This window comes from Silurus meridionalis, chromosome 27, assembly GCF_014805685.1.
Source record: "Silurus meridionalis isolate SWU-2019-XX chromosome 27, ASM1480568v1, whole genome shotgun sequence".
NCBI classification, from domain to species: domain Eukaryota; kingdom Metazoa; phylum Chordata; class Actinopteri; order Siluriformes; family Siluridae; genus Silurus; species Silurus meridionalis.
The window spans coordinates 5,559,848-5,665,342 of record NC_060910.1 but is presented as its reverse complement, the minus strand read 5'-3'; the positions used below and the strand labels follow the sequence as shown (position 1 = coordinate 5,665,342).

Below are 105,495 nucleotides of genomic sequence, written 5' to 3'. Positions count from 1 at the left end.
GGAATTAGTAAATCCATTGTGAACCAATATGCTGATTTTCTTTAGTCAGTGATGAGTGTATTTACACTTTACCACCTATACACTGAGCTGTGATTTATAAAACTCTACTAAGTTTTTTTTTCCTGTTTTTTCTTTACACTAGTTATAAAATGTATTTATGTATTGCAAAGATTAATTGAAAAAGATTTACATGCTATTCTTATTAAACAACACAGTACAAATATTAGGAACCAGTAGCTGCATATGGGCCCATTTATAGACCAGCCAGGCCCAGTTGGCTGTCGAATAACTAAATCACTGGTTCATTCTTTTTCCTCTTTTCTCTCACCATGTATATTCACTAGCTCTAAATGTGGTCCTACACGTTGCTGGAATCACTTTCACACCCTACTGTCTCCCTTGTTGTCATGGCAACATGATCCAAGAGATCTTTTGGCATCCTCTTGAGCAATGGTCTTGTATTCCTAAGTTAAAATAAGATAAGTACAACAATTGGCATGTGAAAAATAGCTTTCCCCCCCTTTCACAAACAAGGTGGTTTGAATAATTTCCTTTGTGCACTTAAGTGCATTTTAATTGCTCTTAAAAAAAGGAAGGGATTTTGAATTTCCAGTATTTTATGGTTATAATAAAGTATAATACGTTTTCTTAATTACTATTAGGTGTTTACTGTGTCTCATTTCTTTGTATTGTCTGTTTTATAAATACAGTTTAAAAGTATTTATGCATATTTGTATTTATCAGGTATGATTAAAAAAACAACCATCTTATATTTTAAAAAGCCAGCTTTATTCCGTCTTCTATGTTTTTTCTATCTCATGAGGATGCTTTTTGCATTTTGCAAACCAAGCAGAAATGTCATAATTTGATATTCCGATTTGCATATTTTGCAAGTGCCAATAACAGTTTCGAAAACAGTTTACCTGCACATTAGACAGTGACATAACATTTTCATTAAAGTCCAAACCTGGGCAAATCATTACAAATCAAGTGAAGGATTCAAATCTTCCTCATTCTGCTTTTGTGCAGCAGGAGATTGGCGCATACTGACATTCAGTGACAATTAGCATTTGCAAATGCTATATGGCAATAGCTGTTGTTGTCTGAGCATGCATAATGAATGATATTTGAAGCGGAAAGATCTCGGCGAGTACAAACAAGATGACCCTGGCACTACTGGCTGATACACACACACATGCTCGCACACAGTGTGAGATTTAGCTTAACCAATAGACAGAGTGAGAGAAGAGAGAGAGAGAGAGAGAGAGAGAGAGAGAGAGAGAGAGAGACGAGAATAACAATCCACTTGACAGCTCTGCTACCCCAGGGCCATAAATGTATAGCTCAGGTGAAAATGAACTGATATATTGTGGTTTTGGTTCTACAGCTGGGCTGTAAAGCTCTCATTGCCACAAATTTATAGTTTCATTACCGCATCATAGACAACATAAAGCAATTCTCTGGAACTGACATCAAGGTCAGGGAAGATTAAATCCGAATTAAAATAAAGCTTTTCTATACGTTTCCGATGCTGTAATGAAAGCACCGGTAATATCTTCAATTTTTCGTCTATGAATTATCATTAAAGAGCTTAAATGTTTTTTCCCCTATATTAATCTTTGCATATTAGTCATACTTCAGCAGTGTTAAAACCTTTTTTGTGTAAGATCAAATGCTCCCTTTCAAATCTCTCTCTGAAGCTCTATACATCCACGCCTAATCCTTAAAGCTGCACTTCAGAACCTGTCTGCAAGATGGACTGAAAGGCATATCGATTCCCTCTTTTCTTTAATGACTCCTCACAGCAATTTCCTAAATGGAGATTACTAAAGAGGTATTTGAAATCATGAGAAGTAGTCCGACATGGCCTTTGCATACATGAACGAGTGTCTTGCAAAAAGAAATCATTTCATTGCTTAGAATTTTAAGAAAGATTTCTCAGAGACTTTTTGTTTATCACTGAGGGATGCTATAGTAATTTCATCTGAAAATAGTGCCACGGTGCATTAGGGTTTATTGTGAGGTCTTAGATGGATCTTTTTTCTGGCTGACAGTTGCGTAATGATTTTCTATGCTGCTACAAAAAGGTTACAACAGCAATTAGTATAGTGGAGGCGATAATTATTTCGCAAAGTGCCACCTGGAGAAACATCTTTCAGATGTCCAACTAATAAATCTTACCCACAAATGACTTACCAAGTAGGATTACTGGATAGGAAGAAATTTCAGAAATCTGAATAATCAAATTACTTTTAATTATCATGTATTATTATGTATCCAAAGAAAAGAAAGCCATTCTAGCTTAAATTATAATTACTAATTGCATTTAATAATATTAACATAGATACACATCAATAATTTATTGGTATGTACAGAAACAATAGAGATTTAAACTCTAGCTTGTCAGCACATTGTGTTACAGGTCCTGAAATATGATGCACTGGTCCTTATAAATTTTAGAACAACTCCAACCCATGTATCACAGGGATTTTTATTCAATGATGAGGCAATGAACAGCTGAAATTGTGTATTCTAGTCCAGGTGCCTGCTATTGATTTTTTTCTAGTCGATACAAAACAAAGGTGGCACATACCAAAATTATATATATATGTGTATGTGAATGTGTAAACACAACTGACCTGGACTCGTGAGTCCCGTTCAGATTAAGTCCCAAGCATCAGATTAAATTTAGAATTTTTTTTTAACCAATAAAGTAAACAATAAAAAAAGTAATAGAACTTGGAGGAAGCATAAACTGTATATATGTTTGTATGAAATGTTAGGAAAAGTGCTAAATGGCTATTATGCAATGATGCATATTGATTGACACCTTTGGATAAAGCCAGGAATCTTGAGACTAAAAGAAAAATTTGCCTTGGAAAATTATTAATTGATGTGATTGACAGATTATCAGATTACTCTAAATAACAAAAACTCCAAGGTCAGAACCAGTACTTTAAGTCTTGAGTTCTCTTATTCACTTAATTTCTATTCTTTCTGTTGGTGTAGTCGCCATATAGCACATGAGCACTGAGATCCTGGAAAGCACAAAGATGTTAGTATGGCCGATGTGCCCTCTGATGGAAATATGGTGGAAGCGCATCTTCAGGGCAGCTTCTTGTTACCAAAACTGATCAATATTTATCCTCAGCATTCACTTTTTAATAGGAACACCTGTACACCTGCTCATTTCAGGAAGTTACCCAATCAGTCAAACATGTGCGAGCAGCATAAAACCATGTAGATACAGCTCTTCGGTTCGGTTCAGGTTGTTGATACCAGATGGACATGTTTGAATATTTCAGAAAGTAGGATTTTCACACACAAGGTTTGCACAGAATAGTGCAGAAAATTTTAAAATATTTGGGTGAGTAACAGTTCTAAAAAAACGTAAAAAACGCCTTGGCGAAAAAGGTCAGAGGAAAAATATTCAGCTTGGCTCTAGGAAGGATATAGTAACTGATATAATCATTCTCTTTAACTATAGAGAGAAAGTGTTCTGAGAACAGAAAAAAAGCTTTAGGATATTGCTGCCTTGTGTAAGACTATTGCTGCTCTTTTTTTTAGCAGGTTTCTCTCTCATATAAGCTTGGCAGAGCTTAAAAGTCAGCCACATGCTCTGCATACCTTTGAGAATATTAAAGAGAAAGGCAATTTTTTTCCTGGTGTCATGTGTGGGCAGATGGCAAGCAGTCCCATGGGCATATTCAGACATCCTTCAACAAAGCTCAGTAAAGCATGACGCAGGCCACACACCTGTGACATTGGTGATATCTCTTCTATCTGAGTCATTTTTTTTCTCTGCATGACATGTTTTTTTAATTTCTTATCTAACCTGTACAAATTTGGGTGGGGGTTGAAAATTACATTGCTTATTTTAAGGTATAGTAATAAGGCAATGAAATTAACACCATAGAAATGTCACTGTGTTCAATTGTTCAGGCTGTTTCAAGCAAGACATACAGAGATGTTGCACCTTTGGTGTCATCACAATAAAGTTGAGCTCCTTTGTTCTTCAGTTTGTTGAGGTACTAGGTGATGGTGAGCATGCATGCCCATTCTGTGGGACAACTCGCCAGAGTACAGACCCAGATTGCCTGCCCTCGGGCTGCGTCTGCTTAAAGCCAAAGCTCTTCACACTGAGATCAGAGATCAGAGGCCCATAAGAAACCTCCTGTCACTTATGTTTTATTCATCCAAGATCACAAGCCTTTGGTTATTTTAGAGCAGTGCTTCTGAACTCCATTTATGGAGACCCACTGTCTACACTGCTTACAAGTTTTCTTTGTTCCCAACACACCTGATTCAGCACATCAGCTAAGTTATCAGTGATTTAGGTGTGTTGAATAATGGGTTCCCCAGAACTGGAGAAAAACTCAGTCTTCAAGATTTTCTTAGATCATCACATGTAAGTTTAAATGTTGTGATTTAAGCTTTATAATACATTTAAATCATGGACTGTATCATTCAGATATTTAATTTTTATTATTTAAATAAAAGTTCTGCCAATGTCTTATTTTTCTGATCAGTATCAGTTTGTAGATGTAAATGGTCATGTCTCTATTTACACTGAAGTTTAGTTTGTTGTTCTGCAAGGCTCTGTTCTAGGCCCAGTGTTATTTTCTCTAAATATGCTACCTCTATGTACAATTCATAGCTAATGTATTAGGCTCAATTGATTTATTTTTATAAAATAGGATTAATGACCTGAGCAAGATTTTCAGCTTTTATGATCCACCACACCTGCCCATGGAGCTGGTGTCAGACTTTTTTCTTACAAAGCCATACACTTATGAAGATTTTCCACATAGTGTTCGTATAAGAGATTGATTCTAAACAATTTATTAACTAAACTTTATGTTAAAAGCTTTCCTCTTGGGTAAAAGCAAGGTCCAGAAAGTTAAATGATGTCCAGTGTTTTGGCAAACTGCTCAGATTTGTTAGACAGTGAACTTGCTAACTGATTTATATCCCACAGTGCCAGAATGCCCTTGTCACCTTCTGAATGTCCCATTTAGTTGTGCTGTCATAGCTAGTCTTGTAAGAATCCCTGCTTGCACTCTGTGCACAAAGTGCATACTCTTTACAGTAAATCACTGCATGTAGTACAGGAACAAATAGTATACCCTATGGGGAACATATAGTATATATACCATTTTTCTCTCTCTTTCAAGCTACAAATGTTACTCATTTTGTATGATACAATGCTTGCCTTATAGTTCAGCTTGATTCATCCTGATCTTTTAGCTCTGCTTGGAGTCTTCTTTACCACACTGCAGCTGAGGATAGCCATGCATGGACAGACTCTGGATCAGTGTAAATGCATAATTGAGTGGACATAGTTGCTATAGCTAACCTGCCTTCGCTCCAGCTCTGAAAATTATGGTAGGTTCTACTTCTAGAGGGGAAGGGGAGGGTGGGGGGAGCCCATTTGTTGATGTGTATAGGTAATGCAGACCTCAGCAGACCAAAAGCATCAGCAGGTCTCCTATGGTACCTAGCCAACCTGTTACTGAGCTTGGTATTCTGATACTCCAGCTGTGCATGTGACAGCAGCTGCTGTGCAGCCAACTGGGTTTTCCCTGATGGAGCCGAACCATTTTCCGGCGATTTCCACTTAGCCGCCACCTGTTCATGAAGCCCTTCAGATTGTTGAGATTGCTGTACAAGGGTAGTGTGCACAGCTGAAGATGTGATGGGCTCCAGCAGTAGCTGAAGTACTGTACCCAGTAGCTCTTGACCTGTACCTGAGAAAAGGCTTTGAATCATTGGGTTTGATGGAACTTGGCAAGAATTGTTTTTGCCAAGTGGAAAGGTTTCCAGGATAAGAGATCTGTCCTGGGCTTTAAAGGAAATTCCTGTATAAAAAAAGTACTTTCTGAAGCACTGAAGCCGTTCTCCTGTCCACTTTAATAGAAACATATTTGCACCATTTTTGAGTAATCACTATACCTAATCAGCTAATCATGTGGCAGCAGCATATAAAATCATGCAGGTACAGGTCAAAAGCTTCAACTAATGTTCACATCAAACATAAAAAAAAAAACAAGAATAGGGAAAAAGGTCATAGCATGCAAATTTGTACCAGACTGGTTGTTGTAAGTATTTCAAAAAGGGTTGATGTCTTGGGAATTTTAAACACAACAATCACTTTTACACAGAATGGCTCAAAATCTAGACCTGAGTATACACATACGCACTTTAAGAAAGGTGTAAAATGGAGTGATTGTCAAAGGAGCCCCTGTCCTTAGATATTTTTTTTATTGCAAAAAACATTTAACCTCATATCATTTTATTATACAGTATTAATACAAAATAATTAAAAATTGTGTTTACCTAATGAATGTATCCAGGCTGAACAACCACCATATAGAACACAAGCAGAGAAAAGATGATAGTGATCAGGAATGTCTCTATTCTCAGTCATGTGTACATCACTGACTCCCTCTGTCTCATCCATGTTAACCCCATACTTCTTGTTGCCTTCTGCCTTGCTCATTGTCACTGTAGCTTTGTAGGTTAGCCTACATCTGTGGTGCATGATGGCAAGGAAATTATACAGAAATGGTACATTGAAAAAGCCGTAAAATGACGAGAAATAGTTTGATGGGCTGAAAGCAGCAGGCAAAGAGAGGAAAAAATATTGAACTTGTCACCAAATAGATTAAAACTAAAGTAACAAGGCTGGTTTATAAATGTAAAAAGTATATTTGTGTAAACATTTTATAAGTGAAAGTAAATGTTGTCCAAAAAATAGTGAAGTAAAATACTGAGCCCAGAAAAATAAGAAATAGTGAAATAAAGTATATTTATTTATAAAGTATAAATAGTGTAAGAAAAATCTACTTAAGTACAGTAACAAAGCATTTGTACTTCATCACTTCCCATCTCCGTTTATCATAAGTAATTCATTAAGAGTCATTTAGGAGTCATCTCCTTTCAATAAACAGTTCTCACCTATTGATATCATCTTTAATGAACCACCATGTAACCCTCCTATGAGACTCCGATGAGGATGCCTTCACTCCAGTCATCGTGAGTTCAGTAACCCATGTTAATTCTTCAACACCGGACAGGATTGGACTTGATGCTGACATGCAGCCTATTGCAAACCACATCAGGCATGACATATTTTACTGTGATAGCAGTAAAGGATGTCTTTATCTACTATATTGATGACTGACATTCTGGTAAAGTCTAATACAGCTTGTATTAGAATACTCATTTTATATCTTCAGCAATCTGCCATCTCTGTGATAGAGTTGTTTAGAACCTTGGCTCTAGCAGTTGTTGGATGTAGGATGGTTTTCTGCCAGTCTGGTTCATAAACAGTGAAGCTGACACGATCCACACTGGCAGATATTTGTAACTCAACTGTGCATCTGCGCCAAAGAAACTAACAGTCCAATGGGCTGGCCATGTGGTACCCTCAGACACATTCTGGCTTGTTAGCTGGATGCCCACACAAGTTTCACTCGTCTTGGCAAGCCATGAAGATGAAGTCACACATAAGCCCAGCAGGCATCTGTGCAACCGCTATTTACCCCAGGGGTCATGTTCCAACACTAGTGAAGTGCTTCATGGAGACTGCTCATGGAGGATAAGAAGTGTTTGCAGGACACTGTTGCTGTTTGGGCAACAATCATACTAGTTGACCTAAACATACAGATACCATTTCCAGGGTTCAGGGCATCAGATGAATGGTTTAGACTGGGGACTTCTATTTATTTTACATCCTATATTAGAAGACATGTGGTCACTGGCACATAGGGTCTTCTAAATGAAATGGAAGCAAGTGAAATAAATGTAAAATAAGAAACATTAATAGTATTAAAACTATACAAAAATCATGCATCAGTGCATCCAAGAGAAACGGTATGAAATGAAAAGAATAAACTGTTGGGAATATAGATAGTGTTTAGGGCAGCAGAGAAAGCTTTGCTGACCCTGACCGCCCGCCCCTGATAAAACTGGTCAAACAGAAATGCGTGCTGCATTTATTACACGTGAATAAAATTAGTGCCAATAAATAAATTGCAGCGTGTGTAATACACACACAAACACATACAAATATATATATATATATATATATATATATATATATATATATATATATATATATATATATATATATATATTTGTGTGTGTGTGTGTGTGTGTGTGTATTAGGGCTGTCACAACTAATGTGTTAACACAAATTTATTTTAACAGCACTAATTTTATTCATGTGTAATTAATGCAGCAAGCATTTCTGTTTGAAAAGTTTTATCAGTGGCGGGCGGTCAGGGTCAGCAAAGCTTTCTCTGCTGTCCTAAACACTATCTATCTGGACCTCTGAGTGTTTAAAAGCTCTGGCAGTTGGAAGCTGGTGTTGGATCTATGATGATCGCAAACGTTGAGCTATTTTATGAGTTGTTAAGTAGCTTCTAGTTTTTTAACCACAAATGACTGTATAAGACTGTAGAAAAAACATCATTAATAAACATCGTTAAAGACTATAATCACACTCTTGATGTCACCCAAATGAGGATGGGTTCCCCTTTTGAGTCTGGTTTCTCTCAGAGTTTCTTCCTCATAACATCTACGGGAGTTTTTCTTTATATATATATATATATATATATATATATATATATATATATATATATATATATATATATATATATATATCCCAATTAACTGGCTTGACTAATTACATTGTACTTACCAAAAGTGTTACTCTGTCAAACTATCATAAAGAGACAAGCTTACTTACACTTACTGCAGAGAAAGTTTTGAAATACCTAAAGGACTTAATACACAACCATAACTGTAGCCAAAAAGACTTTATTTCCTCTTCAACTGAAGTTATGGAAAGAGACAGTGATTGTTCTGATCATTTACTGTAAATGAGACTGAGGTGGATGATGCTAATTAAGAAGATAAACTAGCAAAAATTTAAATTCTTTTTCAAGTATTTATTATTTAAAAAAAATCCTGAAATATATATTGAATATTGATATAAGAACATCAACCAAAAACAATATGATGAAGAAAATGTTGCCATACAAAGGGTTTTTCCAGGCCATCACAAATTTTTTGAATCCACGTTACAAGGCTCTGCACTGACATGTCATCAGAAACAGCTTACAGTCCTCCTTGACAATATGTTCTCTCAGCCTCTGGAGCTTAAGACACCCATCAGGTTGAGCCACTGTGGTTTTGAGCAAGTGCAACAGATGTTTGAGTCCAAGGAGGGAATCAAAGCAGCATTTTTTACCATCCTAATCAAGAAATAGTTATCAGGACATTAAAATTTTTTTGAATATATTGGTTAATATTTTATTCACATTTGATCTGAATTTATCAGATGGCAATCATTAACATAGATCTGATTTTTATCCTAATTTTATTTATTTTCGGAAAAATGTGAATAGGTTGTCTATATTTATAATAAACATACCGGTCACAATTTTAGTCTAACAGTTTATGTATGCCGGTTCAGTGGAAAAATGTGACATTAGTGTGTTTGAGATGTTAACAAATACAGTGGAACCCACTTATCTCGACCTCGGTTAACTCGACAACCCTATTAAGTCGACGTTTTTGAAGTGGAACCGCCAAATTCTTGCTTTGTCTTCGCATTTTTTTATCGGTTATGTCAACTTTTTTATGTCGGCGAACCCTAATATCTCGAGCACAAGGGGAAAAATTTGCCATTTAACGTCAGTTATCTCGGTGCAGCCGCAGAAGAACTCGCGAAAGTGGCGGAAAAATCAAGGCTTACAGCTGCTACAGGTGTTGTATTGTATACTGGTGAATCTCTGCTGTTAGTTGGTGCACATATGCATTTTGTTGTTAAATGTTATGCGATGAACGGGAGGCGAAAGTAGAAGCGCGGCGCTGAACAGCACACGGGAGAACGTGGGATGAGCAGCAAAAGCATAGAATGAACACCGGCAGGATCGGGGGGAATCCGCGATGCGCTTTGGGAAGAAAAGCGCAGCCGTTGAGAGAGTGCTGGTGGAAGACACGTGCGGGATACACATGGCGATAACAACGACCGCCGTGAACCAACATATACCAACAATAACGGACGGTGAGAGTGTGGAAGTTTAAATAGGAGCTGGTGATGATGCTAAACGAGCACCATATGTGCGCGATTGAAGCCGGGAGCTTCAGAAAAAGCGGCCGAGAAAACACCTGACACGCTGAAGGGGGCCGAAGGGGGCATGGCAGGTGGATTCCTGACAGATAACAAACATGTACTGTATGTATTTTTATAGAATGCCTTCAACAAACAAATCGCGGCAACGCTGTTGTGTAAAAAAAAACTCCAAAAACACGTGCATGCACATTCTCATTTATTAACGCACATCATGTACATAAAGAAATTTCAAGCACGTTAATATATTGCCGCCATTTTGATTTTCGTTTATCTCGATCATCGGTTATCTCGATGCTTTTTGGCGACCCCCTAGGACATTGACATAACTGGGTTCCACTGTAATTGTTGTTCTAATGATGTACACTGATGGAGTACATGGAGTCAACAGTGCAAAAGCAACTAATAACTCATTTTTGTCTCTATGTCTACTCTGACTTTGTTTAATTTTCTTTAAGTTTTATTTGCTAGTCATTCAAATATTCTACAAATTATTTAAAATATATGCAAATAGTGTATCAAAAAGACCTTGTTAATTACATGATTAAGCATACAAAATGTGCTTCATTTAATTTAATGCTCCATTACCCATGCATTTGTTGGAAAGTAAATATTTAGACAAAATATATTTTAGTCTTGAAATTAAATTGGAACTATAAAAGGTAATGTTTCTTCTAATAAAACACAACATCTCCATTGCCATTTGTGTTTGGCTGCTAAAATGTTATTTTGTCTATTTTCTCTATGATTTCTTAATTATGTCTTATTGCAATAATAGAAATGATTTGCCCAATTACCATCCAAACACTACAAAAACCTCAGAGGGAATATTTTCTAACTGAACATGTGCACCCTGCAGTTGTTAGTCGGTTCTGTCACACCTTCTTATAGATTGTTCAACACATCATTGCATGTGAAGCTCGCTTGTCTTCTATCTTGACACAGAGTGAGAAAACTCATGAACAGGAAAGCAGGAAGGAGCAATGCGATGTGCTGAGCATGTGCAGAAACACATTTGCTATACAGCTTCAGTGAACAGTGAAAATTTAAAAGGGAACATTCAGTAATTAATTAACAGCTTTTATAAATGATAGGTTGCAATGATATAAAAACAATTATGCTATCGATTTATTTAGAATCTTGCTTACACAACATTTATAATTGGACTCAAAGAGAGACAATGTGAACATTTCTACAAAAATGTTTTGAAAGATAACTGTGTGTGTGTGTGTGTGTATATATATATATATATATATATATATATATATATATATATATATATATATATATATATATATTTTAGTTATTACACTGAAAAGCATCCATATCTGTCCATGTCCATGTTGATTAGAGTATTTCAAACTTAAAAAGAAAAAAAAAAAATATATATATATATATATATATATATATATATATATATATATATATATATATATATATATATATATACATTCAACCCCCGATAAATAAAAAAAGCTGTGTATGTTTTCTTCCCCATGTGACGGGATTTGCTCCTTCAGTCTGGATTAGCTTTAAAAAGCCCTCACTCTCAAACTAAAAACACTACATGGAGTTGTCACATGACTGGTAGGTTTATCACTGGCTTGGGAGAAGTGAGTAAAAAATGTTATCTGAAGATGATCAAAGTGTTAATTGCCTCAAAGAGCTGATCTCTGCTCTGTGTGTGTGTGTGTGTGTGTGTGTGTGTGTGTGTGTGTGTGTGTGTGTGTTGCTGGAGCTGAGCGCTCCATCACATGGATTATTCTCACTTGCGTAAGTGTCAGAGCTCTCAGTGCTGTGTGAAGAACTCCAGCTGCACACATGTCTCCCAGTTCACCACTGCTGCATGTACTCCCACTCTGCTGCTGCTGCTGCTGCTGCTGCTGGGTGCTGCTGACATTTTTTCTAACACAGGGTGAGTTTGATATGTGGGCGTGTGTGTAACAGTAACCAGACAAGTTTTTATGAGAAGAGGGATACATGTAAATGTGTTTTCACTGGGTTAAATTAGTCCAAGTGATTATTTCTATTATGTATGTGAATTATTTGTTATATTCCACCACCTCGGGGTGGAGCCTCCATTCCCCGGGCCTCGGCCCTTGCCTCGAAAGGGTGTCCGCTCTCCAGTTCAACCAGCCCGGGATGTAAACTGCTCTCAATTAGAGAAGTTTTCCCTGGGACCATAGAAGGAAGTGTTCCAGTGCCAAGAACACGGCCATCATCTCCAGGCAGTTTTTGTGCCAAGAAAGATGTAAACAGAAGAGGCTGAATAGGACTCATCCATCTCCATGCCTTCTGCTAGGTCAGCCTGCAAGCCCCACGACCTTCAGCACCGCTTCGCTTCGCTATTTAGACATTGCTTGCACAGATTCACACACAAAGCGCTTACCTGAACAAACAGAAGCTAATGTCGCTTTCATCTCACTCCCATTTTGTAGCTTCCTGGTTTATGCGACTTTGCCTGCCGATGATGTCATGACTGTCTATTGGCCGGATTTAACATGATTCAGAGCGTGAACAACACGGGCGTTCCCAAAGCGTTTTCAACGCAGCTCGAGTTCCTGAAACACTATTTTCTTCACTACTGTGCCACCATGGTTAAGTTAATGTTCAATGAATTAATTTTGAGGGCTAGTGCCTCTGGTTAAATTCCAATCAATAATGCATGTGAATAAAATATATTGGTTATTAATATTTACATTTTTTCTACATGTAATATATAATGTTTCATACAATTCCCATTTCACATTATATTGATATTAGCTAAACAGCCCCAGGTTAGTATTGGGTTATTGCAACGTATTGTGGCATGAATTCAGCTGTGTGACATAAGGAAAAAAAGACTAAATCGAGTTCATGCTTTAGTCTTTCCGAAACATTATAAAAAAGTGTGTTTTCAGATTACTAATTGATGATGACTACAACTTTTTTGAAAAGCTGAGTGAATACTCCAGCGTATTTTGTGCCTGTGTTCTTGTAGCTCATGCACTGCAGTGTTATGCCTGCAACATCCAGGGCCAAAGATATGTGGATGTAGGATGCTCTAGTCCTGGGGTCATAACCTGCTCCCGTTTCTACAAAGGCTTCAAACAGCGCTTCTGCATCCGAACAGAAAGCAGTAAGCCAACCTCAAAGCATGAACACACCACAGGGCTTTATTGTGTAGATCATAAAGATGCTCTAATAGGTCATGTAATAGTCCATTATGAAATATCTATAGGGAAATTCATAGTTATTTATTCTTTAAGAAAGAGGAAGCTGTAAATCTCTTAAAACTATTTCAGTTGACTGGTTTATCCGTAAACAGCCGTCATTTTTGTGTTCTGTAAGTGACTTAAAATCTGCCAGTCTCTCAGGAACCATATATTCATTCTATACTTTCATTGTTACTTATTAAATCTGTTAAAATAACATGCTTTATAACGAATAGCTAAGTAACAAGCCGAGGCATTAATGGGTTAATATTAAGAGTGGCACAGAATAGTAAAATCTCCTGAAGGAAATGCAGACATGAAGATTGTTGCCTTTGATCAATTCTTACTTTGGCAGTCCACTAAGCACTAAATCCTGACTCCTCACTTCTTAGTCCAGTGCTGACTATATGGAAGTGACAGAGTAAGAAGCTTTACAGAGGGATAATCACTTCTCTGACCGCTTCGTGTTGATCACCATGTTCCTCTTCACCCTAATTAACCTGCATTAACCTCAATATCCATGCGCTAAATTACTTATGCTTTGGGAATAGCAATACCTTGACCACAATTCAGATAATCAGTTATAAGGGTCGCTTGAAGCAGACTTAACATGGAGTATGACTGTTGTATTCGTGATTCTGATTGGTCAGAAGGTGTTGATTTTCTATAACAGCAGCTCAGACTGTAAAAAGCACTATACAAATTAAATGTATTTGATTTGAATATTCAACTAATAGCTATTCAGACTAATAGTAATAATAGCACTAAATTGCTGTTGTGTAATGTAAAAAAAGGTTCTGGCATTGATATGGTGAAGCTTTCTGTTAGATGTTTATTTAATCTATTTGTTTTAGTACATTTATGAAAGAGAGAAATGAGAGAAGCTGCTTAGGCAATGACCATAAGAGATAGAAACTAAATTGTCATTCATTTTCAATTTATGCATGATAAACTATAAACATTAACCAGTTATTCCAGACTCAATGTAAAAGTTGAATAAATTGGTATCATTTACCAGAGCAAAATATACTGTATATTCTAATCATTGGATCGCTATACAGTGTCTAGAAACCTAATTGTTTTGTAGCTCTCTCTGGATCAACAGCAAGCACTAATCCTACACTTGGCGTGTCTCATCCACTTAACACTGGCACTGCTGTCACAGTTTCAGACAGTTCAGCAGCTGTAGACTTCACAGCATTAACTTCAATTCTTAAGTTCTGTAAAGCTGCTTTGAGAAAATGTCCATTGTGAAAAGCGCTATAGAAATAAACGTATTTACATCATATTTTGGCATTTTGTGAAATTTTTAATGCATGTATTTCAGCCACTCTTTATATGCATGTCTATAAATAATATTTGTGTAAAATTTACAATGTCTAAATCCTTTAACTGTAATTATGGTCTTTAAATGCAAAGCATTATTCCAAAGGTAAACTAAGCCATTGTATTTGATCCTTGTATGTCCACAGTTGCTTTAGGTATGGTGCTCACAAGTGGGTGTGCTACATCTCGTCACTGCCACACAGAGGAACTTCCAGGAGTAAAAATACACTGCTGTGACTCAGATCTGTGTAACTGCGCTTCCCGGTATCATAAGTCGTCTTTGTCTTCATACACGCTTTCCCTTATGATGCCTTCGCTCACCATATTGTGGCTACAACACTGACAAGCAGGGATGTCAAAAAAGAAAAAGGACAGAGGGCATTAAAAAGTGTGCAAGATTCAGAGATTTGACAAGAATTTTAATCAATTAAGGTCCCAAAATTACTGTTAAACAAAACAAACTGGTAAACAGAAACACTCAGAACTTCAACATTATGGAAGACCTGCCAAATACACTAAATGGACAGTTTGTGGACACCTGACCATAAGATTCATATGTTTTTTTGAACAACCCATTTCCCATTTAGTCCCCATTTGCTGTTATAAAAACCTCCACTCTTCTAGGAAGATGTTCTACTAGATCATTTTGAGTGTTTACATGAGAGTTAATAAAGTCAGGTACTGATTGAAGTAAGGAGGCCTGGGGTTCAGTCAGTGTTCCAACTCATCCTAAAGGTGTTGAACAGGGTTGAGGTCAGAGCTCTATGGCAGCCACTGAAGATCTTCCACTCCAGCCCATGGAAACCATATATATACATGAAGCGTTTTGCACAGGAACAGTGTCATGGTGGAACAGGTTTGGGTCTCCTATAGTTTAAGTGAAGGGAAAATTTCATGTTGCAATCAAAGACATCCTATTTAATTGTGTGGTAACAGTTTGGAGAAGAGTCGGAGCTAGAAAAGTCAGATGTCCAGGACTTTGTTTCATATAGTGTATACAAATCTCCTATTATATGTTGTACTTTTTTTTTGCACTTGTTTCTTGAGTGTATCTTTTTATTGTAATACAATTTTGATAGTGTATTTTTGTTATTGTAGTCAAATGCCACAGATATATATATACATTGTTCTGACATGCATGCTGTTTAATCACAATCCAATTACACTGTCTTAGAGGTGTTCAATACAATGTCATCTTACACTAAACTGAACCTGGCAACCTAGCAGTATGAAAAATCACAGCTTTTTGCTGCATTTCATAATCAGTGCTTGTATATCATCTTAGATGCGCTATATTTATAGCAGAATAACTTATGCATCATTAATATAAACATTACTTTTTGATAGTAGGATTTAGGAATCTTGATACTTTGATCAGTCATAAACATCAAGTACAAATAAAATGCTTTTTTTTAAAACGATTATCTTTTTTTTTTTAAGCGATATTGCGGCTAAAGTACTAATTGCTTTTTTATTAACTAAATACAGCAATTTTCTTTTCTTTGTTTGATTGGTTGGTTGTTTTTTTTTAGGCTGATTCCCTATTTTGTTTTTATTTCCACTTGAATGAATTCAAAATCCTTCTAAAAGACCATTATGCAGTCTTGCAATTATTTCCTTTGAGTTAATGACAAATTATGACCTGCATAAAAATTCCATATTATTTAGCTGTGGATAAAATTCGAAGTACAAAACACCAGGACTTCAGCCTGCACTAATGGAAGTGACCAGAAGGTGTCAGCATTTCAGAGGTTTGCATACACCAGGCCTGTTACTCTGTTAATGATTTCACTGTGTCTAACATGTTTAACCAATTTGTCCTTGATTAGCCTAACTGTTTAACAAGCAATCATTCAGATCTGTGCTTAATTACACATGCAGCTTGACATTTCCCTTAAATCAGCTGCCAAGGATTAAACAAATATTTTGAAAAGAAGAATTCTTGAGATGAAAAAAAACGCTCTTTTAAATTCGATTGGATTTAGACCAGTCCATGAGGACACAGAGACAGGCATCTTTTTCATAGAGAGCAGGAGACATGGAGAGGCCCCCTTCTAAATCCACCACTCATCCTTTTTATGGAAGGTCGCTTGTTTTATCTGTTGATTTCTCCTCATGATTCACGCTAAAATGAGGTGATCAGAATGTGCTGAGCGAGCACTCTGACAAGGTTGCAAGAGGGTGTATGGAAGGAAACTGGCTTTTTTGGCAAGCCTTCAAAGCATATGCACATGGTACTGCTTATGAGGATTTAAGTTTTATGGAGCGGTAGTCTTCAGGAGGATCGTTCCTTAATTATGTAGGGCTACGTTTTTTAATAAAGGAAACCAAAAGAGCCTTATAAGAAAATTAAAATAAATCAGTGGGGAAGTATAGATGAAGATAAAGATGATGCAGATACAGGAAACTTGGTAGGCTTCTTCATTGTTATTAATTTCTTAGCTGTCACCAGAAGTACTTTTACTGAACTATTTAGTATTGACTTTCTTAGTTTTAGGTTTCTTTTCAGCTTTTTTGTAGCCTGTGGAAAAAAATTTACTTATTTTATTATTCCATTGTTTAATTATTCAGAGAAATTAGTTATTAGTTAGATGTTCTTATTTGTGATACTTCCTGCATTTTACTGATGAGTGGTCATTCCCTGTGCTGTCCAATTTCTTCTGTATCTGTTAATATTAGACAAACATTTAACAGATTCTAACATTTAAAAGTGTTGCTGATAAAAATTAAATGTGGATACCTGCAAATGTCTAGCAGAAGTGTATCGAAGAACAGTTATAGAAGAAGGTAATGTGTTTAGGTGTATGCACTTTCACTGTGTGTGTGTGTGTGTGTGTGTGTGTGTGTGTGTGTGTGTGTGTGTGTGTGTGTGTGTGTGTGATGAACTGGTACATGCTGAGGTGCAACTGTTCCTTCAACTCACACACAAGGATGATGGAGTCACACTGTGAACCAGCTGGTTTAATGCTGCCTAAGATGGTGGGAGCTAATCAGCTCTCCTGGGTGTGCGCAAGCACACACACACACACACACACAATAAAAGTGTGTGTGCTTGTGATGGTTTATTACAGTTGATGTGTCTTTTCTGACTTTGTTGATATTCAGGCATGTATGCTTTTTCTTTGGGGGTTTGGGGGATTATTTATGCTCAAGAACTGGTTTTCCAATTACAAATGAATAACATTTCTTCCACTAAGTTCCATATATGTATACTATTATTGATGAGGACCTGGAAAACATTATAATATATGAAGTCACTGTACACGTTTCATGCTATATTAAGACTAAGCATGGGTTTGATGTTTTCCTAAGCACTTCATTAATCTTTGATGTAGACTCTCCCCAAACATACTTTTTTAGATGGTATTGTATTCCCTGCTGAGCCCAGTCTTAGGTTCCCGTCGGCACATACCACACGGCTTAGTCATATGATTTATTGAATGGATACACTCTACTTTTACAAGTAATGTTGCATTTCAGAGCGATTGTTAAAAGAACAGATTAAGCCGAAATCAGGCAGCTATGCTGGCATTATAATTCTGATCCGTGTATTGTGTTTCTCTATTCAGTACAGCAGGCTCCTTTAAATGAGGCCTGCTTTCCATAAACCTATTATTACACATGACTGCACTGGCCACAGTGTGGTGTGAGTGGAGCATTCAGCACATACAGCATCGCAAAACCGAGCAAGTGTGTAATGTTTTCGGTTTAAAAAACACTAAATATCACTCACTTCATGTCATTAAAGTCATCATTACATTATTGTATTTGTATGTTACTGTGAGTAATGTGAAATGCATCATTGATATATGATATATACTGATTGTGGCCACCAAAAAAAGTAATATAACAAAACTATGTGGTATAATTTTCTTTTTTGATTGTAGTTCATCCTTTCAGAGTTAATTTGGGACTTTTGAATGAGCAGGAATTGTATCTTCAGCTACAGGTAGTAATTTGCAAGACTGTCAGAAGGTAAGATTAAGGCTGTGATTGGTGCCTGGTATGAAGCTAATATGGGTGGATAAAAAAATTATGTTTTCTACTTTTTCTAATTCAAAATGTATAGATAAATTGTGCCTTCTTAAAAAAAAAACATGAAGACTTTAAAGGGACAAATGGTGTAGGTATATGTGAATTGCGTGTATGTACATTATATGGAAAAAGTGTCACCTGAGTTTCTTTCAGCCGTATGTACAGTAGTTCTAGATTTTGGATGCATACAACTGTATAGGATGTCATTGGATGTGGCAGCATAAACATTTTCCTTCACTTAAACTTGGAGACACAAGCATGTTCAATCATGACACTGCCCCTGTGCACAACACAAAATCCAAGATATGCTTTATATGGGATAGTGTGGATTATCTTGAGTGACCTGCTATAAAGCACTGATCTCAACTCTACTGAACACCTTAGAGATGAATTCGTATGCTGCCTGAACTCCAGGCCTCATTCTACTTCAGTACCTGATTTGCTAATGCTCTTACGGTGGAATGAGCGCAAAACTACACTCCAAAAAACATCTTCTTATACGTATTGTATATACATACAAATGGCTGCTAAACTTCTGGAACCAACTCAGTGCCTGCCCCTCCAAACCACCACATCCTCTCCATCCCGTCTCTGAAATACACATTTAGCCTGCAGGCAGATCTACTGCTTTAACAAGATTTAAGCTAAATTAGGCTAGTAGTAAATTACTCACAGTAGGATGCTACATAATAATGGACCTTTTTCATCAATTTAAATACACAGCACATGTTTTTTTCAGATGGAGGTCTCTTTAAGATATGCAGTTCTATGATCTTTTGTCCTAAAGCCCACAGAACTGTTGTTTGTTTTGTCAGAGAACTAACCAAAAAAAATAAAGCTAATAATGAGATTATCTAGAAATAAGTATGGAACATGGTATGTATGTATGTTTAGTGTATACTAAAATTTAGGCTCTAGCATTGAACTATTTTTGCAAAATGGAAGAAAAAATACAATATACCTGTTCAAGCACAATTAATAGATTAAGTAGCACACCACTGCATTTCCCCCCTCAATTAATAATAGATTTACAATTACCCCATTTCATTTTTGCAACAGATCAGTTACTGTGTCTCCTTATACTATACCAATATTCATTACTAATATTCATACACATTTTATGTAAGATTAAAAATGCAACAGTATCTCCAACTGAAGAGGAGAGTGGAACAAAATCAAGAAAACAAAATGTAACTTTTGATTTAATTCCTAAATAGGAAACATAACATGATCTGGTGCTTATTGCTTGTGTAGCTGTTATTAGCTACAGTGCATTGTACCTTGCTAATTCTAGCTATTGGAATGCAAGATGCTAATGTTTGATTCAAGCTGTCTTGGTTATTTTGAGTAAATGTAAAGTTAAAGATTTGTACATTTACTTAAATCATTACAAATTGCATCTCAACCGTTATATTTTTTATAGATGAGAATTTTCACCGTTATTTCGCTTCATTTTAATTTTCTTTGCAGTTGCCCATGACCAAAGCTTCTAGAGAACCTGTTAAGCATCTCTGCATTCTTCCAAGAAAACCTCAGACATGCTGAAGCTGAGAGACTGGCTTGGCAAGCCTGAATGCTAAAAAGCCATTAATCCACAGTTGCATCATTATTTTATGAGAACAAAGGATAGAATCTCATGTTGCACCACAATCTCAAACATTTCATCGCTGTCAGTGCTGTCGTAGGTCCTAAGATTAACGAGTCTAGACATCCTACATTGACTGAGACTGGTTTTGTCTTCTGTTTTTTATTAAGTTCGAATTAAGCCTGGGGCAGTTGATGCAGGAAGTCATTAGGAAGAGGAAGTTATATGGGATCATGGATAATGTCTGGTTCCTGTAATATACACATTTCTGTGAAAGAGAAGAGCTGCTGCTTCTGACCGATTCTGAAAGTGACATACCAGAAATGGCCTTCAGAAGCACCATTCACAGGCCTTGCCACAAGCCAACAATGAGACGTGACAACATCCTGTCATGAAGAATGAACATAGTGTCAATTTTTTCTGGAAAAACCCAGCTACCCTGCTTAATGCTAAAATTAGCATACTTTTATAAGCACGGTAAAGCATTTAACAAAATTGTCATAGAATCATTAAACATGCTCCCAATGCCCAGCAATTAGCATTAAGTAATTAGGCGTAACCAATAATTGGTTATTAAGTCATTGGAATTTTCTTTGCCTTTTAGTTTGTAATGTTCAAGTTTAATTATCTGATGCTCATATTATATACATCTCAGTGTAGACTGCTTTGAATACAACACAAATGTGTTTTCTTAACCAACTCACCGTAAAATCGAAATTTCCCAATTACTAATTTAAATACTTTTCCACTAACAATATACGAGAAATGAATAAATGCACATAAACCGATAATCTTTCTAGGCTATACTCACTGCAATAACAGATATTTATTACAGATTTTACATATTATTAAAAGATTTATATATTTGCTTATGGATGCTTTATGCTCCTAGTAATAATATGTTTAGATTTGTTTTCTGATAAATTGCATTTGCTGTATTTACAGTGCTAAAAGAAAAAAACGCACATATCTGAAAATTGTTCCTTTGAAGAGTTTTTTTGTCGCGTCCTTCGCATCACATTATTTCATATACACTCGGAATCTTATTTTATCAGATGTTTTACAAAAAATAAAAAGCACTTTTCACTAAAACCTTTTTGTCTTCTGTTGAATTTATGTTTTTAGGTTTTATATAAAGGAAAATCTATTTTTATAACAGTACATGCTATTTTCCTATGAATAACAAGTATATCCTACAATAACATTTTAAGAAATTATTTTCTTATTATTTCTATTGTTGTTGTTATTATTATTGGATGAAGTCTGGTTTGCATAAGTAAATAATTGAAAATTAAAAAATCTAATATGAACAAAAAAATCCCCTATTTTCATTTTCTTGTTTTAAGGTTTTTAAAGTAGAATTTTGCATTATCTTTTGCTCTTTTCTTTTGTGTGCCTTACTCATCTATTTTCTTGTTGAATACAGGCAGTTGAATTTAGACTGCCTTTGCCTTTGATCCAGCCATATGAAAAGCAGATTTTAAAAATGAAAAAAAACCAAGAAATATGAGTCGTATGACTCTGAAAAGCCATGGATTATTGCTTCAAGAACAAATAGTCATGTAATTGTAATCATAGTGCTTTTGTTGTTAGCTGTGTAGTACCAGGCACCTTGCATTTCCAAAATAAATATACCATATAATGAGGGATTTGTAGAGGAAATCCTAGTTCTACCCAGCTACACGCAGAGAGCTGTTGGAATGTATTTAATCATTCGTAATTAAATCAAATGAGATAACAGTAAAATCAATGAAGGTATATGTGTCTCTGATGTTTCATTTCAATATTTATATATTTTAATGTATCCAGGTAATATGGTGCATGGTTAATATGTTGACTCTCCCAGCACAAACAAACTGCCACTGTTGGGCTCTTTAAGAAAGGCCCTTAACCACTAACCCTTAACTGCTCAGTAGTATAAATGAGGTAGTTGTACTGTAAGTCACTCTGGATAAGGCGGTCTGCCAAATGCAGTAAATGTGAATCTCCGTGCTCATTTTTCCAACCACCTTTAACACATCTTTTCTAAACCACTTCTTGTATGAAATTTCATCACAAGACAACCTCATCAAATGTTAAACACATCACAGACTGATCATAATCACATCACAGTGGACGTTCCTCCCAAAGTTTCAAAACTTGTGAGTGGACAGTCTGGTTAAATTTGATGCATAATTGGGAAGTGAAAGTGCTGCAGTCAGCAACATATTTATGTGCAGGCCAACAGGGAAAAGGGCACAGCTGCCCTCATGACATGTTTCTTCATCCACCTTTGTGGTAATGTTCCTAATCTGTATTTATAGATATTTGATTCAGCATGGCAGTGAGTTGGAAATATAATGGGGACTGTAAAACATAAGTTTCAGATTTCACAGCTTCTGCTTTCCATTTTTATTCCATTTCATGATGATCGGTTTTGGGTATTTTGGAAGAAAGGAAACTGCTAATGTCATAGTTACTTTACCATTGAATTCTATATTGGATAACTGGAATAAATTACAGGTTTATTGTGGTGTATTCGGTAATGTTAGTATGATTTACAGGTAATTACTGAAAATGGGCTTTTCCTGACATTTTGTAAATCTTGACTTGCAATAAAAGTGGAACAGAAGTAGTCTAATGCAGGGGTGTCCAATCTTTTTAACAAAGGGCCGGTGAGGGTACAGGTCTTCATTTCAACCAATCAAAGTTGGAATAAAAACCTGCACCCACACCGACCCTTTGTAGAAAAGATTGGACACGCCTGGTCTAATGTTATCTAGTGTTCTGAATTTCTTTCCACTCAATTTTGTAATGTGTCATTATTGCAAAGAAACATTATAGTCAAAATTATATAGGAATTACATGCCAATAAGGTTTCAATACATTAAGTCATTATTTTTCATGTACAACATGGCCGTTTGTGGTTATGAATTGAAAGCTACACAAAGAACATCTACACAGAAAACATAAAACAAATTCCACCGATTCCACTCTTGATATCGGAATGAGATTCCATCAGGAATAAAATAGGATTAAGTAAAGAATTGAAAACCAGGACTCAGCCCTATAAATGTACTTACAGCAAAGCAAAGGCAAGCTAGGCATTCCCATGTGTAAGTAAAATAATTCTAGCATGCAGTCTGGATCATCCAGTTTTTCTGTCCATTGCTATAAAATGACAGCTTGCCATATGGTAAGCAAAACAACTGAGCAGATGATCACACCTGGGGGAATAATAAAGCAGACAAGCAAGGCTTTGTTACTATAAACTATTCATAAATAGTTTTTACCCACATTTCTAGTGTTGGAATAGAGTAAAGGAGATTTGTTTTTTAATATTTTATAAAATGCATATATAAAATCATCTGAATGTAGCTGACATTGCAGCTGCACGTGTGTTTCTGTGTTTAGAGGTGACTTTGTTCTTCATCCCTCGGGATCCGTGTCAAAGCCACAAGGTCTGTATATGTCTGATCATTTGTCAAAGGAAAAAAAAAAGAAATGTCATATGGCCACAACAAAAAAAATGAAAAGGAGAGACACAGAATTCAATTCACCATGTTATACCTTGGTGTGTTTTTGTTTTTCAATTTTTTTTTTTTTTATTTGTGGCACCATAGTTTATCACAGGAGCAATTCATCAAGGTTGCTAGAAAATGTAAAGAATCTTTCTGCCCGGTAGACCATACAAGTAAAATGTCAGTCCACAATTAGCCTACATGTTTTTCCAGCTGTGAGCATAATGAAAATACCAAAAAAATTGCATTCCTGCCTTCTTTTTTTGTGATCACAGAATTTATTTTTATCATATTCTCTTTGCGTTCTTTCATTCTCAAAACTGATATCTTTACACCTTTAGGAAATGGATTTAAATGCCGAGATACTGAAATTCAAATACATACAACAGAAGCGTTTGAAATTCAATCGTCGGGTCTGGTGTTGCATGTCCTTCATAACCCCCTAGTGATGGACAAATAAAATACGTTTAGATAGTTAACATTCCTCTGCTTAGATTCTTATCTCAATTATCTGTATGATGAACTGATCGTATTTCTGTGTAATGTTTGAGCTCAAGGTGTATAGTTGAGACATGTTTCTTTTCTAAGCATGCAAAACTTCAGAAACGGAGTATTGGCTATGATTATGTATCAGAGAGTAAGAGCATTTTATTTTTACAGTTTTTCTCAGTTGCTTTGAAGCATTTCTCAAATCATCCTTAATATTTGCAAAAAAGTAAGTGCAAAATAACGTGTACAAGCAGCACAACACATTGGATTTCTTGCAAAAGCCTCTCTCAAAATCCTTAGTTCTTCTCTCAAAAGTAAGTATTTGTGTCAGTGAACATCTTATTCCCATCAGAATGCAAAATCTGTTTGTCATTGTTCAGAAACAAAATCATCAAAATATTCAGTCATGTTGTCAGTATGACGCTGCACAGTTTCAGGATTTCTTGATTTAAACTATGGTTTGGATCACAGTTATTGAAAATGAACAAAATGTGACTTTCTTCTGTTTGGCATCTATGAATTTCAGCAGCACAAAATTATTGATTTTATTGCATATTTGATTTATATTGATTGCAAGAGACCAGACAAGATTCAGTTAAATTTTTAATTCTTTGTTTTGCTCTGTCTTTATACACTCTCCAATCCACAAGATTCACTTTTGACCTGTTTTAGAGAACTAATTGTTTATTGGTTGATCGGATGCTGTTCACTCTCCTTCATTAGTAACATTCAAGATTCATCTGCACAATTCATCAAATCAAAATACGAAAAAAAAGTTCAATAGAAATTTTAGATGACAACTGGTTTAACCATTTTGCATTCAATGACGTATGCAATGAACTGATGCCGAGATGTTTGGGGGTTAAGACTATTTAGGTGAAACCAGTATAATATATTTTGATCAACATGACAAACAACTGATAATGTAGGAAACAGCAGACACTTGTACATAATCGTTAAAATGAATGTACTAAAGCATTTGCAATTTGATCAAAGCAACAAGAAATGATTTTATGATGTGCACAAATGACTAAATGATGTGGAATAAGTAGTTTTAAGAATTGCTCCAAAGCAACTGAGAAAAGCTGTGAAGGTTTATGAGATCCAAATTTGACCTTTTTTAGAGAACTAGTTGATTGTTGGTTGATCTAATGCCTTACAAATTAGTGACCTTCAAGATTCCTCTGCACAGTTTATCAATTCAAGGCACATTTACAAAGAAAAATTTATTCGAAATATGAAGAAGACAAGTTTAACAGATATGGTCAGATATGACGAATAGTTTAACTATTTTGCATCCAATGAATTTGCAATGCAATTAACAGATTCCTAGATGTTTTGGAAGTTAAGAATATTCAGATGAGAATCAGTATCATGTCTTTTGATCAACAAACAATTGATAATGTGGGAAACAGTAGACAATTGTACACAATCTAAACGAATGTACGAAACCATTTGCAATTAGTTCAAAGCAACAAGAAATTTATTTTTAGCGACAACATGACCTGCAGGTTGAACAAGTAGTTTTGAGAATTCCATTTCTGATCTGAGAAACGCTCCAAAGCAACTTAGGAAAAACTGTAAATGTTCACTTGAATGAGAGGACATGGTGCAGGGGAAGGTGACGAGGGGCTACACGAGGCTCTCTGCTTTATGACCGCAGGGTTCCTAAGAGATGACCCGACTCTGACCCATGCTCCGGTGAAGTTCGCCTCACCATGTTCTGGCTCCAAACTATTACAAAATGGCAGGATCTCAGCAAAGGGGTCTGCTGAGGGAGCCTGTGAGGTACAACACACATTCTGACTCATGTTTTCCTACTTTTGCCAAGTTTTAACAATAAAAAATGTCCTTATTTCAACCATATATATATGTATATGTCAGTGTTTAGTGTAATCATTTTTCTGTAATGTGGGATCATGTGAATTATTAGGATAAATTGCATAACACATTGAAGGTAAAAAAGATTGAGTGAACCACATTAGTGAAGGAAATTTGTTGTTTTTTGAGGGTTTTTTTAAGAATGTGATGCAGACACCATTAACAATAAATAAAAGCTACACAAAGCATATACACTGTACAAAGTCATGTGATTCACACACAGCTTGTATGCTTCTCAGTCTACAATTATATCCTGGACAACGCAAAAGCAAAAGTGCTTTAGAATATTTTATAATTCTGAATAAAGCGTTTCTTAGGATTTTTCCGAATCTTTGTAGTGAGCTCCCTTGTTTAGACCAGCCGGGTTGTTTGGTTTGTACTCTGTCTTCCTAAAATGACTCGTTCACACCACAGACTTGGCCGAAGTAATGTAGAGCCAGGTGGTTTCCTACACACTCGATCCATATGGTGCCCTTTGGTTTGCTCCACCACTACTCCATTTTTTTTTCTCTCACACACTCTGACTCTCGCTCATTCTCCGTTCTCCTCAGATGAGTGTGTTGACATTCAGAGAAAAGGCTGACTGCTGACAGCTCTTTGAGCAGAAGCAGACTATTGTTTTGAAAGCAGTGAATCTAGTATGAATGAGGGAGTGTGTGAGAGAAAGAGAAAGAGAGAGAGAGAGAGAGAGAGAGAGAGAGAGATAGAGAGAGAGAGAGAGAAAGCGAGAGAGAATGCAAGAGAGAGAGAGAGAGAGAAAGCGAGAGAGAGAAGCAACAACATTAATGAAAAGCAGATGTGCCAGCAAGTGTTTGTGCTCAGAGCCAGAACCTCTGGTTTTGTGTGTGTGTGTGTGTGTGTGTGTGTGTGTGTGTGTGTGTGAGAGAGAGAGAGAGAGAGAGAGCGAGAGAGAGAGACTGCACACATGTTTGTGTTCGCATTTGCATCCTTCTCATCTCATAACTGCTGGTTGCTGTGCGTCTCTCGGCGTCTGATGGAGCAGTGCAGGGTGCATTGAGCCTGGGGAGTTCACTGCGAGTTGACCATCTGGAAGAGCTGGTGGACATACAAACTAAGAGTGTGTGTGTGTGTGTGTGTGTGTGTGTGTGTGTGTGTGTGTGTGTGTGTGTGTGTGTGTGCCAACTATCTGAGGCTGTGGAAAACTCAGGCATACTTCAGTGTTACATTATACATACTTCTCTATTCTTCTTCACTTCTCTGGAGCAAAAATACTGTCAATCATATGTAGAATATGCATCTCAAATGTGTGGTTTTTTTTATAATGTAAACCTTTAGAGACTTATATAGTATCCTAATGTTTTCTTTTCGGGGTTAAGAACCCATAAAAAAAGTGATGCACTCATTCCACATAGGCACCTCCATGTCACAATGTCCGTGTCACTCCTGTGCTGAAAACCAGATCATATCTACTATTAGATGTTGCCTTTCCAGTGATGAAATGGGGAATTGGGGACAGAGCAACAGATGGGTTTCAGTCAGTAACTGTATACCTACAGTGACTATATCTAGGTGCTGCCTGATATAATAATAGGGAAAATAGGGCATGTAAAAAAAGCAGATAAAACCGTACGTCCGTCAACTAGCACCTGACTGCAAATCATGTAGATAAATTTGCAAGCTATTGCAAAATTCTTTTTATATATGGATGTTCTTTCCTCTGCAAATAAATAAAATGTGGATACTTGAATTATTGGCAGCATAAAGAGGAATTCTTTTGACAAGTATTGTGAGACTCGGCACAGCGGGTCTTGAACACAGCATGGTACTTGAATGTGGACTTGGTGCTCAGTAAGTGTTATTGAATTCATCTGCAGCTTGTTATCTCTGCTCTCTGAACCGTTTTGGCCCAAAGTTTGATTTTATTTTTTAAAACGGTCTTCTCAAAGCTTGAAAAGAACTAAAATACTATGTTTAAATAGTGTCTTCTTTCTGTATCACTCTGTCTGTGTGTGGGTGTGTGAGTGTGTGTCCAGTGGAAAACTGGTTTAATGAGCTGTGCACTGGGGGGCATTCCCTTGTTTCCTTGAAGTAGAAGGAAGTGTGGAGATTTATGACATGGCTGATTGCCCCTCTCTTTCCTCCACGGTGGCTGACCAGCAGAAAGGCAGAAAGAAAGTGAGACGCACTAAATCACACCCGGCGAGCTGCTGCACTTGGTGTTGATCCCTGAGAGATTAATCACAAAGTCATATCTTAATTTGTCTCTATGACACTCTGCCCTGCAGCCAAGGCTGCGCTCCTCTTTATCACCTGCCGGACACTGGGCTTTGATGGAAGTCCGACTCGCTCCATTTGATCACGGAGATTAAAGTTGGATGATTGTGTCAATGTATGATTTCAGCATGTACTGTATAAAAAATACTTGAAATCAGATGCACAACAAAAGCAATTCCATGAATAGTCACTCTCAATAAATGCAAATTCTGGGATGCCAGTAACCTGTGAACCTGTTTTCTTCTTTCCTTAAAATTGCTCGATTTTTCTTTTTTTTTTTGTACTTTAATATTTCCTATACGTGTACATACTGGAAAAATAGTCATATACAATCAATAATGAACAGCATGTAGCTTAATGATTATTAAGTTTAAGGATGTTTAGAACCTGCTCAAAAAAACTAAAATTGAACATGTGGCTGGTTTTCACATGATTTTTTTTAACAAAAACAATGAACAATACATCCATAACCCTTTAACTTTTATACATTTATACAAATTGAGTCATGTGGAAAGTTACACATTTTAAGATCAGACTCTATATAAAGCTTGTTACCTAATTTTAAAGTGTGATGCCATTTAGGTCTATTTACATACATAGAAGAAGCTTTGAAGCATTTTTTCCAATTTGTACCCAAATGTCTGTCTGACAAACAATGACCAAAATATGAGCATCTTTTTTTTTTTTTTTACATGTAAAGGTTTTTATTATTATTATTATTAATATTAATGTATGCTCATGTTTAAAACCAATACCAGGTGTTGAAATGTAGATAATGTAAATTTAATGCATCCATGCTGTTTTGCAAATCCTTGACTGTATCTCTTTTTTATAATAACACTCCAAGTAATCCTAACATATCTCCTGCCTATCAGAGGATTATCAAAGGTCAAAGTCAACACAAGACTGTTACTCTGCGTGCTTCATTTATCTCTCTTTGTCTCACCTCACACAGACACACACACACCCCACTGTGTAGGAGTTAACAGAAGATGCTGACCTCTGGGCCACTTGCGGTTCCTGATCCACAGTAAGGAATGTGAACCTAAGACCTCAACTGACTAAACGCAGCTTTCATAGCATATGTGCAGGAGCACCGTATAACGCCTGGTTTTTATGAGCCTTATGAATGCTGGATGCAAAATCGTTTATGTTTCAGGGTCAGGACTAAATAAATTGGTCACAGCTCAATGTTCATATAGATTTGACGTTTGAGTTTTTAACTTAACTGCATTAAGCTTTGAGAATACATTAAGATAGTAGCAGAGAACATCACCTTGCCATTAGGTGAGGGAACTTCAATTGAGCAGGGCTTGCCGTTACGGCAGATCGTTCTCCTCAGAGGATGCCATTTGAAAATTGAGGCTGGGCTACAAGCCGTACAGACGGTTGTTCTAACCTCTGACTCTATCCTCATTCTTTTTTCAGCCTGTGCCTGAGTCAATGTGCTGCTCAGTGTTGCAGAGATCTAAAATTATCTTTACTTTCCCATCAAAATCCTCCCTCTGGCATCGCAAATTCCAATTTGCTCTCAATTAACACTGGGTTTGGTTAAATAAGTAGTATTTGGGACAGACTAATTAGGGGAGAAAAAAAATCAATCTATGAGACTGAATGTTTTTTTTTCATACTGCAGAATAGTGAAAAAAATAAATGGTAAATTATACTTTAATAATGTTTATGAATATAATTTAATATTACATCACTCTATCTTTAAACCTATTTTTAAAATTCACAACAAAAAGAAAAAAGAAACAACTCAATAGATTTAATGCAAAATCTGCTTGTTTATTTTTATTTTATTTTTTATGAAAAAAACGTTTCTCACTGTAAGGAATGCACTTTTGTTGTACTGTTTTTAGACAGTATATAATCACCCCTTTTTTTTTTGTTCTAGAAAATATAGTGATCTCTGCATATACTTTTTGTACATTTTTTATAGTTCCATATCATCATTGGCTCACATGTGCACCATTGTCTTTTTACAATTATTTCACATTATATAAAGAAATTATTATGCAAAAGCTAATATCAATCCATCATTTCCTTAAACTTTATCAACATAAATTTCATAGTTGAAAATTGACCTAATTATGTTCAATAAAGCAAACCAACTTGTGCAGAAAACTTGTCTTTGCAAAATACATTTTAATCACAATAAATCAATTTGATTGAAATGAGACTTTAGAAAAACAAACTGAACAAAGCTATTACTTTAAAGTTTTATTCATTACATTTGTGTATAATGAGCTGGAAGAAAGTAAGTAGCTGTAGCCTATGATTGATATCAGCCCCATTTAAAATGATTTAATTTAAATCCTCAGCAAAAAGTCCCACAAGTAGTAATAGATTATACATTCTCACAATGTCAAACCTACAAGGGGAATGTACAAAGAGAGGGCAAGCAGCTCCTGTCCTAATTGCACAAAGATATTACAGGGACATTAATGAGATAATGGCTGCTTGAATAAAATTAATTGCTCCTCTGAGTTTTATAATGCCTACATTAATAAGGATCTCGTGTAGCGGTGTGAGAAGTCTGTGTGGCAGAGCATAAAACAGTTCGTCTTCAATTGAGATATAGCTCAAAGCTCATTGGTATTCTGTAAGATTCTTTCTTTTCCCATCACTATATCCCCCTTTTTCTGTTTCTGTCCTTCCTCTGTCTCTCTCCTGACACTCTTTCCTCGTCAGTCTTTCTTTTTTCTATATTTCTATAGCTGTATTTTGTCTATTCATACATGCCAGGCCGGGAAGGCAAAGATAAGCAGATGACTTTATCATGTGTTTTTATTTAAAGGCGAATAATTGTGTTTATCTTGAAGGCACAAGTGCAAAACACTTGGAAAAAAGCTGTTTTATGCATTTCTACATTATGTCATTATAAAATTGGATTTTTCAACCCTCACTTACTTAATAACTGTATTACAGCTGTTACAAGTTCCATAAAATATGGGTCACCAGGAAACATTTAGCAGAAGAGACTCAAATGTCAAAATACAATGGTTCTCTCTCTAGTGGAGAGAGAGAGAGAGAGAGAGAAAAACTATTTCTATAAACTATATATATATATATATATATATATATATATATATATATATATATATATAGTTTTCAATCTCTCTCTCTCTCCAATCTATCTATCTCTATCTATCTATCTTTATCTATCTATCTATCTATCTATCTATCTATCTATCTATCTATCTATCTATCTATCTATCTATCTATCTATCTCTCTCTCTCTCTCTCTCTCTCTCTCTCTCTCTCTCTATATATATATATATATATATATATATATATATATATATATATATATATATATATATATATATATATATATATATATATATATATATACTTTTGTTTTGATAGATAGATAGATAGATAGATAGATAGATAGATAGATAGATAGATAGATAGATAGATAGATAGATAGATAGTATTATAATGATCCTTTTTCAACAAATGTGTAAATTGAAAATATTGCCATAGTATAAGATGATTTAATGATAACATAACAGCATCTCATGTCATTCGTTTACAGGAAAATAATCAATCGGGGGAAAAAAATCAATATCGCAAGACCCATTCTGATGTAAAGTATCATGGCTGTGACTGAGCTGTAGCTATTGCAATGACAGCAAGTTTGATATTGCTTTTATACAATAGATATATAAATAAGTAATATTTTTTTTATATATATACTAGTAAATTTATATTTCTTGCTCCATCAAGGGAATTAATTCTTGTTGTCAATGTCAGGAGACAACTGACTGAGACCACTTCTAGAAATGAATTTTATAGAGTGAACTGAATTGCTATATATATATTTTTTAATGCACTAATGCACATTTCTTTCTGGAAATTACTTCAACCGTCACATTATTTAGTAAATAAATAGGTTTTCTGTGTTACTGCAATTATATTATTATTGCATATAGTTGATTATTGAAATTGTGTGTCCTACCCATGCCTATACACTCCTGTCAACCAAACAATGAGGAATTATCAGTGATCTTTTAGTGACTTTAATGACCTCATGTGTTTACTTTCTTACCGGACTGAATTGACTCATTGTCAGTGCGACTGTAAGGTTTGCTCGGCGTCACTGCGCCTGCTCGGATCGCCCTCGGAGTCCCCCCTGAGAGGGGCCCCACGTGTGTGTGTGTGTGTGTGTGTGTGTGTGTGTGTGTGTGTGTGTGTGTGCAAGCAAAGAGCCGAGATACGGAGCCGCGCGCGCTGTAGTAGTGTTCACTTTAGTCCCGTTCATAGGCGCGCGCGCAGACGGCGGAGTTCATACACGCACGCACGCGCGTACGCACGCACGCATGCACGCACTCACAAACACAGTCGCTGTGATTCTTGCTGGATCTTTAATTGCAAAAATCTCCGGAGTAGCAAAGAGCAGTAATTTTCACTGCAGCTGGCATGAGCTAATATGGAAACCAAACCTTTCTTGTCGCTAGGTAAGTTTTGCGTTTAGGTGTGTGTGTGTGTGTGTGTGTGATGTGCTTTCCTTGTTTTCTCCTCACTCAGAGGCAACAGTCATCATGCTGAAGTCATCAGCCTCTGGATTGTAGGTGTGCTTTTCCATTACAAACATCTGGATACAAACTAACATCTGGATACAAACTAACACTAAAACCACGATTGACTTCATCCAGCTACAAAACCCCTGGAAATGCACTTGGCTTGAAGTATGTTTTACTAGTTTCAGTTTACTGTCATATGTTGAGGTTGAGTCACTTTTCTGCATTTGGTGCACATCTGGGCTTTGTCCCAAACTGCTTACTCGTCCCAATGCCTAACTAGTGTACTAAGTCCAGTACTTCCCTCCCCTGTTTTTCCAGAAGGAGCTCTTAAATGTAAAAAAAAAAAAAAAAATTGTTGTCTTCTTTCTATACACATCCAGATGGATCTTAAAAACTTCAAGTCGCCCTTTTAAGGCACACTTTCATTTCTCCAGCCTTAAGTCTTGCTTATGAGAAATGGTCTAGATGTCGGTACATATCATGGAAAGGTTAAAGGTGTGGAGGTTTTCAGGATGTCTGTGATGCCGTGCTGTGTTCAGGATTATCCAGTTCCTCTGCATGGCTCGTAAGAACTTCCCAGACCTTCAGATATTCCTCATTATCAATATGCAGCCATTATTCGCTAACTACAGTGAAGTTAATAGAGAGTGAGCAATCCGAGTCCAGAGTCGCGTACAGGTTTCTGGCTGTTTAAAAGGTAAAGCTATTAATCTTTGAAGCGGTGTCCAACTCGCATACTTCCGTGCTCAACAATAGGCCGTGGGGAGCATATGTGGTTTGGAACGTGGCCAGAAATCCTTTCGAGTCTATAATCAGCAGACCTTGTTCTTATATTAGATCTGAACCCCTGAAGCTCCCCCGGTGTGCAGTAGATGAAACCATGAAAACGCCTTCTCGTGCCTAAGTGTGGAATTTAGGGTAATAATACAAGTATTACACAATGGTGCGCTAAGAAGCTCCAGGAAGATGGTAAAAATGTTTTTTGACACTCTGTGCTGGCAATTTTTCCCTCATTTTTTTGAGGCTCGCTTTGTCAATTGCGACAAAGCGACAGTAGCATCCATGGTGCGTGTTCCTGCTTTGTACCCTGACTAGGATGCCAAGATTGCTGAACGAATGATGATAATGTGGTACGTAGGTTTAGTCCACTTCTGTCACTCTGTAATCAGCGTAATGGAGACTAATCACTATACTCTTAGGTACATCTTGGGAACTTCCCATCCGCTTGGCCTTAGGGGTGACCTTCCGACGTGAGCAGTGACTCCCAAGTCCACGGGTGTCAGAGGGAGGCATTGAGTGTCTTTGTTGGACGTTCCGAGGTGTTCAGGACCACCCCAATAAAAGAGGACCAGTTGGGTTTACAGCGCTGTGGTTTAGTAGGTCTGAGGAGGTGATTGGTGCCTTTGTGAATGTCTGCAGCTGTCAGTTTTATTAGGGAGCCTTTAAAGGGAAAGTTAATTGCTTAAAGTGACAGCAGCTCACAGACACCCTCCAGCCACTGTCTGGCTCCGAATCAAAGGCAGCCTGGGCTCCATTCTAGACGTTCAGAAGGGCCAAATTGCACTTAAGAAAGACAACACACACATTTGGTACGAGGGATAAGAAAGCCTAAGTCTTAAGTTTTGCTTCCCTTTTGCACAAACTCTCGTCCGAGTCCGTTCTAATATAACACAAGAGCCAGACGATAGGTTCAAGACGTTATCTTCTGTATGATATTCCCCAAAGCCCTAGTCGTTAATGATTTGCTCTGTGTACTGTATGCACTGATTCATTGATAACAGCTCGCGTTGCCCCTTGTACTATGGACCGTGCCATTTCCCTGCTCTTGTTATGTAGCCTTCGGGCTGACGCTATCCACGGATCTCTGAGTGACCCTGAACGCTACGACTCCAAACTCTGAGCCACTTTTGCAAGTCATGACTGTCACAAGACTTTATTAAAAGGTCGTGTATGAATCGGCCGCTTTTCGTGCTTCCCCTTTTCCACTTGTGCAGTGGATTAGACGTATTTGATCTCCGCTGTCTCATTTACTTCAAGCTCATGGATTTGGCATTTGTAGCCTGGCTTTGAGACAGAGCGACAGAATGTGCCATGCTGCTCTCATCTGCTCTCATCTGCTCCATCTCATTGTATGAGAGTAAACACCCAGTTGCGTGTATGTGTGTGTGTGTGTGTGTGTGTGTGTGCTGAAAAGGATTTTCTCTTTACCATCCAGGCTGCACTAATGCTTTGCCTGGTGTGCACAGGGTCACGGACGCCGTAATGGGGCCTAATATGTCTGTGGCTACTTTGAAGACATTGTAATGAGGAGGGCAGTTGTGTAATTACCAGGTGCAAAGTTGGGGGTTAAATTCTCTGTTGGTGTAGTAGGATATAAACTTGACCTTTGAACAAGTACAAGTACAAGTACAAGCCATGGGATTGAGTTTATTTTTAAAAGGGGGGTTTACTTGTGTTGCAGGTTCACACAAGGCTTATTATTAAAGACGTGACAGAATAGTTATGGAAGCTGTATTTTTCAATTATCAGCCAATAATGATATTATAAACCTGTTCTCATTGTTTATTGCTTGTTTTCAATGGAATCAGATTTCCGACGAGTATTCCTGTACTGAGGAAAGCAAAAATAGCCTATTGACTCCAAAGGGCAGTTATTGACTTCATCAATAAATATTTCAAGTTGAAATCCACACCATAGCGAAGGTCTGGAGATATAAAGAAGCTATTTGTATGCGATATTATCCTACTTTCCAATATGAGAAATGCCATCTAAAGGCACAATTCACACTTTTATTCACACCTACCCATTCCAACAGGTTTATAGCCAGTCGCAGGAAACCAGAGAACCCAGAGGAAACCCGTGCAAGACACACAGAGAAGGACATAAACAGAAACTGCATACAGACTTTGTGTTAATAACGCACAATCAGAGCCACAGAATTATGTTTGTAACGCAAAGTTGCAATTTGTTCTTATTTCTGAACGAGTACTGAGATTTAGTGCTAATTGCTTAATACTTTTTATGATGCAAAAATGTTTATATTCATGTCATGTATTTATCTTTTAATTTTTAAAGCCCTTCAAAGTTTTGCTTCAACACCTCTTTTATTTTAATTTTTTATTTGAAGTAAGCGTTCTGTTTCCTGTGAACACACTGTTGCATGAAAGCGAGGCAGTTGGTAGCTCGAGATAAGATCAGTCAGAGATCACGATATCCTTAAAGTCGTGCATATCTTCAAGGCTGAGTGCATTAAATTATACACACAAATTCCCAAATACGATAATGACCACCTCGATCTAGTACTCAAGTGCTACGAGACCCGTTGTGATGTGCCTCGGTTACGATCCTGTTTATTGATCCCTTTCTGTGTTAAATCGGCACATGAAAGTGCAATCACAGCTGTTTGTTCAATATATAAAAACACTCTTGTTTTTAGCAAAATACATTGACATGCCAAAGAATGTAAAACCCTTTTTTCAATTGCTCTGAGCGTTCAATGGTGATATGTGTTCAGCCCTATAGACATGGGCACCGGGCCAAAAAAAGGGAACATTTTGCTCCGTACAAACTGCAGAGACAAGATGGCTCTGTCAAGATAGACATTTACAAGGATGATTGAGTAATACAAATAACCGTCAGTGTAGGAAAGTATGAAAAGTATGCTGTTTTGTAGTTCTGGCTGATTTGTTTGAATGGGGCTTAAAAACAACTTTTGGACCTGCTGAGGTTTTCATGGGAGTCCAATTCAGTGCTATTTATTTAGATTTACAGTTATGACACTTGGTAGACTCCCTTTTCCAGAGTAACTTAGTTATCTTATATATATAACTGAGCAGTTGGAGGTCAAGAGCCTTGCTGAAGGGCTCAGTAGTGGCAGCTTGGTGCTGATGGGATTTGAACACATGATCCTCTGATCAGAAATCTCAAGCGCTAAGCAAAATAGCGGATATCAAAATAATGATTTAAATAATTGTGGTACCAGTGTGTGTGTGTGTGTGTGTGTGTGTGTGTGTGTGTGTGTGTATGTATATGTATATGTATATGTAGATCACGTGTAATAAATCTGCTGCTTAAAATTTGATTAAAGTTGAAGCAATTTTCTTTCAGTGTTGGAGGGATTTGCCAAACCAGTCCAAAAAGTTGTACTGGGTTTGTCCTCATATACGTTTAAAATAATGTTTCTAAAAGCAAATTTTATTTTGTGGAGACGGCAGTTCGGGGTGCAATTTTCACTGAGGGTCGTTAAAAGTGATTCTTCGACAAAACGAATGATTTTATTAGTGGTGCTAATATACAGCATGACTGCACACTCATTTACTTCTAAAAATACATTCTTGCAGTGTTTATTATCTCTGTTTTCATCACATGCATTAACATTTCTGCAACTGTTTCAGCAGTAATGCAATGTGGATGTGAGTGTATATAACTAAAAATAAAAAATAGATCAAATAGATGTAGATTTTTGATGGTCATTGATCATTGAGATATGATCAAATCAAATCACCAATAGGAAAGAAAGACCTATATTTATGTTTTTTTTATTTACACTGTTTGATGTGTTCTTGTGTGAACTTATTCCAGATATGTGTAATATCTTAGATAATGTGCATAGATTAAGCACATCCTGTAAACTGGATTAACATTCCACCCACTACTAGTTGAGCATGTTTGGGTGCTGTATGGTAGAGTCATATTCAATACTCGGATGCTTCTAGCAGCACACTAAAGTACACTATAAAGATGTTCCACTAGATTTTGGAGTGTGCATGTGGAGATTTTTGCTCATTCAGCCGCAAGAATGTTAGTAAAGTCAGGTACTGATGTAGGTGAGGTGACGAGGCCTGGGGTGCAGTGAGCATTCAGATTCATCCCAAAGGTGTTTAGTAGGGATGATGTCAGAGCTTTATAGCTGTCCATCAAAAATCTTCCACACCAAACCATGAAAAAGCTGATCTTCATGGAGCTGGCTTTGTGCACAGGTACATTGTCATGGTGGAACAGATTTGGGTCTCCTAGTTCAAGTGAAGGAAAATGTAATACTACTACATCCAAAGACATCATAAACAATTGTGTGCCTTCAAATTTGGGGTACATTTGGGTGCTTTCATATTTGTGGAAGAACCACATATGGCTGGAAAATGTAGGTGTCCAGCTTGGTTTTTATTTACATATTAATTTGTTTTGTTTTTAATATATTTTTACATAATAGTAGTAGTCAAATGAAAACCTGATTACTGTAAAAGAAAATCAAAATATAAATAAATAAATAAATAAATAAATAAATATATATATATATATATATATATATATATATATATTAAAGAAGTTCACACCTATTTGCGTATGTCATACATACATACATACATACATATATATATATATATATATATATATATATATATATATATATATATATATATGTGTGTGTGTGTGTGTGTGTGTGTGTATTTGCTTTCCTTAATAAATATACAGTAATTGTGGTGATTCGCTCCAAAATAAAGGCGTTTTGTGAACAGTCTGTATATTAAATGTGAAGTGAAGAACGAGTCACTAGTCTGTATTTACCTCTGAATTTATTTCAAATTTTTCTGTGCTGTGAAGCCTTGTTTAATAACTATTTGTTCAAAGAAAACAGCTCCTGTTTGCATGTAATAATCTAATTACTGGAGCATGATGCATGTGTGGTTGTTTCAGCGAGTGTTGGGGGAAAAAGCACATTAAAACTAATGAAACTCCTTTATTAAAAAAATCTAAACAAAAAAACAATAAAAGGATATATTGTTTTGCAGCTTAAATGTGCGAATGGGAAAATTTTATTCATCTCTATTTATCATTTGCAAGAGCAACCTCTTTAATGCCGCATCCATCGCCCTTATAAACTGCTACATATCAGCAAAACATCCTCGAATATCTTACTGCGTTATTGACATGCAGCGTTCATATGCCTCATTTATAATGGTGCAATTGCGAGAAATATTTTCTCCTCCTCCCCAGTCTAATCCGTTTAGACGATTGCATTTGATAGATGTGACAGGCAGAGAAGAGACTGTGCAGTTCCTTCATGAAAAACTATTTGTGGTTCATTCCTGTGATGAATGTCACAATATTGACTTGACGTGTTGCTGGCATGCTGTGTGTATGCATGGGGGGTGTGTGTGTGTGTGCCTGTGTTTTCCCTGAAGCAACACACAACTCCAGTGGTTAATGAAAGGCAGCAGGAATTCAGATATGTGCCCAGTTCTAATGTACAGCTATAACGCTGAATATGTAAACTAAATAAATAAATAAATAAACCAAACAATTACTATGACATGCCAATTAACAATAACCGCACATATGCAATGCTAATTTCCTTTTTATTAAACAGCAGCATATATTTGATCATATTTGAGCATATGATTGATCACATCACATTTCATGTTGTGCCACAAAGCTAGTTCTCGTTAGCACTGACCGCACAAAACCCTCTTGATTCTCCGTCCTCAAGACTTTCCCATGTCTCCAAAAACATCGGCAGCTTTTACCAACACACCGAAACACATATGACCACTTCTACAATTGTTTATAAATCTGTTTACGTGCATTCTCTATACAAGCTGCAGTTACTATAGAAGCCTCCACTACTGGCAGAGCTGCTTTTAGAAATGAATCCACATTTTCTGGCAAATTGATGCGAATGATAAATAATTGAATATTTATTTCATTTGAATATTATGTAAATAACTTGATTGTATTAAACATTTAGAGAGACTGTAAATGATGAATGTTTGCTAATGTTCACTAGTTAAAAATTGCAATTAATTTATTTCTATTCGATTTCTATAACTGCTTTAGTGATTAAAATAAAATATAACCTGTTTAAAAAGTAATAACGTTGATTCAAATAATTCAGCCTGTCTGAAATTGCAAGGCTATTAACAGCAAACATGTTTATAGTAGATCTCCTACCTGTAGTGCAATTTCATGGCATCTCTATCACACACTGTGTATGATGAGTTGTTTGTTTTTTCAGATTTAACCTATTTTCTGTAGCATCTGTGCCAGCGTATTAAATAATTACCACACTAATGAAGGAAACTGTGGTTTTCTGTTGTTCACAAATTATAAATAACCGAGACTGATTGTAATGGCATGTCATTGGGTTCCATTTGTAAAATAGCGGTGCTGTTTTTTTCTCGCGTGTCATTTGGGTTTATTTAGGTAACGTTGTGGACTTATTGAAGATTGAAGCGCTTTGCGAAAATGTGAACAGAAAATTACAGTAGTATTCCTAAAACAACCTGCAGCATTATCTACAAAGTTTTAATCGTTTTTGCCACGTTTCAAACCCCTAACTTTGAACCCTGAGGGATCTCGCTGTCTGTGCTACTAGTTATTGTGTTTCATCCAGATTGATGCAAATATTTGACTGATTAGTGAATTGATTCATTATTTGTTTATAGGACTGTGGTGAGACCTGCGATGTTGTATGGTTTAGAGACAGTGGCATTGAGTAAAAGACAGGAGGTGGAGCTGGAGGTAGCAGAGCTGAAGATGTTGAGATTTTTGTTGGGAGTGACGAGGATGGACAGGATTAGAAATGAGTTTATTAGAGGGACAGCGCATGTAGGACGTTTGGAGACAAGGTGAGGAGGCGAGATTGAGATGGTTTGGACATGTGCAGAGGAGGGACATGGGGTATATCAGTAGGAGAATACTGATATTGGAGCCCCCAGGAAGGAGTAAAAGAGGAAGACCAAGAAGGCGGTTTATGGATGTGGTGAGGGAAGACATGCAGGTAGTTGAAGTGAAAGAGGCAGATGTATACTACCCTTATTTGTTCCTTCCAATTAGTGTTGTATTAAATCTGAATGAAAATGAGGCCATGTCCACACTAATACACTTTCTTTAGAAAACACATTTTTCTCTCTGTTTTGGTTGTATTTATTCAACGTAAAAATAGGTTTTTGAAAACACGCTCCAAACTGGATACATTTGAAAACGGTTTTACAGTAAAACGTTTACGCTTACCTCGTGCACTGTACAGGGACGTTAGCGTTTTCAGATGTTTAGTATGAACAAACAACTTTTTGGGAAACGCCATTTTTAAATTTCAAAATTCAAATTCATCTGGATTAGTGTAGACGTAGCCTAAAACTCAGCTGGAAGCTAAGCTAAAAAGATTTTGTCTGAATCTCCAATTAATCAGATGAAATCTAATTTTCTGGTAAAATATCTTAGAAAATAATCTGCAGATATTGTTTGCCGGATCGTGTCTTTTTTTTCTTTAGCAATTCTTTTTTTCCACTACTGTTTTTCTGATTGTGTTTCTTTTCTGAGAGGTTTGAAAAGCAACACACCCGCCAAATTGTGCTACACATTCCTGGCAGTTCCTTTATGTGGCTTTGCTTCCTTTATGGATTGTCGGCGGTGTCTCTGGGGTGGTGCTGGCGTTTAAACAATGTAAGGCCGTAACTAGTCTCGCTGGCATTCTTTCTCCACAGTCGGATAGATTTTTTTCCACAGTATGGTGGTGTTTGTTTGTTTGTTTGTTTGTTTGAAATGATTGCCGTTGAAACCCTTTTTTTTTAAATTCCACCCAGTTTTTGTATTTTATTTTTTGGTTAAAGGACTGACATATTGTTGGATCCTGAAATCAGATTTGATTTTGAAATTGAGTTTCTATTCGTACATATGGCGAGTTCCCGATGGCTGTTTGTAACACAGAGTGCATTGTATGAATGATGTTATGTGCAGAGTAGGAAGTCATAAGAGAACAATGTGGAGACGAGGAACAGGATGCTGGAGCTGTGTGTGTTTGTCATACATTTATCAAGCGTTCATATTCAGCTCTCGTGCAGATCCCCAGCAAAACCACAGCACGTAAAGCATTGGGCTCAAAGGTCATCATTTTCGGACCTGACTATAACAAACCTCTAGATGTTCTAGGAGGAGGCTGTGTCGAATCTAAAATGAACTCAGATGTTCCTCAGAGCTCCTGGTTTCACAACTCCAACTGACTAGAAAGTACATTACTCATAATCGAACACTGTGCTGATGATATTTTTCACTCTCTGGTGTTTGTATTGTTTATGAGTTATAATCAAATTCTTGGTGTCAGCTAAATGGGGATGGGTTTCCTTTTGAGTCTGGTTCCTCTCAAAGTTTCTTTCCTCATACCATCTAATGGAGTATTTGTTCTTGCCATACTCGCTTGCTATCTGAGATAAATACACATAGTTCACTTATTCATTCTTTGTTCTGTAATTGGTACCTTCTGTAAAGCTGCTTTGATACAATGTCCATTGTAAAACCTGCTATAGAAATAAACTAGAATTGAATTTGAAGTATTATATTGCAGTGATTTGCTCATATGTTTCAAAGACACCTAAATAGTTCCATTTCTATATTTTGATTAACCCGCTTAATTCAGAAAGACATCTCTGCTTATAGTCTTGGATTTGACATTGGGTTTCGCATAATGAAAAGCTTGTTTTCATTAAGCCTCGGCTTGTGCTTAATGGGCCAGTGAAAATCGAGAGATCTTCGAGGGCTGACGCTCTCCTCAGCAAAACCTATAATTCACATGTATCTTACAAGAATTTGCAAACCTGCGACCTTTCTTGTGACCTTATGAAAACGAGGTGGATCAATGAGGCGTGCAAAAAAAAAAGGTCACTATAGCACTTGTTTTGTCCACGCAAAGGTCAGTGACGATGTATATTTATTGACGCAGCTTTCTCAAACTCACTTTTAGACGCTTGAAGGACGAGGTGCGTGTGCGGAAAAGTTGCAAACCGGGTGTCAGGAGCACTGATCCTTATCGGTGAGGCTGATAAAGTGTTAAACTTTATCATTGATGATCGTTAATGTTTTCTGCTGCTCTTTTTTGCTCCTTTTGTGACGGAACAATTAAGTGTTGCATGAAAGCAGAAAAAGTGACATATGGCAAAAGATATGCTTTTCATTTAGAAAAGAACGACAAACATCCTGTCAGCATCCAAAATGAAGGCGGGAAAGAAAACCAGTGTGATGATATTTTGCACCTTTTTTTTTTTTTCTTTGCCTGCGGAAGAAAACAGCACCAAAGTGCTTATTGCCACCAGACATTGTTTTCCATCTAGCATTCATTAATCTTTTAAAAAGATTCATCTCTCCCTCACTCTGAGCCTGAGGGGGAAACAGGAAAGGGAAGTGCTGTTCTACTGACAGCATCAATACACATCAAGAGCCATAATCAGGCATTTCTCGGGATAGGTGAGGATATGTGAATCTCTTTCTCTCTCTCTCTCTCTCTCTCTCTCTCTCTCTCTCTCTCTCTCTCTCTTTCTCTTTCGTTCTTATACACGATTCAGTTACCATCCAAACATTTCCTCCACACTTTAATGTTCGCTGCAGTTTGGCTGATTTGCATACCGTTTCTTTATCTGTGTTCTGAATCTGGGCTGGCAGAAATATATATATATATATATATATATATATATATATATATATATATATATATATATATATATATATATATAAATTATACTTTTCTCTTCCTCAAGGCTTACAGCCGAGCAGTAACTCCAGGCTGATTTAATTTGGAAAGTATGTTGGCTGCATTGGGAATAAATTTCAGGAACTGTTCAGCACACCCACAAAATCCATATTAGTGACAAGAGAGCAGAGAATTATTTTGGTTCACTTGGAAAACGTGGAGTTTTTTTTGTAAGGAATTGTGATGAGAATTGTGAAGGAAAGTAATGTGGTCATAAAATATGACTTGGAAACATTCTGGTTAATCGGTTAGCTGGACAGCTAACGACTCATTTTGTGTATATGTGTGTGTGTGTGTGTGTGTGTGAGAGAGAGAGAGAGAGAGAGAGAGAGAGAGAGAGAGCAGGAGAGAATGCGGATTGAGAAAGCGAGAGGAATAAACTGTGACCTGTGACTGTGAAGTTGAACTAAAGGTCAGGAGTTCCTCTCAGTCTAGGGTAACATTTCTTTTCCTTTCCTGAACTCTTTTTCTCTCTTTCAGCCTGACTCTCTCTCTTTTCCTAGTCCATGGTATTTGAGTATACACAGCTCTTCTGTTTTTTTTACTGTGTAGGGGTACAGTTAGGGGGCTGAGTTCTGCAACTATTTTAAGAATCCGTGGAAGCTGCCTACGTTTACGCAGCCACATCCCTCGCACTTTCCCTCTCCTTTTCTCCTCTATCCGTACTTTTTTTTATTCTTGCTTTTACTGTGTACATATACAAAAAAGAAAAACAATACACTGTGCTGGTATGCGCTGCATAATTCCACACACTACACTAGTCCAAGGAATCATTTCTGAGGAAATCCACAAATCCTATTAAAATGATCTAGATGGATTTGATAGAAAGTGGTATATTTGAGTAACACTTCTGAGGACTACACACTGGTTCATGCCTGTATAAGTTTATTTAGATTGTCACAAAGTCTGTTCGGTGTTTTGGCTTAGTAAAATCATCGCTCCACATTCTGATCTAATTCATTACGATGAAAAAAAATAAACACTTGAGCCTTCACTTCCCTCACTGCTATTGTAGCCTTCACGGCTAACAAAAGCTCATTAGACATTGTTGTGTGATAACAAGCCCAGGCGATAATTGATGCCTTCGCGGTAGGTCCATTCCCCTGGCTTCCTTCCCAAGTTTACAATCAACGGGGACTAGAACCGATTTTTATGACGTTCACGATGTTTAGAATTGCGGTCCTGATCTTTGACCTTGACTTCGAACGCCCTGGAAACGAGACACGACACTGGAAAGAAAGGACTCTGTTCTTAGTTTAGCTTAGAAAGACGTAAACATCCCAGAGGCTCATAAAGCTCGTGTGTTTGTATCCGTTAAAAGCTGATGCAAAGCACCCGAATGTTCATATTTAAAAGTAAAAAATAAAGCAGATACGTATTGAATTCGCATGTTAAAAAAAATACACATCAATTAATCACACACAGATGTCTTTTTTCAGATTCCCTACTGCATCCTTGTAGTTTTGTGTGTTTGTCTATTGGAACAGCACACACAAATTGAGTATGACTGTCTGTGTATGGAAGTGTGTGTGACTCTCATCCACATCCTCTTGTGTCACACACCCAGGGTTCCTGAAAAGCCCATGCTCAGTAGCGCCGCCCTGTTTGCAGGGCCGGCTGGGCGACGCTGGCAGCTCGCCCTCGGGCTGCTCCTGCTTCACGGGCACATGCCCGCTGCACCAGCGCAGGATACCTACAGGTACAGAACACACACTCCCACACCCACACACACATTCACAAATACACATCCTTGCCTATGTGCAGAAGTAGATGTAAAAGATAAGGTTGGCCTATTTTCTCATATATACACACTTACCAGACCGGTCTATGCTCCACTGTGTCACACCTACAGTATAGACTGCAGTTTTTCTTTTTTTTTACTGTACAAATGAGTTTTTTTTTTCAACGGAAGCCTGCCTTAGTAATTAGAGCTGCTCTAAACATTGATGATTTATTCTCCCCTGGAGACAACTCATTGCGTGCTATTACTCACTATCATCGTCATAAATCAATGAGAGAGACAGCCTCCAGTTACAGGGTAAATCTTTGGAAGTCTGGTTTTTAATGGCGTAAGACGGTCTCACGTCAGCTTTGTAGGTACGAGAGCGGAAAAACAATTGACAGCCTGCCATTATAAACGAGCTCTAGCAAAGCCCAGGATCTGCTCACTTTCCTTCCTTTTTAATGGTTTTGATAATATCTGCATTGTGGACAAAATTATCTGTTGTTTTTTTTTGCTCATCCTGTCTCACAGTCAGTCTGTATTATGTGATGTTTTTGCCAGTAATGAACAATTAAAAGAATGTTAATGGACCTCTGATTTATAACGTATTTCAAGCAAAAAAAACATGCAAAGTCTTTAATGATTTTCCTTATTAATTATATTTAAATTGGTGCAACTAGCAGTAATGAGGAAGATATTATTTGTTATAGAAAATTGTTATAAAAATATAAAATAATATAATATAATATAATATAAAATAATCTAATGTTAATTTTATATAATGTTTCTAATACCTTCATTCAACCGAACACACTTTATTTATTATCTTAGTTAAAACTATTTGAAAAATAACAAATAAATTGCATTTGTGTTCTTTTTATTTTGTTTTGTCATTTGATGCCCCTGATAACACATTTAATACTTTAAGAAAGAAAGGTGCTTTATACTTGTCACATGTAATTTACAGCACAATGAAATTATTTTATCACATATCCCAGTGTTGTTAGAAAGCTGGGGTCAGAGTACAGGGTCAGCCATGACACAGCATCCCTGGAGCACAAAGGGTTAAGGGCCTTGTTCAAGGGCCCCAAGAGTGGCGGCTTGGTGATCCCAGGGCTTGAGTCCCTGACCTTCTGAAAAGTAGAGCCTTAACCACTAATACAAAGTATCAAAAATGATTTTGTTTGGGCGGGTTCTTTAAATTGCAAGGTTGTAATTTAAGAAAATTATAATATAAATGTAATAATAATATAAATGAATTTTAAATTCCTTTTTTATTATTTGATTATTGAATTTGCACTTGCATTACATGATTCACTGTGGTTCTCATTGTATTTTAGCAAGGCCAACTCATCTGTTAAAAAGACCAATATCATTAATGCCTGGCATATGAAATTTGCATTTAGGAACAACTATTTTTATTCCTATTTTTTTATTTGTAATTTTTAATTGTAATTTAAAAATGATTTGATGATTATCGTACAACTGTGAAAAAAACATTCTCCCCATGTCACACATTTTATTAAATGCTGTCTTCAGTGTAGTCGTTACGGGACAGTGAGGCCGTAAAACCAAGCGGTTATAAGTAATAAATCTATATAGTAATTATCATACCAAGTGTTGTCTAAACAGGTCCAGACAAGTCCAGCAGGTTTCCAAAAGTACAGTCGCTATACATACCTGTCAGCCTGAACTGTCTGTGCCTTCAACAGTCAGAGATGTTTTTAACACAATATAACATGGAAGAATATAATAAGAATGAAATCTGATTATTAGAAGGCACCATTAAATTCTAGTGTAAGTATTGTCGATGTCTATTTAAGAGGTCTTGGTCTCTGGGATTTCTAGGTATTATGGTTTTCAAGGTATTTAAATACACAAGTTTTAAAAGTATACCTCAAATGTTAAATCTTCTGAAAAATATGCTACATTTTAATTCCATAAGAAATCAATAAGACACTGAGCTCACTATGCAATCATGAGTCTTCTTGTTAATTACCTCACTGACTTTTGCATAAATGTGAGGTTACACTGTGTCATGTGACATAGTCATATTTTGAAGAACGCTTATGACCTCATTCCAAAATACACAAGATTTTTAACAGTATTTACATAGTGGCCTGATGATGCACCCCTGGTGTGGCTCACAGCCACCTCGCAGATCTGGTGTTCCTGCTTTTTCACCTAAGAAAAACATGTGGATGGATTAGATTCACTTATTTGCCTGCATGTACAAACAAATGTCCAGCGCTCCTGGTATAATCATATAAGATAATAATAATAAGATCCACCAAGACTGACCAGGATTGAGGTTCTCTAAATAATGAATGCATGAGGGAAGAACTATTAAGAACTAGAAACTTTGTTAATTCTTTCACTTGTATTTGTTTTCTTCTCAAAATCTACCTTATTCGAAATCTAAGCATGATTTAATAGGAGATTAAGTCATGCTTAGGATGATGCTTCATATTCATATGAGGAGATGTACACAAAATTCTCATTAAATACAATATAATATTTTAAATGATGGTGTCTGTGTGATACAAACAATTTCCAGCATATAGCTGTGCTGTCTATATATATATATATATATATATATATATATATATATATATATATATATATATATATATATATATATATATATATAATTTATTTATTTATTTATTTATTTCCCCAGATTTGTTGTTAAAAAACTAGCCTTATTTCAATTGAACTTATTACATTTTTTTAAGTTACGTTACATTTAACACTGGACATTGTCCCAAAGTAGCTTTACATAAATAAAGGGGTTATGATATGTATATGTAAATTTCTAAGTTTTGTGCCTATAAGTTTTTCCCTAATGAGTGAACAAGTGGTGACAATAACAACGAAAAACTCCCAGTGATAGTATGACAAAAAAAAATTATATTCAAAAGGGAACCCATCTTCATTTGGTATGGACCTAATGTCCATTCATTATAGTTTTTATTGTTGGGTACTGTTTACTTAAATTGCAGAACTGATAATGCAAACTGCTGTCCTAAGCAGCAACTGCTGATTTTAATTACAGTCCAAATCCATTGTCATCATTCATGAATTGCTCAGTAACTTCGGAGACCTTTAGGCTGTTCATTCGTGTGAAACGATCCTCAGCTGCAAAAAGTGCTCTCCAGTTGAAGAAACCACTTAATAGGGTGTGTCTGAAGCACAAGGTGCTGAGTTGTGCTGTGAATGCTTAAATGTGTTTTTTTTTATTCTGCATCACATTCCGAATATAAATTTCCCAATCAATGCACTGGTTTTTTAAAACCCAGTTTTATTATTAGAGCTGTGTGTGTGTGTGTGTGTGTGTGTGTGTGTGTGTGTGTGTGTGTGTGTGTGTCATATAATAGCAAGCTTTTGTGCTATTAGCTTATTAATAATAGTGTGTGTTTTTCCCTGAAGTCTGACCTGATTGTCCAAAATGTGGACTTTTCCATGCTGTTTGCTAATAACGAAAAAAAGATTTTTTTGACTGTAACGGTGAAGTAACGTACAGAAGAATAGAGACAGAAAAGAAGTGTCAAATGAATCAATACTTTTATTTTTTAACCTTCAAAGGGCATTGATGACAGCTTTGCACACTCTTGGCATTCACCCAGCTTCCTCAGACACTGTATTTAACACACTTTAAGTCTTTGACACACAGTACATTGTATGAAGTGTACGCAAACCTTAGATTATCGCCGTCTTTTTCTGTCTCAGCCTGAGTTGCTTTGATTATTTGTGGCGATTTGGACACTCAAATCATTTAAGTGAACTATAAATCTTGTGGTTTATGGGAGACGAAGGTCTTTTTCTTCGGGTTTGTAATTTCCAGATTCTGTCCAATTCGCACAAACCCTAGCGAGCAGCCACATCGAAGTGCAAGAGAATGGTATATTATCAGTTTCTTTGTGGTAAGAGCCTACCGCAATTACAGCCTTTTGTTGCGAGCAAAACAAGTCATGCTGGGAAAAAGTAACCGAAGCTCCAGAGGGCAAACATAGCTTAGCTTGTCTGAACTCTCATCCCGACTCTGATGTGGAGCGGCCGCTAATTCAGCCGTGCTTTTTTCTTTTTTTTATTGGTCTGTTGTAGAAAATAGATTTACTGGAAAGCATTAAAAAAAGTCCAGTATTCAGGTCAGTGGGGATCAAAGGACTCAAGATCGCTGTGAAACTCATCTTGTATTCATAAATCCTGTCATGAAGCTGATTAAGCAGTTAGCATGGACTGCTTAGCATGAGTGCAATGAAAAGCTAGGGGGGAAAAACAAGGTAATACAAAATGGGTGTTAAAGTCCTGTAGTTGCTTTTGGGGGGAGAGAGACAGCGACAGAGAAAGAGAGAGAGTTGGCAAATGGAAAAGATTATCCAATGGAATGTCTGGACTGACCTCAAAAAGAGCAAACAGGCTGAGGAGCCAATAGACTCGTGTGTTTAACATTGAGCTAATTTTTTCCTGATGATTGCAGTCGCCATCTCTATAAAACAGTCTGAAGTCGTGTGGAAGGCTGAACCCGAGCGCAGCGGTGCTCACGTACGATCTGTAGAATTCAAGTGACAGATGCCTAAGAGGCGAATCGCAACATAATTTGTTGGCATTTCCTTTTTGTGCTTACAGTGAATGTCTTTTGTGGATTATGGATGCCAAATGCTTTGGCTTTTTTTTTGTTTTCTTTTAATGAAAGTTATACTTAGGATGACAATTCTATAATAAATATATTGAAAATAATATTATTTCACTATTGTTTCTTTTTTATGTTAGTTGTCAGGTGTATATGGCATTAAGTTTCATGGAGGTTTAGATGTAGGGTTTTTATCAGCAGGAAATCAGGTCTCAAAGCTCCTCAGAAGTTTTCTTTGCAGTTGTGCCATTACCTGTCTGTTCACAAAGCTCCCTCACGAGCAATTAAATAGATTTACAGACAAAATGTTAATGCTGTAAATGAATTCTGTCTTAATCCAGTCACTGTAAATAAACGGTGTCCTAATAACTTATGGGTTTATAATTAATATAGTACCTGATACCACAAGAATGGAAAGATTATATGTGAAAGCTCCAGTGTGGAGTTAAAGCTCATGGTATTCTTGTCTGGAAATCTATTTATTTGGGCTATGAATTTAAAATCAAAAGTACAATGTTTTAATTGCATTAATAGATAATATCTATAATAATGGAGTAGTTGAATCCTCAGAAAGGTTGACTTTATGTAGTCATATTCATTCTGTCCTGATAACGTCTCCAATGATGAAGCATATCCTATTTGTGCCTTTACAAAAAAAAAAAAAGGTAGAAAATATTTTTGTCCAACATTCCAGCTATGAACTGTGGTTATCTCTCATCATACTTAAATGTGGATTTTTAGGTCCGGGTAACATTAGTTTTTCATATGACGTGTTTAAGCATTGTTAGCATTGGAGTTATATGAATGATTTTAGTGCTGCATCATGCTATATTAGTCACTGATTCTCTCTTCTCATTCTGGAGGTTTTGTCTAGCATCCCTTTACAAGCTAATATTTTCTAGGACTCTAGCCTCAGTGTGCATGCATAGTGCAGCCGAATTAGAAGAATAGTAATGCATTACTTCATCGAGCTGCTCTGAGACACAGATGTGTTACGTAAAAGCAAGTAGGGAGTAAAGGGATTTTTTCGTTTTTTGTTTCTCGATGTTGGAGAGCGAAATAAATAAAAGCTTGACTCTGCTAACATGGTAATTTGTAAATCCCACAATTTTTTTGCCCGTTAGATTTAACAAAGTATGCCGTTTATTCTACAAATACCGTCCAGAGTTGCCTCATCGAATTATTTACAAACGCAGTAGACAAATTAAAAAAGCAATTATGCTTAATTGAGGAGTGGCGAGGACTCCGTTCAGTTCAGGGAGAAAATGAGTTGGTTTCAGGAACTAAAAGAGAAAACAAACACAGGATGCTATTCACGTTACATTTTTTACAAGATATTTGTGTAATTGTCTAACTGTTTGTTTGGTGCTGGCTCTCCGTGCCGTGATTTCTGCACACATTGGCGAACGTTTGTTTAGCTTTTTGTTCGACTGACGAAAGGGGTGGAATTTAGCCCTATGTGCCTCTCGGCCAGGTGTGAAAAAACACTAGGATAGGAGTAAAAAAGATCTATTGAGAACATGCAGCTGCAAAACTATAATGTTGTCTAAGAAGAGGCTTTTGGATATTCCTGTGTCCTGTACTAGGACTGGAGAGTAGTTCTTCATTAACAGTCCACTGACTGTCAGTAAAAGCGGAGGAATGTAGCATTTGGAATGTCCAATGTAAAGGACGTGAATTGTCTTGTTTATATCTCCAGACCTCCCTGTTATTTCTCTTAGTACTTTAATGTAAATGTTATGTACAAAACAGCTGTAACACTCCTTATGGTCCTTCACACAGGCACCACAGTGATGCATCGATACAGACATGCTTTTTTTTGCAGCTTTTTCAATGCAACCCTTCTGTACTCCAAAGAGATTGCGTTCAATGCATTGATTTAATATATTTTACATTTCTCTAAATATGACTAAAATGATTAGAGGCGACTCCGAATATTTGAAGATTTAATGCTTTGATAGGAGAAGTCTGATTTGACTACTGATCTCTCAGTCAAATCTTGACTACGTGTTGTCATCATCCCTCCACCACACACACATGATTCGACTATCAGTCGACTATAGGCAAGATTTTACAACTTTAACTATGGAAATCCTTAGTCGGAGACACCGCTAAAAACGATGAGTATCCGCTTTGATTTTGGCATGAGGGGGTCCCTGTTTATCTTCCGAATCTGTTACATCTACACCAATACAGATATGTTTAAAAACAGCTTTTTCGTCAAAAAACGCTTCATGCTATCGTTTTCAATCGATTCCCAAAAGTTGTTTATCCACACTGAAACTTTTGAAATCGCTGACGTACCTGTACTGCACATGAGGAAAACGTATGACGCTTCGACCTGAGTCATATTCGCCTGCCGTTTATTGACTTTCCAGCCCTTTGAAGTTTGAAGAAAAGGCACCGCCACGTGACAAAAAATTCGTCATCGTTTTCGAAAGCCTCCGTTTCGTAAAAAGATACGTTTTTATTGACTGAAAACGCACGTGGAAGGAATGCCATAACGGATAGAAAAATATGCAATATTTAAATGGAATCTTTTTAGTGTGTACAAGGCCTTAGTCAGCTCAGTCCATAATCCAATAAATGTGTCCAAGTGTGTCAAAATTGCAGTATGCTGCCTTTTTATTTATATATATATATATATATATATATATATATATATATATATATATATATATATATATATATATATATTTGTCTGTTGTATAGTCAAATTTCACTGCTACGTGACCCTGATCAAGCTATCATTACTTCATTTATCCAGTTTATAGCTAGCACTGCTTTAGATCCAGATTGCCCCACGGTGATCGGTATGTTAGAGACACTTCTCCCTACACTGCTTTAGGAAGCTCTTTCGCGATGGACACCTTTACAGCAGGTTAACATGCAGGGAATGCATGTTCCCTACGACCGCAATAACTCCTGGATATGAGTCGTGTAGATGCTTTTACTGATAACAGAAATAAATATACCAGCATGACAAGTGTGTGCTTACTTTTTTCCCCATAGGCTTTAATGTTAAACAAAGTTTATAGCAAAGCACTGCTTCTTTACAGGATCAGAATTATTGGTCAGGTCTCCTTCAGATGGTCTGCTGAGGATATAATCTGTAGGGTTCTTCAGATCACAGTGATTCGATTGTTCCAAACAGTTTCCAACTTTATTGACCATTCAGCCATACAGTATAGGCTTTCTGTCAGCTCCAGATGTTCTTAAGTCATAGGAGGGAAGATGATCATAAATTTTTCAGATACTTGACTCACGTTCTGTGTGAACCACAGATAAAAACGAGAAGGCCAGCGAGTTCAGCATATCAGAGAGGGAGAAAAAGTTTTTTGCTTTGGACAAATTGTTCATCATATTTATCTGCATGGACGGTTAACCAGATAATGCTCACTAATGTAATGATGATACAGCTTGGAAGATCGTGACTTTTCAAGTTTAGAATCAGATTTTAAATATTTTTTGAGTTTGAGATGGTTCCTTTGGAAAGCTCAATCTGGCAAACATGATGTTTTTTTTGGGGGGTTGAACATTTATATACTTCATTCCATTATCTAAAATCTAGTATAGCCATTTTTTTAGGCCATTACCTGTCTGTTCACAAAGTTCCCTCTCGAGCAATTGAATAGATTTACAGACAAAATGTTAATGCTGTAAATGGATTCTGTCCCAATCCAGTCACAGTAAATGGACCGTGTCCTAATAACTCGTGTAAGGTCTATGGGTTTATAATTAATATAGTACCTGATATACACACATTATATGTGAAAGCTCCAGTGTGGTGTTCAGGCCCATCTTATGCTTCTCTGGAAATCCATTTGTTTAGGCTACATTGCAGCAACGAATTTTAACTCAAAAGTATAATGTTTTACGTGAATTAATAGATACGGTGGATAATAAGGGAGTAGTTGAATCCTCAGGAAGGTTGACTTTATGTTGTCAAATTCTTTAATATGTCCTGACAATGTCTTCAGTGGCGAAGCATATCCTATTTGTGCCTTCACAAAAAATAAAGAATAAAAATATTTTTGTTATATATATATATATATATATATATATATATATATATATATATATATATATATATATATATATATATATATATAGAATATTCAGAAGGATAGAATATTCAGTACATCACAGCCTCATTTCAAGAATCAAAAAAGTCCATATGCCTTAAAAGGAATTAGATTAAATTCTGAATCAGGGTTTACATCCATCAGCTAGGTGTGTCATGTCTGATTTGATGAAGGAAATATCTTTCAAGTACTGGCTGCAGGAGCATTAATCAAAAGTCACTCACCGAAACAGTATGTTATGCTAAGTGGGGTCAGTCACTCACTAGCAGTATGTAGTGCCAGGGGATGCGGAAAACCACAAGAGAAAAATAACAGATAGGAAAGAACTAACCAGCAGGGAGGGACAACAAATCTCGCTGTAGAGTCACTGTGTATGTAATGTAGCTCATTTTGCAAGCTCAGTAGTAAACATTATGCTGTAGGTGTAGAGAGATCATTCAGCTTGACCGTGCTAGTAATGCTTAGCTATAGACCTGCTAATCTGTGGAAAAAAAAAAAAAAAAAAGAATGCTAATAGAGGACACATTCTCACACGGGGTGAAAAGAGGGAAAACTGACTCCTACCCCAGTGCAATGTGTGAGTAGACTCAGACGTAAGTATTATATTGAGGGGAAAATGGGATTGAGAAAACGTGTTCTTTCATGGCAGAAAAGAAGGTGAGATTATTATGAGATACAGATCGCAAGTGTGTCACAAGCTGCTAAACATGTATAAGGTGTTCACACAATCTGGCAGAACATTATGACATTGTAACATTATGACCGGCAAAGTGAATAACACTGATAATAAAAATGGGCAAGTGAAAGGATGTGAGTGAGTTTAACAAGAGCCAAATTGTGATGGCTAGATGTCTGGGTCAGAGCATCTCCAAAACTGCAGCTCTTATGGTTTTATAGTGCTTTTTAGTGTTTAAAGGCTCTGGCATGGAGAAGCCGGTGTTGTATCTGTGATGTTCGCAAATGTTGAGCTATTTTATGAGTTGCTTAGTAGCTCCTGGTTCCACAATATCAAATGATTGTAGAAGACTGTAGAAAGGACATTACTCATAATCTTACATTTCAGTGCTCATGTTAGTTCTCACTCTTCAGTGTTCTGTATTGTTTTAAAGATTTATAATCACACTCTTGATGTCACCCAAATGAGGATGGGTTCCCCTTTTGAGTCTGGTCACAAGGTTTCTTCCTCATAACATCTAAGTGGGTTTTTCTTTGCTACAGTCGCCACGGCTGCTCATCAGGGATAAATACACATTGTTTACCTTACCTGTTAAATTCTGTAAAGCTGCTTTGAGACAATGTCCGTTGTAAAAGCGCTATAAAAATAAACTTGACTTGACTTGACTTTTATAGCAGAGGGAGATTCTTTTCTTTCTTGATGTTCACACTATCCTGCTTGACTGTAGCCAGGGCTCAGATGTTATTTATACTGTCATGTTAAATGGAACAGCAGGTTTCAGTCTTGAAGCCACTGTTTTCGATGTGCCATAATACAGTTATAAACACTAAGGATAGAAAAAGGAACTGTCAATCTTTTTTTTTTTTTTACCAAACCAGAAGGGGGCGCACTCTGGGAATTTAGATGAGAATTTTTTATACGTTCCTATAAGTCCATTGATTTAATTCTGTGAGTTATTCAGCAAAAGCTTTGTGCTTATATGATGAGTTTTTTCTCTTTCTAGGGAGTGCATGGAGACTAATGGGTTGTCCACGTGTTGTTTATGATATAGAGGAGTTCCAGAGCTCTGCAGTCCTGACTGTTTACATTTACTGACTGTGCGAATGCACACACTTGTGTGGGGCTACCTGCCCCCGTGAGACGTGTAACGTGCGCCTGAAGAGTTGGCTGAGTGCCAAGAGAGGGCCGATGCCAAGAAGAGCCCGAAGGATATCTATGCTAGTTTAATGGGTTTTCATGCTATCGGAAAAAGCACTACATGCTGCACAGGATGCTGTGGAGAAAGAAAAAAAGAGTGCAATGTGCAAATATGGCCTTTTAGTCAAGCTGTTGAAACATTTCAGGCGATGCGTGTGCTCGGAGTAGTGTGCAAACAGATAGACAGACACACACAGAAAGACTGCAAGTCTGTGGGGTTTTTAGTTGGCAGCCACAGCTCCTGGTAGAAGTCCAAACTGACATTACTAGCGTATAATGTAACAGCGTGTGCTGGCTCTTACTGTGTTTTACACTTTAGATGTCTTACAGCGTTTTGTGAGCTGTATCCAGTTACTAAACAGGGAGGTCTGTTGATTATAGGCCATACAACAACCTTGATAGACAGAAACAGAATGCTAGACAAAAATGCGGATATGTCTCCTGGTTTTATTCAGTCATCACATACAGGTTTTTCCTTTTTATCCCAAATGGTGCACAAATACATATAAATGCTTTTCTCTGGGCTCTTTTTAAACAAAAATATATATACGACAGACAAGCTATTATAAGGTATTTTTGGGGTTTTTTGGTACTTACACTATACACTATACGTCGCAGTGGCATATATATTTTCCAATGAGCAGAAGTGTCATTAAATGAGTGACTTATTTTACTGTGCCACTTGTTTATTGAGAGAGAACACGTGCAGTATATCAGCTTTTCCTATTACACTAAATATCAATATACCGATATGACAACAAACCAATATAAATGTAGGCACTCAATAATGGAACTCAATAAAATTCTGTATACACTTTTTTTTAGGGTGACTTGAGGTCAGTAGTGTCACATATGATGATTAAATGTTAACAATGTTTCCTTCAGAAAACCTGTTAGATGATGTAGGGTAGGTTTAAGTCTCTCTTTGGTTTCTAAATGTAACATGTTAACCATAAACAAGCTCAGAGCATGGAACTTAACATTTATTAATAACTTCATGACAAGCAGGATAGAAATGAGTGACGTAACTATGCCTTTATTTTGTCCTCAGAAGTCCGTGAGGCGTTTGAAAGCTTCTATACTGTAACATGACCATGCACTTGTTTTCAAATCCAATTGTTAACAAATCAACAAATGATTGTATTATACACTAGACAAATAGCATACCTCACCTCACCACTAGATATAATTACAACACAGCACAAGAAAAACCATAGTATGAGACAGTGGGTTTGTGAATAAACAGCTTATTTCTCTGGTTATCTCTGGGCATCACAACCGTAACAGATTTCCGCGGTTACTCAAGCATGATTTCGTATGATTTTCTATGAAATTTTACGTTTCACTAACATGAAGAAGTAAAACTCAGCGTAAAACAAGGGAAGAAGGGATGCTGACTCATGCGGTAGGATGCAATTTATCTAGCTTGAAATGTTTGTTTAGTCAAGCAGGCTTTATTGTGCTTTCAACCATATATAGTGCAGTACACAGCAACGACGATGTTAAATGTTTGAGGTGTGAATTGGTGTACAGATCTTCATTATTATCTGTGTGTTGTGATAATGCCGGTCATACGATCCAAAGAAAAATGTAAAAAAGTGACCAGATGAATGCAGGAGGATCCTTAACCAGGACAGATGACCAAATTATTTATTTTACATTTACACCGATAAGGCAGAACATTATGACCACCTGCCTAATATTGTGTTCGTCCACCTTTTGCTGCCAAAACAGTCCTGACCCGTAGAGCATTAACAGCGTTAACTTCTTCAGCACTGTAAAATTCAGAAACTCGTCTGTTGGATCGGACCACACGGGTCACACAATGAGCCTCGTCTGCCCACGACCCCGCCGCCGGTTCAACACTGTTCCTTTCTTGGAACACTTTTAACAGATACTGACCACTGCAGGGATTTGAACCCATGACCTGATCAGAATTCCAACATCTTGAACAGCATAATTGCTTTGTGCTTTGTGTAGCCATAGTTCACAATAACATGCCCACGTGTATTATATATCATTAGTTTTATCACAATCAAAAAGACCATGTTTTTACATTAAAATATAAACAGACACACATGTATTTAAATGGTCTTAATGACCATGCTACAAATGTTTAATACACAATGCATGCTATCTTTAACAAAACACTGTTACAATATTTCATATATTACAGTGTCATATTATATTACTGCTTTGTTCCCCAGATTCATCAGGCCAGCTGTCCTCATCACCTCTGAGTTCCCTGACTGGTCACCGTGCTGTCGGTCCTCACCCGCTCCACCCGTCCCTTCTCACCCCGTCTTCCATGGGCTCCGCACCTGGTCAGCTTCACTCTCCCATCAATGGCTTAGCATCGGCCTTCCCAGTCATCAACTCCTCAATGGGGCATCCTTCCATTACGGGGCCTTCCAGCACCAGCATGGCCTTTGGACCAAGTCTCAGTCCACAAGTAAGTGCCTAAAAATAATGTCCTGTGTATGTGAATGGAAAAATCAACTGCATCCTCTCATTACAGATTTTTATTGTGTTTACCGATGCTGAAGATTTACAGAGACTGTAACTATTATAATTGTTGAGAACCTGGGATATAAATCTAATAAAAACTGTACACACACATACATACCAACATGCACACGTGTTTAAAGAGTTTAGTGTTTCCTTCTAATGTTTGTGTTTTTAGTCAGTCTGGAACGATACTTTACTATGGAGTTTTTTAACATGGAAAAATACTAGAGCTCATAAAAGTTTGTGGTGTTGCTGGATTTATGTCAAGCAATGAAGGCACTGAATCTGAAAAGGATTTTATGACACGTAAAAAAAGAAATAACAAAAATTCCAAATGATGTAATTCCACATTTCTCTCGTATTATAGTGAGCTTTGTTTGCTTTCCAAGAAGCATTAGTTGGCATAGCCTGTAGGCAAATTCATGTTTCATTACTATGAATAATAATTGTGTGGCAGCTGAGCCAGTTGGAGAATAAACAACAAACAGCCTGACTACATTTTTGTACAATGTTCTGGACCTTTATAAACAACAAGCCAAACGTTTCTGGCGTTTTCTTTGTTTTGTGATGCGCATTCTGACCGGTCACAGGTTTACAGATCGCTGTGGAAACGAAGCGAGAGATTTTCTGTGAACTCGGAGGTACGGAGGTGTATTGCTGCTGTGTTGTATTTCACAATAACAATGCTAGCCACATAATAAATGTCTTGTTGCAAAGTTATCATAAAGGACTTTTCCAGAAACACCCGCTCATTAAGAGGAGGCCTCGCAGGGACCAGAGGAAGCCATTATTTCGGTGTGCTGCCTTTGCATAGAGCTCCAACATGTTTGTATAGGCATGAAAACAATAAGGTGCCTTTCCCCCCCTCTATGGTCTCAGCACACAAGTTTCCATTCAGAAAACAATAAACTGGCCACTAAATCCAGAGGGGGTCTGCTTATTAAAATGTAAGATATTGCCATTTGGGAATTTGGGAATAGTTAGCATTCTTAACCAAAGATCCAGTCAACTCCTTTCATACTTATTAGCACCAACAGAGCATTAGGTTTGCGACTAGGGTTTCTCATCTGTGTTCTTATTGTGCCACATGGGCCCTGTGATCTTTATTGGCTGGCTGAAAGTGCTTAGCAGAGGCCCTGAAGAGGCCTGTCCAAAGCCTGGGCAGACGGGAAATGAGCCGCCCCTTAGAACCTGCTACTCAGCCATGTGGTGTATGTCAGAATGAAACATTTTAACACCCAGCCAGACCCACGTGTCACACATGCACACCGTACATACATCACCCGGATAGCGCTGACATATTAGGCTCCTGCAGCAGAGAAAATGAATTGAGCCTTTTTGCCAGAAAATTATTTACGCATTGTTTTAAAAGACTTTGTTTTGTTCTGTTTTTCATTCTGCTTTATTTGAGGACTGTGAGACTCCCATCACTATTGATATACGACCGGACCTCCAGCACCTCTGCTATAAATCTCCGCTTATTACTCATCACAGAGCAGAATTTACAGATATATGTGGATCCCATTCTAATCCATATAGGGAGAAATGGTGACACAGCAGGTAGCATTACTTCTCATAGGGTCCAGTCCTGAATTTTGTAAAGTTTTTACATTTTCTCCTTAATCCGTTTGGGTTTCTCCTGGGATTCTTTCCACCACCCAAAAGCATGCTGGTGAGGGGCTACTTGGTTTGCACTGTGCTTAGATGCCCAGATTTCCTGGCACACAGAAATAGATAGACAATAGATGAAACTGGCAATGCCTTTTTATCTTTTTAATGTTAAAATGAAAGGCAGTGTGGATAAACATTCGTAAAACGATTCCTCATAACATTTTAAAAGCCACGATGTACAGAACATCAAACAAAGATAAAAGAAGAAAATGACCCATTTTATTAAACTGGAAACTCTGCCCGTATGGACATGTATTTTGCATCCACCGCATGCATAAGCATCTCTTTTTTGGGAACGGTGTATCCAGGCTGGATTCTTTAAACCCTTCGCCTTTCATAAAGTTCACTGTTCTCATGTCAAGCGCAACAAACTCTACAATTTTGTCTGTGATTTCTCCTTTCCTCTTATTGGACAATGGCGTTCTTGAATCTGGCTTTCTTAGCTTTCTTTGAGTTAGCCTTGGCACTGCTCCAGGACTACTAGATGAACTTTCATCAAGCTGATAGTAGTTATAATAAAAGAATAATATAAAATGGGTGGTGCTGAAGACATGGATGTTGGTATGATGATGGTATGATCCTTGTTTCATAACACCTTTGCAAAGGTTTGATTATAAGATTGGTAGATTTGTTGATTTTAAGATTTGATTATAATCAGAAACCCCCTTTTATCCTCCTTCTCCTCCGACACTGATATATATAAATATGTGTGTATATGTGTGTGTTGTCTTCGAATACCAAAAGAGTTTCATAACAAAGCCGACAGATCCTCTGATAACTGTTCATTAAATACATATCTTGTTTGAGGTCCCCATTAAGAGTATCCATGTGACAGTTTCAAACATATCGGGTTAGTCAGATTCTTTAAAGGCTACAGAATAAGACCTAATTGTAAAAACTTAACAGCTTTCAGTTCTGTCCCTCACTGTTTCAGTTCAGTAGATGGAACTTTTACATGCTTTAATATGGTTGTCACTGACACACTGGCCTTTTCACACATACTGCATGTATAGACTGAATATCCTCCTTTCTGTTTTTCGCATTGCATTTTTTTAAAATACCTGCTGCTCTGACATGACGGTCTCTAGAGTTATTAAATATGTGATGCTTTAAAAAAGGCTGCAAGAAATTCTCAAAAGTACCACCGTTGCATGGTTCTTTAAATGTGATTACAGATTGTCTTTCTCAAGGACCTAAGCATATGCAGCAGTCATATTTGTGGAACATCCCACAAGAGCTGGAGATGCTCTGACCCAGTCGTCTAGCCATCACAATTTGCCCATTTTTTCTGCTTCTAACACATCAACTTTGAGGGCTGTTACATGTTCACTTGCTGCATAATGAATCCCACTCATTAACAGGATGAAGAGATAATTATTGTTTTTCACTTTACCAGTCAAAGTGTTATGCCTGATCGGTGTATATACAGCAGCAAATACACCATTTATAAATTCAAATGCATTTACTTATTCCAATATTTTTTTATATTTAGGATTTCAAAGTGACAAACTATAATAAGTTTTTTTCCCCTCAAAGATTTATACCTGGGAGTAATGACATTATCTGCACCTAAAAAAAACTGAATGTGGGTAAATATGAAACCTATCACTATGCCCTCAAGACAGAAATGCCAGCATTGTCATAAATAAACACTGTAATTGCATCATGCAATGTGATCTTTCTTTACTCTGGAAGCTTCCTATTGCAGCACACGCTTTTATCTGCATGACATTAAAAACATAATACTTTTACTTCCTACCACAGATGTTTGGCAGCATTCCTCACTATCTTTGTCCAGATGCACACATCTAGTCTCACATTTGAGAATAGCAAATAACTATAAAGTACAGTCCATGGCAGTGTTTTCTATAGATCAGAGATCTCAGGTTTGAAATTGTGTAAAACAATAACCTGTTTAGTTATAAAATTTTAATAATAATCAAAAGCAAAAACTCTTCCTCAATCAGCAGCATAACTTTAATGTAAATGCTATAGATATACACATATACAATATATAATAATAGATATTATATTAATTTTCTTGTTTAAGTATATATAATTATAAAATTTTATAATATTTCCATGTATGTTAAAGGTTACGTTCATTAACCATGTCACATATTTGGAGATGTTTTTTTCTCCCCAGGTTTGAGCACTTTAATATGTTTTGAAATTTTGAGTGCAAGTTATGAGGTTGTTTATTGAACTTTTCCTTTATAATCGTAAGATCGAGGTTCTTTATTATCTCCTCTATCTGAATGTGGAGATTCTACTGGCACTGATTTACAGAACACCAAATGCAGATTGAGTTGCATGTTCACCCAAAATAGGCAGAGAAGATAAAGTGTGTGTGTGTGTGTGTGTGTGTGTGTGTGTGTGTGTGTGTGTGTGTGTGTCGGAGTATAAGCGGGACAGGGCAAAAGGAAAACAGCCACATGTGCAAAGAATAGATGAAAGCAGGGAAACAGGTAATTTATGTGTGTGCATGCATGTGTGTGGTTATGTAGGATCACATGTCTAAACTGGTGATAAAACTCTGAGGCATTGGCATCGGGGGCACATTTAGAGCTGTGTTACTGTGTACTGTTCTTTTTTGATCTCTGCTTTGTGTACACACACACACACACACACACAACACATGTACACACAGACCATGTAAACCATGCACACCCCATCATGGTAATGGTATTTCTTTATGGCAGTGGCATCTTGCTGCAGGATAAGACTCCCTGCTATAATTGCAAAAACTGTTCAGAAATGATTTGAGGAACATGAAAAAAGGTTCAAGGGGTCGACTTGACCTCCAGGATTCCCAGATCTCAGTTTGATCGAGCATGTGTGGAATATGGACCAACAAGACCTTACCTCACATTTACAGGACTTACAGGTCTTAAACATCTAGTTGCTGGGATAAGGGGATATTCATGGCTCTGTGTTTTTGTTAAGGGATTTTAATGCACTTGCTGGGTATATATTTATATATGCATGAGAGTTTTATATATATATATATATATATATATATATATATATATATATATATATATATATATATATATATATATAATGTGATAATGTGATAATGTGTGTGTGTGTGTGTGTGTGAGAGGGAGAAAGAAATATGGATTGATATAGGGATGAGTATATGTATGTATGGATGGATGGATTTATAGAAGAATTTATTGTTGTCTATATAGTTATATGTAGATGCAGCACTGTAGGTCTCGCTGTATTTTCACCCAGACAGTTTTATTAGGTTTTATTCTTTTTCTCTATATTAGATTCACATCTGAACTCACATCATTGTGAGAGCAAAGTTTATGTGTGTTTACTTTTTTGGTATCTAAGGGAAAAACTTTGTGGTTGTTAAAAGTTAAAATAATATAAGACCTTCTGTGTTATTTCCTTTACAACTTGTAAGGTACAAAAGAAAAAAAATATACATACATATATACTATTGTTTATTGCAAAAATATATTGTGAAATACCAGATAAATGTAATACATACATGTCATTAAGGTTAGATTGTTTTGACCATTGTTTTTTTTCCATTACAAGTTGTGCTCTCTGTGTATTAGCTCAGCTCCCCCATGACTTCAGTCAGCAGCCCGGAAGACATCAAACCTCCTTTGGGCCTGAACGGAGTCATGAAGGTTCCAGCTCAGCCGACCGGCACTTCACTGTCTCTCACCAAACACATCTGTGCCATCTGCGGCGATCGATCTTCAGGTTAGACAGTTACATAAACATTACCAACCTTTTACTCCAGTCAGCATTAGTAATGGATGGGCTTCTCTTTCAGGTAAACACTATGGCGTGTACAGCTGCGAAGGCTGCAAAGGCTTCTTCAAGCGTACAGTGAGGAAAGACCTGACTTACACCTGCCGAGACAGCAAGGACTGTCTGATCGACAAGCGGCAGCGCAACCGCTGCCAGTACTGCCGCTACCAGAAGTGTCTGGCAATGGGAATGAAAAGAGAAGGTGCTCTTTAATTATTTCCTACATATTTTGTTTGGACAATTTAGATTTTATTTCCTAAACCCCACATAAGAGTCTGCATGGAAAACAATACTTAAAAAATCTCAACATTTTAGAAGAATTCGAGGTAACGACATCCACACTGGTTATTAAAATAACAATGTTCAAATGTTGATGCTAACAAATATTAATAATAATAAAATGCGTTAATAAAAAAGGACAAGCGATTTTGTTTTGTATCTCTTCCCCCTAACTGTAACAACCGAACTTAAACTGACTTAAAAACTGTGAATTTTGTGTTGTGTATCGTTACACTGCTTATATATATATATATATATATATATATATATATATATATATATATATATATATATATATATATATATATTAGGGATGCACCGAATATTCAGCCACCGAAAATCTTCAGCCGAAAATGGCCCAAAAAAGTGCATTTTCGGTTTTCGGCTGAAAGACTTTGATCACCGAAAAAACACAGCCGAAACAGTTTGTTGTGATGACGCAAACAGAAACCGCTGCCTGCACGTGCCTGTCTAAAACAACATGTCTGCGGTGTGGACGTATTTCAGTATATCTGAGAAAGACCCACGGATAGCGATTGTCTGTGGTGGACGTTTTTGAAAAGGCAGGAAGTTTCCCAGTGATATTGTTGTATTGTTGTATCTTTAAGCAGTTGCACTTGTTCTAAATGCACTTTGTTTTTATGAAAGAACATATTTAATTTTACAACCTTTCAGCAGGCCAGAGGGCCTGTACATTATTATTTAATGTACACATGAGTGCATTTAAGTTAAACATTTAAGACTAAATTTTAATTTATTTTATCCTGTGCATTGTTGCAATGTGCTATAAATAAATATTTTCATAATTTGTAATTGATTAATTCTTTGAAACTTTAATATTAATTTATGCAATTGAAATGCCTTGATTTTAGTAAGGTTAGTACACAGTCATAGCCATAAATGCAATGGTAATAATAATTGCCATCATTTCTTTCGGTGTTTCGGTTTTTCGGTTTTCGGCCTTGCTTTCCTCCTCTTTCGGTTTTCGGTTTCAGCCAAGAATTTTTATTTCGGTGCATCCCTAATATATATATATATTATATATATATTAACTTGGCAAAACAAATAAAAAAAAAAAAAAAACTTTTTCGCCATATATATATATATATATATATATATATATATATATATATATATATATATATATATATATATATTTTTTTTTTTTTTTTCAAACTAGCTTAGTAACAGTAGTGTATGTTTGTCAGGTCTGTTCTTGGTTGTCTGCCATATCAGTCAAACTGCCTTTTCTCTCTGTGTGGATCTTGGTCATGTTTTCCTGACCTGGCTTCATGCTGGACACAGAGACCCGCTAATCTTGGGTGTTTGATAGATCATACATGCGAAAGAAGGCACAACGTGCATTTCTGAGTGTTTAGAGCTTGACCATCATTTTGAAATGATTGGCGTGTTTAACATGCACTTCCTTAGGGACACATTAAATCTTCTCCCTTTCTGAACGAACTGCTAAGACAATGGAGAAAATCTCTAAAGAATTTTCTTGTTGCGAATTATAATATCACTGAGATCTTTAAAATAAGATTTGTCTTGATAGCAAATCAACATATAAGTCTTGATCGTAAAAAAAAATATTCCATGTGTTTTTTGCCTGCAGGATATCCTTTCTGCTCAAATCTAATTTGAGCTCCCTGTCTAAACAAATCCTTTGTGTCTAAGTTGAGTTTCAGCTGCTTAACTCTAAGTGTCTGTGTTTTTGAGCGAATCTTGTGGTGATTCTACCTTTGCATCTGGTGCCACTTTACCTTCGAATTCATTTTAGCCCACAATGGGTGGATGTTTATGTTTCTGCTGTAATTCCCCTCAATACCAGCTATCTGGGAATGTAAGAAATCTAGGCACAGTGGTGTGTAAGATTGATTTGATGGCCATCCTGTAGCGGTCACTCGTTTCAGTATTTAGAAACGGTAGAAAAAACAGTCTTATTGGCCATTGCACAGCAGGTATTGGTAAAACAGAGGCCTGTTCAATGTGAAGGACATGAGGTAATATGCCATATATAGGTTGGAGACACCAGTCAGAGATGGTTTGACTTCCTGGATTTGTATAATTTTGGCTGCACTGGCTTTCGCTTTCTGCTGTCCTGCATTTTATTAAAAACAGTCTGTGCCATTGCTGTGGAAATCTGTAGTCATGGAGCAAAGTGAAAGCAGCTGTACGTGTACTGTATGTAGGTGTGTTTGTTGGCTGTGTGTATTTCTCTGGGTCTTTTTGTGAGTGCTAACATTATTATAAATACTTTACATGCACCACCCATAAGAATGATCAGTAGCCTTCTGAAAATTCTATTAAAAATATAAAACATTCTATAAAAACTATTCTCATTAGAACTTTTGGCATTTAAATCTCCAAAGATATGTGAGTTATCGGCAACACCGAGGAATATTGTCTTTGTTCAAAAGCTATGTTTATCCTCCGCTCTCAGTCACGAAGAACCATGTCGTGTTTCTTTTGCTCTCGAGAAAGACTATAATGACGTTTAAATTGAAGTTTAAGTGGACAAAGATCCCTCTGCACGTATTTCTTCAACATTTTAGGAAGGGAAGTGATGCTTTTACTCTCTCCAAGGCAGCCTTAAGAACATATAAACATTAGGGAAGTCATGTGGGATTATAATGATCTTGTATGTTTAGCTCAGAATATCACTATATGATACCCATTTTTGTGTAAGGTGACAATAATTCTTGAGGACACTATAGATTGTGAGTAAATCTGTAGATATTCCTCTAATCCATATTTACTGCATATAAATAAATTCCTTTTTCTTTGTGTGTGTGTGTGTGCGTGCGCTCGCTTTCAGCTGTCCAGGAGGAGCGGCAGCGGGCGAAAGAAAAGAGTGAGGCTGAATTGGAGCTGGCAGGCTGTTCCAGTGAAGACATGCCAGTGGAGAAGGTTCTGGAAGCTGAGCTGGCAGTGGAGCCCAAAACCGAAACCTATGAGGAGAGCAGTGTTGGTGTGGCTCCCAGCTCTGTAAGACAGATCTCTTTCTCTGTCCCTTTCAAACACTCTCCATATCACACTGTCATGTTGGTCTGAAACATCAGACCAACTCTTCATTTAAACTTCATTCAGCTGGTTCATCTTGATTAGACCTGACTGAGATTCACAGAGGCAGAGGAAAATTACTGCGAAATGTCTCCCCAACCTACATTTTGTAGATTTGCTATTTTAGTAATGATGGAAATGTATTTAGTGACAGGAAGGGGCTCCTTAACAGGATTACATTTTGTGAATCATTACACCTTCCTATAGCACTACACAACAGTTTACTACACAACTTTAACAGCAGCTTTCATTTCCAGCTGTAAGATCAATATAAAATAGGTTTATATTTACGAGGTGGTATCAGGAAGTTTCTAATGGTGCTAACTGGTGCTCTTCTGACCACGTGCACTACCACTCCTCATGGACAGCAAGATAGAACAGATAGCAAATGTGAAATTCTGCATGAAGCTGGGCACATCCGCCACAGAGACCTTCGACATGACATACGTCTGACACACGGCCACGAGTCGTTCGAGGTGTTTTGAGCAGCACGTGCGCTTCAACAGCGGAAGAACGTCTCTGGAAATGACCAGAGATCAGGAAAACCTTCCCTAAGCTCAAACCAGCGAAGATCGTTGGAGAACAATTCACACGATCTCACCAGATTTGGCTCAAGCGGACTTCACCCTCACAGAAGGTGCTTGATGCTTCGAAAAGAAGATTTACAGGAAGTCGCAGGAAAGATGGAAGCTCTGTATTGCTGTGCAAGGGGACTATTTTGAAGATGATAGTGTGTATACGTGGATAAATAAAGTACTTGTAAACAGAGATAGTCTTTAAACTTTTTGATACCACCTCATATTAATATACTCTTTATTTAAAATTCTGCCATTTCTATTGTTGCAGCTTCCAATGGGAGAACACTGCATAATCTGAGGGTAATAAAACAGATTAGAAAACATGATATTTTATAAAAAAAATTAAGAAAATATTTATCATTATGTTTATTTAGCATTTAAGGAAGACGTCTCGAGTGTCAGTGTCAGTAAGAGTCAGCAACTTTTTTTTTTTTGCCATATGATTCTTCAGAACAGTGGAGTTTTACAGTTTTCTCAGGAACAGTGGAAGCAGCATTGCTTTTTCATAGTAATTTTGGTCAAAAGAAAAGAGTGGATGCTGAGTCTATGCATATTATAACCTATAACATTTGAATATTATTTATAAGGATTTTTACAAATGCAGTCCTTTTTACTTTGCAATGAAAAATACAGTAATCCCCCGCTTTACATCGGTCCGAATCTCGCACCACGGTTCATCGCGGAATTGCATTTGCCACATAACTAATTTGTTTGTTTGATTTTCCTGGTCTTTCTTGGATAGCACATAGACCAAAAAAACCTATAGGGAATAAATATATAATAATAAAAATATAATAATATTAATAAACATAGAATTATTAATTATAAAATGAAGTAAAATGTTAATACAGTACAGTACTGTATACATAAAATAGTATTTTTTTTTTTACATTTAGATTCGATTTTTTTTTACTTTTTTAGATTACATTTACACACCTGTCTGAGATCAACATCACTAATTCTGCATCCAGCTTCATCTCCTTGACTGTGGTTTAACTGAATTTTTATGTGCTTAAAGGTTTTTTATTTTTTATTTTTTTCAAAGCAGAGAGTTGTTTTTTTGCTCACAGGACAATGATCTGGCTGAACTGATTTCAGGCTGAGGTGAGACATGTGTGAAGGAGCATTGGGGAATTTCTGTAAAATGATTGACACAAGGCACATACAAGTACAAACAAGGCTTCCATACCAGAAGGAAGATTTTTTAAAATAATTGCTACGAAAAAACAAAAACAAAATTTTCACATTATATAGAATATAGATCCCGTTGGAGCGATGCTACCAGCTGTGGTTATACTGATTGTGCCCTACTGATTGGAAGGTTGGAAGGTCATGAGTTCAAATCTCAAGGCCTTAAGGCAATGGCTTATTTTTATAAATGTGAACAATTTGTGGGTGTGAGTCAAAATGCCGTAAATGATCACAGATTACAGAAGTCTAACTTCAAAAATGCAGGTCCTGCTCTCCAATTATGATCTGTCAGTGCATTGCTTGTTCAAACCTGCAGAGTGAAGTTACATGCTGTTCCCAGAGACTGATAGTAGAGAGCCAGCTCAAAGAAAATTACCTTGTTGAAAGGCAAAAGCTTCTCACTAATGATTGCTGCAGCTCTCCGTTAAGCCGTATCCGAAATATTCTTTTGACGGTGTTTCTTTTGTATTATGCATGAGCTTGAAATCGAACTGGCAGCTCAGACTGTCAGTTACTGCAACTAATTTCACAGGTTTGTAGAGCAGCTCAGTAGCACGATGTTTTAAATGTATATTTGCTCATCTAACTTAGAAATGATTAAGAAGATCATTTAGTGGTTTCCCAACCATAGCATTTCTTTTTAAATCTGAACATTTTGCGATTCGAAGAACATTTTTCTTTTGTTTTGTTTCAGAAATGAAAACCATCACAGTGTCTATTTACCATAACCACTAAGGTGTTACGTATGTGCAGCCATTTTGCAGATAAATCAGTTGTTTTTGTAGTTCTCCCTCTCATCAATCCACAGTGTTTAAACAGCTCTGTTTCGCATTTACCAAACTCAAGACTGCTTGTTTCGAATAAAACCTGACTGATAAATCCTACTTCTTGTCATTTCTTACTGAAATTTGTTTGACGTGGCTGATATTATGCAATATTGTGTGATATTACAAATGTCTCACAATCAGGTCATTTAGAGCAGTGGTCCCCAACCCCGGGCCGCAGACAGGCACCAGTTCGTGGGTCAATTGGTACTGGGCCACACAAAAACAATACACAACTTACATTATTTCCGTTTTATTTATTATCTGATTCTGAACGATGTTTTATTTTGGAAAATTACCGGATTCTCTCCGCCACATCTGTCTATGACTCACTCTTGATGCATGTCAAGATGCCTCGGTCACATGTCTTACCTCTATTCGCTACCTTCTCTGCTCTGCTCGCTAACACATAATACATTACCGCTAAATTGAAACCTACAAGCGAGCAAAATGAACCAACACAGTGGATTCACGTTTATTATTATATTTAGAAAATACCAGTTTTTACGTCGGTCGTATCATTTTATTTTGGTATATTTATCCACCACATCTTAAAGGCCAGTCCGATATTAATCCGGTCCGTGGCACAAAAAAGGTTGGGGACCGCTGATTTAGAGGAAATGAGGAAAAAAGAGAAGAAAGAAAAGGAGGAAAATGACCCAGAGTGATAGTCAAACCTTTTCCATGTTTTTTTTTTTTCTCAGACTGGCCGCCTTTGTCACTTCACCCGATCATGGGAATGTTGGTTTTTCTCTCTCCTGCCACTATGATATCTCTGTATTCCCCCTATAAATATACCCACCCCTTCCCTCCTCACCCTCACCATCCAGACTCCCATGCACTTTTGTTGTAGTGTGTTAGTTGCAGAGGTCGTTTTGAGGGTAAATGAAGCTTAGCATTGTGCAAATCTACACAATACCCTAACCCTATATCAAATTCGAGATGCCTCATAAATACCTTAGGTTTCTAAGACTTATTACCTGACCAGAAAAAATGCTATTACCCAAAGTATGCTGCATATTTAAAGTGAGTAGTGTCTGCAAGTTTGTCTTGTACTTTTGGCTACATTGGACTTCAAATCAAAACCAAATAGAAACATTTCAGGGCTGATTAAATACATTAGGAGAAAGCCTCAAGTAACTGTGATAGACAACTCATTTGAAATAATAATGAAGTAAACCTCAGTTTTAACTTTCAGAAGTAAAAGCAGTCCCTTGAGGATTCCTTTTGAGGGGTATTATGGGTAGGGATTAAATGAAATCCTTTAAACATTGAATTTCTCCCAGACTGTTTAGTATTCTTCCGACTCTATGCTTCACTGACAGGTTTTTTTCTTCTTCTTTCAGACACTTTCTATCATATTGTCCTTTTCTCACAGAGTTACCCTTAAGTGATATAAACATTCAGCATTCATCTTAGATCGAAGTTCCTGTGAAACACTATATAGTTCAAAAGAAGGGATTTTGTTATGCATGTTTTCAACTCATTCCTTCAGCAGCATATCTATTAACATGAAGCTTTTTTGTCTCCGTCTTCTTCTCTGCAGCCCAACGACCCTGTTACAAACATTTGCCAAGCCGCTGATAAGCAGCTCTTCACATTAGTGGAATGGGCGAAGAGGATACCACACTTTTCTGACCTGCCTTTAGATGACCAGGTCATTCTTTTAAGAGCAGGTACTAATACATTCACACAAAAATCAGCTGATTTCAAGATTATTTTTGACGAAGGAATTTTTACTTGTTACTATTTACTTGTACAGTAAATAGCTTCAGAAAAGAGCTTGAGAATTTCCCCCACTGTGGGACGAATAAAGGTATATCGTCACTGAAGAAAAATTTTGGCTGCAATATTTTAAAATCAAATTGCAACAAACCTGACATTACTAAATCTTGATTATTATTACATTTCTAGGCATTATTAAACAATTCAATATGCTCATTAATGCTTAGAAATATCTAAGTATACTAAAGATTAGCAAATATATATCTTGAAATTGGTTTAATTATTTTATATTTGGTTTATAAGAATCTTATAATGGAAAATATTCAATAGGTTTGATTATTCAAGATATTTTCACTCTTGTGGTGTGTATACGACATGCATGTTTTGAGCACTGAGGTATTTGGAAACAATACCGGCCATATACATTTTACTATATACATATGCACATTTTTTGTTTGTTACAAGATCCTAAAAAATTCTATCGACCCTGTCCTGATTAATAGGCAGATCTCCTTCTATTAACTGTTATATGGATTTAATGGATTTTCTCCCATATGGATGTTTACTGGATATTCTGCAGGCACAATATTATCAGCAAGACTTCTTAAACGTTTTTTTGAGTTATCTATGAGACATAGTGACTCGTGACATCGTGACATAGCTTCCTGTGTTTGCCACGAGTTCCATATTTGTATTTTGTTTGGCGTTTTCATACTTTAAACTTTAAATTTGCCTTTTTTTCCCCCCTTAAATAATCCTGAACAATATTTTTTTGTCTTCCTGACTTGTGCCTGTAGCTTATACAGTTAATGAAAATGTGTATGTACATTTATTTAATATATTTTAAAAAATCCAATATTTTGATTATGTATGTAATTCATGATAAAAACATATTTAATGTTTGACGCTTGTCGATGGAGCAAATGTGTGTATTTTTACCTCATGTGTCGGACAGACCTTGGACCATTGTTGCATGCTACAGTATGTGTGCATTCTAAAGCTCTGACCTCGTTGCAGCATATTTACACTCGATCTATCTTTGACACTTTCCAAACAAACAATGCGGTCGGCAGTTTTTATTGACTTTCTCGACAAAAAAAACGTGGTAACCTCTGAACTGGCCACCAGTATGTATCTTCTTTCTGTTTTTTCGCGTTCCTGTTCAGAGACTCCACTGAAGGCTGCCTGTTTTCTCTTTATCTCTCACAGGGTGGAACGAGCTCCTCATTGCTTCTTTCTCGCATCGCTCGATAAGTGTGAAAGATGGCATATTGTTAGCAACAGGCCTCCACGTCCATAGAGACAGTGCACATAGTGCTGGAGTAGGTGCCATTTTTGATAGGTGAGTGTCTGCTGCACTGCTTAACACATCTTTGCAGGAGAAACTTGTGTGTCGATTCAGATTAATGAAAGCTTATGGGCATTTCCTGAGCTTCCCAGGCTTTCGGGAATCACTAAAATATATTCGAAAACTAGCTTTCTAGATAATCAAGACACACCGATACACTTCGGTGCATCTCATTATATTCTATACACACTGGAGCAGCCCAGATTACAAAACACACACACACACACACACACACACACACACACACACAAATGGATTCCCGAATATAAAACAAAATACTGATTTTTAACATGCAGTTGTTTCATGTGTTGCCACTTTTGTAAGGATGTTTGACACAAGATTTACAAAGGAACTGGACATATACATATACATTAAAATGACATATTGTACATTATACAATAAGATGAAACAAATCTTTCGGGTATTACTAATATGATTGTGTAAAGTTGGCACAGCTCACAGCCCTCTCCACCGCTTTTTAAAGACGTGTCAAGTCAAGTCAAGTCAAGTTTATTTGTATAGCGCTTTTCACAACAGACATTGTCTCAAAGCAGCTTTACAGAAATCAACAGTCAAGGTGAACGGTGTGCATTTATCCCTGATGAGCAAGCCATGACGTGAAAGATGCAATATGACCAAAACGATAATTTTGTAATGTTTTCCCTTTTTTGGGGGGGACATTAGGAATTTGGTGGAACCCAAAGCTTTGACTACAAATATTGTGCCTAAAAACCAGTTCTTGCACTGACTAACCATGATTTAGTGTGCATGTGGAGAAAATGACATTGTTCACATCTTCACTGAGCTTTAATATTGGCTACATTTAGAAGATTTATAAGATGGATTCCTATCGGATCCAAATCATTCTATCCTCTCGGGTTTCCAAGTGGAAAAATGTCAAACAACATAAAGCACATTTACAAGCTCAATCTCTTCTGAGCTCCAGCGAAAACTCCTTTTTGCAAATGATCGAAACTCTGAACTCCGCACTCAAGCATGTATTAATCAAGACATTTGGTACACAACACACCGTGTGATTCCCTACCACTGCTCAGCTAGTATCTCTCTCTCTCTCTCTCTCTCTCTCTCTCTCTCTCTCTCTCTCTCAGGGAAGGCATGTTTCAAGACTTTTTACATCTAGCTGGTAGGATGAACTTCTTTCTGAGTCACTAGGAGTCTCTTCTAAAGATTTCCCTTTTCTAGAAGCACTTAACTCAGCACTTCCCCTTATAAAAATGGAGTCTCTCACTATTTTTCTCTTAACAGATTCTTTCAACTGATAATTTATTTGGACCTAATAAACCAGCATCAGAATGTGTTTAGAGCTAGAGTCTTCGAAACATTGATGTAAGTCATAGTGGATAAGGGCATTTGCCAAATGTAAATGTAGTCTAAAAAATCTCAAATACCAATAAATCCTTTTTTTTTTTAATACACTTTCACATTGCCTGTCCTAATCTTTATACACTCTCTGGTTGAGAGCTATCAGACCTGGACTTTTATGGCCGAGAGTTTTGCGACTGCTGTAGATCATCTTTAAAAGAGATGTTTGAAAATGACGTTACACGGAGTCTTGCCTGATTGATTGCACTTTTACATTAGGCCACATGGAAGCTTTATGTCGATATGAGATCATGTTTCCCTTTTCCATATGAAATCTGTCACTGTCCTGCTTAATTAAATGTCCAAGCAGTCTAGTGCAAAGAACGGAGACATTTCATGGCGTAATGGTTTGGATACAGAGAGGTCGTGATGAGTCATTTCGATGTCGTTCCGCGTAAGGCATTTTCCTCCAAATTTGCAAACGCGAACTCATCAGTAAAACTGGAACGGTTACTGTTGCGAAGTAACACCAAGTCGCTTTTTATTGGAACAGAGTGCTGACAGAGCTGGTGTCTAAGATGCGAGACATGCAGATGGACAAGTCTGAGCTTGGATGCCTGCGAGCTATTGTTCTTTTCAATCCAGGTACAGAAAAATGCACCATAGCACATCGAAATACACTTAAAAATGACTTACTTACAGAGATTACTTTTTTTGGCCTAAAACTGAATCTAAAGAACGAATGTATTGTGAATTGTATATAATATAGTGAATGGGCTTCGTAATCTGCCATATTTTGTAAACAAAAAAATTACGCAGCATCCATTATATTGATGTTTTGTGCTGTAGATATGATACAGATTTTTTTTTAACACCTTACCTCATACAAAATCGAAATGATTTTAACGTGGCATCACTTCGTGTACGCCCTAACATACATCCGAGCTGTTTACGATGCACTGATTTTCATGTTCTTGAAATCAGTCAGAACACATCATGTTCATCTCCCCCTCTCCCCCATATAGACTCTAAAGGCCTGTCTAACCCAACAGAGGTGGAGGCACTTCGAGAGCGAGTTTACGCTTCACTGGAGGCCTATTGTAAACAGAAATACCCCGATCAGCCTGGGAGGTAAATATACACAAACCTGTTATGCTGGTGTGCAGTAAGACACTCCTTCAAAATTATATTTTGGCTGCTTAGAGAATGTTATTAAAATTAGAAATGTCGGTGGTTTTGACATTTCTAAAGTATAAAGTATAAATTGCAGAATCTCTGTAATTACTAGTGGATTTTACCGATATTGATAGTTAGTTTGCATCATACTTGCTGATAATCAACAGATTTTTTTTATGTTTTCAAAATGAATACTGGATACAGAAATAGCACTGCATGTAAAAACTTTTTTCCATAAAAATAAATGTAATTTCAATTGTCTGGCTTTTGTCAAGACATTAAACGATGGACGGTTTTAAGCATGACTGGATTTTATGCGAAATGGTAACGCTTTGAAGAAAGATTCCATTTGTAACCTGTGTTAATAAATGCTTTAGAAGTGTTGTTTGTTTGTTAGTTAATTTAAAAATGTACTGATAAATTTTTCAATTCAGTTCATTTCCATTTTATCTGTTAACTTTAGTTAATGCACTACGAACTAACAAGAACGAGGTACAGAGCGCAGGCTCTTGTCAAAACAAACAGCACGTGCCGTCAGTGATTCACCTCTAGAGGCCGCTCTCGTACTGTATAATGACAGCGGATCTTCTCCTCGCAGATGCAACTTGGAAAAACTATCATATGGATTTTTGCCGATAGTTCCAGCAATCAAATATCGTTGGCGATTAATTGGCAAAACCAATAAGGTGTTTATTTATTTGATTGACTGATTGCACTTACTAAAGGATGCTTTCACACATTTTAGTCATTTCAGAGCAAAACTGATACATAGGGTTTGCTCTTTGTTTCGTTTTCAGCACATGTAAAAAAAAAAGGGCCTACAGTTTATATATTTTAGTATGTCTAACACATTATTTACTAATCACTCTTAAATAATGCAAATTCAGAATTACCTTTACTATGTGTGCAAAACAAAAAACAAGAATTACCACAGTGTACAGGAGCTAGCTAGCTAGGTGGAAAAACATTGTGTTTAGCATCAATCATTTTTCATTCCTTGTTTATCGGGCTGGATATTGAACCAAAATCTATCTAATAGAGACAGAAAATGGTTTAAATAAACACTGCATATGTGAAACCATCCATATAGATAGATCATGAAGATCATGAGTTTAAATCTTAGTTCTCATAATCTCCAACTCCTAAGCCCTTAGCCATGCTACTTTGTGTAAATTATTTAGTTGCTCTGAATACGGGCGTCTGCCAGATGCCATTAATGTAATGTAATGTAATGTTTCTTCACATGCTTTGAGCAGATTTGCCAAACTGCTACTTCGCCTGCCTGCCCTGCGCTCCATTGGCCTGAAGTGTCTGGAGCACCTCTTTTTCTTCAAACTCATCGGAGACACACCCATTGACACTTTTCTCATGGAAATGCTGGAGGCGCCACACCAAATGACATAATGGAGCAGTGCCTTAACCCCTCCCATAGCAATGCCACTCAGAATTCCCGTAAAGAAACATTGCAGTCTCATGCACACATCACCTTCAGGACTTCGGGACTCCATAAAGAGATGCATCTCTCTCTCTCTCTCTCTCTCTCTCTCTCTCTCTCTCTCTCTCTTTTCCTCTCTTTCAGTGACACCTGCTTTAACAGCAGTCCAGGAGACGAACAGTTGAAATTTGCAAAAAAGACAAAAGACCATTTACTTTCGAGTCGTTCATAAGGAGGATGGATTAGGAGAGTCATGATCAGTATGCTTGGGAGGAAAAAGCCGGCTGCACGGATTTGAGCAGATCTTTTGGTCGAAAACGATTTCCTTAACAGTCTGCCTCACAGTGACCTACCTCCACTCCGCAGTCCACTCTGTTCACAACGTCTCTGTTTCACACCTGTACACTTTCACATCAAGTGTGTGTGTATAGGTTTCCTGAACGGATGCAAAATTCTGCAATACCTCATACACCCTCCTGTACCACAGGACACCTTTCTTTTTTTTTTTCTGACTCCTCATTACTGCCTTTGGTATGGACTGTACTTTATGTACTATAACATTCATATTGCATTGTTGTTTTTTTTATATTTCGAAATTCAATAATGAGAGAAAGACGTATAAGACAGGAATGGTTGTATTTGCAGCACTTAAATGATTTAATTTTTTTTCAAACAGTGTTTTTTTTTTAAACGTTCGGCTGTAGCGGAGACACGTGAATGACAGAGAACGATCTAGAATGATAATCGGGGGTGCTCTTTGCCTGCGTTTAATGATTGGAAAAAAAAAAGCAATGATTCTTTGTTGTTTGTGTAAAATGTTTGATTATCAATCGTTTGTTTGCCCTAATAATTCATCTCATTAATGGATCGAGTAATTCCAAAGATTTTTCCATTGAAATGTCATGTGATGATTCCCAGCAAAGCGGCATTTGTGCTACGAGAATAAGCAAATAGGCTACGTTCACATTTAAGAAAAGCCACGAATACAAATTCTTTTGCCTACACAAGACACAAACCTTCTCAGTTTCGATTCGGGACACTTTCTAAACGGTACTAGATTCAGATATGAAGCATATTTCCACAGGGGTGGTCGTTTGCTACGAGTGCTAACAAGAAAAAAAGAAATGACAGTAACATGAAAAGCCATCAAAGGCTCTACATCTGGACTTTTATATTCATTTAGCCATACAAATGGTGCCAAGCTGTCAGTCTACTGTCATTACAGAGATCTTTGCTCTGAAGGCTTCAGTTTTATTACTTAGTCTTTCAAATATGTTTGTTGGTTTTCCTGACACTTGGATCATACGTGCAATGTTATTTGCTTTGAAAGAAAAAATGCTCATTGTAAGTAATTTCAGGGCAGAGGTCTAAGGTCACCAACATGAACGCGAACTCAGAAAGAGAAAGCTTAATCTGCCCCCTGGTGTTCATACGTGATACTACAGATTTTGTTAACGTATTCAGATTATTGAGACCTTCAGAACTGAATATTGGCTTTTAATGTGAACATCTGGCCTCAGGGATGTAGAGAGCTTTTATGATGAGATTACTCTGCCACCTGGTGCATCACCGGTGATACAACAGTACCAACATTACGCCAGGAATCTGAAGAATCCTTTCGTTCGAAAGTGTTTCGATTTTCAAGCATTGCAATGTAACTAGACCTCAGGCTTTGTGAAAACACTTGTACGTTATAGTATTATAGTCTGTTATAGTTATAGTCAGACTCATATTGTGCAATGACTTTCTGTATTATAAGGAGCAGACTGATTGTTTTGATGTTTGCTAAAAAATTGAACCTCTTGCAGACTGAGCCAGGCTGAACTAAAACAGTGCTCTTATATAGCAAACAATAGTTTGAGATTATTACTATGATTATTATTACTATTATTATAATTATTACTTCAGATTTTCATCATCGAGTCTGTGCAGAAACTCAACAGTCACTGAACGCTCTTTCAGTAGTCACATATCTTAAGTCATTGAAAGCAGAAGCTACCACTCAGGCGCATACATGGTTTACATGCAGTTTCTTTACATACAATTTTTTGTTTGTTTGTTTGTTTTGTTTTTTGTTTACAGCATTATACATTTTTATTCTTTAGTCTTGCCTAAAGCCTGTTTCTCCAGTAGCCTGAATCTCTGGGCTTTAAACACCAGCATAAAGTCATAAGAAAAAAAAAAAAAAGATCTTTTCTGACATTTATTGATGCAGAAATCCAAGCCAAAACTCTAAAAGGCCCTAATCCGGAATAATCCTGGGTTTGGGACCTGATGGAAGACCGACAGGGTTTTGTAGATGAACAGAGACATCTGAAACACTTATTTCATGATAATCAAAGTTTTTGGCAAACCAAGAAAAGAGTTTGGCTTAAAGAGAAGAATCTATTTTTGTACGATTGTCATTTTATCCTTGTGTTCCAGGAATTGACTTAATCCTATTAAATGTTGCTTACATTAATTGTATACATGTCGATTTGTAAAATGGAATGGGTTTTGCCCTCTGAACAGGTTGCTGTTAAAAGATTTTCCTTATTGTTGTTGTTGCTGTTTAACATCATTGGGTTTCACCTGGAAAACGCATTTTTATATATCAGTACAGTAAGAATGAGTTCAATTGTGTGTTATCATACAGTGTTTTTTTTTGTTTTGTTTTTTTTGTTACTGTTGTTCAAAAGGACAATTAAATGCTCAATTTTTAAAATTATTTTCCATAGTGCATGACAGAACCATTAACCTTTTACAGACTTATTTGGAGACATCCATAATAAAACATGTTTTTATGTTTTCCCCATGGAAATAGACATCAATTTGCAGTATTTTTACAGACATCTTAGTTACAATGCATACCTACATTGGAATGGAAAAATACAACTTTTTATCGTTAATTATAAGGGTTTTTTTATAGACAGGTACAAGAAATTCAAACATTAAGTGGTTTAATGCGGTGAAACCCCACCAAAAGAGTTTTAGTCTGCTTTAGCCTAGATCTGAAAAAAAACAAACTGAAATGTACTGGAGGACTGGATGGCAGTCTGTCAAGTCAAGTCAAGTTTATTTCTATAGCGCTTTTCACAACAGACATTGTCTCAAAGCAGCTTTACAGAAATCAACAGTCAAGGTGAATGGTGTGTATTTATCCCTGAAGAGCTGCCGTGGCGACTGTGGCAAGGAAAAACTTCCTTAGATGTTATGAGGAAGAAACCTTGAGAGGAACCAGACTCAAAAGGGAAACCCATCCTCATTTGGGTGACATCAAGAGTGTGATTATAGTCTTTAAAACAATACAGAACACTGGAGAGTGAGAACTAACATGAGCATTGGAGTGTAAGATTATGAGTAATGTCCTTTCTACAGTCTTATACAGTCATTGTGGTTATAAAACTAGGAGCTACTGAGCAACTCATGCGTGTGAAACCGACATTCTCTCATTTTGATGATTGCTTTAAAATTGTCCTCTGCTGTTCATTTATGTTGCGATCTGGTCACTGTGAAGATCATTGTGTATCTTTTTATATCACTTTCAGCCTCATCTAAGCATGCACTAAACCATAGTGAGTTGTAGTTGGGACCATTCCTCTCAGGTGGGTTTCACCATTCCTCTCAGCATAGTAGTGTGTCATTATAGGGTGTAGGTGACATAAGTGAACTTAGTCAGTGGTGGACGAAGTACAAAAACCACTCAGTAAAATATTACTTCAGTAAAATTGCTCCCTATAAACTTTCACTTGAGTAAAATTTTAAAAGTATTTGCCATCAAATGTACTTAAATTATAGAATTTTGGATATTTATTCTGGCTATAATGTTCTTTTTATCATTTTTATCACAATACAATGTGAAAAGACTCTAATGTTACTCTTAACACACCGATCTATTAATAGAATCATATTAATGAGTCAAACACTGATTGATATCTATTAAGATGATCATGAGACCAAAACCTTATTTTTAACAACAAATAAGGCCACTGGTTTTGGGGAATTTCGAGTCAGGAGTTTCATCCATCATTTATTCTCAAAATGTTTTGCTTGCCGTTGAAGTTAAAGCAAAAGTCCCCCCAAATAGAAATACTTTTAGTGATGTACAGATATGTGAAAAATGTAATGAATTACATTAACTTCAATACTGTCCAACTCTGAACTTGGTATTGATTGACACTCCCTTGACAAAAGTGAGACCTGAAGCATAACAGCAGAAATGCATTCAGAAAAAACCACTGAGCCTCGTATTTTCTTTTAATCTGTAGACCATCTGGAATTGAGCCAGGTGCAAAATTTGGATGTATTCCAACATGGGAATTCCACCATTTTCATGGGATAAAACCATGTATAAAAACATTGAACTGTAATAGTCAAAGTTTAGCTTATCTTCTTTTGCCTTCTCCCATTAGGGGGCGCCACAGAGGATCATCCGTCTCCATATCCCCCTGTCCTCTACATCTGCCTCTGTCAAACCAACTACCTTCATGTCTTCCCTCACCACATCCATAAACGTCCCCCTTAGTCTTCATCTTTTCCTCCCTCCTGTTGGCTTCATCCTCAGCATTGTCCTACCGATATACCCCATGTCCCTCCTCTGCACATGTCCACACCATCTCAATCACACCTTCCTCACCTTGTCCCCAAAACGTCCTACATGTGCTGTCCCTCTAATAAACTCGTTTCTAATCCTGTTTGTCATTGTCACTCCCAACGTAAACCTCAACATCTTCAGCTCTGCTACCTCCAGCTTCACCTCCTGTCTTTTACTCAATCCCACTGTCTCTAAACCAGACATCACAGGTCTCACCACAGTCCTATAAACTTTCCCTTTCACTCTCGCAGATACTCTTTTATCACAAATCACTCCTGCCACACTTCTTCACTCACTCCACCCTGCCTGCACTATAATGGATGCATTAAAATACAAATAGGAAATAACAGAAAAACAGAAGTCTAATCACTGCATGGACAGCAAACATTATACACATTCCTCAGACTGAACATGCTGTACATCTCTCACCGAAAACATTCCATTAGTCCTGTGCCTTAGCGTTTGCTCTTGAAATGTTTAATAGTCTTGTCGTGTCCTGTGGTGCCTATGCGATGATGTTCTCTGCAGGACGACAATCAGTCGCAATCATCGTCTAGAAACAAATCATAAACAAACAGCCTCACACCCATTTACACGGCGTGTGTGACAACATTCCCCCGTCCAATATAAATGGTGTTGTCAGTTCTACAAATAATATATAGTTATGTATTACAGTAATGGATCCAGGTGGTCTTTGGAAAAGAAGAAAATCCACCGGAGAAGTTTTTACAAGCTTCAAATTGGAAATCCTCCTACATACTGTATATAAAAAAGCTTGTCTGGATGTACAAAAGCTGCCTACATACAGTGTGCTTACCACCAGAGACCGAGAAATTGGCAAATATTTCTCATTTTTATGTACATGCAACCTCTGATGTAAGATCCTGCACGAACACGCTACAGGAGTCAGTAATTCACGAGTCCATGCAGATTGTTCGTGGAATATTTGGGCCAAAATATATCTTTTAAAGCAATTTTACTGTTCTGGATCTGTTAAGAAATACAGCTTTGGTCTTTGGTTTGAACTACAGAGCCTCCGCCTTTGCCTTCACCTCTGCATGTGCTCAGCTGCTCTATTACTTGTTAATCTTGCAGCTGTAGATCAAACCAAAGACCAAAGCTGTATATTTAACAGATCTTTAAAGTAAAATTGCTTTCAAAATATATTCAAATATTCTACAAGAAATCCGATTCGTGTGACTTACCGGCTCCTGTTGCCTGTTTATGCATCATCATACATCATACATTGGACATACAAATATGCTAAGGTTCTTTTGCCAGGTTAAACTGTAGAGCAGCTGTTGATATTTTCTCAACATTTTAATACACAACTTAGTTATAGTCTAGTAATTACATTGGATAAGTGGTGCTCCAAGAGTACTGATATTTAGTATAACTCTGTTATATAAAACTCAAATTCTACTATTCATTACATTAAAAATGTTTGTGCACTCAGTCTGTGTCAGCACACAATGCTTCATCAGTCTCTGGCTTCTTTGAGAGCTATTTTCCAAAAGTATTTGGCCCTGTTTTGTCTAAATCAGTAAACTATATGTATTCCTTGCTTATAGACGTGTTGTGAATAAGCAATATCACACTTGCAGTCGTGCTGTTGTACTTATTATCAATATAATACCCATATTACCAGGCTAACCCATGTCCCAGCCTGTATTCTCATGTTTATATCTAAATAAATACATGCTGATACAATAGCTCTCTTGTTCCTGTGATAACATTACATTTGCATAATGGAGTCAGTTCTCAAACCTGATTGGTCAGAGCATGTGCATTTAAATTTTGGTGTTTTGGTGTCATAATTGCATGATTTGAATAGTTGTTCTGGCTGTTATATTGATGACATGTGAATTTGAATATTATTGCATTAGTTTCTATGGTAACAGCTCGTTAACCGCAAATTGTATGATGACGCTCTACATAATCTTTTATTACTCCAAATGAAACAAAAACAAGAAAAAAAAATCAATTGTTTGGCAGAGTAAAATGTATAAAATATAATATAGACAGATTTTTTTCCTATTTTTGCACTTCTCCATTTTCTGCTGTCTCTGTAGACGTCTTCCTCCTGTTGGCGAATGATACCTGTGGTGGTCGTTGGTAACCTGGGCCTTGACCGATCCGGTATGAAATTCTGATTCCTGATCAGCATATATGTGACCGGCACTAAGAGTGCACTGGCTTGTGCAACCCTAATTGTTTTAAATAATATGTTCTATTAGAAATTTTATAAAGCAATTGTGTTTTATACACACAGTGGAGTGGCAGACAACAACCAGCACATGGAAGGCAATCACTCACATCCAGTGTTCCAGCTAATATGTATTTCCCATCGGGTAAAAACAATCAAATGAGACAGTTGGGTTGTTAAAATCTAGAGGTGCAAAAAAGTGTACTGTTAATCCAGTCGTAATACGTTCCTCATTTCTTCTCTACACAGCTCTTTGGGATGACTCTGGTCCAGAGGGACAGATGGGGGCGGTCTGGCCCTACTGTCTGGCTTGAGACCTCCTGCACAGGGTGGTGAGGGTATGTGCCAGCCAGGGTGTGAAGGTAGTCAGTTATTGTACCAGGGCATATTTATTCTGATATCATGACCTCTGATCCTTTCATCCCTGTATGATGTAATGGGGAGTTGGGAAATGAGTGGTTGGGGCTCTGGGTTCCTGATCAGAAGGTCAGGGAGTACAACCCCAAGTATCGCCAAGCAGCCACTCTTGGGGATATGCAAAAAATAATTTCACTGTGTTATAATGTACATGTGACAAGCCTCTTGTAATTTACCGTCATGCTGAATAGCAAAGCTACTCATTTTCACTAACTCCCAGCTTCTGTGTTGCTGCTCTTTACTTGTAGCTGGCCAATGGAGCTAAACAAACAGAAATAAAAAGAGCAAAAAGAGTAGGAGTTGTGTTTCTCCTGAGGTGTTTCTTAGCTCATTTTTTAGTTTGCTCAGCAATATAACCAGTTACAGTAAAGTAGTGTATACTGAGTGATAACTCTGTATTTCTCTGTTAGCACTGTATGATTGTTTGGGACCCCCTCAATAGTAAGTCAATGATTTACAGACTCTTTATTATTTGTATTTGATGCCCAATCACAGGTCATCTCTTTTAAGCGATTCTCAAAATGGGGGGTTGTGAAGCTTGTGCAGTGTTGTAACAAAACAAAACATGCTAGAAAGCTCTAGACCTCTATCAGGAGTCAAAAACCACGTTAGTGCCACAGTCTAGGTGTGGTGCTAGACATACGCAGGCAGGAATTTCATGCAGAGAGTGTTCATTGTCTGAAGGTCTGAAACCTTCTTCTCTCAATGGTCCTCATCTGAAGAGCTCTAGATGCATGATCATTGTCTGATAAACAATCAGCATTAATGTTTGACAATAGGAGACAAAGTATCTGAGTACCAGCTCACAGGAATAGGAAAAAGTGGTCTAGACTTTACATTGGGGCCGCATGGTCAGGTAGAGAACTGTTGTTGAGACACAGCCAATCAAAGGAGAAGAGATGGATGTCCTGGAGGTGGTTTTGTTAAAATCACTGATGTAAGAACACTTGTGTCAGGCTCCAAACAGTCCAGACCTCAATAATGGAATTCTAATGTGCATGATTTGGCTGTTTACTGGCCATCGTTGCTTACAGCACAGGTAGCTGTAGAAAAGATGCCTTGTGTAGGCACATAATGCCAAAACACTGCCATCATCTGGCTGAGATGTAGCATGAGATTGCATACAAAAACACAGAAATGAACAATCCCATGCAAACATCTATAATTAAAAAGCATTTGTTCAGCTATTAGATTTTCTGTGAAAAAAAAAGTTTTGGATGATGTCAGGTGGGCTGGCATGGTCCATACTGATGAACATAGAATTAAACCAGCAAAGGCCACTGTCATTCCATATGCTCTATGGCCAAAATGAACCCTGTAAGAAGGAGTACATATGCATTTAACAGAATTCAGTACAACTGAATAGATCCGCTAAATGGAAATGTGGCTGGATGTATGTGTCTGTATGTGCGGCTCTGAGGCACCTGTAGCGTCTGCCTGATGGGAGACAGGTAAATAGTCTATGGTTGGGTTGAGAGGTATCTTTGATGATGCTCCTCACCTTTTGCAGACAGTGTTTATTGTAAATGTTCTCCAAGGAGGGAAGCTGAATTTTCACCACCCTCTGAAGGGCTTTACGAACTGAAGCAGTGCAGCTGCTGTAACACACTGAGATGCTCTCAAAAGTTCTCCAGTATCCTGTAGCACTGACGGGACTTTTTAAGTCTCCTCAGAAAAACCAGGCGCTGTTGTGCCTTCCTGATTAGGATAGAAGAGTTTAGAGAAGATCCTCAGAAATGTGGACTCCAAAGAATTAAAAGCTGGGTACACGCTCAACAGCAGCTCCGTTGATGTGAACGGGAGCATTAATGAGAGTGAGTGAGTGTGAATATGAACAAACCATTAAAGAATACAAGCCAGGATGTTTGATGTTTTGATGGACAATTAAAACTTATTCAACAGCATCTGCATCAGATTGGGATTCCGAAGACTAAACCACAGAAATATTACATGAAATTGAGCTGTCAACCAAAAGAAATTGAAAAAATGGGTCCCATGTATAGAGCAGAGGATTTTACTCTACATGCTTCCAAGATGACTGCTTGATCACACTTAGTGTTTCCACTTAATATTTGGTGTCTCATGCTTATAAACCTTTTGTTTGGCTTTACAGGTCCCTCCGCAGAATTTTCTCTTCTCTGGCAAGTACACACTTTATGGTTTATGTTATGAGCCACATACCAGCTAACAAATACTTTATTATTGTACTTTAATAGATTTTTGTGGTATCAGTACTTTACTTCACTATTTATTTTTTTACTTTTTACTTTCACTCATTAAACTGTACTTTCTACTTTTCAAAACAGGCTCGTTACAGTATCTATTTTGGTGACAATATTTTTTCTCCTTATTGCATGCCATTTTTAGCCCATCAACCTATTTCCTACCACTGGTGTATCACTGATGTATTCAGTACATCAACTTTTACCAGAGTCTTTCCAAACCAAAGTATCTGTACTTTTACTCGAGTGGAGGATGTGTGTACTTTTGCAATCTCTGATGTGTCACACTGTCTAAGTGTTTGTCTTCAGCATGATTGGTCATTACCACTGCCTAAAACAGTATTCTCACGATTAAGCACATCACAAGGATTGTTTCTCATGAACTCTACTGAGAGTCATGCCACTCAAGAGGTCCGTTCTGCAGTTCATTGCTATGTACCTCTTAAGATTCTAAAAGATCAACATCGTCCACCAATCAAATGAATAAATTGAATCTACTTGAATGCACTTTCTATCCAACCAGAGAGAAATCATCTTTTTCTATGGAGACTTTTTGACTGTCACCTGGACCCTAAACAAAACTTGCTAAAAAGTCTCCAAAAGGGAACGCATGCCATGAAAGGGTTTTTAAGCTTCGTATGGTCACCACGTGACTTTCTGTTAAAGGTCTTGACATGTGATAGACATAGCCAACATTCCATCGATTTACTCTGTTACAAGATCTCAAGATAGTATGCTTGTGCTGCCCTGCTCCGTTTCCGTAACACATTGCAAGTGGTACTAGTGGTTAACATGAGAATTGTGACTGTCCTAATAGAGATCCATTGGGGTGAGGATTCCCTGTGCCCCACATTCTCTTTATAGTGGAGGAGGAAAGGATAAGATTTGTAACAGATTGGGCTAATTTAATATGACACTGGCTATTAGCAAATAAATGTAATTAAACCTAATATACTTTCAAACAAATGCAAATAAGGGTTATGAGGAGGTGAAATATTTCTATCATATTGCAAGATTGGGAGAGTGAATGGGGGTTTATGGAATAATGTTGGAATAATGGGACATCAGAAATGGGTGGGGCAAGTATTTCTCATGCTGACTAAGCCAGAAAAGAGGGATGACTCCCATTTGCATGGTCTTTTGTGTGTTTTTAGAGACGTAGTTTATTGAAGCAGGTCAAGCGTGGTTAATTATTATCTCATGCACAGAACAAAAGAAGTGTTTAAAACCATTTAAAACAAGCTGGTAAGAAATATGGCTTGCTGACTTTCAACTGCGTCTTACGTGTGTGATAACTTTTGTGTGTTTTCGACATAGTTTTTCTTGAGGCTGCCATTGTTATTGTTCTACTTTACCACCAAAATCTACAGTCATAAGGCATATGGTGTTCATTTAACAGGGTTACATATCTAACCAAATAATGTTTGTTTTTCCCCAAAGTAGATAGATAGATAGATAGATAGATAGATAGATAGATAGATAGATAGATAGATAGATAGATAGATAGATAGATAGATAGATAGATAGATAACAGGTACACAGCAACGAAATGCTGTTTAACATCTAGCAGAAGTAAGAAAAGTAGCAATTGTGCAAATTCAACTGCAGATAAATGTTATATATATATATATATATATATATATATATATATATATATATATATATATGTGTGTGTGTGTGTGTGTGTGTGTGTGTGTGTGTGTGTGTGTGTGTGTATGTACAGTGAATAAATATAAAGGATATAGCAGTGCTATATTGTTGAAAAGTACAAGTAAATGGTTATAAGTCTATGACACTGTTGTAAAGGTACAACAAGTAAAAGGTTGTAAGGTTATGGCATTAAAAAATATATAAAATTATAAATATTTGGATGATGATAAATGATGGATGTGTATTATTTGTTTCAGTGTCTGGTTTAGTCTCTTTTGCTTCCATGGTTAGTTCATAAATAGGCTACAGGAAAAGAAATGCAAGTCATACAGCTAATGTTTATCAAGAAGACACAAATAAAAGCCTCCCACTCATGTGTAACTGACATTACTAAAGAACAGTCGACTGGTTGCTGGGAAATGGTCTTTATTTGACGATAGCTTGTATACAATTTAGCAAGTGTGTGTGTGTGTGTGTGTGTGTGTGTGTGATAACGTATAGAAACTCATTCTGCAGTTTCAAACATCTGATCATGTTCAGGACACCAGGATTCATCACCAGTTATGTCAAAATATCCAACAATGTGTACCGGATGTGCTCAGCGGCTGGACTTCCGCTTCATATCCGCATTTAATAACTTAAACGAACTGTTCGCATTTCATAATCGTAAATATATATAGATATAATTTTTTTATTTAATAAACGACGAAGGATAAAATACAGCATGTAAAAAAATAACGATTTCATTTGCAGGCACCAAAAAAGAACCATTCACTTGAATTGTTCACTTGGTTGAATTACATATAACACTCCACTTTCTCCGAATGCGCCCTACGTAGGGTATGTAATAATAACGACCTCGTCGTAAGCGCCCTATTAGTGCCCTATGTAAGGGGAAATGTAGTCATTTGTAATCGAGCCCAAGTCTTTGGCATATCCAGCGTCCTCGGGACCTACAGCGCATGCGCACAACGCCACTCAATCATGGTACATCGAGATGCGTCGGTTCAGACGAGAGTAAACACACGGCGTTCATTCAGTGATTTATGCGTTTGTGTGTTTGGTAACTTCCTCGTGGGGTTTGATATAAATAAAATGTGAAAAGCATTTAGATTCAAGGAGAGAGAAAGATTTTTTTTGGAACGCCATGTTTACCTTTTTCTATTGTACATATCCAAATGGGATGAATAAAGTATCTATTTATCTCAGTATTTATCTAAAAGGCCAGCAGTTCATCTGTACAATATGGACCACAACACTGTGGACTAGTGCGCATGCGCAGTACGCAAACACACACACACACACACACACACAAGCCAACTCCAGAGTCGATCCAGCCGTGTATTATGCCGCTTCGATGCAATAAAAAGCTGCCGGAAAATCTGCACGGAAACGCTCCCGGAGCTGCTCGGAGTGAAAGTAATAAAGTATAAAATCCGTGTTTGTGATGAATGTCTATTTGGATCGGAGTTTTAGATATTTTTTTCCGCTTCATATTTATTTGTATGGGCTTTTTTTTTTTTCAATCGGGAATGCACGGCTACTACACAGATCGGCTCTGCTGCCCAGTGTAACAAAGCGGGCTTGTTTTGATTCCCTCCGCAGCGCCCTTTGCTCAGATCGAACACCGGATCCGGGGCCTGATCCCATCGCCGTCCGCTTCATCTCGCTCTTTTCGGGGCCAGTGTACAATCTGGCCAAGTATTGAGGCTCGGGGTGCTGCAAATCGACCAGCTAACCGGCTAGCTCATCGCACGGCGTGTGCACACACAATGGCTATGGAGCAGACATGGAGGAGATGTTAGCCACCGTGAGCTAGCGTTAGCTTTCGAGGCAGCCACGATGCACTCACACACACACACATACACAAACACACACTTAACCATGCCCGCCATCTTTTAAAGAAAGTTGCACCGAGACGATCCCCGTAATAGCTTCTATTCGGGTTATTTTCGGTCTGATAGTGACATTTCCCCCTGGCTAGAAAACGTCTCAGAGCCCCGAAAACGCGCGATGGTGGTAACTAATGTTAACCAGTGTCGATGAGCTCGTTTTTATTATTTCACAATTGCAGTCCTGCGGTTCTCTTTTTTAACCAAAAATATGAGGAGTGGTTTGTTTTATAGTTAACTAATAAAATAAAGATTTTGGGAGAATGTTCGAACATTTCGAAACGATGTAAATCAACGGGGCTCTTGAATGTAGCTTTTGGCTCGGTCGGGTTGTTCAATCGGACCGCACTTTGGGATCTACACTGCCAGGGTGCGTTCAAGTTACCGAGTTGTTCATGTCAGTTATTTGATTTGACAGGGTGTAAAACTCGTACCATTTGATCAATCAGTGATGCCTGGAAAGTGATTTGTTTTTAATGACTTGTTTTCCTTGCCTGAAAGTTTTTTCTATCATTTTTTTAATTGAACATAAACTAAAATGTCTCAATCTCAACGGGACAATAAAAACAGTAAATATATAGATATATATCATTTGTCTACCCTGTGCAATTCATGTACTAGTTTTTGACTCAAATCGAACATAGAATCCAACAGGTTTCTTCATATTTTCCAGCTGAGTGCTGACGCTCAGGTCCTGAGATGGGATGTGTGTGTCGACGAGGGAGTAAGGAGAAGAAAGAGGAACTCATCAGTGATTAAAGAAATACATCCAGACCCAACCTCGATTGAGCCACACACTCCTCTCCGCTGTCCACAATGTCGGCGGTCACATCTCCCACCCAGGCTGCTCCCTCTATAGTCAACCCGCCTCCACCTGAAGTAACGAACCCCAGCAAGCCTGGCCGGAAAACCAACCAGCTCCAGTACATGCAGAACGTTGTGGTGAAAACACTGTGGAGGCATCAATTTGCGTGGCCCTTTTACACACCTGTGGATGCCATTAAATTAAATCTTCCAGTACGTAAGATCGATCACTGTTACACCTTCGTTTGCTTGTTTGTTATTCATTTTACATTGTTTTCTACTCCTGTAATCATTTGTAATAAACGTTTGTTATTGTTAAGGACTATCATAAAGTCATCAAGAACCCAATGGACATGGGGACGATCAAGAAGAGACTTGAGAATAATTACTACTGGACAGCTGGTGAATGCATGCAGGATTTCAACACTATGTTCACAAACTGTTATATATATAACAAGGTAAAGAGATCCCATTTCATTTCTTTTAATTAATATGTTTCATCTGTGTCAGTTTATGCAGAAGATAGAAAGTTGTGCACTGTTGTTTATGTGAAATTGTGTGTGTGTGCGTGCATGCATGCAAAAATACATATACTGTTTTCTTTTTGATTCAGCCTACAGATGATATTGTTCTCATGGCCCAAGCCCTGGAAAAAATCTTCCTCCAGAAGGTAGCACAAATGCCCCAGGAGGAGGTGGAACTGCTGCCACCACCCCCAAAAGGCAAGGCACGCAAGCCCGGTGCTGCCCATGCTGGAGGTAAACCTGTGCTCAGAATGAAAAACAGTTAACCAAGACTGAACATAAAGTTTAGCTTATAAGATTCAGACGTATCAAAAGAAAAGAAGAAGAAAAACTGTCTAAATGCAAAATGACAAAAGTAGAACTTGCGTTTTATACATTTTCATCGTATTTACTTTTGAGTGTAATTACATGACAGTGGCTTATCAAAAGTAATAAAAAAACAAAAAGACAATACAGAAAAGTGTTAATTCTTTGTGCATATTGTTAGAACATGTCTCTTGTGTACTCTGGTTTAAAATGTGGTAAGATATAGCAATACTATAAAATGAGACATACTTATGCTTGTGTGTCCTATTGAGAGTTATGAATGAATACTGTTAGTTACATGTTAGTAACATGTTAAAGGGACATATTTAATGGTGGACATTGTTACTATTCAGCCCTGGTGGTTGCTTACGAAGGCTTTGTTGCAAGTTTTGCATTTAATCAGCTCTTTATAAACTGTGTCTTTACAGACACAGTTATGTTTCAGTCACAGCAGGAAAGTATTTCAGATTGGCATCAGAGATCATAATCATCTTGTTCTAATTGTTGATATTGTTTTTCGAAGATGAAATTTTTTAATAGCGTGAATAAAACATTATAAACATTATAGCGTTTTATATTTTACTATTAGAGTTGACAAAATAGAAAGAAAATGTGTTTCTAAAAAAAAGTCACAAATCTCACCTTCTCATCCTTTTCTCCAACAGAAACTCCGCAAGCTTCGGCACTGTCCTCGACGTCCCCGTCCTCGTCATGTCCAAGCTCTCCTCCTCAGCCACCTCAAACTCCCGTGATCGCAGCGACGCCTGTACCAACCATCACCTCCAACGTCCAGGCCGTTCCAGCAGCTGCACCCATGATCCCAAGCGCTCAGCCTGTCGTCAAAGTAAGACTTCCCTGTACTAAAGTTGTGGGGTTTTTTCCCAGCACTGATCGTCTGATCTGTTTTTGTCTTTTGTCATTCAAATCGAACAAAATGGTGGAACTTGATAAACTGCTGTCAGTGTTTTGCATGGTCCTGCTCTGATCGAAGCGTGTTTGATTCTTATTGCAGAATGTTTGCATTCACACACACACACACACACACACACACACACACACACACACACACACACACACACACATATATATATATATATATATATATATATATATATATATATATATATATATATAAAAATGTTTATTGGGAATATTCCCAAGGGTAAAAGTTTGGAACGTAAAAATTATTTTAAATTTATTTATTTGTCAAAACAACATACAAACCATATATATATATATATATATATATATATATATATATATATATATATATATATATATATATATATATACACACAACTTTTTTTTCCACCTTTTTAGCTAGTTAATGGCTGTAAAAGTAAAAAAAAAAAAAACCTGCAAATTTCTTGTTCTTTTTGTTTACCGATTTGTGCACGTTGCTTTATGAGAGATTCTAACATTTATTATTCCGGGTCAATCTGTATCGAAGTGCACAGACACAAATCAGGACTAAAAAAATCTACCTCATCAATCGAATCCTTACATTTTCAGGCATCTGTTTAATTTTCTCCGAAACTCGACAACACTGATTTTATAACACAAGACATCTAAGACACACTTGCAAAAAGTCAGATGTAAAATCCAGTTCAAGTTTCCATTCATCAGTTTTCTAAGGATGTCCTGATTTCCATTTTTCAGTAGGAAACTGATATGTAGTATGTCTGGGTTGGGATATAAATCACTAAAAACACAAGCATTGTAGCATTTATCTTCATGTTGCTGAATTTACCACACGATCCTTGTCTCTCTGCTGCAACTGAAGTAGATGTAAACACATTGCTGTTTTACTTGATGTACGATTCAGGATCCATTATTACTTGTGTCCTGACGTTTGCTGTGGTTTTACATCACGAGTTCTGTCATAAAAGCTCCGCTTTAAATCGCAGATTATATTAACAAATATTTAAGCCATCTTTAGCGGGAGCCCAGAGACAAACGCTATCCGCTTTAAAAATCGTCTGAATTGATGACATGATTTGTTTTTTTTTTCCCTAAAAATCGAATCAGAATTTAGCTGCAATTGTATTTCCAAAGTCCGAAATTCACCTGGAACCTGTAATTTTCTCGTGATCATGACACAATTTTCTGGACATACCATTTTTTTCCCCCCTCATGATCTTGACACAATTTTCTCGATCATAAAAGTTGTTTTCTCGTCACCTCAACTTAATTTTCTCATGGTCTTGACATAAACATTGTTAATCAGGCCTAGCGTATGTTCCTCTATTTTAGTCAGGTTCTCCTCGGGGAAACCCCTCTCTCTCTCTCTCTCAATGCAGAGATAAAGCTCATATTTGCTGCAGGAAATTAGTAACTTTGATAGAGATTTTCGACACATACTGCGTGATGTACACCGGAAAACATTCACAAGGCACGAGACTTTTTCACATTTCAATCACATCATGTGTTTTTGCCTTAAGATTCCAAGAAAACGAAGTCGTGATCGTGAGAAAAGCGGCTGTCGATCTCGAATAAATTAAGGCAGAGTCATGAGAAAACGACTCTTTTGTTGAGATCATAAGTAAATTCAGCCGTGATCACAGGAAAACTTTTGTCATGTCAAGAGAAATTGACTCGTTATGTCGAGATCATGAGGAAAATTAAGTCGTTATCACGAGAATTGGACTCGGTTTTGTTGATCACAAGAAGTCTGGGAATGTGAGACAAAAACTACCCGCTGTAAAAAGTGTAGTCTGAACGGTTAAAATGATTCGGTTTTATTGTGTCCAAAGTCCATAGACGATTGTTGATTTTTTTTTTTTTTTTGTTTGGGTTTTTTTTTTTTTTTGAATGAAATCAAAATTTATTTACATTTTTATAAATGATGTAATTGTTAAGGAATTCAAATTTCAGAACAAACACTGGTTTTCCAAACTTTTATTCACTGCAGTATGTGGAGACCTGCTCATCACCTATACAGTGTGGCGGTTGTTATAGCAACAAAATAGGAACATTTTATGAATATTAATGCCCATGATTTTAGACTGTGATGTTTAATGCTCGTCATACTTTTAGAAATATTGTAGACATAACAATATGCATTAATGAATTCAATGTTCTATTCAATTGTTGTAAAAGGTAGCAGTGCTTTTTACTTGTCATATGAACATTACAGTAGAGTGAAACTCTTTCTTCGCATACACCAGCGATGTTAGGAAGATGGAATCAGAGCCCAGGTTCAGCCATGATACAGCACTCCTGGAGCACGAAGGGTTAAGGGCCTCGCTTAAGGGTCCAAGAGTGGCAGCTTGATACTGAAGCTTGAACCCCCAACCTTCTGATCAGTTACCCAGAGCTTTAACCACTGAGCTCCTACTTCCCTGTGAGAGCTGCGATTTCACAGAAAGCCAGCAGTATGAGGATTGCAATGGATGACACTTGCAAGACGGTTATAAATTCAATGGAATCGAAAGTTGAGCACTTGGCATTTAAAAGAAATGATGTCATGGTAATAACGGACCCAAAAAAACATCTGTTACTTCATGCACGTTGTCCTGCCTTCATGTTGTCCTCATTTATCCAGGCAAGAACGGCCCAAAACTCTTCCTCTTTGCTTTTTAAATGTTTTCTCTAGACATAGAAACAGGCCCTGTTTATATTTGTAGCAATGCTGTTTATTTGATACCATTTTCCACATGAACCAGGTTTTCTGCATACGAAATGAGTCGTTAGAGAACCTTCACCTCGCAACCTGACGTAAAGAGAACAGGTTATGACCATCGTTATAACCTTTAAGGAGCGACGGTAGCTCGTAGGCCAAAACCTACTCCATCTTCATCACCGTAGCTCATTTGTGATCAATTCCTTTAAAAGAAAAAAAATGCTAGTGGTGGTGTCTGACCTGCTCATCCCTAGCATCTGTTTATTTTTTTGTTTGCTTCCAGAAGAAAGGGGTAAAGCGGAAAGCGGACACCACCACGCCCACCACATGCGCCATCACGGCCAGCAGAGGCGAGTCTCCCACTCCCCTGCTGGAGTCCAAACACAGCAAGGTGATCTCCAGGCGTGAGAGCACCGGGCGACCCATCAAACCTCCGAAAAAGGACCTGGACGACGGCGAGCTCCTGCAGCAGGGGAACAAGAAGAGCAAACTGAGCGACCACCTCAAGTACTGTGACACCATCTTAAAAGAGATGCTGTCCAAGAAGCATGCCGCCTACGCCTGGCCCTTTTATAAACCTGTAGACGCAGAAGCTCTGGAACTGCATGACTACCATGAGATCATCAAGCAGCCTATGGACCTCAGTACAGTCAAAGTATGGCTCAAAAATGTATCATTTTTGACTTATATTCCAAATTCGAAATTTTTAGCTTCTATCGAAATTAACAATAATTACTAATGATTTTTTTTCCCTCAGAAAAAAATGGACAGCAGAGAATACCAGGATGCCCAGAGTTTTGCAGCAGATGTTCGGTTAATGTTCTCAAATTGCTATAAATACAACCCCCCTGACCACGAGGTCGTTGCCATGGCAAGGAAACTTCAGGTAAAAAGTGACCAACTGTGAAGATTTGTTCGCACCGTGCTCGGTCTAACCCTCACTCCGCTCCACTGCCAGGATGTGTTCGAGATGCGTTTCGCCAAGATGCCAGACGAGCCAGCTGAACCCTCGTCCCCTGGAGGCACGTCTGCCACGGCGGTAGTCAGTAAGAGCACGGGGAGCAGCGAGAGCAGCGCGGACTCCTCCAGCTCCAGCTCCGACTCGGAGGAGGAACGAGCCACCCGCCTGGCAGAGCTGCAGGAACAGGTGAGCGGCATCTTCGCTCACTCACACACACATAAAAACAAACACACACACCCCCAACACCCCCCTGAAACAATGCTTCATTTCTTTTTTATGGCATGGTGTATCTGAACAGCTCAAACTTTTTAGGAACAATCAGTTCCAAATTGTTTCACATGGAAATTGTCACATGTGTTATAAGGTCTTTAGTAGACTAAACAAGTTGCTGTTTGTCTTGACATTTGCTGTGGTTTTAAATCACAATTCCAGTCATATAAGCTTATTACATTTAATTGCAGATTTGATCAATGAATACGCAAGTTTGCTTTAGTGTCAGATTTTCCGCCCGGTTTTGGTGCCGGAGACAAAAACTACCCCAAAAAAAAGAGTTGCTGATTTGTTGCTTTTGTAATCAAAGATCATTTTTTTTATTTGAATGAAATCTAAAAAGCTTGAAAAGAAAGACGTTCTTACTTCACCTATTCCAAACTCAAAGCTCAAAGGCCCAACAATGGAAGCTTGATAGTTCTGAACATTGAACGATCTTCATACATCATCTATTTTTTGTACATTTATAGCATTTGGCAGATCCCCTTATCTAGAACAGCTTATAGCGATCTAATTACTAAAGCCAAAGGGTTACTCAACTTGCTCAAGACCCCAGCAGTGGCAGCTTGGATGTGCTGGAATTTGAGCTCACTTCCGAGCCAAATCCTGAGCTACCGTTTCAGTAAGTTCAAAAAAGATGTTTTTAAAACCACAAACGAGATACAGGTAGTCCAGACTCCGATGACCCCTGTCGTAACTTAGAAATCTAGTCTAGACATGGCCTAGCCTACCTAGGAGTCTTAAGGGATGGTGATCAATTTGCGGTAGTGTACTGTAATCTGTTAACCAAATTACAGTACAATATTTAGCATAACAGCAATTTACAGTACCATCGTGTATAAAGTTTATATAAGTTTCGAGCAGCGGGCGCGTGGACAAGCGCAGCTTTGCGAGTGGAGGGTGGAGCCAAACGTCCATTTCTGTAACTCGGGGACTACCCGTCTTTAAACAATATGATTAATAAAATGCATATGAAGATATACTTCCCACCTTTAAGCTATCCGATCTCATCATTCCCCTTCATCCTCCTACTCCTCATTGAGGTGACCTACAAACTTCTTTTGCTTTGTTCAGTACCTGAGGTGTGATAGTGCTGTTCTCGAAAACCCATTGTGCTCTGCTTCCATCTCTCACATCTCTAAATCAACGTTCTTGTTTGATGGGTTGGGTTTTTTTTGTTTTTTGTTTTAACACCAGCGATTCACTATGGAGCCTCACATACCAAACAACAGGTTCCAGGTGAATTTCAAGTGTTTTCTCAACCTCTTTTGCACCTCCTCTCTGATCCATTTGTTTTGATTAGTGCCCTTAAATAGAGGTAAATAAGGGTATGTAGGTGGTCTTATTTTTCCCCTGCTTTCCACCCCGCTTGGCTTTTAGTGCTGCCTCCTGGTCTGCTCTGATGTCTGTTGATTGGATTTGACTCTTTGCAAGAAAACATGTCAATCACACGATCTGGACCTACTGGTTTACTGTTGTTTTCTGCAACTACCTTTTCATTTTCTAGCTTTTAGGGGTGTCATGATTCACATTTAGGTCGTTTTGTTTTTATTATTATTATTTTTCTTGTTTGTTAAATTGGCTAAAGTTTGAAAAGCAACATGATGTCCTTAGTAAAAAAAAAATAGCATCATGTTGCCAGGAGGAAAACAGCAAGTTTTGTAATAATGTGTAAGCCAAAGGCTTTAAAATAAAAAAAAATAATAATCGAGTGTAGTGTACGATTTGGGACAAATGTGTGATTCTTGTCTAGTCGACATTGCGATATAATAAATAGTATCGCGTGTCCTCTCGGTTATCAAGGAAATTGCACACTATACATTTTTTAAAATGAAATGACATTTGCATAAATGTAAACATTTTTAAAAATAATTCTTAAAAATAAGATATTTGGGCAATTTTGCAATCATTATTATTAAATGTGTTCACTCATTTTTTTTTTTTTTATAGAAGATTGTTGTAGATTTGTATGGTGTGGGAGTGGAGCATTGAGGTGGGAGGGCAGAGCAATGGGGGGTGACAATAGGAATCCTGCCTGGGATTCCAAAAACGCTAGAAACGGCCTGTTTACGCGGAATGTAACCGACACCGGAGAGAGAGAGAGAGAGAGAGAGAGCTGAAGGCATGTATGGGGATGTGTGTGGGAAAGTGGCGGTTGCCAGGTGAAGGCGCGCCAATCTGCGAGTGTGGGGGTTACGCGTTGGAGGAAAGATGTGTGTTACCGCGAGTCGAAAGTGAATGAAAAATAAAAGAAAGCTGTGTCTGTTGCACCGTCGCCTGTCGTTTCTTTCTTCCAACCCGGAACCAGTGAGATCTGTTACAGACTTATTGTCACGTGAGGTAGAAGCTTTGATTTAGCAAATCTCGCACAGTTCTTCTCTCTGCTCAGTGCTGCTAATGTTAAAGCTAAATTATCACCATATAACAGAGGTAGTGCTTTTTTAATTTTAGTGTTTGGCTACCAGTTCAGTGTCGGTCTGCTTTACATCCTCACCTGGTCTCCACGCTGCTTTCCGGTGAAAGTCACTAAACTAAACTTTTGTTTTGTTTTGTTTTGGCGTTACTGTTCTCAGAAATTGTCCACACGTGCACTTATTTCTCATTAATTCGCAACAATTGCCGTCATATAATCGCACAAGCCGAAGTCCCGATTGCGCTACGATTACTCGTGCAGCACTAGTGAGCACTACAGTGAAGTGAATTGGATTGTGATATCAGGTTTACTGCAGTAACCTACAAAACAGGAAAGGTGCATTATTACTGGTAATAGATGTGTAATAATGGTTATAATAATATATTGCATGTACATTATAACATTTATGGATTTAGTGTTATGTAGTGCAGTTAAGGTTGCAAGGGGTTCCACGTTCTGGAAACTTTCCATGGGAATTTCATCTGGTGGAAATTTGGAAATATGCCAAGTTGGAAACTTACCAGAAACTTATGGGAATTTCTCTGAATTCCTTTGAAATTTTGCTGCATCATATACAAACATAAATATGAACATTTCATTGGGTCTTAAGCTGCATGCAGAATAATACCGACTGTAAAAATGACATTTCTGGATTGATTGTAAAATTGTACAATATCTTCCAGACAGCACAGGAAGCTTTAAAACATACATTTATTCTTTTATGTCATTTATGTGAATGCTTGCCAAGATGGACATTTTGTGCCATTATTTTGTGTGCAGGATTCAAGAAATGATGTGCGTTATGTTCTGGCAGAAAGCACAGTGCATGTAGGGGGCGTGGCCTCAGTAGTCCTGCAGTAAGTGTGCATGTGATTGTTGAATGTGCAGGGTAGATGTTCTACTGAAATTGCATTAAATCTGGTTGATTTACCCGAATTTATCCTACGAGAATTTCTTTTAACTACATTTAAGTTTCCTGTTATAGGCTAACCTGCAATTTTCCCAGTTTATTCCCATATATTCCCGTTAATTCCCATGAAAGGTTTCTAGGCTTGAAAATGAGTGGAATTCTGCTACCCTAAGTGCAGTATACCTGCTCACTGTAATTGCTATAAGTTTGCATTTCTGATCTTTAAAAGACAGAGGAATTTAATATGTTGTAATTTGGAGTCTAAATGCAGAATATGGAAAAATCTGGACACCTGACTTTTCCAGTTTTTCCCCAAACTGTTACTACAAATTGTACAGGATGCCTTTGGATGGAGACCCAAGCCTCTTCCAGTATGATAGTACCCCTGTGCTCCATGGAAGTATGGTGTACATGGGTTAGACTGGAAGATCTTTAGTGGCCTGCTCTTGTGCTCTGACCTCAACCCTACTGAACCCCTTTGGGATGAATTGGAACACCGACAGCACTCCAGATCTCTTCGCAGGAGTTTACTAACACCCTCGTGGCTGAGTGGCTCCACAAGCGCTCTCTTAAAATCTAGTGGAACATCTTCCCACTAGTCCAATGCATAGATATTGCATAGTCAGCATTTTTAAAGCGTTACATTTAATCAGGAAAAAAGTGTGTAAACTGTCCACACCATTTCCCTAATGAGTAAAAGGCGAAATTGGCAGATAAAGAGGGCAAAGGAGTGTGAAATGACTGGCATTCGATACGTTTATTTCCCTGAACAGCTAGAATCCTCCTCGCGTGTCTTGTACTGGCAGTTTGTCCGCACGTTAGCTAACGATCCCTGTTTTTTCTTCTTTCCTCAGCTGAAGGCTGTTCACGAACAGCTGGCCGCTCTGTCACAGGGCCCTGTGAGCAAACCAAAGAAGAAGAAAGAAAAGAAAGAAAAGGAAAAGGAGAAGGAGAAGAAGAAGAAGGAAAAAGAGAAGGACAAAGACAAAACCAAGGCCAAGGTGGAGGAAGAGAAAAAGCCGAAGTCCTCGCAGCCGAGCAAGCCGAGTCAGCCGAAGAAGAGTTCAACCAGGAAACCCAACAGCACGTCTACTACCAGGTATGAGCACGTGAAGCACGTCAACGGGAGCGTGCGGATTTTCACGGCAGAGTTGTGCAGTACCGAATTACATTTACTCGCCTTTCTGTAATTGAGTAGGTTTTTTTTTCGTGTACTTTTACTTTCATGTAAGTGTGTTTTGTTTAAGTATTGCACTTCACTACATTTTAAATCGGATCCCTCACGGAGTAAATAAAGGAATTGATTGATGCGTGGGAGAACAGACGCGCTAAACTCACAAGAAAAAAAAAAGGCGGACAAGACAGACCCCAGCGTTGTAGATCCGGCTGAAAGCGAAATGCAGGCGAATCGTCCTTAAATGAGTTCGGTCGCTGTTTGAATTCTGAATCTGCATTAGCGAATTTCTCTCATTATCATAAATCATGTTAGAACGGGAGATTTTTGTTCTCCATTCTTACTCATTGGCATTTCCCCTCTCGGCCGTTGACTGCGAGTGACGTCACAACGTTCCCAATACAAACACGCCCAATAATACAGTCCCTCCCCTGACACTCGATTGACGGCTTTCCGTGCATGGCATCGGGATTTGCAATTCCGTTAGAGTTTTTGCAGGTTACATACGCGACGCAGAGAAAGTGAAAACGCGGACGTGGTAATTAATATTGCTATTTAAATACGATATGGTCATAACTCGTAATACACAGGGAAATACAGTTTCAAATGGACTTTGCTTTTCCGATTGAAATTTGACGGTAACCGACTGTGCATTTGGATTACGTCAAAATTTATTTGACGTAATACAAATTAGGAATTCCAATTATTTAATTACCACGGAACGCCGTCAATCAATTGTCAGGGAAGGGACTGTGTTTGGTCGTGTTTGTATCAAATTTAATTTGCGATTCCTTTTGAAAATTGTCCAGAATATTCTTCCATCAAAAAACTGCAGAAACCCTACTTAAGTAAAATTTCATTGAAGTAACGGTACTTTTAGTTGTGTAGAATTTTTTTATTATTGTAATTTCCGGACTATTAAGCCGCACCCACTGAATTTGACAAAGATTTTTATTTTGAACATAAATAAGCCGCAGGTGTCTACATCGAAACTAATGAACTTTACACAGGCTTTAACGAAAGACAGTGTCTGTTACACGGCTTGTATCTAAACAGTAGCCTACCAAGAAAGTCATTGTTCACTGTCTTCCTCCTTCCTTTCACAACTATTTCTCTCGAGAGTTTTTTTTTTGGCATCGTCGTGCATTTAAAAATCACCATCAGTGAAGCTTTTCTCCCGATGCCGTGCAGCTCAGAACACAGGTGAAGTGTTTTTTTCATGCCCGGTTGTTTTCAGCGTGATGAATGATTCGCTTTTCCTGTAGACAGTCAGAGGAACCTCATCCATATTTATGATGTGGTTTGGCCCGATTCAGTGGGAGCGCATCTGATTTAATATAAAGAGTTTCATTGGTTCACCTGAACCCGTTCGGCAATTTCATTGGTCTAATGTTATGGGGCTCAGTTTTTTGCTTGAAGTTTGTGAAACCGGGAAAAACCCAGGAAAAATCCATAAATTAGCCGCTTCATTGTTTAAGCCGCGGGATTCAAAGCGTGGGAAAAAAGTAGCGGCTTATAGTCCGGAAAATACGGTACTTTTTACACCTTTGCTTCACAATCCATCTCGATTTATTTATTTTTTCCCATTTTTTTTTTAGGAATTCAAAGCAAATAAATCCCCAATTCGTGTTTCCACTACGTCTTCAACTGCTCTGTCTCGAACACATTTCCGCAGGCAACCGAAAAAAGGCTCCAAACCCAGCGCGGCGAATTACGAGTCAGACGAGGAGGAAGCACTTCCCATGTCGTACGATGAAAAGCGGCAGCTCAGCCTGGACATCAATCGTCTCCCCGGTGAGAAGCTGGGCCGCGTAGTGCACATCATCCAATCCCGCGAGCCGTCGCTGCGACTCCAACCCAGACGAGATCGAGATCGACTTCGAGACGCTCAAGCCCTCGACGCTGCGTGAGCTCGAACGCTACGTCAAGTCCTGTTTACAGAAGAAGCAGCGCAAACCTTTGCGTAAGTCGTGCGTGCGTGTCTGTTGTTTACAGGGGGTTTGTCGCTTTTCTCTGCCGACTCGCTCTGAATGCTGAATTTGCCTGCGATGATTCTCTCTGTAATGGGCGCACTTCCTTTCTCGGCTGTCTTGCATGACTGGTAGATCGCCTTTTCCGCTCCTTACTCAGATTTATACTGTGCAAAAAAAAAAAAAAACTGAAATATTTCGCTTTTTTAGCTTCAGAACATTTTTGAATAGACACCAAAGCCACTCATTAGTGTTATGTATTAATCGTTTTTTGTCTATGTTATGTGGCCTGTTATTTCCAGGGGCGGACAAATTGTATTCATTACATAGTAATTAATTTGTGACGTTTTTTTTTTTACTTCCTGTATAAAGAAAATCAATAGTAAGTAGCCAAAAATGTATTTTTTGTGCAGATGATATGATCAGCGAGACAATGTGCTTCGATACGATCCCATGCGGTTTAAATGATGTAGGGATGTACCCAAAGCCTAGAATGTCAGTATTAACAGGTTATAAGCACTGATATAACTGGTATAGATAATAAACCGTTGGAACCAATTAGGGATGTGCGTCTCCATAACTGAGGCCGATGTGATTCGCATCTTGATGCGTAACCAACCATGCGCTCATGTAGCAGATACCGATGCGATTCCTCCCTGTTACGATTCGATCCGATTTCTATTCGATTCATAGTAATACGATGCAACGAAAAAAATATGACGCTGTGCAAATCAATATGGCACTGACGGTTCGCTTTTATTTCTTTGGTTCAGACAGACGGGCAAATCACGAATTTACTTGAGAACCTTCAAAATTTTAGAAAAGATTGGCCCTTTAAAAAAAATCTTACTAAAACCAGACGTTCTTTTCCTGTCGTCTAAAGAAAGATACAGCTCTACCTCTGCCATGTTAATCTGTACTCTATGTGACACTCAGGACACGCCTCGGTCTCCATAGTGTTGCGATACGTGAGAAACAATTTAGCGAGGAGAAATCGGTCTACATATCAAATATTGGTTACTTTCTAATTGAAAAAAAAAGCGCATCTACTAATATATAACTAAATAGTTTTTTTAGTGAAACAAACGTGAAAAAAAACGAGGCATCGCGATACATAATGCCAACCTCGATATCCGTTTTTTTAAATCGATGCCTTTCACTATTTACTTTTATGCATTCATGCGAATCTGTGAGTCTTACCATCCCTACAACTAATAAAAACACGTTTGTTGACGTTTTGCCTTGTATAATCAGATCATACAACACGAGGTACCAGATACATCCACCAACTAGAAATGGAACTGCCATTGAGCAACTGATATGAGAACAAATCAGTCAAATGTTTCGTGATGACACGCTCGACGAGTCACGTGATCGGTGTCAGCGAGTCATTATGTGTCACCGGGCATAATGGCGCGCTGACGACCGTCTTGTCCCGAGGCTCCTGATTTGTCCACCCCTGGCGTTTTTGAATCACATCCCCACACCGTAGTCCGAGCAGTAGAATGCATTAGTTCATTGTGCTGCCGTAGCCGAATCAGTTGCAGTGTAGTGAAGTGCTTTTTGCTGCTTGTTGCCACGGCGGCGGGTGCGAGGCTGAGGACTCACTGGTCGCCGCTGTGTGTCTCCTGCAGCGGGCACTGGGAAAAAGAGTGCCAAGACTAAAGAGGAACTGGTTCAGGAAAAGAAGAAAGAGTTAGAAAAGAGGCTGCAGGACGTGAGCGGACAACTGAACAACAACAAGAAACCGCCCAAAAAAGGTACCTGTGTGGCAGTGTGTGGAGAAGGACAGCCAGGGATTTGCTTTATAACCATTAAAACCATAGTTCCTTTCTCTTTTCAAAGTGTTGGTTGTTTTTGTTTTGTTTTGTTTTTTAATGCTAGTTTAAAGGCCATAGCGTGCCCCCTGACCTTTTATCTGACTCCAGTCCTTTTCCTAACGGGACAGTGAGATGAGATAAATCCTAGTTACTGTAGAAACAGTTCCGTCCCGCCTCAGTGTGTCTGGCTGCTTAGAGGACGCGCCATTACTGTTGATCCGATCCTGTCATGATTAATGCTTTGCTCTGTGCGCATGCCTTTTATTCTATCATAACGTAACGCACAAGCACATTGGTGTCTAGGGGAGCAGGGTCTAGGGGTTCTTTTACTCAGGGTCGTAACGCCGTCCTGAATGACTTGCAGTGCATTGCGGAAGTATTGATACCCCTCACACACACACACACACACACACACACACACACACACACACACACCTCTTTACATAAACTCCTCAGGAGCTGAAATGGACTTGGGATTATGGGTTTACATGGAATCAAAAAAAGCAACTAATATGTAGGGATGCAAAGCACAAAGTTAATTTCTGGAAAGATTTCCATGGGAACGTTGGCAAACGTTGGAAACCTAAAAGGAATTTATTGGAATTAATTCGAAATTTGGGGAAATTTGTATGAACTTTGGTCATAAGCTGACATGCATGCAAACTAATACAGGTTATTTATTTATTTTTCATTACATTTTTGACATTTTTTTATTTAATTGTAAAAAGTGGAAGTTTTAAACATAAATGTATGCAATATTTATGTAAAGTACGGGAATACTTGCCAAGATTTTTCTTTTTTTAGATTAAATTGTGTACAGAATTCAAGAAATGATGTGTGTTATGGAGAAATGTGCAGGGTAGCGTTATTTGAGTGTGCAGGGTAGACATTCGAGCAATTTTCAGTTTCGTCTCATTAATTTCTGTTAATTTCCATGAAAAGTTTCCAGTCTTGAAAATTCCCAGAATTTTGCAACCCTACTAATATACCATGATGCAGATGTACTGAAAGTTCCATATTTGTTGGATCCCTTAAAGAAATTGCCATAATAAATCATAATGAATTGAATAGATTTGTCTTGTCTGAAGTAATTCCTATTTATGGAAGCTTCC

The 105,495-nt window shown here is 37.5% G+C and overlaps 3 protein-coding genes across 8 annotated transcripts in view; all 3 read left to right on the top strand.

The window, feature by feature from the left end:
- Positions 1-11,711: 11,711 nt before the first annotated feature.
- LOC124380321 (CD59 glycoprotein) lies at positions 11,712-16,044 on the top strand. Of its 3 annotated transcripts, XM_046841181.1 has the most exons (4): positions 11,712-11,728; positions 11,926-12,056; positions 13,122-13,259; positions 14,808-16,044. In XM_046841181.1, exons 2-4 carry the CDS (start codon positions 11,963-11,965, stop codon positions 15,002-15,004), a joined length of 429 nt encoding a protein of 142 aa, XP_046697137.1. In that variant the 5' UTR covers positions 11,712-11,728; positions 11,926-11,962; the 3' UTR covers positions 15,005-16,044. The 3 variants fall into 3 exon arrangements, 2 of the variants coding, with proteins under 2 accessions (XP_046697137.1, XP_046697136.1); XM_046841180.1 differs by lacking the exon at positions 11,712-11,728 and having other exon boundaries at positions 11,861-12,056; XR_006924661.1 differs by lacking the exons at positions 11,712-11,728; positions 11,926-12,056 and adding an exon at positions 12,063-12,443 and having other exon boundaries at positions 12,580-13,259.
- A 16,563-nt stretch (positions 16,045-32,607) lies between these two features.
- Positions 32,608-79,445, top strand: rxrab (retinoid x receptor, alpha b). Of its 4 annotated transcripts, none has more exons than XM_046841216.1 (11): positions 32,611-32,852; positions 45,005-45,136; positions 57,959-58,203; positions 63,506-63,656; positions 63,730-63,909; positions 66,805-66,974; positions 71,189-71,318; positions 72,577-72,709; positions 74,592-74,683; positions 75,064-75,169; positions 76,471-79,445. In XM_046841216.1, exons 1-11 carry the CDS (start codon positions 32,825-32,827, stop codon positions 76,616-76,618), a joined length of 1,515 nt encoding a protein of 504 aa, XP_046697172.1. In that variant the 5' UTR covers positions 32,611-32,824; the 3' UTR covers positions 76,619-79,445. The 4 variants fall into 4 exon arrangements, with proteins under 4 accessions (XP_046697175.1, XP_046697172.1, XP_046697173.1 ...); XM_046841218.1 differs by lacking the exon at positions 32,611-32,852 and adding an exon at positions 32,896-33,083; XM_046841217.1 differs by lacking the exon at positions 45,005-45,136.
- Positions 79,446-88,680: 9,235 nt separating this feature from the next.
- Positions 88,681-105,495, top strand: part of brd3b (bromodomain containing 3b) — an 18,638-nt gene continuing 1,823 nt past the window's right edge. Inside the window, 12 exon segments of the mRNA XM_046841215.1 lie at positions 88,681-89,136; positions 90,283-90,626; positions 90,734-90,871; positions 91,027-91,171; positions 91,909-92,087; positions 95,149-95,520; positions 95,623-95,751; positions 95,824-96,012; positions 100,274-100,518; positions 102,269-102,439; positions 102,441-102,556; positions 104,198-104,323. Coding sequence (XP_046697171.1) covers positions 90,426-90,626; positions 90,734-90,871; positions 91,027-91,171; positions 91,909-92,087; positions 95,149-95,520; positions 95,623-95,751; positions 95,824-96,012; positions 100,274-100,518; positions 102,269-102,439; positions 102,441-102,556; positions 104,198-104,323 — 2,011 coding nt within the window. The 5' untranslated portion in view covers positions 88,681-89,136; positions 90,283-90,425.

Coding starts and splice junctions, on each gene's coding strand:
- LOC124380321 (XM_046841181.1), top strand. CDS start 11,963: ATGTCTCCCAGTTCACCACTGCTGCATGTACTCCCACTCTGCTGCTGC. Junction 12,057..13,121: donor GACATTTTTTCTAACACAGG/GTGAGTTTGATA, acceptor GTGTTCTTGTAG/CTCATGCACTGCAGTGTTAT. Junction 13,260..14,807: donor CTGCATCCGAACAGAAAGCA/GTAAGCCAACCT, acceptor GTATGTCCACAG/TTGCTTTAGGTATGGTGCTC.
- rxrab (XM_046841216.1), top strand. CDS start 32,825: ATGGAAACCAAACCTTTCTTGTCGCTAG. Junction 63,910..66,804: donor AATGGGAATGAAAAGAGAAG/GTGCTCTTTAAT, acceptor GCTCGCTTTCAG/CTGTCCAGGAGGAGCGGCAG. Junction 75,170..76,470: donor TACCCCGATCAGCCTGGGAG/GTAAATATACAC, acceptor TGCTTTGAGCAG/ATTTGCCAAACTGCTACTTC.